General features: G+C 31.1%; 6 protein-coding genes and 1 pseudogene across 13 annotated transcripts; 4 read left to right on the top strand and 3 right to left on the bottom strand.

The window, feature by feature from the left end:
• The first annotated feature begins 75,572 nt into the window (after positions 1-75,572).
• SCL8 (SCARECROW-like 8) lies at positions 75,573-78,182 on the top strand. Its single transcript, XM_039018767.2, has one exon. The coding sequence runs from the start codon at positions 75,926-75,928 to the stop codon at positions 77,714-77,716; it is 1,791 nt and encodes a 596-aa protein (XP_038874695.1). The 5' UTR covers positions 75,573-75,925; the 3' UTR covers positions 77,717-78,182.
• Positions 78,183-92,351: 14,169 nt separating this feature from the next.
• Positions 92,352-97,160, bottom strand: LOC120092593 (uncharacterized). Its single transcript, XM_039050729.2, has 6 exons — positions 96,739-97,160; positions 96,072-96,298; positions 95,017-95,127; positions 93,950-94,105; positions 93,481-93,722; positions 92,352-92,898 (listed from the first exon to the last, which is right to left on the bottom strand). The coding sequence occupies exons 1-6, from the start codon at positions 97,056-97,058 to the stop codon at positions 92,575-92,577; spliced, it is 1,380 nt and encodes a 459-aa protein (XP_038906657.1). The 5' UTR covers positions 97,059-97,160; the 3' UTR covers positions 92,352-92,574.
• Positions 97,161-98,021: 861 nt separating this feature from the next.
• Positions 98,022-102,750, bottom strand: LOC120067715 (RNA-binding protein-like RNA recognition motif protein). 8 transcript variants are annotated; one of them, XM_039019268.2, is made up of 7 exons: positions 102,570-102,724; positions 102,344-102,415; positions 102,109-102,210; positions 101,772-101,844; positions 98,952-99,025; positions 98,736-98,862; positions 98,022-98,656 (listed from the first exon to the last, which is right to left on the bottom strand). In XM_039019268.2, the coding sequence occupies exons 4-7, from the start codon at positions 101,778-101,780 to the stop codon at positions 98,348-98,350; spliced, it is 519 nt and encodes a 172-aa protein (XP_038875196.1). In that variant the 5' UTR covers positions 101,781-101,844; positions 102,109-102,210; positions 102,344-102,415; positions 102,570-102,724; the 3' UTR covers positions 98,022-98,347. The 8 variants fall into 8 exon arrangements, with proteins under 8 accessions (XP_038875196.1, XP_038875199.1, XP_038875194.1 ...); XM_039019271.2 differs by having other exon boundaries at positions 102,100-102,210; positions 102,570-102,707; XM_039019266.2 differs by lacking the exon at positions 102,344-102,415 and having other exon boundaries at positions 102,570-102,750.
• An 8,830-nt stretch (positions 102,751-111,580) lies between these two features.
• MIND (septum site-determining protein (MIND)) lies at positions 111,581-113,213 on the top strand. The gene has a single exon (XM_039020310.2). The coding sequence runs from the start codon at positions 111,703-111,705 to the stop codon at positions 112,678-112,680; it is 978 nt and encodes a 325-aa protein (XP_038876238.1). The 5' UTR covers positions 111,581-111,702; the 3' UTR covers positions 112,681-113,213.
• A 7,312-nt stretch (positions 113,214-120,525) lies between these two features.
• Positions 120,526-123,727, top strand: LOC120092673 (putative polygalacturonase). Its single transcript, XM_039050821.2, has 6 exons — positions 120,526-120,803; positions 121,146-121,484; positions 122,191-122,311; positions 122,399-122,573; positions 122,746-122,816; positions 122,900-123,727. The coding sequence occupies exons 1-6, from the start codon at positions 120,771-120,773 to the stop codon at positions 123,601-123,603; spliced, it is 1,443 nt and encodes a 480-aa protein (XP_038906749.1). The 5' UTR covers positions 120,526-120,770; the 3' UTR covers positions 123,604-123,727.
• Positions 123,728-125,088: 1,361 nt separating this feature from the next.
• Positions 125,089-130,624, bottom strand: LOC120068562 (protein REVEILLE 6-like). The gene is made up of 8 exons (XM_039020378.2): positions 130,295-130,624; positions 129,453-129,510; positions 128,820-128,943; positions 128,541-128,708; positions 128,151-128,255; positions 127,296-127,405; positions 127,056-127,115; positions 125,089-125,739 (listed from the first exon to the last, which is right to left on the bottom strand). Exons 1-8 carry the CDS (start codon positions 130,495-130,497, stop codon positions 125,632-125,634), a joined length of 936 nt encoding a protein of 311 aa, XP_038876306.1. The 5' UTR covers positions 130,498-130,624; the 3' UTR covers positions 125,089-125,631.
• Positions 130,625-140,359: 9,735 nt separating this feature from the next.
• LOC150031894 (serine/threonine-protein phosphatase 7 long form homolog) lies at positions 140,360-142,033 on the top strand (annotated as a pseudogene).
• Positions 142,034-144,179: the final 2,146 nt, after the last annotated feature.

Genomic DNA, 144,179 nt, shown 5'->3' with positions numbered 1-144,179 from the left:
AAGATTCACCAGAGGTAGTGGGCATACTTAACTACAGTAGGATAGGACTCAGTCTCCTTCTTGTTCCATGTGCATATGTGTCCCATGAGGACTAGAACAGTTTATATATTTCACCAGAGGTGGGTATCTAGAGGACATAGATGCCCAGCCTGACCCCAGTAGTGGAGTTACTTACTGAGTATTTTATACTCATTCTTTCTAATGTTGTTGTTTCAGGTAAGAGTAGAGATGCACCGGCGATAGACAAGCGGAATTTGTGATCGAGCCACTAGGACTAGTTTTTATGTTATCACATCATGAGATTTAGAGTTCTTTTCATGTTTCTCTTAATTTTTAGTTTTGATATTTAAAACTTATTTTTAAGAATCATTTTTCAGACTTATTTATTATCCTTTATGATTTATGGGTACCCTACTATTGATTTAGTATTTGAATTTAATGAAAGTCTTTTGAACTTACTTTATTTAATTAGCATTTATTTCACCATAACCGAGTGTCGTTTTGAGTTCCATGCATGCATGTATTTAGTAACGGCCTAACTTAAGTCCTAAGGGGTTGGGTCGTTACAGTTGGTATCAGAGCCCATGGTTTGGGTTCTGTAGACTGACTTACTATGTAAGTCTAGATTGTCCCTGTGGCCCATAAATGGATTCCTCGTCATCATCAGGTACGTCTTATCAATTACAAGTTTTATGATAGTTGTGCATTAAAATATTTGTTTAGCTTAAATGCACCAGTTATGTTCTAATGCTAGGTCAGTGACTTGTTAGAAGTTATTATAAAAGGATTATCAGGTATGACACTACAAAAGGAGAAAAATAAAATAGAGTAAATTATGAGGTCACTTGGCACTAGTTAATCTCATGGAAATTATGTTAGAAACGAACAAATATATACCTCAGTTCAGCAATGTTAAAGGTTGATGAAACTATGTAGAGTTATGACAATTTAGGAACGAATGTATTTAAATGTTTAAGCCAAAGAATAAAATTGTCGAGATAAGAATTGATCAAGTACTAGTGTTATGTTTTATGTTGGATAGTGCAATCAGTGGTACTATAAATACACAGGCCAGTGCTCAAGTATAAGGTTAAAAGTTGTTTTATGAATAAGGAGGAAAATAAGAAGAGTCTATAGATTTATTATAGGCTTTGAGATATTAAAAACCCAACATTTCGAGAAGAATTTTAGAAAGGATTCATAAGTCATAATCATTTGGGTAATACTACAACTTGATGAACTAGGAAAAGTATGTGTAACGATATACAGAATTCTTTTGGAATATCTAGCTAGGTAGATGTCATTAAAGGAAGCTAAAATAGTTGGACATGACCTTGGACTTAAAGGGGTTAAAGCAAGGTGTTATTTGTTTAGGTTGAAGGATTATTTTAGTATACCTAGACTAAACCCAGAGCCTTATTGTGTTAAGGAGATCCAAGTTAGACAGATTTGAAGAAATAAAAGTCTTTTGGAGTTTAAACGTATGCAAATTGGCAAAGAGGAATTCTACAATATGGAAATTCTTAGTGAGAGAGATAAGATTTATGGAGGAGTTAAGTAAATTATAATTTAGTAAAGAGATTATGTTCCACATGGAAAGTGGAAGAAAAAAGGGAGGTGTCTTAAATTTAGTGGTTTTATCAGAGATAAGTGTGAATGAGAGAAAAGTATCCAAGAAAGTTTACTCTTTTGGAAAGAGAAAGAAATTTAACGGGTTCAAAACTCCTAGTTAAGTATGGTTTGAAGGCTTGATAAGAGGAGTTACAAGGTATTTGTTTTAGTGTAAAAGAAGAATACCTCATTATCATGTGGGACCTTAGGACAATATGTGTTAGATGGAAAGATAGCTTATATAGGTGATTGGTATGGAACTTTGTTTTAACACAAGAATCTTTTACCGAAATAGAAGGTTGAGAAGGGATAAGTTAAAATGGAGTTACTAGTAATAGTAGATGTTCGAGAACTATTGATATGGTATGTTGAGGCTTCATTAGTTAAGACGTAAAACATTGAGGGCATTAGTAAGATTTAAGGGATTTTGACTTTGTGTGCAAGTGTTGAAAACATGAACTAGCAAGACCATCAATTTGATTGAGAAAAGAAAATAATCCAACTCGAGGTAGACAATAATGGTATATGCACAAAAGTAAGTAAGTTGGATCTTCCAATATAACCATTGGTATAAGGGATAGACTTAGCAATAAAGTTGAGTTGATAGTAAGAAGTTACAAAAAGTGAGTTTGGAGCATTAGAAGATAGTATGTATTCTCTTGCATGGGCAATGAGTTAACTAGCTCTAGGGAGTATGAGTAATTCAAGCTATGACTTATGAATCAAGAAGATTTTATCGTAAAAACTAACTACAGGGATCAATTACAGTTATTACAAGGTTATGGAAATGTGTTATCAATTGACTGATACTTTAGCATCCAGGGACTTCAAAACCTCATTTTCAGAGGGAATTTTAGACCCATCTGCAACAGGGTCTAAGTAATGATATGTGATTGTTTCAAGCCTAAAGAATAATATGAGGATGGCTCAAGCAAGTTTTATACCTCATGACAGCATACAGCCTTATGATGAGTTTCTCATGAATGTGAGACTTAATTAGACAGCGTTATTCTCAGACATGTAGACCATAGGAAAGACATCACAGTTGGCGCTTCTAGAGTAGAAGCAGTTTTCAGTTGACTAGATTTGTTCTGGTACATATCTTCAAAAGACGCATTATATAACATGACCAGTTTCTCCACTAGACGTATGAAGTTTTCCCTGTGACAGAATGGTAAGCTCAGATATATATTTTTAGTGAATAAGACTTTCTTAAGCTCACAACAGTTTTCATAGTTCTCAGCTTGAGCTTGTTAAAGTATTGTTGGTTTTCAGCATCTTAAGTTTCATAGTTATATGTGGAAGGGGTTGTCACACTTTTTTTTTTATACTAGTTTCAACTATGTCAAACAGTGACTCTCGTTTTACATCTAGTTTTTGGAAGAGTCTCCAATTAGTACTGGGTACTCGATTGGATTTTAATACAACTTTTCGCCCATAGACTGATGGTTAGAAAGAACGTTTGAACCGGATATTGGAAGATATGTTGTGCACTTGTGCAATAGAGTTTTCAGGGAGTTGGGACTCTCACTTGCATTTAATGGAATTCGCTTATAATAATAGCTATCAGACTACCACTGGCCCTTTGCCATTTAAGGCCCTATATGGAAAGAGTTGCAAGTCTCCAGCATACCAGGGTGAGGTTGGTGAGAGGAAGTTGCTAGGTCTTGAGCTAGTGCAGACCACGAATGAGGCAATACAGAAGATCAAAGCTCGTATGCAACCAGCTCAGAGCAGACAGAAAAGTTATGCCGATATGAGACGTAAAGACCAGGAATTTGAGATTGGTGATAAAGTGTTCTTAAGGGTGGCACGTATTATGAGGTTTGGCAGTAAAAAGAAGTTGAGTTCGAGGTTCATTGGGCCTTTCGAGGTCTTAGAGCGAATTGGCCCTGCAGCTTACTGATTGGCATTACCCCCAGCACTGTCTTCAGCTCATAATGTCTTCCATGTTTCAATGCTAATGAAGTATATGACAGACCCATCCCATGTAGTTGACTACAAGCCCTTACAGTTGAATGACAACTTGAGCTATGAGGAGAAGCCTATAGAGAACCTCGCCAGAGAGGTAAAAACATTGCGCCACCGGGAAATTACTTTTGTGAAAGTCCTGTGGCTGAATCACCAGTTTAAGAAGGATACTTGGGAGCAAGAGGATGAGATGAAGGCTCAGTACCCAAAGCTTTTTCAAGAATGAACTTTTGAGGACAAAAGTTCTTTGAGTAGGAAAGAATGTAACACCCTCGGAGTTTTTTTTTTTTTTTTGTCAAGAATGAACTTTCGAGGACGAAAGTTTTTTAAGGAGGGAAGAATGTAACACCACGCACATTTTTTTAGTAATAATGTAATTTTAGTAACTTTATTATTTGGAATTTCAGTAATTGTTATTAGTTAGAGGGCATTTTTGAAATTTTGGACTTCAAGTGTAAGTGCGGGAATTTAATTGTTGGCGTGAAATTATTCAAATTGGAAATTAATGACAGGAATTAATTTTCTTTTGAAACGGAAAGGAATTTAATAGTATAAAACAGAAAGAAATTAAATGTAATTATATTTATTTTTTTTTTTGTTATTATTGTTGTTGTTGTTGTTGTTGTTGTTGCTTTTTTATATATAAAGTCAAACCCCACCCCCTTTTCTTTCTCATATCATGAGCCCGTCCGATGCCGCCCAAAGCCATCGCGTCAGTTTCTTCTTCATGACCTCCGTCCACCACTGCTCAAGCGTCGTTCGCTTTTGCCGTCACTAGATCTATTGATTTGAGTAAGATTTCTGCCGTTTGGGTTTTTTTTCGGTTGATTCTTGAATACTCATTTACTTTTGGCATCAATTAGTTGATACCCATTGTGTTTCAACTTTGGATTCAAGTTTGTGAAGGATTGAAGTGTTGTTCAGTGAATTTGGAGTTTGTTTTAGCGAGTTTTGGTAAGTTCTATGCTTTGATTACCCTCTTGCAGATTAATTTTGGTTGAGAAATTTCGGTAAAGTCATTTGGAAGTGATTTTTGACGAAGCTACATATGGATAATTTATTTGAGACATCGGTAGTGAAGTATGTATGTGATTCAAAATTTAATCATGTAAGCCTAATTTCAAATTATGATTAGGGGGTTGATTCAAGAATTTCATTTAAGATGAAGAAGAGTTTGGTTTGCTAATTATTTGGACTTAAAATTGGAGGTTTGTGTCTCCTTCGGGATTCACCAGTTTGTGTCTCCTTCGGGATTCACTAGACGTAGTGGGCATACTTAACTACAGTAGGATAGGACTCAGTCTCCTTCTTGTTTCATGTGCATATGTGTCCCATGAGGACTAGAGCAGTTTATATGTTTCACCAGAGGTGGGTATCTAGAGGATATAGATGTCCAGCCTGACCCTAGTAGTGGGGTTACTGAGTATTTTATACTCATTCTTTCTAATGTTGTTCTTTTAGGTAAGGGTAGAGATGCACCGGCGATGGACAAGCAGAATTCGTGATCGAGCCACTAGGACTAGTTTTTACGCTTCCGCATCATGAGATTTAGAGTTCTTTTCATGTTTCTCTTAATTTTTAGTTTTGATGTTTAAAACTTATTTTTAAGAATCGTTTTTCTATCCTTTATGATTTATGTGTACACTACTATTGATTTAGTATTTGAATTTAATGAAACTTTTTTGAACTTACCTTATTTAATTAGCATTTATTTTGCCATAACCGAGTGTCGTTTTAAGTTCCATGCATGCATGTATTTAGTAACGACCTAGCTTAAGTCCTAGGGGGTCGGGTCGTTACATATCGAGTGGACATAATATATCTACTGTGAGGGGAGTTCAACTATGAGTTTTAGTGGAGTGACCCATTAGTTAATGAATGGGGGTTAATTTGGTGTAATGAGTTTAGCTAATTAATCTCGGATCGTTGGAGCTCATGATCTGTAAGTCCGCGAGGTATCCCTACTAGTTTGTAAATGGATTAACTTTAGAGTAGCATGATAAGTTAATTTGAAACATTCGTTTTAGAATTAAAGGAATTAGTAATTATATGAGATATAATTACACGTTTAATTTTAAGAATTAAACGGAATTGGAGAATTAATATTTAAATATGATTTAAATATATGAAGGTGGATTTGTGTAAAATTAATTTAATATTTGATATTAAATTAATAAGAATTATTTAAATTGTTTAAATAATTATTTATTAATTTTATTAGAAAATTTAATTTTGTAAAATTAATAATTTTTCCAATTTTATAAATCAAATCGATTATTTAAATCAATTGAAAAATTGAAAAGTTAGAAAAACGGAAATTGGGTTTGTGGTTCTTTCCATTATCACCTTCAAAGTAGCTCACACAAACCCACTTCTTTTGGCATCAATAACTCCAAGCATGTGCTACATCTCATGCAGCCATTTTCTTTGCATGATAGTCTGCAATATATGAGAAGATTGGAGTGGAGTTGAGGCATGCAATATATAGAATTTTTGCTGGAAAATTCGTGTTGAAAAAGATCTTCTTCAAATGGGTTGTTGCTCTGAGTTCTTCTCTAGGTTCCCTTCATTCAACCTTATTTTGAATCCCATAACTCAATCTAAAGCTCCAAGAGAATAGTGGAAAAGAGCTTGAGGTGGTCTACAACAAGATTTGAAGAAGTTTGCAACTGAAAATCGAGATTTGACGAAGTTCTACAAAGGTATGACTTGAAACTCACTTATAACTGTGTAAGCATGCTTTAGTTACTGCCAAAATTAATGAATTAGAGTGCTTATTGATCCTTATTGCTTCTGCTACTTGCTGATACAATCCAACAGCTTCCTATGGTGGGATTTTAAATCTACACGGCATATAATATGTACATACATATTTTAATTTTATATATAACATACATCACATGCATAAATATTTAAACAACACTGATATGGTTCAACTTTGGCATCCTAAGCAAGCAATAATAATTAAATTATTACAAAAACAGCACAAAAACAGCTCCAAATTTGATCTGGACCACTTGACCCGACTCAAACTAAACTTGAACCACCCGAACCGAATCTCCAAAACTCCAACTGAGGCTGAACCGAACTAGAAGAGAACCAAACCGGTCGAACCAAAATTCACCTACGTGAACCGGCTCACGAACACACGTATTGCTGAGCTGGGATAAACATCGTCATGACGCTTCATCCCAGCATTGCAATGCCTCAGGCTCCAAGATGAACAGCGTCGTGACACTGCGAAGGCAGTAACTCCAGTCCATCTTTCTGCTACGAACCTTGCTTGCTTCCAACTTTAATTACAGCCTAATTTCGACTCTGTTGACTCCAAATAAATTACATACTCTAGAGCACACATATAAGCTCATTAAACAAGAGTCAATTACAATTTTAACTTAGGAATCAAAGAGAAATCTAATGCCAAAGTTGATTGAAGCACCATATCAGTCCCCAAACATGCAACCATAGAAATTCACCCACCAAACTCAAATTAACGTTAATTGATTGCTTAAATCATGCTCTAATACCAATTGATAGGATAAATAAGCATGCAACGGAAGCAATCATAATCAATAAGCACTCTAATTACATTTATTTTGAGTTATAAAAGCATGAAAATACATATTTCGATAGAAAAGGGTTTCAAAAACATGTATCTTTGATGAATCCTCAAAATCCAGGCTACTCTCTTTGAATTCTTAGCTTCAAAACTCAGTGAATCACTAAAAGATCTTCTCTACTATTTGCACTCAATACTCAGTGGGAGGAAAATGATGTATATGATATGTCAATTTCCTTTCACATTTCTCCCTACATAGTTCACACCGTGAGATCTATGCTTGGCCTCAAGACACCTTTGCTTGTGTCCCTCTACGGATGGTGTTTGCATAGGTCAATACCAAAGTGAGTAGAAATATTGTTTATAGTAAGTGGGACAAAGACGTGTGTCAACACATCCCACGGTCTCTTTCATCGTTGTAAAGTTTCATATTCGGCCTTAAGGCACCTTTGCTTGTGTCCCCCTATGGATGACATTTTGCATGAAATTTTATACAAACTCATAAATGGATAAGGCTTCTTTAGTTTTTGCATCAATCGATTTTTCCCTACGGTTGGCTCATGGGACGAAACTCTAGAGTCTAAAATGAAGGGTCATGTGAAATCCGGATTTCCGTTTCCCTACTTAAGTAGAAAATTAAGGGAATTAACTAAGTGTAAGTTGAATCCTATGTTAAAGAGGAGGAAAATTATAAGTGTTTAAATAGATTGTTTAGTAGGTTTGAGATAAGCCTTAACCAGTGAAAATTTGGTTTAAGTATGGTGCCAAAAAGGAACCATGCGTTAGAAGCCAAGAAAGAAATAGTTTAAGTATTTGATAATGTATTGGCCTTGTGCTAAGCGTTGGTGTTGTGCCATGTGTTGGCCATGAACATTTGAGAAGTTATTTGCGTTGAAAGAGGCTAAAGTGTGGCCGAAAGGAAAGGCTATTCGGGGACAAGCACACGTAGCCAATGTCTTAAGAGGTTAGCAAAGCATGCGGTGGCCTCAAGTTGCACGGACATGGGCGTTGGGCATTGAAGTTGCGCACGCTGGTTGATCGTGTAGTAAATAAGCAGTGCTACACGATGAGGCAGACAATCGTGTAGCAAATGAGCAATGCTACACGATGGGGTATGCGATCGTCTAGGAAATGAGCGTTGTTACACGATGGGGTATGCGATCATGTAGGCGAGCACTGGATGATCGTGTAGCAAATGCGTGGAGCTAACCGATGTGGTAGGCGATCATACGGCACGGTGCGGTGCTAGACGATGCGGAGAGTCACACTAAGCGATGGCATTATGCGCTGGGTGATAGCGTTTGACGATGAGGTGTTGGCACTGCACGATCGACATCAGCGCTAGAAGATGACGTTGGGCGATGGTGCTACATGATGGGCGTGATACGTTGGACAATAGTCGTGATGAGCTAGACGATAGTCGTGCTGCACTAGACGATGGGCGTCAGCACTACACGATGAGCAAGAGCTGTGCGGTAGGCTATGTGCTATGCGATAGGCGATGGTGCTATGCGGCAACCTTGCTAAAAGATGAGCTAGGCGATGAGACAAGCCATGGTGAATGCATGGTGAAATGTCTTTGCGTTTCTAAGGCTTACTGTACATAAGGCTTGTGAGGTTAGTTGCGTTGGTCTTGAGCAAGAGACTAAGGACGTTAACAAGCAACAAGGACATACATGCGTTGGTCATAAGGGATGCGTTAGCAAGAGCCTAGGCGATGATACCATGAGGTGTTGAGTTGAGACCTTGACTCAAGGGTTGCTATGCATTGGTGATGTGCTATGTACCAAGGACATCCGAGGGCATGTGGGCGCATAGGACAAGGAAAATAGTATGTGTTGGAAGAATGTTGGTCATAATCCTAGTTGAGCACATAGGCCAAAGGTAAGCCATGCGGGAGAGGAAAAATATGCGGCCAAGGATGCGATGTCTTAAGTTTAGTATGACTCAAGTGATGCATTGATAAGAAAGCCATGAGTTGATGATGGCTAACCGAGAAAAGGGCATGCACGGCTAAGCAATAAGGTTAGGATGAGCCTTGCGAGCATCTAGCATATGTGATCAAGTTGCGTCAATTGTATGCACAAGGTAAGGTTGCGTTTAGTAGGTCACATATGGGGAAAGGTGCTAGGCAGCAATGGCTTGAAGGGTGTCATGTTGAGGTTAAAAAGACACCTCAAAGGCGCAAAGATGGGATGGACACATGCGCCAATGGGTGGTGTCCGGACATAAGTGTGTTGCACCAGTTGGATGGATGCATATGAAGTAGGATGAACGCATTTGAGGATAGTTTGACATAAAGGCCATGTGAGGGAGCAATCGGCCAAGATGGCTTGCGACCATAAGGAGGTGGAATGCGTCCATGGTGATGCTAAATCATTCAAACATATGGCTTGTTGGGGAGAAATCTTGGGCTCCAAGCAAGTAAGGTAGATGCACAAGAAGACATGCAAATTTGAGCACTATGGTTGGCAAAAGAAGAGGAAGACACCTTGGATTGCGATGGCCTGAAGGTTACGTTAATAGTATAGGGAAAGGACACTTGGACATGCGGCCAAGCAGAAGGTGTCGCACTGGGGGAGATTTTGGACGCCTATAAATAGGGCCAAGGACTTCTCTTCAGATGATAACTCAAATTCTCTTTAAAGGTCATTAGGAAGACTGTGTGAAGGCTAATTGTGAGGAATTTATGGGTTGATGAAGGAACGCATGCGTTGGTAGCAAGACCATGCGTTGGTCAAGAGGTTCCAAGAGGAGAAGATGCTGTCGAACATGAAGGTCTGGAAGTAGCATCAATTTGGGACGAGGATATCTCCCAGAATACTCGTGCGTTTGGAGTGATTTCAAAGTCACCTAAAAGCTCTAAGAGTCTAGTTTTTAGGGTAGGTCTGCCGAAGAAGAAGATCCAAGGAATCGGGCAGGAGAATGAGGAAAAGGAAGAAGGGCGAGCTGTCGAGTAAGCTTCGGTCAATCTTGATTTTTTGATGATTCCGACCAAATCACGAAGAGTTATGATCTAATATTTCAGGGTAAGCTTCCTGAGACAATTTAGAACATGTCTATAGATGGAAGTATCTTAAAATAAGGTATAGAATTATGTGTAATCTTACCTGATAATTGAATCTAGAATTTAGGGTTCAAAAAGGGAAACCAAGGAAACCTAAGGAACTTACGAGAGGAAAGTTCCTAACCAACCAAGGTGAGTGGTTGTTCCATCGTTTGTATGGTTGATTTATATATATATATATATATATATATATATGATTATATATATAGGTTGCATTTGAAATATTGGCATGATCAAGAAATATGTTTGTTTTGATATTTGATTTGTGTTGTTGTCAAAATGCATGTATATTTGCATTAGGAAACAGGATTCATACCCGAGATATTGTTAGCATGATTGGTGGTACCTTGGCTGGGATTATCAGTGTACCCAAACATGGCTAACAAGAAATGTTGACATGTGCACAGTCGGCGGGTTATAGGGTATTGAGCTTGAGTCCACGTTGGTCAACACGGGTTATCTGCAGAGAATACCCAAGAAAAATACATAATCATGTCAGGGTTGTCCAGCTGATAAGCTGGGGAGATTATATTTTGCTATGTGATTGTTGTTGATTGTGGAATTGTTTTTCCAAAGATGAATTTCTGTAATCAAACTTATGTTTGTTTAAAAGTTGCCACTCACTGAGCTTTGTAGCTCATGTTTTCCATGTTTTATGTCTTCCCCCCCAGGTAGCGGAGATTAAGGAGTTCCAAGGTGCTGCTAAGGTCAAGGTCTGCCACAAGCCACAGTTACACTTGTGGGAGGTTTTACAGTTGTTGTAAACTTTGTAGTTAAGTTTTGGAGTTGTATAAACATTACATGGTTGTAATAAAATGGGCCTACTTAATCAATTGTTATTATCTTCTTGACTTAAAGTTGACTGAGGATAGTAAAGAGGTTCAGTTGGGCAGTAGGTATCACAAAAGGGTAGTATCTGCGGTCCCTCACGCCTCTCCTCGGGCTCGAGAGTGCAAATCCGGGGCGGGGTGTGACAGGCTACACTTACAGGAAGTTGTTAAGTAAGTTAATGATTTCTGGACCGAATAATGGTGACTAATGGTTATAGGGATAAGAGTTATTCTGGTGTAATGGTTATTTGAGAATGTCTCAATTCAGTGAAGGGGTAACTGATCACCTTACAATGGCTTTTTCCCTAACTCACTGAAGCATCATTACAAAATAGGGGTCACATAGGGTACATAAGTTTTTTGCTAAATTGATTGGTTTTTCTTGGGTAATGCCTTAATAACTAATATAAATAATTTGTATGGTTTCAACAATCTTCAAAATGACTAACGCTACATTGAATTTGCTAAATATTGACAAACTAAACAACGATAACGATACTAGTTGGAAGAACACTATAAATACTATGCTAATTATCGATGACCTAAGGTTTGTCCTTGTTGAGAAATGTTCTCGAGTACCCACTGCTGGAGCATCTAGAAATGTTCGAGATGCATATGAAAGATGGGTCAAGGCAAACGAAGAGGCTCGAGCGTATATCTTGGCAAGTTTATCTGAAGTCTTGGCCAAGAAGTACAAGAACATGGTCACTGCAAGACAGATCATAGATTCGTTAAGGGAGATGTTTGGACAACCATCCACCCAACTCCAACATGACGCTCTTAAATACATCTTTATTGCCCATATGAAAAAAGGGGTCTTTCTTCAAGAACAAGTTCTAAACATGATGGTCCACTTTAATGTGGCTCGGATGGATCTGTCATTGACGAAGCCAGTCAGATTAGCTTCATCCTGGAGACTTTACCTGAGAGTTTCCTCCAGTTCCATAGTAATGATGTTATGAACAAGCTAGACTACAATCTGACCACCCTCTTTAATGAACTACAGACTTACCATTCCTTGATGAAATTCAAGGAGTAGAAGGAAGAGGCAAATGTTGCCACTTCCTCGAAAAAGTTCCATAAAGGTTCCACTCTGGAATGAAGTTTATACCTTCTTCTTCCGACACCAAAAAGTGAAAGAAGAAGAAGAAAGGTCAGAAGAAAGTTAACCCTATTGCGACCCAGAGGGGCAAGAAAGCCAAGGTTGCCAAAGGAATCTGCTTCTATTGTAACCAAAAGGGACACTAGAGATGGAATTGTCCCAAGTATTTGGCAGAAAGGAAGAAAGTCAAACAAGGTAAATGTGATTTACTAGTACTAAAAACTTGCTTATTGAAGAATGGTGATTTAGCTTGGATAATTGATTCGGGCGCCATTAATCATGTTTGTTCTTTCAAGGAATTAGTTCCTAGTTGTAGCTCAGGACTGGTGAGATGACTATACATGGAGGAACTGGGCAAGTCATCTCAACTGTAGTAGTGGGATGTCTCCAATTACTTTTACAGAAATCATATTTATTATTAGATAATATTTATGTGATTCCTGATTTAAAGAGGAACCTGATTTCTGTAAAATATTAGCTTGAACAAAAATATTGTATTAATGTCAATGTAAATAAACTGTTTGTTTACACAAATGATGCTTTTATTTGTTAAGTAAACTTAGAAAGTAATCTTTATGTGCTAAGGTCGTTAGCATCTAAGGCCCTTTTTAATACTAAAATGTTCAAAACTGCAATAACTCTGAATAAAAGACAAAAAGTTTCTCCTAAAGAAAATGTCCAACTTTGGCACCTAAGATTAGGTCACATAAATCTCAATAGAATTAAGTGATTGGTTAAGAATGGACTTCTAAGCGAGTTAGAAGAAAATTATTTACTAGAATGTGAGTCATGCGTTGAAGGCAAAATGACTAAAAGACCTTTTATTGGAAAAGATCATAGAGCCAAAGAACCCTTGGAACTTGTATATTCAGACCTCTGTGGTCCTATGAATGTTAATGCAAGGGGAGGATTTGAATATTTCATCTCTTTTATAGATGATTATTATAGGTATGGGTATATTTGCTTAAAGCAACATAAGTTTGAAGCTCTTGAAAGATTCAAGGAGTACAAGGTTGATGTTAAGAATTGGTTATATAAAACGATTAAGATACTTCAAACTAATCGAGGTGAAAAGTATATAGATTTGAGATTCAAGGACTATTTGATAGAACATGGAATCGTATCCCAACTCTCGACACTTGGTACACCTCAGTAGAATGGTGTATCAAAAAGAAGAAATAGAACCTTGTTGGACATGGTTCAGTCTATGATGAGTTGTGCTCATTTACCTAACTCGTTTTGGGGTTATACAGTACAGACTGAACTGTGTTCCGTCCAAGAGTGTTCCTAAAACATCTTTGAAATTATGGAATGATCGTAAATGTTGTTTACACAATTTTAGGATTTTGGGTTTCCCAGCACAATGCTTGAGGCTAATCTTAAGAAATTGGAACCTCATTCAAAACTTTGCCTATTTGTAGGTTGCCCTAAGGGAACGAAAGGTGGTTACTTCTATGATCCTAAAGATAATAATGTGTTTATGTCGACAAACACTACATGTTTAGAAGAGAACCCCATCAGGGAGCATAAACCATGCAGTAAGATATTGTTAAATGAGTTTTCCAACAAAACTAATGAAACTTCAATAAGTGTTGTTGATGTCGGTTCATCTACTCAATCACATCCACCTTAATCATTGAGGGAGCCTCGACGTAGTAGGAGGATTGTGAACCCATCTATTAGTTATATGGGTTTAACAGAAACCCTAACCATCATATCAGATGGTGGTGTTGAGGATCCACTGTCCTGTAACCAGGCAATAGAGGATGCAGACAAAGATGAACAGATCAAAGCTATGGATCTCAAAACAAAATGAAGTCTATATACTTCAATTCAATATGGGATCTTGTAGATCAGCTTGATGGGGTTAAACCTAAAGGTTGCAAGTGGATCTACAGGAGAAAAATGAGTATAAATGGTATGGTGCAGACCTTTAAGACTAGACTGGTGGTAAAGGGTTATACCCAGGTTGAGGGAGTTGACTATGAGAAAACTTTCTCACCTATTTCCATGTTAAAGTATATCTAGATACTCTTGTCCATTGCCGCATATTATGACTATGAGATTTAGAAAATGGACATCAAGACTGTCTTTCTAAATGGCAATCTTGAAAAGACCATCTATATGCAACAACTAGAGGGATTTATTTCCCAAGGTCAAGAACAAAAGGTTTGCAAGCTTAATCGGTCCATTTTTGGACTCAAACAGGCTTCTCGATCTTGAAATATGTGATTTGATATTGCGATCAAATCTTATGATTTTGATCAAAATGTTGATGATCTTTGTGTTTACAAGAAAATCATCAATAGTTCAGTAGTTTTCTTAATGTTGTACGTGGACGATACACTACTCATTGGGAATTATGTAGGTCTCCTGACTGATGTTAAATAGTGGTTAGCGGTTCAATTCCAAATGAAAGATTTGAGAGAAGCGCAGGTTGTTCTAGGGATCTGAATCTTCAGAGATCGTAAGAACAAAGCACTGGCCTTATCTCAAGCATCATAAAGCATCATATATTGACAAGATGCTTGTCAAATATTTGATACAAAATTACAATAGAGGTTTATTACCAATGTACAATACAATATAAAAATGTACAATATACAATAAACTACGGCATACCCCAGTATCATCTCCCACTTGCCCTAGACAAGATGCCGCATGTCCCGCAGACCCAGACTTTTTAGATGACCCTCGAACACTTTAGTCGTGAGGGCCTTTGTAAAGGGATCAGCAACGTTGTATCCCGTAAGGATCCGATTCTTATCTCCATACACAAGCATGTAGACCCTCGTTCTCCGATGGGTTCATACCCACCTCAAGCTCTAACATTCATCGGACCACAGAGGTCTGAATTTATAAGCTCCAAGGCTTCCTTGGCTTTATAACCTTTTCCAGTAAAAGGTCATTTGGTCATCTTGCCTTCGAGGCATGATTGACATACCGGCAAGGGTTTTTCTTCTAAACTCTTTAGAAGTTCACTTTGCACCAATTTCTCAATCTTAATAAGGTTGATGTGACCTAACCTTAGATGCCAAAGATGGGTGTTTTCCTTTGGAGAAACTTTTGGTCTTTTAGCTGTTGTTGCCGTGCTGAACATTTTAGTGTTAAACAAGGCATTTATGACTAACGACCTTAGTACATATAAGTTATTTTCCATTGAACCATAACCAATCTACATTCCATTCTTGAAAATAAACACTTTATTCTCAGAAAAGGAGATGGTATATCCTTGTTCAATGAGACAAGAAACCGAGATTAAGTTCCTCTTAATATGAGGAACTACAAAAATATTATCCAGTAACAGATAACGTTTCTTGTCAACAAATAACTTCAGCCTGCCTACAGCAACAACTATTAAAACCATTATATACTAGATCTGACATTTGCTATGCAGTGGGGATAGTCAGTAGATATCAATCTAATCCAAGATTAGATCACAGAACAGCCATTAAAACCATCCTCAAGTATTATCGGAGAACGAGAGATTACTTACTTATGCATGGGTCTAAAGATTTAATCCTTATAGGATACACTGATTATGATTTTCAAATTGATAGAAATTCTAAGAAATCCATTTCAGGGTTAGTGTTCACTCTTAACGGAGGAGCTATAGTCTGGAGAAACACAAAACAAGGTTGCATAGCGGACTCTACCATAAAGGTAGAGTATATAGCGACTTATGAAGCTGCCAAAGAGGTTGTATGGCTTAAGAAATTTTTTACTGATATTGAAGTTGTCCCAAACATGTCAAACCCATCACCATTTATTGTGATAAGAGTGGTGTTGTGGCAAATTCCAGAGAGCCAAGAAGTCACAAGCGTGGAAAGCACATAGAGCGCAAATATCATCTCATCTAGGAGATTGTGCATTGAGGGACGTGATCGTCATGAAGATCGCTTCAAAGCACAATGTTTTTGATCCATTTACAAAGGCTTTCACAGCTAAAGTGTTTGAGGGTCACGTGGAAAGTCTGGGTGTACAAAACACGTCACATCTAGTCTAGGGCAAGTGGGAGATTTTACTGGACATATAGTGTATGCCCTGGTTTATTGTTTTGTGTACTGTACCTTATATTTTTACTTTGTATTTGTACACCCCACTAGCTTTAGGATAAGTAGAAGATTGTTGGGTTTGATGCCTTAAGTCTCGTGGTCTTGTATTTTGTAAATTATAATGGTACAACATATTATTATCTAATAAAAATAAGTTGTATTTTATTTGACATTTAGTTGCATTAACTCAAAATCAATAAACTAAAATCTAAGGTTATTAGATGTAATTTAAACATGTATTTAGAGACATACAGGTGGATCATGTTTAAGTAATAATCTGAACGATCTATAGTAGATGGATACGACCCGTTTTATTAGATGTAACTTAAACATGTATTTAGAGACATACAGGTGGATCATGTTTAAGTAATAACCTGGACAATCTGTAGTAGATGGATATGACCCGTTTTATTAGATGTAACTTAAACATGTATTTAGAGACATACAGGTGGATCATGTTTAAGTAATAACCTGAACGATCTGTAGTAGATGGATACGGCTGGGTATCTTATCCTTGTGACACTATGGATATGACCCGTTTTATAATTGTTACGATTGTTGTAAAGTGTTACAAATGATTTGATCTTAATCATTCATGTGGAGACATGTAAGCGGGGGTATCCTATACAAAGAGTTTGTATAAGATTGGACCACGAAATGAATAGTCTCTCTTTGTAACTCCATTGCTAAAAAAGACTTACATTTCACCAGGATGACCATAGGTGACTTAATCTTAATCCTGAGTGAGTTGTGAAATTCTGTCTATGAGGGTAGTCCTTTGATCTACATGGGTGATAGTGGCCAGTTTCACCAATTCAATATGCCTACCATTTTGTAGATTCGTCTGATTGGGAAGCTGGGAACACAACTACACAAGAAGGAATTCACTTCTTCTTTATTGTTAGAATAAGTAGATAAATTGCTCCCTTAAGGCTGATTCCGGGTCTTGAATAATGTGGTGACCCTCTCTTGGCCCGAGAAAGGTTCAGTTATAGTTGGACTATTACTAATTGTTCATTAGAAGGATCAGTGATACTTAAGGAGTTAGATAGGGGTGTTCATGGGTTGGGTAGGTTGGGTTGAAAGACTTTTTAGACCCAACTCAATTGTTCGGGTTGTAAATTTTTCAACCCAAATAACCTTTATTAAAAAATGAACCCAACCCAACCTAACTATGAAATATTTGGGTTAGGTTGGTTCGGGTTAATCGGGTCATTTATTTAAAATTTTATTCTAAAAAGAAGCAAAACGTAAATATGTAAAAATCTAATTTAATTATTTTCATATATTGAATTAAGATTAACAACTCAATTTCAATTTATATAGTGAAAATTTTCTTTTTAAAGTGCAAAGAAACTACTTTTAAGAGTTGTTGAAGAATAAATTATTAAAAAAATATTGGAATTAAATAAAATTAAAATCAATAAATGTATAAATAATTGTGTTATAAATAATAAGAAAAATATATTTTAAAGTTAATAATAAACTTGGGTTGGTTCGGGTTGGTTTAGGTTATATTACGTGAACCCATGAACCAACCCAATCCATAAAATTTTCATTTATTTGAATCCAACCCAACCCAAATGAGTTCATCACCCAACCCAAACCGTACGGGTTGGGTTGGGTTGATCGATTTTTTCGGATCATCAGGTTTTTTAAACACCCTAGAGTTAGATGTAACTGCAACGGTAGAACGGTAGTTTTGACCAAGTTGTACTTATGAACAATCTGTGAAGGGTCAATGCGTTGTTGATTGGTTATATCCAATAGACACAGAAATATAACTATAATGCGAAGAGTGCAGTTGTCGATCTTTAGTGGAGTGACTGACAGTTAAAGAATGTTGATTAATTTAACTAAAGAGTTTAATTAATTAATCAATTATCATTGGAGCTTCAGTCTATATATTCATAAGGTCCCGTTGTTAGCTCAATAAGGATTAGTGAGAATTAATTGATTCTAGATTAATTCGAATTGTTCAAATTAATTAAAGGAAATTAATTATATAAGATACAATTAATGTAATGTATATGATAAATTATAATATAGTTTTAATGAGAGAAATATATATATATATATATATATATATATATAAACTATAGGTTAAAATTAATATGAATATGATTTATATTAATACTATAGGTTATATGAGAGAATAATAAACTATATGAGAGAATTATAAACTATAGGTTATATGTTATATGTGATATAATATATAATTTAATATATATAAATTCAAAAAAAAAATTTATTTTGATAACTCCCCTCAACCCTTTATTTTTTTCTCTCAATTACATGCAACATATATAAGAGGAGATTGATTTTTATTCATCATCTTCATCACTCTATCTCAACCTCCCAAACAAGATCTCTGTGTGTTTTATGCTCTCTCAGAAAAACTCTCTTAACATCCCAACCACACAAAAATTAAAAACATAGAAGCCTACATATTGTCTATTGATCCTTATCCTTGAGAATAACAAGGAAGATTTGTGATGATATCTTTTTTGTTACACTGTTCGTTGTGTTCATGGTGTCGAGTTCGGAAGATTAAGAGAAGTAGTGGACTGTTCGTGCTATTGGAGAGAAAAAGTGAAAATTTGGGTTCTTCAAGGGTGAGTTTCTCAATCCCTTCTCCTCTCTGTATTTAGAGTAGATATGCTTGCTTAGTTAATTGTGTTTATCGTAGTTTCTTTTCCTCTGAAGTTTGTGTTCTATAAAATGAAATCAAGACACTACACATTCATTTGCTTTTGCTTCAGGGTATTCAAATCCCTTCAACTGCTTCACAGTATTTGTAATCACCCACATCTTTACCACTTCATTTCCACGCTTCATACCATTTGACGCATCATCGATCACTATCACTCACACAATCACCATCATCCACTTTCACCACACTTGTAACTAGTATTTAGTTAGCTATATGAAACATTTTCCATGCATAATTGAAAAACTCATCGCGTTAAGATCAAACATTAATTCCAACATATCTTGTCGATAGTCCCTATGTTCGACCTTGTATTCTTCAAGCCTCTATTTAGGCTTACTCTTGGGTCTGAATATAAATAAAACATTGTGTTTAAGGATCCTTATTCATTCCATTTAGAGATTAAGGAATGGCATAAGGGTATAATTTCATTCATCACTTTCTAACACAATATTTGCTCACCCTAAAGATAGAAAGGAGCGAATTCCATCTTGTGTAGCTATGTTTCCAGTACCCTACTTGGACAAGTCTCTAAAATGATAGGCTTATTGAGTCATCAAGTCGGGTCACTCTCACCTATACAAATCAAAAGATTGACTTCATAGACAGGAGTTCATAACTCACTCAGAATTGAGGTATAGTTATTTATGGTCATCCTATAAAATTTTAATCTCTTCAGTGAACAGTGTTATAAAAAGAGATTAATTATTTTGCGATCTGGCCTTATACAAACTCTTTGTATAGAATACTCTCACTCGCATGTCTCCACATTAAAGAGTAGATCAAATCGTTAGTAACACTTTACAACTCTTGTAACAATTACAAAGTAAGCCATATTCGTGGCATCATCAGGAGATAATATACCCAACTTTATCCATATACTACATACCATTTAGGTTATTACTTTAACATGATCCACCTGTATGTCTACCACATACTGTTCAATTTTCGTAAATTAACCTTGGATATATGGATAATAGCATATAAAATAATCAACCATTATTTCAAATAACATATTAACTACAAGGCTTTAGAGCATCCATCCTAACACAACCATATTTATTTTTTTGTTTTATATTTTAGTAAATAATTTTTAAATTTTAGTATCTAAGATTATTTTTAAAAATTGAAAACACAAGATTCACACATGATGCTAACTAATTTAGGTATACAAATTGATATAGATACGAAAGTTTTACATTTAAAAAAAAAAAAAAAAAAAAAAACCTTTTAGAAAGGAGTAGTTGTCTATTAATTTTTCGAGTTCATTTTTTTTATTAAAAAACCGAGAGTTTATTAATAATAAAATAAAATAATATAATGACACATAAAAAACCAAACCCACCAAAAAAAGAATAGTTAGAAAACGCCTTGGTTACTTACATCTAAAGAAAAACAATGAATCCAACATGGAAGGATATGTCACTAGAATCCCTTTTCACCTATTTGAAAGTGTCATTATTTCTCTTACCTCACAACACCCTTGTAACAAAACATGAATATTTGCCAACCACAAAAGTCTCCCCTTCAATCTCTTGTGTTTAGCAAGTTGAAAACCAAACTTCATATCACCCGGCACAATCGCTAACTCCACATAATGTGATCAACACCTTCCTCCACCCCACAAAGAATACAATAAAAAGTCCCAACTAAGAAAAGAGCATTTTTTTTAACTTTCACTTTTCACAAAATTTGGAAAAAAAAAAAAAAAAAAAAAAAAAAAAAGACCCATCAATTGAGGAGGGATTCAACAAACATTGGAAGAACAAGCTCCAATAAAATCACCGATAGAATTAAGGGTATGTTTGGATTGTATTTTCAAGTGTTTAATTTAAACAATAAGTCATTTTGAAATACATTGGATTATTTGGCAACTACTCAAAATACATTTAAAAATCAATTTTTATCAAAAGTGTTTAAATAAATATGAGTTTTTTTTAAATCACTTTTTTCTTAAGTCAATCCAAACAGACCCTAAGACTTCAAATACAAGTTTTCCACCTCCATGACCTTAGCTCAAACTTTTAGGTCTTTTCCTGATCAAATAATGGACCAAAAAGACCGATATGATAGAGTAAGAGCCCCAGCCTATCGGAGTAATAGTTGATTTAAATTTTAGACTCAATACTCTTGATGTAAATGTAAATTTCTTAAAAGAAAACAACGATTAGGTTGTACCTAACTCATGCTCCACTTTCCTTTATCTCAAAAAAAAAATTATAAGAACTTGGGTTATAAATCAATTCAAGGTGGGACTGGCATAGTAGGCCCAAAAAGTAGCTTACTAGGCCGACCCAACGCCTAAGAAATGGGCCCAAATCTTGGTCGGCCTTCATAGAGAAGCCCATATTGGGGAGTTTTGTTTATTTATTTGTTTTTTGTACTATTTATTTTAGTTTCTATTCCAAATCAGCCGAATTTGGCAAGATTTCAATTTTACATATAAGAGGGCTTTTTTAACTAATAAGTTTAAATCTTTTCAATTACAATTTTTCTATTCCAACTAATTTCAATAAACTTCTTTTATCTTCATTTTTTTTCAAATAAGGATTTTTAAGGTAATTTTTATTTGAAAATTTCGAAGATAATAATGAAAAATATATATGGATCTCCATCTCATTTCCTAATCCCTATTTTATTTTATTAATTTAGAGTTAATATATTTTCTTCACGTGATATGCTAATTTATAGTTTCATAAATATTATAATATACCTTTTTTCTCAAAATAGAAAAATGGCATTTTTTTTTAGTAACAATAAATTAATGTTTACATTCATAAAAAGAAAAGGAATAAACTAATTTAACTAAAAATTGTTCCACATTCTAGCTAAGAAGAAATAAAATTCCCAACAAACCCCTTCCACAAATAAATATTCCCTGAGAATCTCTATCCTTGTCACTACCCTTAAAATGGATTTTCTTAAGAACATAAATTATTTCACCTTTCATTCTTTCGGTTGCTATTTTTATTTTAAATTGATTTAAATCACTTTTCGCACTTTAATTTAAAATATATTTAAATCATTCAAAAAAAATTAATGTTAGATATTAAATATCTATATTACATTTTTAAATGTAATTTTCATATAATCAAATTTGAAAGAGAAAGAAAATATTTATCACAATTAGTAATTATCATCAAACTAAATTGATTTAGATTTTCTAAAATGCTCCCCACTTTTTTTGCTTTTTTGTTTTGGAATGCACCCATTCAAACTTCTTGATCATATTTATATTATATTCCCTTAAAATTTCCCATAAGGCCAAAACCCAATACATAAAATAATAATAATAATAACCCACTTTGGATATGAGTTTAAAGCATAGAAATTTTTTTATATTTTAATACAAAAATATTATTAATATGTTTTAGGGAAATTCCATAATTTTTGGTGGTCAAGATGCTTGAACCACAACCAACACCCTTTTTTAAGAAAACATATAAATAAATAAATAAAAGTGATAGAGAATCTATTTCTTTCTTTGTGAATGTGAGTGATCCATGGAGCACCAATTTGAGCCAATCTTAATACCAAGAAAAAGAATACAATGCATGCATGTGACATGTTTGATATAATGTCTATGAGAGTGATTTGTGTTTCTTCTATGAAGTTTTTTATTTTATTTATATTTAATATTTTTTTTTTTATTATTATTATTTGCCTGAAAAAGAGTGGGCTTCCCTTTGAAACACCTTTGTCCAAGGAAACAACTTAATAGGAACTCACTAAAGCCAAATGTTTGAGATGAAAGGAAAACAACAACCCACATGTTCATTTTTCTTCTCAATTTAAACCAAAATTAGTTCAATCATCAACATTACCAATGATGTCAATGTTACTTTTATCAGTAATGTAAATAGTAGAGAACTAAATAAAAGTATAATTAAATACTTAATGATGTAATCAAACCGACATGTATAGATATAATGTTTTTTTTTTTTTTTGTTCGAGATCATTGAGGAGAAAAAACATGTTATCTTTTAGATTAAAATTATCCAATATCTCGTAGTGATAAACCGATGACAGAAATAGAATCGTAATTAATGTGTAAATTCTAATGTGCTACTAGGTTTTTTTTTAAGGTCAAATCACAAGTTTAGTCTTTACACTGATTTGATCAAGTTTATGCTTATTGGTTCTTAAATAACTTTTAAAAGGTGTCCATTGTCCAATATATCCTTCAACTATTAGATTGTGTCTAATATTATCCTAGAAAATTAGAACTTTCAATTTAGTGTCTAATGAATTCTTGAATATCTTGAAATTATTAAAAGTAAATTGATCTATTAGATATAAATTTAAAATTTATGTCTATTATAATGGAAACTTATACTTTTAATTTTGTATTTGATATGTGAATTTTAAATATTCAAAATGAAAAAAATTAAGGATGTGTTTCGTTTAACTTTTCAAATATTTAATTTTGAAAAATAAGTCATTTTAAAAGAAATTAAAGTATTTGGCAACTGGTTAAAATAGTTTTTTAAACATTTTCAAAATGTATTACAAAAATAGTTTAAATAAAAATGACTTTTTTGAAAAACATTTTTTTCACTAGTCAATCCAAACCGATCTTAAATTTATAATTTCAAAATTTTTGGAGAAGAATTAATTTCTGACGTCATATATATTAGGTAATCGGTTCATTAAACTACTATTATTTATTTAATAGAGAAATATATATACCATATTAGAATAAAAGTCATTCACAAAGGCACTAACAAAATAAAAACAAAAGCCAAAAAAAAAAAAAAAAAAAAAAAAAAAAAAAAAAAAAAAGGAAAATGAATAGGGTATAGTATATACATATGCATATTGGGATCACATCAAGCCACCTAATTTTCTGTTTAATTTTCTTTTTTAGAAAAAAAAAAATAGGAATTGAAAAATAAAAAGTGCTAGCTGTTTTTTTTATGTGAAAAGGAGTAATTGACCCAAATAATTAAGAATTGAGCTTATTGATGGGCGCAAAATCATATCTCATCATTTAAGAGATACACAAATAATCAAATAATTAATTTCTGCATTAAAATTTTAAATTCCTGTTGGAATCTAAGCCTAATCTCGCACATCTATTAGAAATCTTATAATAATAATAATAATATATTAAAAAAGATAATATTTCTTTAAAGTGAGGCTCAACGATGATTGACGATCTATTTTGAAGTCAAAAGTTCAAACTTCCATACTCTTAATTTAAGATAAATTAATGTATATCTACGATGTTATTTCTATTTCTTATTGCTTTTATTCATTATATTGTAATTTATTAACTTGACTAGTTAACTTGAAAACGAGAGAAAGGTAAGCTTAATAGACTTTATTTACTATATTTATTTTGTCGTTTATGCTACATTTATCATACGTCGTATTGTCTTTTCTTCTCCTAGTACTGACAACCTATGTTTAACTCAATTAATTAAGAAATTTGTACTATCATTGACTAAAAAGCCAAAAATTTAAATCTTCATATACATATATATTTGTTGAATGAAGAATTGTTAGAGGATAATTGAAGCATTCTCGGATATGCAGTAAAAAAGTAAAAAAGAAATCTATCAACTATATACAACTCAACAAACAAAAACAAAAAGATTACTTATCGTTTTAACCATTCCTATTTGTACTTTGATTTCAATATAGTTCTTACTCTTATTAGATGATTTTCTTATTTAATATAGGACGTATTTGTAAATATTACATTGAGGTTTAGTTGCCCGTGCATACATTAACATATAATAACAATTTAATCTCAGTCATTTCTCAATTGTTCGTACCAACAAAATCTTTAATTTTAATTAAAGTACGACGTTATTTTGAAAAAATTAATCAAACTATATAGATAAAATTGTAAGTTTTAAATTTGAGCTATCGAGACAAAAACAAAATGATAAATAATAGAGACCGATATATTAATTTATCCAAAAAAAAAAAAAGTGAAGTTAAAAAATTAAGGCGAAACTTATATTGAACAAGCAAAATATCAAAATACATCAAAGAAGAGAGAAGAAGACGGACCACAAGTTGACTAAAAATAGAATGTACCTACCCTAAGCCAACCTACAATGAATAATTATTTTTGTCTAGAAGTAAAGCTTAATCATAAAGATTGTTCTTTTCAAAAATATCAATAAAAATAAAGATATCATAAAGATTGTTTATCAAATTTAGGACCACATGTACCAAGTATCTTATTTTCTTTACTATTACGAGAGATAGTGATAAGGTTCTTTACAATGTTAAATTATCATATTTAATCTCTTGACTTTTAAGTGTTTAATAAGTCAATGAACGGTTAATTTTATGATTAATAGGTTCTTAAATTGTTAAAAATGGTTAACAAGCCTTTAAATCTTTTTTAAATTTTATGGATCTATATACAGTTTAGATTAGCTCTCCTCAAAATAAATCTTAATTCTATATTTAAAAGATCAATTAATTTTTATAAATTTTTATTTGGTCAATTGTCAATGGCTCACTAAACACAAAATTAAAATTTTATTAACCTATATTATAAAAGTGCAAGGACCTAATAGACACAAACTTGAATGTTTATGGACTTAGTAGTTACTTGGAGAAGTTTTAGTCCTTATTTTTATTTTTTTGTAACAAATAGATGATGTCGGTTTAAGTATGTATACTAACATGTTAATATGAGTGTGATTTCAAGCCACATGCATAGATCAAGTACGAGTATTGGGCAAGTAAAAAATAGATTAAAAAAAGTAATATAACAAGAAAAAAGAATTGTTATTTCAAAAAGTTTAAAAATTAAAATAGACATTATGAAAGGTTAAGAACCAAAATGGAACAAACATAAAAGTTCATAAATGAAAATGGACAATTTGAATGTTCAAAGGGGCTAACATAAAACAAGCTGAAAAATTAGGGACTATAATGAGATGAAACCAAATTTTTATATAGCATTTAATTTTTAATCTCAATTATCCATGTTATAAATATAAAAAAAGGGTAAACTTGTTGCATTGTGGAGGCTAAACATAAAAAAGATTTAATTCTACTATATTTATCTAATTATCTTAAATACGATGAGAGACCGAATTTCCCATCTCAAAGGAAGAAGTGCATTCAATTATCACTTAAAGACCGAAATTCCAACCTCAAATACATTCAATTACCACTGAGTTAAAGTTATGAATGAAAAAATAGGGAGTGAAAGATCATTGATAATTTTTATTAGGCTTTGGAATTCTACATTGTCTCCAAGACGTCAAATCTAACCCAACTAGAAGTAAGAGGGAAAAAAGAGGGAAAAAAGAAAAGCTCAAGCGACCAAATATAAATTGTATATTTATATTTAATACATTAATTATTTTTTATTTCATAAATCTATTAGACAAAAAATTAAAAATTATTGACTTATTAAAATAATTTTAAAAAAATTAAAGTTTAAATAGATACAAATTTCAAATTCGAGGACCAAGCTAATAAGTTAACCTAAAAATGGCAAGCCATAGCTTTTAATTTGTTGGTGATCTTTGAAATTATTTCACATCCTTTTTCCAAAGTAATACATTTTTGGTAACAAAAGACAAAAAAAAAAAAAAAAAAAAAAAGCCACAGTAATTTGGTAGTGATGTCTTAACATATCTATATTAATTTTTGTATTTGAAACTTGAAAATGGTTCAATAATTTAGTACAAAAGTGTATGGTCCCAGTTCCATAAATCCAAATAATTAAGTATAAAGAGCATGTTTGATAATGATTTTATTTTTTAGTTGAGCTTCTCTCTTAATTTTTATATCATAATTATAATGATTTCATTTTTTAGTTGAGCTTCTCTTAATTTTTATATCATAATTTTACTTATTTAAATAAAATATTTAAATTTCTAATCAAATTTTAAAACTATTGAAAACTACATCGCATTTCATAATTATGGTTTTTTAAAATTACAATTATTTTTTATAAAATTTTTATTATAGCTTTCATCTTTGCTAATTCATGAATTCATGAATTTTTAGCTAAATTTAGAAAACGAAAACAAATTTTAAGAAATTACACTTTTTAATTTCCAAAACTTGGGTTGATTTTTTTAAAACACTCCCAAAAATCGATAATAGAATAAAGAAATCAAGTGGAGATAAGTTTATAAGCTTCATTTTTAAAAACCTTTAAAAAAAAATCTATTCGATAACTATTTGATTTTTAAGAATTATGCTTAATTTCTTGCAACTTCTTTATCATAATTTTCATCTTTTTATGAATTATTAATCAAATTCCAAAAATAAAAACAAAATTTTAAAAACTATTCTTTTCTAATTTTCAAAACTTGACTTCATTTTTTAAAATACTCCAAAAATAGATAACAAAAAAATCAATATGAAGTATAGTTTATAAGCTTAGTTTAAAAAAAAAAAATCAAATAATTACCAAATGAGATTTAAATAATTATCTTTTTTTTTTTAATTTTCAAAACTTGACTTTAATTTTATTTTTATAAATTTTAATTTTTAAAAAATAATTATTATCCATCAGAGTGTAAATTATTAATTAATTTTAAAATTTTGCTTTAAAAAAAGGTTGGAATTTAGAAGGTGTTGGATTCGGGGATGAGTTCTACTTCTAAATCACGTTTGATCACCAAAAGTGCATCCCAGCTTTTATACACGAGGATGCGAATCCCGCGTGGGCGACCGTTCTGACAGTTTCCTATGGTCTGCTCTACGATCCTGCCACGTGTTTCAAATCACATCCAACGGCTCTGGAAAAAATGATTTTTTGGATAATGCCCATTCCCACTGCTAATTACGGCGCTCAGGAACACGCAAAGAGGGATTGCCGATTGCGTGCTTTCAGTTTCTTCTTCTTTCCCCTCTTTTTTAATGACGTTTTTGCCCTTCTGTCTTGTTTTCATTTCTTGCCATTGATTTGACATTGCCTCCCCCCCCCCCTCCTACCCCTACTTGTCCTTTTCTCCTTCATTTTTCTATCTCTAACCCTCCTCTCTTTATATTAATTTTTTTTTTCTTTAAAAAAAACATTGTAGGTTGATTAAGGTAATCAAAATTTTGAATCTTCATTTGAGGTTTTTGTATGTCTATGTGTTCGACGCAAAAATGTCGAAACTAATCGACATTTTCATTGCATAATAGAAAAATTGATAAAATATTAACAAAAGATTACTGATTTGGACTTAATATTGATAATAAGAAATTTAAACATATTTCAAACAGATGAAATATTTTTTCTTATGCGAATTTTAACATTTTATGCATTTTTAATATCTATCTTTATTCTAAAATTTATATTGAAATTAATATTTTCATAAAATTAAGGTCTTAGTACTTTCGTCAATATCAATATTTAAAATTGGATAAAACTTGTATCAAGAATACTATTTTAGTTTGTATATTTTAGCACTTGTTCTATTTTAGTCTCTATTTTTTCGAATATCTAAATTTTTTGTCTAATATTTTTATACACTTTAAAATTAGTTGTACTCTTAAATTATGATGAACTTTTTAAAAAGAAAAAAAAAATGGTCTAGGTTGGTCTTATCTCTATAAATTTTAGAAATATATCCATATTTTGTCATTGATTGAATGAAAGTCTTTATTTTTATTTCGATAAAAATTAACTTCAAAGTTCAAACTAACTTGTTCATGACTAATGGTAAGATTCATTAAATGTACATTCATTAAATTTGGTCTTTTGAAAGTACAAGAAATGAAATGAGCTAAAAAGAAATACATGGTTTAGATAGGAGAACAAATTTGCTCATGTTATAGCAGTTTCGACATCCTCTCAACATTGTTCTTTGATATGGAAATATGTTTTTCTAGATAATATTTTTTCCCTCATTCGAAATGGAGACTAGAGAGTAGTTTATTGTTCAATTTGCTATTATTAATCGTTGGCCCAAAATAATTATACTTCAGGGTTATAAAACGTTGTGTTATATCTAGCTAAATTTGTCATTTGTTACATTGTCATATTTGTTGGGATTGATGCCCTAAATCTCGTGGGTCTTGTAGTTTGTAATCGTAATGTACAAACGATTTATTTATTTAATAACATATGAGATATTTTATTCGACATTTAATAGCATTAACCCACAAACCAATAATTAACATCTAAAGTCGTCTTCTGTAGCTTAAACATATATGTAGAGACATACAGGTTGATCATGTTTAAGTGATAACCTAAATGGTTTGTAGTATTTAATAACATATGAGATATTTTATTCGACATTTAATAGCATTAACCCACAAACCAATAAATTAACATCTAAAGTTATCTTCTATAGCTTAAACATATATGTAGAGACATAAAGGTGGGTCATGTTTAAGTGATAACCTGAATGATCCGTAGTAGATGGATAAGGTTGGATATCTTATCCTGGTGACACTACGAGTATGATCCGCTTTGTAGATGTTACAATTGTTGTAAAGTACTACAAATAATCTGATCTTAATCATTCATGTGGAGACATAAGAGCGGGGGTGTTCTATACAAAAGGGTAGATCGAACCAAGAAATGAATAGTCTCATTATATAACGTCGTTAATAGTAGAGGCGTACATTTCACCAGGATGACCATAGGTGACATGATTTGAATCCTGAATGAGTTGTGAACTCTTGCCCATGAAGGCGGTCCTTTGATTTGTATGGGTGAGAGTAATCAAATCGTCAACTAAATAAGCCTACCATTATGGAGATTAGTCTGATTGAGGAGTTGGGAACACAGCTACACAAGACGGAATTCACTCATTTTCTAATGTCGAGGTAAGTAAACAAATTGCTCCCTTAAGGGTTGATTCCAAGGCTTGAACAATGTGGCGTCACACCCATTCTTGGACCAAAAGGGGATTGGTTATAGTTGAACTATGACTTATTGTTCATTAGAGGGATTAGTGGTACTTAAGGAGTTAGATGTAACTACGATGGCAAAAACTTAATTTTGGTACAGCTATACTTATGAACAATTTGTGAAAGGTCATCACAATGTTGATTGGTTATATTCAATGGACACATAAATATATATGTAGTGCGAAGAGTGCAGTTGTCAGTCTTTAGTGGAGTGACCGGCAGTTAATAAATGTTGAGTAAGTTAATTAAAGAAGTTTAATTAATTATTCAAGTACCATTGGAGCTTCAATCTACTTCAAGCTCAACTGGAATCATTGAGAATTAATTTTGGATTAATTTAAATTGTTCAAATTAATTCAGAAAATTAATTATATGCGATATAATTAATATAATGTATTTGAAACATTATAGTATCAAGTTTATTTTAAGAGAAATTAAGTATTTGAATATGATTCAACAATTAATTATATGAATGAGATTCACATAATTAAATTTAATATAAATACAATTTATATTAAATATCATACACATATAAGAAAAATAAAACTAGAGTATTGTATTTGATACCATATAAAAACTATAGGTTATGTGTTATATTTGATATATATATATATTAATTTAAATTTAAATATAATTTCAAAATTAAAGGGAGGCCTCCCCTTTTTTCTCTCATTAGGTAGTTTTTTTTATTTTGTATGGTCTTCATCTTCTTCACAAAGGAAGATTGTCTCTAGTTTTTTCTCCTAAGAACACACTCATAAAGAAGAAAAACTCTCTCTCACCCTCTTTCTAAAAGAACCAGAGCCTACACCTCCTGTCAATTTTCTACCAAAAGAGAATACAGAAGGCTTCGCTTAGTGGTGTTCTCATTGAATTGTTCGTGACCGATTAGAGGGAATACGTGAAGACTTTTGGTTCTTCAAGGTAAGAAGCATTATGTAATTTTTAATATCTATGCATAATCTTATGTTCTCTGTAATTTTAAATACTGTGAAAACGAAATTGAGACGATCCCACTTCCGCATTCGAACTTTATCGTTCCTCTAATATATTAACTCAATATTTGACTAATGATATTTACTTCATAAATTTTATATGAAAAAACTCGAAGGTTTATTGATGTAATTGCTTTTTTGAAGTTAGTTAAATATATAAATGTGATCATTAATGTATTGACTAAATTGATAATTTGTCAGTTCTTACTAACATTTTTTAGATTCAATTCAATTAATCAATGAGCTTCAATAGCACTTTAAGATGAGCTCTCCTGCGACTAGCTTTACTTTGCAATCACCAATAAACAATTAAAGAAACCACATCTATCTCGTCAAATATTACATTTTGAAATGGATTTAAATTCTTATTAAATGAATAAATAAAAATGAACAACAAACACCAACATAACTTTTTATTTGAAGTTTAAGAAATGAAACATAACATTAGAAAGATTGAAGCTTGAAGTTTGGGATGGGAATGAAATAAGTGAAAAAAACTCGATTAATAAATCTTTGAACGCAAAAATAGAAATTTATATATTAAAAATTAAGAAAAAGTCTAAAAAATACAAAAATAATATTGGACAAGATCTCAAATTTAATAATAATTAAAATAAAATAAAATAAGAAATAGTTTACCTTACAACTTATTTCCTAGGCATTTGGCACATATCAATTTCATGGTCGTTACTTGTCACATCGTTCAATGATGATATGCGCTATTTTCTTTTTAAATAAAATATGCATTATTTTATTTTATTCTTTTAAATATTGTTTGCAAAGTGCACACAACGTTGTAAGAGTATTAAAAAAACGTTATGCTAGTCTAATTTGATGCAAATGTTTTTTTTTAAAAAAAAACGTTGAAATTGTACATGAAGGAGTTTTCATTTATATATTTATTTATTTTTAGTAAATTTATTTATTTCTTTTTAATCCAATCAAATTTATTTATTTCTTTTTAATCCAATCTATAATGAGTGAATAATAGTAAAGAAGTAGTGAACGTGTTTTTGTTAAATTTTCAATTAAATTAAAATACTTATAACACATTAGTAAAATAGTCACAAAAGTTGTAGCATTTTTTTTAAATACAAAGGAATTAAAAAAAATGAAAAAAAAAACATGTTTTTCTCCCATCACTATACTTGTAATTATCAAGCATAAATCAACGATAATTGACATATATTACCTTCCTTGAAATTAAACAAATTATAATTTCAATTTATTTTTCATCTTTTAAATCAAAAGAAATTTCATCAAGAAACATATAAATCATAGAATATTGAGATTAATGGACCAAATAAAAACTAAACTTGAACGTAAAGAATAAAATGTAATATTTTGAAAGTGACAAAGCAAATAGAAATTAAAGTCTATACTTAGAAATAAAATGGTAACAATTTGAAATCTAAAGACCAAATTTAAACTAAACTCAAATCCTATGAACTTTTTTGTTTTTAAATGTATTATTAAATAATATGATCATGTACACATTTAAATTGAAATAATAATAATAATCAAATATAATTTTAAATTTATTTTATTACAATCTTATTCAAGAATAATATTTTTTATTCTAATGATTTATTAATTATATCAATGAACAATAATGGATTTAAATAAAAATACATCAAGAACAAGTATTTATCTCGACTAAAGGTTTCATCCTTAGAATTATATATATATATTACCGGGTATTGGTATACTTTTTTTATTAGGGTAATAAAATATTACTAAATTTTTTTTTTTCAAAAACCAAAAACCAAACAAAATGGTTAGCAAACAAGATCTACTTTGTTTAGTTCTCAAATTTTTTGCTTGGTTTTTTAAACTATTACTAAAAAGTAGATAATAAAAGAAGACATTTAAATGTAGAAATAATATCTAAACACTTAATTTTCAAAGACAAAAATAAAAAACTAAATGATTATTCAAATAGGGCCATAGGTTTTAAAAATATATATATTTTTAAATTTGGCTAAAGGTTCAACCATTGACTTGGTAAAGACGCAAATGTTTAAGAAATGAAGAGAAAATAGACTTGATTTTCAAAAACTAAAAACTAAAAGTAAAATGGTTATCAAATTAGGATTTAACTTTTTGTGTTTAGTTTTTTAAAAGTAAGTATGTTTGATTTTTTTTTATTTTAAAATGTTTTTAAAATTGTTATACTTTAATTTGTTTGTATAAAATTCAGGAATAATAGTATTTATTCTCTTTTAGTGAGATTGGGTAATAAGTATTATAATTATATTCTTAAAAAGGTATTATAATTATAATGCATTTCATAGTTTGATATGGTTAATGTTTTGTAAAACAAAATTTAAAATGGTTGATTGAAGATTAGGTTTCCTCCCAAAATGAACTTGATCAAATAATTCAGTATAGTAACTTATGTTGGAATAAATTGTATGGACCACAAATAGTCTATAAATATGTCTCTTCTCCAAATTACTTTTAAGAACTTTTTCATAAGCATTTTTCTCTCATAAAATTTTTCTCCCTTTTTATAAATTTTTGCAAAAGTTCGATTTATTTCTAATGTAATTTGTTGGATATTTTAGACGGGGTACTACTTCTATGGGAGCACTAGAGTGAGTAAAATTGTTGGGTTCAGTTTCTTTTCGGCATATCAGTTTCATGTTTTCTAATTTTTTTTTTATGATATTATTCATATAACAATCTTAAAATATTTTTCTTTTTGTTTGATCGTTAGTTAAATTCTACAGGTTTCTGTTGTTAAATTTTGGGTTATATTGGTTCTACTGTTCCCATCAAGTTATATAGTGTTTTCATTTTGGTTCTGCTTATATGTATTTATTTATTTATTTATATTTATTCATTTTCATTTGATAGGCCTCCAATTATGCTGCAACATCAAAAAAAGAAAGAATAGAGAAGATAAGGGGAAGTCAGCGATTGAGTTAGTTAGGGAGGTTGGAGGACCACGGCTAAACTACTTTTAGTTCTGTTGGGAGAAGTTGAGGTTTAAAAAAAGAAAGAAACCGAAAGAGAAGGGAGTGAAGTTTGAATATCTGGAGTGAGGAAGGAGAGCTCTCGAGAGTGGGAGTTCGGAAGTCTCTATCGTGTAGAATCCGTCGTAGTGTGCCGCTCATCGTCTACCTCTTTTACTAAGTGATCGAGTAGCAGACCCAACGATCGTGTAACATTTGGTAGGCGATCGTATAGTATTTGGTAAGAGATCGTGTAATATCTTGTAAGCAATTGTGTAGTATCTTGTAAGCGATCGCGGGGTGTTTTATAAGCGATCATCTAGAATTACTCAGCAATTGTGTAGAGATTGTAAGCGATCTAGTGTTTGATAAGCAATAGTCTAGTCTTTGTTTGACTCATATCATTTAATGAAGTATTCGTTCATCATTTAGTTGCTATTCCAAGAGATTATGCCAACTCGTTACGATAATAAAGTCTCAGTGTTCTAACACCAGTATGCATGACTACTTGTTTTATTCCGTTAGATATGCATACAATTGTTTCATATATATTGTTGTTTGTTGTTTGCCATTAGAGCATCTAGTTTTTATGTTCATTTTTTTTTTACTTTCTTCATGCATTTGGTATCTTCATGGCCGGGCCCATTTGAGAACGTTCCTTTCTTATTTCCTATTTCCCTAGTTCTTGTTTCTTATTTTCTCTTTATTGAGAACAAGAAATATGAATATGTTTGGTAACTAATCCTATTTCCTATTTCTTGAAAAAAAAAAAAACTGAAATTTATTTGATAACTATTTCTTGTTTCTTGTTTCTTGTATTTTTTTCCTCACATTTTTTTCTCCATATTTTATAGTTTAAATATAATCTAACTATATATAATAAAACGATATATAGTCTACATTAAAATATAAATAATTATCAAATATTTAAACTATCAAATACACATAAGTACCGATATAAAATTAATATCGATAGTATAATTGTTTCTATCATTCATCTGTTGCTAAATTTTGATTTACAATATTATTTCTCACTCAAGTCATTTGTTTTAAATTTTACATGATGTAGACTCAAATCTAACTCAATTATATTATTATGTAAATTTCGTGGTTGTAAAAATATTAAAATGAACATAAATAAGTATCTTAGTAAACAATTATGGTAAAATTATAATTGGTTTTGTAGGTAAGAAAAATAAACAAAATATATAAAAAAGCTTATTAAAAAAATTAAAATTCAAAATTATATATATATATATATATATATATATATATATTGAAAAAGAAAATTATATATTTTAAATGACAAAACTAATGAAAATATTTATAAATAATAGCAAAATATCGCAGTCTATCTGCGATAGACCATCATAAACAGTGAAACTTTGTTATATTTGTAAATATTTTGGTTCATTTTCCTATATTTGAAAACAATCTTTTTGAAAATTTGAAATTTGAAAATCAAAATAATATATAAATCTGAGTATTTGAAAATTCAAAATTAAATTTGCTATATTTATAAATATTTTGATTCATTTTCCTATATTTGAAAACAACCTTATTGAAAATTCAAAATTTGAAAATCAAAATAAATCTAAATCTAAATATTTTAAATTCAAAATTCAAAATTAAATTTGTTATATTTGTATATATTTTAGTTCAATTTCCTATATTTGAAAATAGCCCTATTGAAATTTGAAATTTAAAAATTAAAATAATATATAAATCTAAATATTTGAAAATTGAAAATTGAAAATTAAATTAACATACAGATATAAAAAAATAATAAAGAAAATAAATATAAATAATTATTTATTTATTTATTTTAAAAAAATAGAAAAATAGAGAAAAATAAAATATAAAATAAATAAATATAAAAAATATAGAGAAAAAAGGAAATATGAAAGAAAGAAAGAAAAATAAAATAAAAAAGTTTTAAGTGAGATTTGATCTCATGGCATCTCATGACCATGGAGTTAAGAAATGATTAAGGTATGCTTCCTCATCAATTAGTTAAATCCCCACTTTAATACACATTAGAAACAATTTAAATAAAATACAAATGGAACAAGAGAAACTACTTTTTATAGTTCCTCAAGAACGTTTCTCAAATTTTAAGAACAAGAAACAGAAACGATTATCAAACAGGTCAGTTTCTTAAAAGATGAGAAACATAAACGGGAACGTTATCAAATGGGCCCTAAATTTCTCAAAGATTTAAGTTTTTCCAAGTTTATATTTACAATCTCTCCTCCTGGTCTTGTTCCGCATGTGTTGAAATATATACATTTTACTCATTTTAGTGCCTGATTTTCATGAGTAATTGTCTCCTAAGATAGAATAGATCAACTTTCTTATGGAAGTAACACACCGTCCACAAGATCTAATGAACTACATTTTATGGAAATAAACCAACTTTATGGAAATAAACGAAACTTGCACAAATTTATAAAAAGGGAGAAAATTTTTTATGAGAGAAAAAGAATTATAAAAAAGTTCTTAACAACAATTTGAAGAAGAGACATATTTATAGACTATTTGTGGTAATTTGAATAGTTATATCTCTTCTTCAAGTTGATTCTTCAAGTTGATTAATTACGAAAAGATATTCATTCATAAAACAATGAAACTCTACACGAATGGTCACATATCATTTATTCCAACAACACCTCATTCACAAGATCCAATGAACTATACTTTGTGGAAATAAACCAAACATGCACAAATATATAAAAGGGAGAAAAGTTTTTACGAGAGAAAAATACTTATAAAAAAGTTCTTAAAAGCAATTTGAAGAAGAGGTATATTTATAGACTATTCATGATCATTCCAATAGTCATATCTCTTCTTCAAGTTGGTTAATTACGAGAAGACATATTCATTCATGAAACAATGAAACTTTACACGAATGGTCACATACCATTTATTCCATCCCCCAATAAATGGTAAGCTAACAATTTAAGATCAAAGGGAAAAGAAAACATTCGATATTTTCCAATGAAGAATCTGCATCAAGATAAGTAGTAAACACTTTGAACTTTCCCTAATGAATATCAATTGAGTTTACTTAGCTATTCAATAGACTTAATACCTTGAACTATCAGTCGTTCTAGAGTAAACTAAGACAATTAAAGTAACACAGTTTCTCATCATAACAAAGTTTGTTCTTATAATTATGTTCATTTCGGCCTTGAACACCGTTTGATCCCATGAGTGTTTTAGAGATCAATTCGCCTTAAAATTCTCATAGAAGTGACCCTTTCACACTCACATAGGTGATTTCTATAAAGAACATCGTATATGCTCTTTTCATAAATAATTATTTAACAATTTATAGAAATCATTAAAAACACAATGCTTACCCTAAAACTACACTTACACTATCTCGTCATCCTTAAAATGGGTAAGAAAAGAAAATCCAATGCAGTACACACTAAATTATTCAGGGGTCAGTTTGCCCGTTGAACCTAGATCTTGGGATCTGTAGTCAACTAGGTTGGATTGTCCCTTTGGTTAACTTTTTAAAATTAAAGATTTTAATCTCATTCTCCTTGATAAACTTTCAACCAGCTCTCTAGTTAGACCTTTTACAAGTAGACTCACAATATTATCTTTTGACCTTACAAAGTCAATTAAGATTATTCTACTAGAAAGTAGTTGTCTAATTGTATTAGGTCTATATGTCAAGACTTATTATTATTCACTAAAAGAGGTATACAAAAAAATTTGTATACAACTCAAACATATTCCAAGCTCTTTTTAAATTGTTATCCAATATTCTAAAACTTAGATTAGCAATTGGGGAATAGTCACTTTTCCCAAATACCCTACAATAACATAAGATTTTAAGAAGATTTCAACCTTTTCATAATTCACAAGAAATTTTCTATGTCTCCAAACTGAAGATGTCATACAAATGTATAATTAATCTTCAAACGAACAAGACATACTCATAAAATGTGTCCTATCATGAGTTTGGAATCGATCAATTTATAGATCATAAAATTTTTTACCAAATCCACCACTATAATCATTATATAGTGTGCTATCAAATCCACTCCAAATGTTGTTTTGACATAATATTTTACAAGTTTCTATGCCTCAAATGTAGGCAACCTTCTCCTTCAATATTACACTATCATGTCCTTTCAAAATCTTTCCCAAACCATAGAATAGCATTTCTTCTTGCCTCCCATCGAAACCATTGCAATTAAATTTCTTCAAGATTTAAGTTTCTCCAAGTTTGTATGTACAATCTCTCCTCGTTTTGTTCCGCGAGTGTTGAAATATATATAGTTTCTTACACCAATTGATTTTTTAGTTTATTTACTTTTTAAACAAATCATTTTTTTTTTAATTTTAAATTATTTAGCAAGTGCAAAACAAGTAGTGTTTAATGCACCATTATATGGGTCAAGAGTTTGTTTTTAGATTCGAAATTTTAGTTAAATGTTGAATGAAAAATCGGCACCAAATAATAAATATATAATTTTATCTCTTAACATTGTGTCATGTCATTTTAAAGTCTCGTTGGATAATCTTTTCATTTTTTTTTTAAATTAAATCTATTTTTTCTTCATTTTTTACAATGATTTGCATATTTTTTTCCAGTACAATTATTAAATTCATAGCTAAATTTGAAAAAAGATAACAAAGGAAGAAATTTAGAGGTAAAAGTAACGTCTATAGGCTTAATTTTTAAAAAACAAAAATTAAAAACCAAATGGTTACTAAATGGGATCTAAATCTTCCAATTTTATTTTTGTATGTGTTGAATTTTTTTTTCAATCAAATTCTTATTATCCATAAAGTTTTAAAGGATGATGTATGAATTTAAAATGGTTATTTTCAATTATGAGTAGTTGATGGTCTAGTATCATTCCTAATGGGCCCTTATGAAACAATCAATTTGAGACTATTATTAGTTTGAATAAAAAACATTTTTAATTAAATCAACACATTTTAACATAATTCTAGGTGATTAGATATTAATAATAAGTATGAAGTTATAAAATAAATAAATAAAATCTCTCGTTGTAATGTAACATCGTAAAACAAAATTTCAAACTAATAATCAATAAATTTTATTTTGATGTCACTAACATTTTGTTATAGTAAAGACTTTATTTTAACAAATGGGACTTTGAAAAGAGAAATATGAATGAAATTTAGAATTGAAACAAATTTAAAGATAAATTTATATAATTAGCCATAGATGTTTTCTTATACAAAGTATGCAACAACAAAACATTTGAAAGTATGATAATAACAGAAAAAACAATAGTTTAGACACCAAAATCAGATCAAATCAAAACATAAATGATCTTAATTTTAAACTTAAATGGAATGTAATATGAAAGTATGAGATTAAATATTTGTCAAAATAAAGTATAGTCATAGTTTATGAGAATAATATAATTGAATTAAATTATTAGTGAAGCAACTATCTTTTTATTATAATTAAGATCATATCCTTAAATTTATGGTGGGGCACCAATCTAATGATTCTCAAACCAAACCTACACCCAAGTTGACACATTATAGCAGTGTTCAAGTTATATATATATATATATATTATATAATAACAATAACAACAATAATAATCATTTTAAAAGACTTAACTTAGACCAGCATTAATTTATTATTTTGCCCCTTCATCTACAAATTAATGAAATCAATATGGAGATAAAATATCATATATTATGTTCTATAAAAGTTTTCTATTTTTAAAAATTTTCAGTATATTTTTCATAAAGTTATAAAAAAGGCTAATAATACCCCTATAATTGAAAATAATTAAAGATATGATTTCTTGAAAGGTTTTGGTGACTTTGTTCAATAATCGCTTTGAATGTATTACAAGAAAGGGGAAAGAAATGTGTGCAAGCGAGTTGGGATATTTATTTATGATTTAAATAATAAATCATTGAAAACAATAAAATTTGTCAATATTTTTAGCACTTAAAATGAGAGGGAAAATAAATTTTAAGTATGGATTAGTAGCAACCAGATAATTTATAGTTTGAACCTCCCAAACTCCTATAATTGATCGTAATTAACTTTTTAATTTCATCAAATTATACCTCAATTTTAAAGTTCTCTCCATATACCGTTTAAAAAAAAAATAATCTTTTATACATTGTATGAATTATATATTTACAATGTAAAATTGATAATTTGTTTAATTAAAAATGGCATTGGATCTTTTCTTTTAGGGATTTATTAATTTTAGTAAATTTATTCAATAATTAATTTGCATTTGTCAAGGTTATTTCTTTGAAAGATCTTATTCTATTACAAGTAACAAGTTTATGAAAATTTTCACGCTTGTTAAAATAAAAGAGTGAATTAGCACATTTTAATCGATAATAAAAATTATAATATTTATTTTAATTTATGGTCTACTTTATAATGTAAATTCATACAACTAACAAATGATCTAATAGAGATGGATTCAATTGCCTTTTCGTGTTTTAATTTATATGTCTTGAGTGAAAAAAATCATTTGATTCTTATCTTTATTCTTCTGTTGATAATTATTTAATTTTTTACAATAATAATTTTTTCATTGATTAAATTATAAATTTGGTCTCTATATTTTAAAGAAAAAAATTGAATTTAGTCCCTATAAATAATGAGTATAATTTTATAAAACTCTCATAAATAGTCTTCCTAGTAAGATGTAAAATCAAAAATTTAAAAATAAGTTGTAAGTTTAAATTTTGTTTAATTATTATTTTACAATATTTTATAAACTCGTATGTATAATTTTATAGATATACAATCTCGAAATGACTAGACTTATAGTTTAACCAATATTTTAAATAAAGTCTTTTTAAGTATTCAAACTTTCTTCTAGAATCGATCTGAACCGTAGGTTGGTTGGTTGATCTTTGAATCAACGGTAGCACTTGATTGAAGGAAAATAAGTTTGAATTGTATTTGGCTTAAATCGCAAAGCAAACAAAATTAAAATTAAAAAACTTAAAAGAAAAAGAAAAAGAAAAATGTCATGTCAAAGAACTGGTAGCGTTTGCGCGTCAACTTCGTTACTTGCGCGTGAGATTCCTTTTAGTCGGCACTGCGTGAAATGCTTCACGTGACCGGTTCTTTCCAAGTTGCCGATCACCCAGTTTGGGCAGGTCAAAGCGCTGCATTATGTTTTTTAGAAGACTATTATACCCCCCACGTTTTCCTTTTCAAGTTTGCGATTAAATTTCGTTCGACACGTTCATATTTCCACATTTATATGGATTTGAGATCAGTATTTCTATTATATTATAAAAAAAAATCATAAAATACACTAAATAAATATGAAAATACTACTAATATAAGTAATAGATATATTAATTCGTTTGAAAGTCCTAAAATATTTATTTCCTAATTTAAATTTATTTTTTTAATTTTGTTTTTATTATAATTTTTTCAAAAATATTGATCGAAATCAATATTTTATAAACATTTTCATCAAAACTATGTGAAATTAAGATTTCGATATTCTCATCGACATGGACATTTTAAAGTTTGGTTTAGAATACCACTATGTATTTGAGAGTGCTAACAAACATGCAAATTTTAATAATAAACATTATTGAAGGGAGTGAAAATCAAATTATTTAATGTTGATTTATGAAGTTGTGGGCCAAATACATATTCTTTTATTTGGAAGTCTTAATTTATGAATTTAGATTCTTCTTTATTATTTTGTATTAATATTTTATGTTTTAAATATATTTTAAAAAATTTAGAAAAAATATTAATTTACACTTTCAAACTTAGGAACTTAACTTATTAAACTCTTAATTAATGATTATGTCAATATCAATGACATTTTTAAATGTTTGTTCTATAAATCAATTGACATAAAATATATATTTACGATCAAAATTTTCATTGTATAACGACAAAACAAATTAAACTTTTGTACGTAATCAAAATGATTCATATTATTGTTTATTTAATTTCGATTAAAATTAATTCAAAATTACCTAAATAACATTATTATTTTTCCAAATTCTATCAGAAGTTGTAAGAATATGTGTGAAATTTTTTCATAAATAAGTAGAAAAAGGTACAAGAATGTGATAAAATGAAAATAGTCCATATTAAAAAGAGTATCATATTCAAAAGTGATATAAATATGAATTAATAAAATTCAAGTAGAATCAGATACTAAATTTGTACCGATAAAATTTAGGAGTATAAGTTATTATTTTTTAATATATATATATATATATATATATATATACACACACATTTTTTTAAAATGGAAATTCACAATCCCGTTATTTACATATTATTTTCAAAGACTAATGAGAGGGGAAAATAAGTTTCTTTATGAAATAATAAATGACAAAAAAAAAATAAAAATAAAAAAATCAAGGTTTTAAATTGATTTTATTTTCCAGATTTTTCTTCGTCAATTAATTACACATGTTGGCGGTCCTTCACCGACTCCTAAAAAATTGGCACCAAATAAAATAGATCCAAAATGACGATATTGCCCATCTAAAAGAGCTTTATTGTCAATTTCATGCAAGTATAATATTAATAAGACACGTGGCAATATTACTATTTCTACAAAGCTTGGCCTTTGGCAATTTGGATAATATAAAATTTTTCTATTTTTGAATGGTTTCTCTCTCTCACTTTATTTTATATTTGAGGAAAAGAGAATTCAAGGGATTTAATTATTCTTTTGGTTGGTTGGTTGTTGAATTTTATATTAATCTTTTATTTGGGTGAATATGATTTTCTATAGGATATATGAATATATAATATCTTTTTAGTAGGAGAAGTTGAACTTAAATTATCTTAGGAAATAAAAACTAATCTAATGTGAATTCGTGCAAGAAACGTTTTCTCTATATGTCATACAAATTAGATCAATTGATTCAAGAGGATTATATTGTTAAAAACGGTAGGGCCCTTAGAATGACGAACTATAAATTATCAAGACACGACGGTCAAGCGAAGAACAAAACCTACAAAACAGAAACTCGTTATAGGCTGAGTCGCGGAGCTCACTCTCTTTAAGATGTTTCACGACTCTGCCCAAGTATATAAGCAGGTCTGAAAATTACCACGTCGTTCCAGGATAAAATAGCCAAATGAAAACTGATCGAAAATGCACCGTTACCGATCGAAACGTACACCCTTTCTAAACTCACTGCTCGGAAAGCTAAGATGAAAGAGGAGAGGAAAACGAAGAGGGACATTAAGAAAATGAATTATGTATCTTACAAACTACTGAATGCCTCGCCTTTTATAGGCCTTAAGCGTCAAACGGTAGAGAGCAAAACGTGTGTGGATGTTACGGATGGGCAACGGTAGGGAGTGAAACAAGCGTGGACGTTACAGATGGACGGACGAAACGGAACAAACGACCGTTTCCCCCTTTTTTTCGGTTAAAAAAATAATAAAAAAATAATATTTATCATCACACACGCCCGACCGACCACATTGGTCTATCTCCTCACTCTTTCTAAACTCACTGCTTGGTAAGCTAAGATGGAAGAGGAGAGGAAAACAAAGAGGGAAATTAAGAAAATGAATTATGTGTCTTACGAACTGCTGAAGGCCTCGCCTTTTATAGGCCTTCAGCGTCAAACGGTAGGGAGCAAAACATGTGCGGACGTTACAGATGGGCAACAGTAGGGAGCGAAACATGCGCGGACGTTATAGATGGGTGGACGAAACGGAACGGACGACCGTTTCTCCCTTTTTTCGGTTAAAAATGATAAAATAATATTTATCAGCATACCACGCCTGACCGACCCACATTGTCTATCTCCTCACTCCCTCTAAAACATGGGTACCCCTTAGGGCCCAAACCCAAAACACAAGATTGGAGTACATAAAGGAGACTTCCAACACCAAAATTTTCAATGTGAGATTCTCCAACCAAAAAAATTGGTTCCCTCTTTATTTTGAAAGTTAAATTTTCACCCAACATATATAGTCGAAAGATAATGTATTATATTCAATCTCAAAGAGTATTTATTAATTCTTCATATTTTTCGTTCTTACTTATTCAAAATCCTTCATTGTGATTTTTCCAGCTTAATTCTCAAACTACCTTTGACTCGACATCATATTGATGTCAGAATTGAATTGATCAGTTGTCTTTCTTTTCCACACCAAGCTATCAATTAGAAATAGTGTGATCTGATAGTTACAAAGTAAAAATGTAACATAAATTACTTTTTTTCTCTTTCAATTTGAATATATTTAGTGGATAAACATTAATTATCGTTTCAAAGGTTGATGGTTCAATTATCCTCACAATTATCGATTTTTTCAAATTTTTAATAAATTTCTAAATAAAAATAATTAAAATATAAATATAGGAGATCATGTTCATTAATCTAAGAATTTTTATCAAAAAAGAATTCGTTTAGAATATGAAAATGATGAACTCATCTTTAAGAAAGCATGATTCACCAAAATACCATTGAATGAACCTATATCTTGAAAATTAGTTTTATGGGTAAATCATCTTTCTTTATAATTGTAATATTAAAGATGAATTTATTCTAAATTTGGAATAAATTTGAAACCAAGCCCTTTTCCATTTTTTTTTTTAATCTTTTTCCAAACTAGTCTAGAAGGTAAAGAGTTATAGGCAAATTTGGACTTCAAAAGGAATCTCTCTTTCCACCTTAGAAAATAAGACAATAAATGGATTAAAGAGAGAGGGGAAAAAAACGAAAAAAGAAAAAAAAGTGATTGGGTTGGAATCTGAGTTAGGCAAGGGACAAGGTGGTCATTTGTGAGAAATTGACACGTGTCATAAGTATAAGATTTGGCCAATATTTTGAAGAAAGATGAAGAGAAAGTAAGTTAGTTGGTAACTAATTTCTCATTTTGATTTGCCTACACGCTACCCTTTTTGGATTTTTTTTTTTAAAAAATTGTCAATTAATACTTTTTTTTTCATGTGGGGTCGAAAAATCCATAGTTTGTCATATTAGCTCTACTCATATTACCATCGTGTATTTTTACGTCTATATCATTTTTGTATCCATATTTTAAATTACGAGAACAAGTCGAAACTTAAAAAAGAAGAAAATCATCTAATTCAATCTATTTGAACAATAATTTTATTTAGTTTGATTATCGGTTCCTTTTATCATACCTATGCCAATTTATTAATTAGTACAATCAATTTTAGTTGAGTATAAATGATAAATCAAAATATTTTCTTAAAACTTAATATTGGTAATGTTCAACATCAAGATTGTCCAAAAATTGATTACAACCGAACCTCTTACATCCTTGCTTTAAAATGTTATCTAGCTCTATTCTAACCCTATATTTTAACTTATTGATCTCAATAATTTCAATGATAAATAAGTGTTTTAAAGAGATCGTTCTCTTATCAATCTCATGTTAATTCATATAAGTTTTTCGTTATATAACTTTCGTTAACTAACATAGTTAAATGCACTATTGAATATATTACATCAATATTTAATAATTAGTACTACGGCATTGATTATATCGGAAAATGTATAATACAAAGTTTTGAGAGATAAGTTAAAATTTGTATGGTTAGAAAGACACTGTTTATATATTAATTAACCTACTTTCCAAAGTTGGAGAGGACCACATGTATAATTTTATTATTATTATTATTTAATTTAGCTTAGACTGAAAGCTTGGTATATTTTATAACAATAATTAAAACTTGAGACAAAGAATTTAACCTTCGCAAAAGTCACCACCTATCTATAGTACAGTCCTTGTTACACCCAATTAAAAATTATAGTATGACAATTTTTTTAAAAAAATTAAAAATTATTATTTTTTTTATGTGAATAGAAAGATGGAAGGCATATTACTAAGGTGCAACTTAAGGATGTACATGGGGTGACTTGGGTTGGGATGAGGATATTTTTAGATTAATCCAAAAATTCGGATTGGTTGAGTTGATAACCTAAAGGACACAAATCAAGTCTCCAACTCAACCCAACCCAACCTTTAAAACTCATTAAAAACTTATTGAATGGGTTGGGTTGGGTTGGGTGGGGTTAAGTTGTCGGATTATAACTTTTTTTTTTAATTAAAAATATATAAATTTATGTACAACGAATGATTAATAAATAAAACCTCATAAAATTCAAATATTAAATACTAAATATCTATGATATTTATTGTAAATTTTAAACAGAGACAAATATCGTAACAATTTTAAAAGAAAAATATTACAAATTCATAAATTAATCAATACAAAGTAATCAAACTTTAAACAAAGAGAAATATATATATATATAATTCAGGTTAGGTTGGGTCAATTCTTTTCTTTTTTAGCCAATCCACAACCCGACCCAACCCAACAAAAATAGAAAAAAATTAACTCAACCCAACCCAAGAACAAAACTAACCCAACCTAACTCTTATATTTTGGGTTTGGTGGTCTGGGTTCTTTGGGTTGCTGGGTTATTTGAACAACCCTAACCTAAGTATTGCTCAAAAAAATATAAATATAAATATATATTTAAAAAAATAACTTCTTCAAAGGTTTTCTTAATAGAAAACAAGCTTGAGCTATACTCATTTTGACTTGTTAAGATATTTTTTCTTGAAATTTCTTTAACTATTTTTGTCTTTCAATAATTTTATGTGAAATTCTAAAAAATAGTCTTTTTAAAAAAAAGAAAAACAAAATTCTAAAACAAATTATGTTGATGAATGTCATGCCAATGCCGAAATTTTTTTTTTTAGTACACAATTGTGAGGATGGAAGATTGAACATTTGACCTCTTGGATCGGAGTGCATGTCATTACCACTGAGTTAAGTGTTCGCCTCGTGATTTGTATCTAAAAGTACTTATGGATGAGAATGAAAGATGATAACTAGATGAATGGTGATGAATGACGAATTGCTTCTCTATGTGAGAAGAGTAGGCGATACGTCGAAGTGGATGTGGCATACTTGTGTAATGCATACAAGCTTTCCTAAATCAAACCTAAGTATAAATCTGACTTAGGCTTCTTGGTAAGTCCAGGATCGAACACAAGGATTTTAGGACAGTCTAATATAGTCCTTGCATTGCTTCAATTGTAAATGGTTCCCATATTAATGAGAGTGAAGATAATTTACACTAATCTCAATGCACACATACAAGAAAACATAGGAGTTCAAGGGAAAAAGGAGAATTTATGGGTGAATGGTGTTAAGTGTTTAGGGGTATGCGTTGATTCCAAGCTAGATGAACAAGTGTGTTAAGGTGTGAGAGTGGAATGAAGATGATATGGATGCTTGTTTACAAACCAAGCGTATGTGTATGCGTTAGGTCTCTGTTTCTTAGATCATGTTGTTCAACATTTCTCAATGTGAATGTCACATGTATTCCTATCTTTAGGGTGCATGCGTTAGCGACAAAGAATGGTAAAAACGCAAGCATTTTTATCTCTAAATCTACTATGCGTTTTAACTCAATGCATTCTTTAGTTAACCTATTCTCTCAAACAGTTTAACTATGTAATAACTTCAATCAAGTGACCAAGATGATTAAAGCATGGAATTCAAGTATGCAACAAGTCAGGAAAATGGCAGCCACACACAAATTTGAATGTAAATAGATTAACAAGAGTGGATTGATCAAATGTAAGATTTAGTTTAAAGATAGCAAATATGTTTACAACAATCTCAACTTATTCGAATGGGATGGTAACTGAAAGTGAGAAGTAAAATAATAAAAAGAAGTCAAGCCGCATAATTCAATCTCTTGTCCTCTTTGGCTTGATTTAAATGCTTGTTGTAACCAACTTGGTGAAGAGGTGATAAATAATTCTCTCTCAAGCTTAGTCTCCAACAACTCTTCTTAACCAACGATGACAATGGATCTTTTCTTCCTATCTTCTTCTTGCAACGACAGAGATTCTAGCTATCTGAATCCTCTAAGTCTTCTAATGTGTCTACTGTTTCTCTTGGCAACAATCTTTCCTATTTGTAGGCGTTTCCTTTAGCAACTTGTGACAAGACTCACATTAAGTTTCATGCCCTGGTCAATCGTCTGCCATTTCAGAGCTTTTCAGACGCCGCCAGTCAGAGGCCCATACCTGCAAGTGGTGATTTGACAGAAAAAACGCGAACCAATATATCTCTTCTGCGTCGGACATATTTGGACGAAGCCCTTGCGTTAGCTTGGTTTACAACACTTGGTGAAATTGATCCACGTTTTCTCGTAACTTCCCTAAAATTGGGAGTTAATTTGTTTAATTTAATTAAATTTAATTAAATAATCATTTAAATCATATTTGTTAATTATGGTTTCCTCTCACATAACCTATAGTTTTAATGTGCATCAAATGTACATTAATTTTAACCTATAATTTTGATTTAATCAATTTAATTTAATTAAATAATTAATTAATCATCCAATTAAAGATCACATATTTAATTTAATTTTCCATTTGAGTCGTATTAAAAAACACTTTTCTCATTTAACCTATAGTTTTAATGCACGTCCAATACACATAATTTTTAACCTATAGTTTTCAATATGAATCTTATTCATATTAAATTAATATTTAAACTCCTTTCAAATATTCCGTTCTCTCATTTATTAATTTTGAATCATATCTAAAATTAATAATAAAGTCTAAAATTAAACTTTATATTAAAATGTATCAGCATACATAAAAAAATTCTAAATTCTGAATTTGAACATTTCAAATTCAATATAATGGCAAATTACTTCAATACCCTTTACAAGCTAGGAAGGGGACTTAATGGACCTGCAGATCAAAAGCTTCAACGATGTGAGATTAATTGGCTAAACTCATTAACCAGATTAATCAATATTTGTTAATTATGGGTACACTCCACTAAAGACCCATAATTGTACTCTTCTCACTACAGATATGTTTCTATGTCCATGGATATAGATCAATAACAACAAGTTAGTCTTTCACGACTATTCGTAATACCAGTTGGGTCAAATTATTGTTTTACCCCTAGGTTACCTCTACATCTTTAAGTACCAGTGTTACTCTAATGAACCACATGTTTATGGTCCAACCATTAAATAGAAACCCCTATCGGGCAAGTGAGAGGGTAAGGCCCTTTGTTCAAGTCTCGGAGACACCACTTAAGGGAACACTCATCTACTTACCCTAAAGTCGGGAAGGAGTGAAATCCATCTAGTATGATTATGTTCCCAATTATCCACTCAGTCTTATCCCCAAAATGGTAAGCATATTGAGTTGACGAACTGGCCACTATTAGCCATACAAATCAAAGGACAATTCCTTGTGAACAGGAGTTCATAATATACTAAGAGTAAGATTAAGGTACCTAGGTCATTCTATTGAAATAGAAACCTAAATGGTCAACGGAGTTATATCTAGTAGTTCCTATTTCGTAGTTTGATCTTGTGCAAACTCATTGTATAGGATACCCCCACTCGCGTGTCTCCTACACGTACGTGTTGATCACTGCATTTATATCAAATACAAAGTAGGTCATATCCATAATGTTACCAGGATAAGGTACCCGACCTTATCACTATACTATAGACCCTTTGGATTGTATCTTGAACATTGATCCCTATATGTCTCTACATACAATTCAAGACTCATAAGACAACCTAGGATGTTAGTTTATTAGATTTTAGGGTTAATAAGACAAAATTAAATAAAACATCAATAACACTTTTTGATAAAAACATTAATAACTATTTATTAACAACGGTCATTTAATTACATTCACTATCTACGATTTATGGCAAAAAACCCAACAAATTTCCACTTGAATTAAAACTTTAGTTAATGAGATGTACATTACATGGAACAACGGGGATGTTACAAATGTAAAGTAAAATACATAAACTAGGGAATCTCATACCCGTTACACATCTCTCACTTGCCCTAGATTACATAATGTACAAATCTCGTAGATCAAGATTCTCTAGATGACTCTCGTACACTTTAGATGAAAGAGTCTTTGTAAATGGATCAATAATATTGTGCTTCGAAGCGATCTTTGTGACGATCACATCTCCTCGTTGCACAATCTCCCATATCAGGTGATATTTCCTTGATATGTGTTTTCATCTTTTGTGACTACGAGGTTCTTTCGAGTTGGCCACAGTCCCACTGTTGTCATAGTATAAGGTGACCGACAAGTTCATGTTTGGAACAACTTCCAAATTTCTTAGGAACTTTCTTAGCCGAACTGCCTCCTTTGTTGTTTCACAAGTAGCTACATACTCAACCACCATGGTTAAGTTTGCAATGCATCCTTGTTTGATGATACACCATACTACAGCTCACCCGTTCAGGGTGAACACTGATCCTGACGTGGACTTCCTAGAATCCTTGTCAGTTTGGAGATCAGAGTTTATGTATCTCGTAAGGATCAAATCCTTAGCACTATACATGAGTATATAGTCCCTCGTTCTCCTAAGATACTTGAGATCATTCTTAACCGCAGTCCAATGGTCTAATCCTGGATTGAACTGGTACCTACTGACTATTTCCACTACATAACAAATGTCAAGCCTAGTGCAGAGCATTGAAGGAAATCAGACATGAGAATTTCCATGAGCAGCGGAAGGATCCTTCCAAATTTCAATCATATATGAACATACATAATTATAGTCACAAATGGAAAAAACGGCTATGCGCAAAACAGAAATTACAGCATGCTTTTCTACAGATCGAGGGAAAGAATTAACAAACCTTTGAAGACTCATCTAGGGGTCTCATAGTTTGCTGTCCTAATTACAATATGTTAAATTATAGTATGTTGGGATTGGTGTCTTAATTCTCCCAGAGTCTCATAGCTTGTAAACTATACACATTGTTATGAATAAAATAAAAGTTATTAAATTGGCATTTACTCATATCCAATAAACATGCATACAATAGTAAACCACCTCTCGATACGAATGTTTTGGCTTCTAATGCTAGAATGCATGTGATATATGCGATAAGTCTAAAGGACCTACACATAAGCCTCTATTCTTATTTATGCGATGACAAGATAGCACACACAAATAAGGCGACCACATAATATCATTCCCATCTCTAGGATGCATGCGATGCAAGTTGACAAATAGAGCTTATCTCTAAGTCCCTATCTCTTGTTTATGCAAGTCTAATCTTGCTCTTTCGAGTCTAGATTCTAACCTGGCTCTCTCGAGTCATTAGGTTATTTCTTTAGACTCTCTCTCGAGTAACTCTAAAGGGTATTTTGCACAGTAAAAAACAAGACAATCGCAAGCAATGAACTTCCTAGGTCATGTTAGCTTAGTTCTTCTCAACCCATTCGACTAGTTTAGCTACTCATGCGTGCTAAGAGAGTGAACAGATATAGAAATAAAACTTCCATTTTATAAATATAAATATGAAGTACACAATAACAATGCAAGTATAGAATAAAGGGCTTGGTAGCAATCTCTTGCTGCCAGGCATTTACACTGTTTTCTACTCGTGCTCAAAAGCTAATCTCGCTCTCACAAAAGTCGACCCGCTCTCTGCTTCTCTTGCTCCGCCTTAAAATGAAAAGGAAAACTATGGACAAAGGTGTGAACTTATGGAACAAAAGATCGTTAAAACAGTGAACACCTTTTCTGAAGAATGCCATTGGTATTTATAGAGCATTCATGGTGAAAGGCGACTTCTCTCTTATGGTTGTATAGATGGGACAACTTTAATTCTTGACTGATGTACCAAATAATTGTCACCTAAAAGCTGAATGTACTTTGTGACCGTTATCGGCTGTTAACTTAATTCGAATTCAACTGTCATCAGCTTTCTGTCCCATCGCGCTTAATTAGCCTTTCACCCAGATGCGCTGACCAAGTTACGGTGATCCTTCTCAATCAATGTTTGCGAGCACGATCATCGCAAAGCCTTGCGGTGAAGTTGCGCTCGACTAATGATTTCTTATGATTACAATTTTTGTATTGCGTCAACGCATATTCTGCACAGAAAATACAAAAAGCAACTGTTCTAATGCTATGAACGCATACGACCGCAATATTATGAAATTGATCCTTAATGGACGCAAATTAACATATTTCATCAACACAATCCAACATTGTTCAAGAACTTAGCACTATGATAACATGCATTTCTGCCCGTTATCACACCCCCAAATTTAAACAATGCTTGTCCTCAAGCATAAGCAAAATATTCCTTTAGCAAGTCAACCGCAATGTTCTTTCCCTAGATTTCTCAAGGATACTTCGTTCAAATCCTATATACTAAAATTTCCTTAAGTCTTATTCAAGTCTCTTCTTAAAATATTTCTAAGACCCAGGGATTGCAAGCTTACCTTTCAAAAAGGCTTTACTAAATTCTGGAACATCGCATGATTTTTTTCAAAAAGAAAATTTTCTGCCGGGGTGTCAAATGATTTTATCTTTGCACAAAAATGTTCTTCATTGATATTTTTTTTCTGACTTTACGCTGATCCAAGTGTCTTGCCTTCATTTTGGCTTGCCCCCACGGGTGTCATGTGGAAATCCAACTACGAGCAATGCACTCTTTCTTAGACTAAACTCATACCTATTTGGCAGTGGAGTTGCGGTTATTTATTTATGCGTTGATCCTGGTGACTTACTTTCGTTTTGGCTTGCCCCCACGTGTGTCATGCGGACATCCAACTATGAGTAAATGTCTTTCACAACTTAACTCTTATCAACATGGGTTTCTTATTGCATTGATAGTGGAGTTGTTATTCTCAAAATATTATTATTTTTTTTCAAAAATAACAAGGTCGAAAATAAATACCTCACCCCCAAATTTAAAATGCGGCAATGTCCTCATTGCCAAAAGATTAAAATAAATCATGCGATGTTCTTAGAATGCGTTGTAAAGAGAGTTTGAAAGAAAGCTAGCAAACTCCTAACTTCGAGAAATATTTTATGAGGTGATTATCTTAAGATTAAGTTGACTCTAGTATAGACGAAAGAAATAGAAGCATATTTTTCATCATTGAAATCATACTTGGCAAAGAGACATTATGTGGTAACCTACTAAATTTATCTATGTCAAATGATTGCGGTGATAAAACTTTGAAAACTAAAATGCAATGTGATAGCACAAAATTTGAAATAAAGATAAGGAAGAATATACCCCCAAATTTTGTGTTATCGCCCGCATTGTGTATTGACGTATCCATCTTTGCGACGATCTATCTTTTGTGGACTGCGGTGATGGAGTAAGATAAGTGCTTCTTCGCGTTACATCTTCACAATCAAGCGCCTCGATTGTTTCAAGAAAAACAAAGATAGGGTCAAATTATTTTAAACAAAACAAAACAAAACTCATTATCGCAATCTTCATTTTTTTTTCAAAATAAATATAGTAGAATAAGGATAAATAAAGGAAAAAATATAGTGAAAATTCCAAATAGTAGAGAAGAATTAAAGAATTGATGCTTCCCAAAACTTGCATCCCTGATGGATTGCGATCGTTTGATAATGTAGGGACCACCTACTTCCTTCTTTATTCAAAGTTCTTTAGTTCCACGAAGTCAACTTGGTGATGGCAGCCTTCTCCATGATATGCCTTTACTCGCTGTCCATTGACTTTGAATATGTTGGTTCCATCATCATTTGATAATTCAACCGCGCCATGCGGAAATATTTTTCTAATTATGAACGATCCGGACCAACGTGACTTTAGTTTTCCCCGAGAAGAGCCACAGACGTGAGTTGAAGAGTAAGACCTTTTGCCCGACTTGGAGCTTCTTACCGCATATGTGTTTGTCATGCCAACGCTTGGTGCGCTCTTTATAAATCTTCGCATTTTCATATACGTTGTTCCTCAATTCTTCTAGCTCGACCAGTTGCATTTTCCACGCTTCTTCTGCTTTCTTCAAATCAAAATTCAGCTTCTTTATCGCCCATAGTGCCATATATTCCAGCTCCAACGGCGAATGACACGTCTTGCCAAATACCAACGCATATGGGGATATACCTATTGGTGTTTTAAATGCAGTCCGGTATGCCCACAATGCATCGTCAAGCTTTGTTGCCCAATCAGGCCTTACTACCTTCTCAAGTATCAGCTTAATTTCTCGATTAGACACTTCAACCTGACCATTCGTTTGCGGATGGTATGCGGTGGCCACTTTGTGGAGGATGTTGTATTTGCGTAGTAGCTCCTTGATATTATGATTGACAAAGTGAGATTTTTCATCACTTATGATGGCATGGGGAGTACCAAAATGAGTGAAAATATGTTTCTTTAGGAATTGGGAGACGACCACTGCATCACTTGCGGCACATGCTATTGCCTCTACCCACTTGAAAACATAATCGACGGCTAATAAAATGTAATGTTTCCCATTCGAATGAGGGAATGATCCCATGAAATCAATCCCCCACACGTCGAACAATTCAAGCTCCAAGATAGTGTTCATTGGCATTGCATGTTTCCAAGAAATGTTACCTGTGCATTGGCATTGATCACACTTCATTGCGTAGTCAGCCGCATCCTTGAACAATGTAGGCCAAAAGAATCCACTCTACAAAACTTTGGCTGCGGTGCGCTGCCCTCCAAAGTGCCCACCATATGGTGAGTCGTGGCATTTTGATAATATGCGTTGTTGAGCAGTATTTGGTACGCATAATCGAAAAATCTGGTCTGCACCTCTTTTATACAGATTTGGCTCATTCCAATAATAGTGTTTGCATTCATTTTTAAGCTTCTTCTGTTGGTGGTAGGTGTAATCTTCAGAGAATTTCTCACAAACCAAATAATTGACTATGTCTGCATACCAGGACAATTCTTCTATGTGGAACAACTGCTCATCTGGGAATACGGCACTCACCTCAAATTCATTACGGTCTACCTCAGGATCTTCAAGTCTAGACAAGTGATCCACAACTTGATTCTCTGTCCCCTTCCGGTCAATTATTTCTATATCAAATTCTTGAAGGAGGAGAACCCATCGATCAACCTCGGCTTTGCGTCCTTCTTTGTCATTAAGTATTTGATCGTCGAGTGATCAGTGTGGATGAGTACCTTTGTTCCCAACAGGTATGCCTGATATTTTTCCAACGAAAAAATTACAGACAAGAGTTCTTTCTCTGTGGTGGTATAATTTGTTTGAGCAGGGTTTAATGTTTTACTCGCATATGCGATGGGATTCAAAAAAAAATTTCTCTTTTGCGCTAAAGTTGTTCCCATCGCATACCTGCTTGCGTCGCACATTATTTCAAATGGCAATGTCCAGTCCGGCGCAATCAATACCGGTGCGGTAATCAATGCATTTTTTAAAACTCTGAATGCGTTGAGGCAGTTGTTGTCAAACTCAAATTTTTTGTCAACCTCTAACAACGCACTCAGTGGTTGTGCTACCTTAGAAAAGTCTTTGACAAATCGTCTATAGAATCCAATGTGCCCCAAGAAGCTTCGTACAGCCTTCACGCTAATTAGAAGTAGGAGTTTTTCAATTGCTTCGATTTTTACTTTGTCCACCTCTAACCCATCCCGGAACACCTTATGTCCCAACATTATGCTCTCCTTAACCATGAAATGACATTTTTCCCAATTGAGCACCAAATTCGTCTCTTCACATCTCTTCAGAATCTTCTCCAAGTTGGCTAGGCAGACTTCATAGGTATTCCTATAAACGAAGAAGTCATCCATAAATATTTCCACGGAGTCCTCGAGATAATCTGAAAAGATAGCCATCATGCACCTTTGGAATGTGTTTGGCGCATTGCAGAGGCCAAACGGCATGCGGTGAAAAGCAAATGTCCCATATGGGCAGGTGAATGTGATCTTGTCTTGATCTTCAGAAGCTATCATGATTTGATTGTATCAGGCATAACCATCCAGGAAGCAGTAGAAGTCATTCCCTGCTAGTCGATCTAGCATTTGGTCAATGAATGGCAGAGAGAAATTATCTTTCTTTGTGGCCGCATTTAGCTTGCAGTAGTCTATGCATATGCGCCATCCAGTGATGGTCCTTTGCGGTATTAATTCGTTATTCTCATTTGAGACTACCATCATTTTGCCCTTTTTCGGCACACATTGCACGGGGCTGACCCACGTGCTATCTACTATAGGATAGATAATGCCCGCATCTAGCCATTTGATAATCTCCTTCTTGACGACCTCTTTCATCGCAGGGTTGAGTTTGCATTGATGTTCAATTGTTGCTTTGTGGTCATCTTCAAGACGAATGCGGTGCATGCAGTACGCAAGGCTAATTCCTCTAATGTCAGCGAGCGTCCAGCCAATTGCTTGCACATATTTCCTAAGAATGCTCATCAACCCATTCTTCTGGTCTTCGTTGAGCGCAGAGGAAATGATAACTAGCAGCTTCTCATTCTGTCCTAAAAATGTGTACTTTAAATGGGTTGGTAGGGTCTTCAATTCAAGTGTTGGTGGCTTCACTAGGGAAGGTTGCGTTGTTTTTCTTTCTTCTTTTTTTGTTGGCTCTACTTTTTGCTTTGCGATCATTTCTTATTCCTTACTTGTTTTTGTTGTGATCGCATTACAGGCAACAACGGATGCGCTGGCATCCTCTTCTTCATTGTCTTCATCAAACTTTTCTTCTTCAATTGAATTCTGGTCATCATTAGAGTTATATAGGTCTTCTTCATCCGGAAACTTCATGGCACGAATTATATTAAACTTGAGCTTCTGTCCGTTGATACTCAAAGTGATTTCCTCTTTATGCACATCAATTTGAGCATGACCCGTTGATAGAAAAGGTCGCCCCAGAATGATGGGCACATCTTTGTCGGCCTCATAGTCTAAAATGATGAAATCAGCTGGCAGGATAAATTTGTCAATGGTGATTAGCACATCCTTCACCTTTCCTTCTGGATGAACCAGAGATCTGTTGGCCAGTTGGAGAGTCACTATTGTGGGCACAAGTTGCCCCACATTCAATTGTCTAAAGATTGACAGAGGCATCAAATTTATGCTGGCTCCCAAGTCACACATGGCTTGCCCGATGTACAGCCCTCCTATGGAGAAAGGAATAGTAAAGCTCCAAGGATCGCTCATCTTTGGTGGAATTATGGATTTTGAACTTTGCGATAACGCCACGGTGGCAAATTTTCTAGCTCCCCTCTTCTTAGTTACCATATCCTTCAGAAACTTGGCGTAGATAGGCATTTCCTCAATCGCTTCACTGAAAGGAATATTAACATGTAATTGCTTTAACATAGATAAGAAACGTTGGTACTGTACCTCTTCGTTCCTTTTTTTCCTTAGTCTCTGTGGGAAAGGGGGTAACTGAACTTTCACGGTTCCCGTTTCAGTTGGCTTTGAAGTCGACGCAACCTCCGATTCTACTGTTTCTTTTTCTCTTTCTTCTTCTTGCGTCACCGCAATCTCAGGTTCAGTCGCAATGGAAGTTGTTCTACTAAGCTTCTTCTTTTCTCCCTCTAAAGTCTACCCACTGTGCAATGTCACAACCTGACATTTCTCTTTACCTGATCCCCCTGGGTTGCGTGGAAGTTCAGTTGAACTTGGCAAAGCCCTTTGCAGTCTACTCTTCAGCTCACTCACAATCTGGCCCATCTGTAATTCGAGATTGCGGATGGACGTAGCTTGACTTTGAAGCACGGTCTCATTTTTCTCTATGTATTACTTCAATAGGCTCTCCAAAGAAGAGGATTGCAGTGGTTGTGAGCTACTTGCTTGATTGCTCGATTGACCATTGTTACGAGGGAAGAATTTTGGTGGCCTTTCTTTCTGCACCATAGGTTGGAAATTTTGTTGTTGATTCTTCCAAGCAAAATTGGGGTGGTTTCTCCACCCGGGGTTGTAGGTGTTTGAAAAGGGATTATTTTTTACAAAGTATACAGAATGTGGATTTTGCGGGCAATCTTCCATCGCATGCTCATCACCACAAGTCGCACACCTTGCGATGTTTTAACTGATTGCATTGATTTTTCCAATTTGCAGTGTTGAGCTGTTGATTGCAATTCCTTGGATTAAATTCATCATTGCGGTCATCTAGTTTTGTAGTGAAGCAATAGCACCATTATTTGCGTCAGTGTCTTTGAGTCTCAATCTCTGGTCACTCTCTCTTCAATCTTCATGGTTCTTAGAGATGTGATCCAAGATATTCTTCACCTCATCATATGTTTTATCAAGCAGACCACCAGCGGCTGCTGCATTGGCAGCAGCCTGCGAAGCGGTATTCAAACCATAATAGAAAATCTCCATTTGAAGGCAGTCTGGTAACCCATTATATGGACAGTCTCGGACCAACATCTTAAACCTCGCCCAGGCATCGCTGAGCAATTCGTCCATGTCTTGTTCAAAATTTTGGATAAGCTTCCTTCGTTTGGCGTTCTCGGTAGATGGAAAATACTTCTTCATAAATTTCTCCACTATCTGTTCTCAAGAAGTGATCTCTCCCGACTCGAGAGAATATCCCTATTTCCTAGCCTAATCACAGAGAGAAAATGAGAACAACGTTAGTCGAACTTCTTCGGCAGAGATGTTCGGGAACACAAAAGTATTGCAGATTTCAATAAAGCTTCGGAGGTAGGCGTGCGGGTCCTCGCCACGCCTTCCTCCAAATTGACCTATAGTCTGGATCATCTACAGCATCACCAGTTTCATTTCAAATCTGCTTTCGTCGAGGGCAGGCCTTATGATTCCCAGAGAGAAATCATAGAGGTTTGGCGATGCATAGTCTCTAATAGGCCTATTGCGATCGTTTTTCAACAGAATTTGATTTGCCATGACATTGTTATCATTTGGTGTTCCACTTTCAGGCTGCTCCACCATCTCTTCTTTATCTGACTGTGGTTGTTGTTGGCGGTCTCTTAGCCTTCGTCTAAACGTTCTCTCAATCTCCGGGTCGTAATTCGCCAGAGATTGAGAGTCTGCAAAGCAATCAGAAAAATTACCATTAGCAAACTATTTTGCCGAAGTCCTGGCAACAGCGCCAAAAACTTGATGCTCGGTTTTTATGAAGTGGAAATATGGATGTTATGTGTTGATGAAATTGCATTGTGCACTCAAGTTTCTCAAGCGAAATCCAAGTGTAAATTCCTCTGATTTTTCTGGTAAGTCTAGGGTCGAACACAGGGACTTGTGAAAACATATTGCATTGGTAATTTTTATGAAGAACTTTGCGGTAACCGGATAAATAAATAAATTGTTGGGTTTGTTGTTTGCTTTGATGAAAAATAAATAAATGCAGCAGAGTTTGAAAAAAGGTTTATGTGGAGATGTGATAAATATGCGGTGAACGAGTTGAGAAGGGTTCGGCTAACACTTCCTAGGATGTGTTCATGCTTTGCGATCATGCAACATGCATACAATAGTAAACCACCTCTCGATGTGAATGCTATGGTTTCTAATGTTAGAACGCATACGATATATGCGATAAGTCTATAGGACCTACACATAAGCCTCTATTCTTATTTATGCGATGACAAGATAGCACACACACAAATAAGGCGACCATATAATATCATTCCCATCTTAGGATGCATGCGATGCAAGTTAACAAACAGAGCTTATCTCTAAGTCCCTATCTCTCATTTATGCAAGTCTAATCTTGCTCTTTCGAGTACAGATTCTAACCTGGCTCTCTCGAGTCATTAGGTTCTTTCTTTAGACTCTCTCTCGAGTAACTATAAAGGGTATTTTGCACAGCATAAAACAAGACAATCGCAAGCAATGAACTTCCTAGGTCATGTTAGCTTAGTTCTTCTCAACCCATTCGACTAGTTTAGCTACTCATGCGTGCTAAGAGAGTGAATATATATAGAAATAGAATTTCCATTGTATAAATATAATTATGAAGTACATAATAACAATGCAAGTATAGAATAAAGGGTTTGGTAGCAATCTCTTGCTACCAGGAATTTACACTGTTTTCTACTCGTGCTCAAAAGATAATCTCGCTCTCGCGAAAGTCGACCCGCTCTCTGCTTCTTCACCTCAAGGTTCTCTCTCGAGTTTCCCTGAGCGATCTCCAACGCCACCACTCTTCTCTTGCTCCGCCTTAAAATGAAAAGGAAAACTATGGACAGAGGCGTGAACTTATGGACCAAAAGATCGTCAAAACGATGAACCCCTTTTTTGAAGAATACCCTTAGTATTTATAGAGCATCCATGGTGAAAGGCGGCTTCTCTCTCATGGTTGTACAGATGGGACAGCTTTAATTCTTGGCTGATGTGCTGAATAATTTTCACCGAAAAGCTGAATGTACTTTGTGACCGTTATCGGCTGTCAACTTAATTCGGATTCGACTGTCATCAGCTTTTTGTCCCATCGCGCTTAATTAGCCTTTCACCCAGATGCACCCACCATGTTGCGCTGACCAAGTTGCGGCGATCCTTCTCGAAAAAATGTTTGCGCTCGACCAATGATTTCTTATGATCGCAATTCTTACATTGCGTCAACGCATATTCTGCACAGAAAATACAAAAATCAACTGTTCTAATGCGATGAACGCATGCGACCACAATATTATGAAATTGATGCTTAATGGACGCAAATTAACATATTTCATCAACGCAATCCAACATTGTTTAAGAACTTAGCACTATGATAACGTGCATTTCTGCCTGTTATCAATTTCCTTCACAAGGTACTCTTAGTGTTAATGTGGAAGTTGAACTCCGAGAGGTTCGTTTTGAGGGAGTTCCCCTTGTTCTTCTTCTTCATCGTGGTGTTCCCCAACACCACGGCCTCAGAAGGCTGAGATAGACGCTCTAGATATTGGAGCTTTATGCCATATACACTTTTCATCTCTAGGTATCTCTACCCCATACTTCTAACACAACAAAGTAATAAGACTAGGGTGTCCTAGGCTACCCACAGTAGAGCAACGTCCACACCGTCTAATGGAAGCACGAATAACTCTCCCGACATTCATGGACATACCTTGAATAAGATAATATAAGAGTTTTGCTCTATCTCTTATTACATCGTTTAATCGAAGTACAGACATTAATCTGGAGCAAATGAAAGCATGCCAGATTGGACCTATAACAGACATATTTGTTGATCTAAACTGAACTGCAACACTGCTTGAACGAGTCCATTAAGCACCTTGCCCACAAAGGGCTTCTATAATTTCCTGTTAATCTAACGTTTGAGATAGAAAACGTCCATACTTATAATTAAATATAATTAAATTGAGCCAATCCAAATATTTCATTTATTCTTGAAGAAGAAAATGAGACTCTAACGCCTCTCACTAACGAGACATCTCCATCAAAGTTAATGTTAGCATAAAATTCCCTAACTATGGGAACCACAACCTCACAACGGTTAGCTACTAAAGCTTTCCAACCCCTCTCCTGTATTTCGGAAGAGATTTAAGGATAGAAGTTAGGTTCTAAAGTCAAAGCCCTTTCTCGTACTAGATTCCTAAGAGCTACTACCTGGTGGTATCGACTCTCTACTCCTTCTGAAGCAAACCTCGGATGGTTAAACTCGAGTTGTGGAAGAGGATTTCTCTTACTATAATTGGCAATGTTCTTTCCCTTTTTCACCCTTGGACCCATGAAGATTTATTTAAAGAAAAGCTCACAAAATTTGGAATTACCTAAGGGGATCTAATTAAACAAACTCTTCCTAAAGCGATATCTCAACAAGAATTTAAACCTCTACCCAATTATACAACCTGCGAACAAAAAAAATCCCAAGTATTTTATTTTTAAAATATCAAAAATTCAACAAAAAGCTTCAAAACTTAATTTCCAATTAAGATTACATTTCATCAATCAAGAACAACTCAACTAAAATCATGACTATCATTAAAAGATTCAAAGAAAACAAAGCACGTTACCTTTAGTTGAAGAAGAGTTCTTGCTTGAGGAGAAAAAGACCTAAAAATTTCTTTTGGGTGAAAAGCCAAAATTTCAAGGTGGAAATTTTGGAGAAGTGAAAGAAATATGGAGATTTGGAAGAAAAAGCAAGGATCTTGAGTCTGAGGAACGATTTTTTGCAAAATTGGTCTCAATCTTCATCGACACGAACCCTAATTCTAGACCCAAACTTACATAGGAACGATTTATAACAATAATGCCCAAAAAATACAAGGGGCTTTACATTGATCATATCAAAACTGTAAATCTAAGATCAATATTATAGAAAACATTCAATTGCAGACCATAACATTCATAATGCAGTAAATCTCACCAAACCAATGCAATAAATAAATAAATAGCCAAATTGATAATATAAACCCTAAGGCACAGCGGAAGCTTGCAATCCCCAAAAATACTAATTATACAGGGGAAGAAACCCTACTTTGCAATGTAGAATTTCTTTGTTGAATTGGGATTGGGCACCACTACCTAGAAACCTCCATATTCTTGTAGGGAATTGATGCTATGGAGAATTGTGGGATTCTCTCTTTTGGAATTTGGAAATATCACAAAACAATTTTTCTTTTATTTTCTTAAGAAGAAGAAAACACACTCAGAGAGTTTGAGAGCCTTCTCCTCCTTTTGCAAAAACAAAACCCTTTTGTTAGCCAGGGAGGGATGGTGAGAGAGGGAGAGTAAAACATGGGATTGATCCACGTTTTCTCGTAATTTTCCTAAAACAGAAAGTTAATTAATTTAATTTAAATTACATTAAATTAATTAAATCATATTTAATTAAATTATCATTTAAATCATATTTAAATGATTTCCTCTCACATAACATATAATTTTAATGTGCATCTAATGTATATTAATTTTAACCTATAGTTTTAATTTAATCAATTTAATTAAATTCAAAATTAATTAATTAATTAATTCTTCAAATAATTAATCATCTAATTAAATATCACATATTTAATTTAATTTTCCATTTGAATCATATTCAAAAACATATTCCTCATTTAACCTACAGTTCTAATGTGCATCCAATGCACATTATATTTAACCTATAGTTTTCAATATGAAAAAATTTCATATTAAATTAATATTTGAACTCCTTTCAAATATTTCGTTCCCTCATTCATTAATTTTGAATCATATCCAAAATTAATAATAAAGTCTAAAATTAAACTTTATATTAAAATGTATACATTAAAAAATTCTCAATTTTGAATTTAAACATTTTAAATTCAATTTAATGTTAAATTACCTCAATACCCTTTTACAAGTTAGGAAGGAAACCTAATGGATCTGTAAATAAGAAGCTCCAACGATGTGAGGTTAATTGGCTAAATTCATTAACCAAATTAATCAATATTCATTAACTGTGGGTACACTCCACTAAAGACTCACAGTTGTACTTTTCTCACTACATATATGTTTCTATGTCCATGGATATAGACAAATAACATCAAGTTAGTCATTCACAAGTGTTCGTACACTAGTTGGGTCAAATTATCGTTTTACCCCTGGGCTACCTCCGCATCCTTAAGTATCGGTGCTCCTCTAATGAACAGTCTGTTTATGGTTCAACCATTAAACAGAAACCCCTCTTGGGTTAGTGAGAGGGTAGGGCCCTTTGTTCAAGTCTCGAAAACACTACTTAAGGGAACACTCATTTACTTACCCTGAAGTCAAGAAGGAGTGAAATTCATTTTATATGATTATGTTTCCAGCTACCGACTCGGTCCTATCCCCAAAATGGTAGGATACTGAGTCGGCAAACTGGTCACTCTCACTCATATAAATCAATGGACAATTCCTTGTGAACAGGAATTTATAATATACTCGAGAGTAAGACTAAGTTATCTAGGTCATCATATTGAAATGGAAATCTAACTAGTGTACGGAGTTACATCTAGTGGTTACTAATTAGGTGGTGGACTTGACTTTGAAGCTCTGAATTCAAAATCAAAAGGTAGGTGCAAAAATATTCAATTTGCTCAATCTCCAAAACTTGCTTGTTGAAACAGTCAAATACAAGATCATAAATATTATGGGGTGATTTTGGACCATAGGACATAATTGACATAAAATAAGAAGAGAAGCAACAAAATCGAGAAACAAAGTTTGGGCCAAATATAACACCTTGGGTCCATTTGGGCCTAAGGGAGAAGATTAATTTATATCAAAGCCCAAATTAGCGTACTTAGTCTCAGCCAAGACCGAGGTCAATCCTAGCTAAATAGCTAACGGGCATGTTGCAGGAATGTATCAGCAACAGCAGAAGCAACAAAGATCATTTAAGCACTCTAATTCACTAATTTTGGCAAAATATAAAGCATGCTCTTGCAGAAAACAAGTGAGTTTCAAGACATACCTCTTGTAGGTTTGTTCTCCAGCTACAATCTTCTCCAAATCTTGTTGCAGACCACCTCAAGATCTTCCTCACTATTCTCTTGGTGTTCTAGATTGAGTTGTAGGACTCAAAACAAGTTGGAATCAAGGGATGAAGGAGAATTGCTCACAGCAGCAATCTGGTTGAAGAACGCTTCTTCAGCACAAATTTTCTCTAAGGTTCTCTCTTGATTGCATGTCCGAAATTCACTCCAAACTCTTCATTATATTACAGATCAACATGCAAGGGAGAAAGTTGCATGAGTTGCAACTCATGCTTGGAGTAAGACAAAGTAAAGTTAATGGCTTTTGTGTGAGCAACTAGGAGATGGATAATGGAAAATCAAGTTTTTCCATTTTGTGTTTTGTTTTTTCAATTTTTCAATTTTATCTCAAAATCAAAATTTGATTCTTAAAAACCATTTTGATTTTTAAAATTGAAAAATAAAATTAATTTCATAAATTAATTTTTAAATAAAACTTAATTAATTTAATATCAAATATTAAATTAATTTTAGATACATCCATCTTTATATATTTAAATCATATTTAAATATAAATTCTACTATTCCATTTAATTCTCAAATTAAACACATAATTATATCTCATATAATTACTAATTCTCTCAATTCTAATTTGAAAATTTCAAATTAACTTATCATGCTATTCTAGAGCTAGTCCGTTATTAGCTAGTAGGGAAACATCGCGAACCTATAGATTATGGGCTCCAACGATCCGAGATTAATTGGCTAAACTCATTAGACCAGATTAATCCCCATTCGTTAACTAATGGGTCACTCCACTAAAGCCCATAGTTGCACTCCTTTCACTGTAGATATATTATATCCATATGATTTAACCATAATCAACAAGTCGACCCTTCAGGTTGTTCGTAATAACGGCTAGGTCAAATATCTATTTTACCCCCGAGATTACGTCTTATTCCTCAAGTTCTTACTGATCCTCTAATGAACAACTAGTTTGTGATCTAATCACTAAACCAAATTCTCTCAGCCCAGTGAGAGGGTGGGGCCCCTTGTTCAAGATCTGGATTCAGTACTTCAGAAAACAACATTTCTCCTATCCCTAAATCATGTAGGTGTGAACTCCATCTTGCACCCTATGTCCCCAGCTATCTATTCAGTCTTACCTCTGAAATGGGAGTCTTATTGAGCCAACGCTATTGAGTCAACCCTCACCTATGCAAATCTAAAGGTAATCCCGAATAAACAGGAGTTCATAGTTAGCTCAGGATTAAGAACGAGTTACCTAGATCATCTAGGTGAAACAGTCAATCTTATACAGTAAATAGCATTATAAAGTAAGAGTAACTTATTTCTTGGTCCGATCTTATGTTAACTCATTGCATAGGACGCCCCCACTCCTCATGTCATAACATGTGCGAATTAGGATCACATTGTATGTAGCACTTTACAACTCTTTGTAACCACTACAGAGTAGGCCGCATCCAATGGTGTTATCATAATAAGGTACCCAACCTTATTCATGTACCATAGATCATTTTGACTATTTACTCGAACCTGATCATAATAAGGTCTCCATATAAAGTTCAAGTACTCATGTAATAGTCATGGATCTTAGTTTATTGGATTTAGACTTTCATACCATTTATGAAATCAATCATAAGTATATTGGTTATAGAAAATATTTATCATTTTACAAACTGCGAGTTTTTAGGACATAAAACCCAACATATGTCCTGGCCCAAAGCATCACACTAGGACCAAAATGGGTCCAGGGGTGGCCTAGACTGACACCCTAGCCAAATGTGAAATAAGGCACACCCTTCAACCCGATAAGTTATATGATTATCCTACAACGATTATGAAATCTATCGAAACAACCTACGTTAATCATCTCTATAAATACATTTTTTATAGTGCTATATGAGGTAACTTGAATCCTACCCTCAAATTCCCTAACTTCCACTCTTTCATCATTTGACTTAAGTATTGAAGTGTGTGTGGGAAGTACCAGACCGGTGTGCATATTTTCTTTTTTGCAAATCACGCCTAGTATGCATATTTTCTCTTTTGCAAACCACGCCTAATACGCATATTTTTTTTCTTTTGCAGACCACGTTATTTTTCTCTTCAAACAAATTTATTGTTGGTGTCATATAAATGTCAAGTATGTTTTCTCTATCCAAATTTTACCATCAAGAATAAAATTAATAACATACATTTTTAATTAAAAGAGTTAGATCTGCAAGATTAGTAATGGATATTTTAAATTTAAAATATTAATTTTTAAAGTTGCTCAAAATACATTGTTAAAATTGCTTATATTTTTTCTTGGAGGAGGGGGAACAAACTGATGAACAGTCGGTCCCTTCCTTAATATGAAAAATAAAATTAAAGTAATTGAAACGACAAAACTATTATCAATGAAAATAAATACACTTCAATAGAAACGGGCCTGCTGTTGTAATAAATGGAATGAATTTATTATCTAAAAACTGATAATCAAATTTATATATGAAATTCAATGCACATGGAGTGGATTAAAAAAAAGAAAAAGAAAAATCCCCTCCAATTATTCTTCTAAAGTTTTTTTTTTTTTTTTTTTTTGAAATATTGCGTGGATTGGTATAAACTCTATCAATGAAATAAATTAGATGTATAACAACATTTTAAAAAAATTGTAAATATAGTAAAATGTATTGGTATAAACTCTATCATTGTTAAACTCCTACTAACGTATAATATATCATTAATCATTGTTAAACTCCTACTAACGTATAATAGATTCCGAGAGTTGAATCTAAATTTTATTATATCTATAAATTATTTTGTACTGTGTTATATCTGTTAATATTTTGAGTACGATTCCTAGATGTACAACTTCTCATTTTAATTTTTTTGAAATATAGTCTCATTTTATTCATAATTTCATACTATGATGCTCACTTCTCTTACCGAATCATTTGAGTTTCTAATTGAATTCTAAAAACAAAAGTAATTTTTGTAAATTATCTTTTTTAGTTTTCAAAATGTGGCTTTTAAAAAAAACATTAGTAGAAAGTGAGTAAGAAAATACATCGAATTTAAACGTTAAATTTGAGTAAGTAAAGTTAAGTTTTTAACGATATTATTTTATTTTCTACGATGTTGAATATATATTAAAAAAAAAAAACATCTTAATTATGGGTGTGTGTTTTTTTTTTTTTTTTTTTTTTTTTTTTTTTTTATATTGCGTGTATGCTTTTTAGTTGGGTTTAGACCTTTTCGTGTTTAGTTTGAGAATTATTTTCAGTAAGGACTTTTATGAAATAATTCAATAGATAAGTTATTAATTATGATTCTAGAAGTTAATTATTTTTCGATTTCTAATTTTCATAATTATAAAATTAGACACAGATGATTCTCTTATATTAACTATGGTTATTGTTGGGTTTAGTTGGGTTTTTTTTTTTTTTTTTTTTCTCTTTGTATGCTAAGAAAATGGTTAAAAATTAATTCATTGTGTTAAATACATGGGGTAAAGTAATTGTTTTCCAAAAGAATAATTAAAAAGGCATTATTTTGGTTTCTCTAATTTATAGAATATACTCCTATATTTAAAAATGATCTTATCCAACATTCTCTTTGCAAAATCTAGAAATTAGTTGCTTTCTTCTAGAATCTTTCATTAATATTAATAGAAATGATACACATTGTTTATTTTAAATGTGTCCCAACGTTACTTTCACTATTTTTTTTATATTGCACGATAGATTAGTATAATTGCAAATTGCATGGTCCATTTAAAATAAATTTTATTCAACATAAATTAACATATATTTATTCTCTTCAATATATAGATTTAAATCTTTATATCTCATTTATTATATTAAAAAACTATTTTTGAAAGGATAAAAAAAAAATCGATCAATATAAAAAATTACTCGTGCTTTCATCGATTAGAGAATCTAATATTTGGGTTGATTAGTACTATGTGATATGATCATCAATTTTTTATTACCTATTAAGAAAATGATTGTTAAGATAAATATATAAATTATGACTTCTAAATCTAAATATGGAATTCATTGTAAATTGAAATATAATTATATATAGATGAGGAAGGATATGATTTTCTACTTCAAACTCAACTACTTTTTTTCCGTTAAAGAAGTTCAATCGGCTCATTAAGTTTAGGTCAAGTAAATATTTTCATTTTTGTACAAATTTCATGGAATTATATCATTTAAATTCTTTTTAATTCCTTCTATTTATAAGAATTTTCCTAAATTTTTAATGTTACTAGTTTTAGACTTTAGTAGACTTTAATAAGTATGAACAATTGGTTAATCACGTCAATATCACATTAGACTCCCCATCACCATTACATCACACTTTTTGTTTTTTATCACATTAGACTCCCCATCACCATTACATCACACTTTTTGTTTTTTGTTTTTTTTATTTAATATCACCCACTAGTTGGAATTAATAAATATAGATGAAATTTCATTTTAGTCATTAAGTTTTGTAATTATTTTGTTTATTTTAACTTTATATATATACTATTTTAATATTACAGCTTTAAAATATTTTGATGTAGTTTCTAAACTTTATAGTATAAACTTTTTTTTTTATATAACATTCAAGATAATTTGAAACTAAACAATATGAGAATTGAGAACACAAATTTTAGTATATTGTTAATATTTCAATAATACTTTAGCAACCATTCTTACCTATTAGTGGTGGTCTTAGAGTCAAATCTACATTTATGGATTTTTTTTTTTTTTTTTTTTGTTATGTTTACTTAAAAAGATAAAAAAACTTATTTACTTGATCCTTGCAACCTAATCCTTTCAATCACTTATTCTATATGTTTGGTTGGTTTATTATTATTATTATTTTACAATGTGTGAAGTGGAAGAATATATCGAACTTCTGGGTCATCCAAATTTTATAGGTTCAAAGCATTTTTATTATTGAGTATAATTGGAGGTAGAAGGATTCGAACATAAATCTTATAATCACTGATACACTCATATCTCAATTGAATTATGCTCGATTTGACTATTCTCAAGAGTTAAATATTTAATTTATTATTCTTACATTCTATTATAGCATTACAATTAATTTATGATAACTTTATTAACATTTTTTAATAAGGTTGTCATAAATTAATTTTTAAAAAATGTTAATAAGGTAATAAAAAAATTAGTGGTATTTTTTTTTTTTTTTTAAAAAAATTTAGGGTCCATTTGATAACGTTCCCGTTTCCTGTTTTCTGTTTTTGTTTTTCATTTTTTAAGAAACCGACCTGTATGATAACCATTATGGTTTATTGTTCCTAAAATTTGAGAAACATTTCTAAAAATTGAGCTAAAATTTAGGAATTACAAAAAATAGTTTCTCCTGTTTAGTTTCTATTTTATTTAAAGTTGTTCCTAAAATATATTAAAGTGGAGGCTTGGTTAATTGATGAGAAAAAATGTCCAAATCACTCCTCCGTTTCATGGTCCTAAGATTAAATCTCACTACTTTTTTATTTTATTCGTCTCTCTTTTTTATATTTCATTTTTCTCTATTTTTCTCTATTTCTTTAAGATTTATTTATTTCTTTTATTCTTTCTTTCTTTTATATTTCCCTTTTCTCTGTATTTTTTTTTTTATATTTCTTTCATAATTATTTATTTCTATTTTCATATTTGTTTCTCTTATATTTCATTTTTCTCTATATTTTTTAATATTTCTTTATTTTTTATATTTATTTTTTTTTTTCCTTTTTATATCTATATGTTAATTTAATTTTAAATTTAGAATTTTCAAATATTTAGATTTATATATCATTTTGATTTTCAAATTTCAAAATTTCAATGTTTTCAAATATAAAAAATGAACCAAAATATATACAAATTTAACAAATTTAATTTTGAATTTTAAATTTTCAAATATTTAGATTTATGTATTATTTTGATTTTCAAATTTTTAATAAAGTTATTTTCAAATGAAGGAAAATGAACCACAATATTTACAGATATAGTAAAATTTCATTGTCTATCGCAGATAGACTGTGATATTTTTCTATTATTTTGTAAATATTTCAGCAGTTTTGTAATTTAAAATAATTTTCCTTTTCAATATTTATATATAATTATTTTTTTTAATTTTGAATTTTAAATTTTGCAATATGCTTATTTATTCATTTGTTAATATATATAAAAATAATATATATATATATAAATATATAAATATATATATATATATATATTACTTACAAAACCAATTATAATTTTACAATAATATAAATTTTGTTCACTAAGATATTCGTTTAGGTTCATTTTAATATTTTTACCATCACGATATTTACATAATAATATAATTGAGTTAGATTTGAGTCTTCACCATTTAAAATTTAAAACAAATGAATTGAGTGAGAAATAATATTGTAAATCAAATTTTAGCAACATACGAATGATAGAAACAATTGTATTATTGATATTAATTTTACATCGAGACTTATGTGTATTCAATAGTTTAAATATTTGATAATTATTTTTTATATTTTATTGCATGCTATGTATTTTTTATTTTATATAATTAGATTATATTTAAACTATGAAATATTGAAAAAATGTAAAGGAAAAAATACCATAAACAAAAAATAAGAAATAGTTATCAAATAAGTTTTTGTTTTGGCTTCTTTTTTCAAGAAACATGAATAGTTCTCAAATATATTCCTGTTTTTTATTCTTTATTCTCAAAAAAAGAGAAAATGGGAAACAAGAAATAGAGAATGGAAAACAAGAAATTGGAAATGAAAACGTTATCAAACGGCCCATAATTTTAAAAGTATAATTAGTCCACATAAAAGGAAAATGTTTCAAATTTCTCTTCCAAATTTCGACTCAGTTGATAGGTGCAAATTTCAACCTTTTCTTCTTCTATGTATTTTTTTTTTAATAATAATAATTTCGATGCCATGTAATGTAATCTTTTCATTTTTAGACATAGACAAGAAGATCATGAACTTGAAAAATATATTACAACATAAAAACTAAATTAAAAAGGAAAAAAAGAAACTTAATTGAATGAAAACAAAGAAGATTAAAACACAAATTAAGTCGGGTTTATTACCATGAAAATGCAAACTATTAATGGTAATCTACCAAGTTTACTCCATTTGAATACGTATGTTTTGTGTACTGTGATCATAACGAAATGTGGGACTCACTATCAAATTTTTAATCAACAAATGAAATTTGATTGCAGAGTTAAAAGTAATCAATCCAGTTGTATTTGAAAATTATGTGAAATCGAATAGCTTTTTTTAGATACTTTTGAACAATTTTCAAATTTTTGCTCTTAGATAAGTTACCATTAAAATAGGAGAAGAATTTGTCACACTTACCATTATCTTTATGGATAATGTTACCAATTGACCCTAAACGATAACAGTAACGATAAGATTACACAATTCATTTAGTTACAAGTACGTGATAAAAAAAACAATCCAATTATGTTTACTATAGAAACTCTTTACAAATGATCCGTCAATGAAATTTCATTACGATTATATCAAATTTGTTTATGAAGGGATATTTACTTGGTTACTCAATTTTAAAATTTAAAATTTTACATCTAGTAATTGAGTACTTTTAAATTAGGTAATGTAATATATTTTCACATACTAACATATATTTTTTATAATTCAAAGTAAAATAATAACAATAATAATAAATATAAATAAAATGGGAAGTTGTGTGGATGGGGGTTGGCCAAGGTAGTGGGAAAGGAAACTGGGTAACCGACAGGTGGCGGTAAGAGCTGTGAAAACTGGAAAAGGAGTGGATTTTGCCAACTGGTTGAATAGAGGAAGTTTTTTGTTTTTTTTTTTTAATTAAAAAAAAATATATATATATAAATATAGATATATGAAGTGGCTGTGACAAAGTACTGCTGAATGTTCCTCTCCTCTTTGTACACGTGTGAAACTACATTTCCACATTCATTTTCTATGGGCTTTTTTGTCCCTTCATTTTCTTTTTTCCTTTTTCTTTTTGTTTTTATTTTTCAAATTCACCTGTCAGATTATCACTCCCCAATTTTTGCCCCTTTCATCCACTCTCTTTCTCCACCTCACGCGTCTTCCCTTTGCGCGTCACTCTCAAACTCCTCATTCCATTCCCTATCTCGCTTTTTATATTAAAATATCTCTTGTTTCGATTAATTCCATATCCCTCCCCAAAAAAAATATATATATAGTTTGTCCTTATACTTTTTATTTAATTTATTTTAAATTTTCTTCTTTCAAAATATTCATTAACTTTTTTATTTTGATCATTATACTTTTATTTTTGTTTAATTATATTCTTATTATTTTAAAAAATGACCATTTTTGTTCCTTCATTTTCATTTTTACTTCATTTTTAGGGATAAGATTTGTAACTTAACTTTTAAGAAAAGAACAATTTCATTATTAATTTAAATAATTTTTATATTTTTTATTTATAGGAATATCTATTGATATTGATATTGATCATTTTTAACCGACATATCCATTGATATGTTTGTAAATTTGAAATCTCAACATTGATATCAACATCAATATTTTAATCATTGCTTTTTATATGCATTTTTCATTTATTATGGAGGGAGGAGAGATCCATTTTCTCCTTCCAAATATTTTTCTTGGAATTTTGTCAGATTATTGAATTGTTAATATGTCATTTGGTAACTAACAAAATTTAAACATATAGTAAAAGTTATAATACTTATCTAATTAAAATCTATCGTGTATGTACTAGAAATTGCTATACTTTTTATAAGTTAAGTTAAATATTGCAACACGAAATAAAATTAAAAGGAGTATTTTGTTTTTTCAATACGAGAAATCAAGTAATAGAATTTGGACCTTCAATCTTATGAAAAAGAGTTCATATTAAATACAGTTAGATAACTATATACCTTGCTTTTTTCAAAATGATAAATTTATACTTTTTTTTCAATGGAAAGATTGAGGTAAAGCTTAATAAAATATGATTTTCAAATAAATAATTTATGTCCCTTGAACCCTTGATCATCTATCTATGTATGCTTTAAAAAAGGGAAAAAAAATATGAACAAAAATAGATAAATTAAAGCATAGATAGAAAAATTGTAAAAAATAGCACGTTTATATTTTTACTTTATACAATTAGCATTTTTTTTTTTTGAAAATTCATAAAAATAGTTTTTCTCGATTCATCTCGGATAAGATCGACCACGGGATTTTAGTTTTAAAAAATCAATTTTTTTTCTAACTTATCGATTATTTGAGGTTTTTTCGGTACATCTTGCCAGATTATACAGCGAGATTATGTGCATTCGATGTTAATCTCAGACAAAATAATACCGAAATTCTATATATTTGAGTTTTCTTGATAAAATTTTAGGCATAATTTTCACTAAAATTTATATATTTGAACTTTCTCGGTAGAATCTCGGACGTGATTAACACCGAGCTTCTATAATCTTAAATCTTACCCAAATTTTTGACAAATTTGATCTTTCCCAAAATTTAAAAACGTTAAATCAATTCGAAAAATTTAATTTGATAATTGGAAAACGCATTTAGAATTTTGGAAATTCATAAAATTGTGAAAACATAAATTATACTAAAGATTTGAAAAAGTATGTAATAATTTAATATAATATTAAACCAAATTTGGACAAAATTTGAAAATAGTATAAGATTTGGGAAGATTAAAAAAAAAAAAAAGCAAATATCAATGTGTAATAATGCGAGATGTACTAGATGATAAAAAAATAATCGATAAGTTAAAAAAATTAATTTTTAACTAACTTTTAGTTTTTCTTGTCCGAGATGAATTGAGAAAAATTATTTTTACGAGTTTTTAAAAAAGTGCTAATTTTATAAGATAAAAAGCTAAACGTGATACTTTTACTATATTATAAAAGTATCTGAATTTCTTTTTTAAAAAATTGTATTATATGCATAATGGCCAACAGAAAATGCAGTAAAATAAAAATATATTAATATATTGGGTCTGAAAAATACAAAAGTATTTATATCATAAGGAACAAATGGCATCAAATTGGCATATTTAACAAAATTTCTTTATCAGAACATCCCACTACCAAGGATATCATATATAATGATTTTTTTTCCTTTCGTATTTTTCTTTTTTCTTTTTTTCTTCTTTTTGAAAGTTCAACATAATAATATTTGTTTTGTCATAACTTGCAAATTTTCAAGTTTCAAAATCATAAAGTTTCAAAAACACTTATCACCCACTAAAACTTAAACCCTTCAAGGTGGAGAAAACACAAAATAAAGAATTTTTAAATAAGTTTTTATATATTAAAAATAATTTTCAAATTATATCTTGATAATATTGCTAAATAGACTCATGTATCTAATCAATGGAACAATATTTTAGGTTATCGATGTCGATTTTTTTTCATCAATAACTATTTTCATCTATCATAAAATATAGATTTTTCAACCCTAATAACAGGAGTTGTGATATCCTCTCCATTAAATGAATTAAGAATGATACAATACGAATAAATGAGACATTTATTTTAGTGACGTATTGGGTAACAACTCTTTTTTTTTTTTTTTCATTATCATCATTATTTTTTTTATATAATTATGAGCATTGCTATTATTATCTTCAATGGCATATTATATCAAGTTTATTTATTTTAAAAGTTCTAAACAAAATTTATTTATTTTGAATAAAATTAAAATTAGATCACACATTTTATCTCACAAGATTCAGTTTAACCTATGTAACTTTGTTTTGATTTTACTTTGTTCCTACTACAAATTTCTAATTTGGTTTCTATATGATATGATAAAATATCATTATTTAGTCTCTATGATTGATTAAATATTATTAATTATCTAAATTACTTTTTGCCCACCTATCTTTTTCTTTATTTTTCACTCGTTTATAAATCATAACATAGTTGGCCAACACAATGGGCTAAATAACAAAGAACATAGCACCTATCTAATATAATAACAATAGAGGAAAATAGTGAAGTTTGACCAAATTATATGAATTATAATAAAACTGTGAGACCATATAAATTAAAATTAAATTAAATTAAATTATAATATCCAGTTTGGTAATTATCTAAAACTCACCTACAATATTTTTAATCTGTTATGTACTTTGATAAATAAACCTAAATTTTGAAAACAAAAATTTAAGGTGAAACCATGTATAAATTGAACACAGTATAAGTCAACAACATGAATTTTCAAAAACCAAGAACAAAAAAAAAAAATTCATATTGTCATCTAATATATCTAAATTATATAATAAAAAATAAAATTAAAATATTACCTTGAACTCTATATTCCTAAATTTTAAAAGTTTATCGATTCAAACTCTTAAGTTTTATAAGTATATCAATTTATACATACATTATATCTTATTTAGATAAATATACATGCTAACTTTAAAAGCAATTTAATTTGGACTCTCAATTAGGATTATCTTTAAAAATCATCTATCCATCCATGTTAAAATTCCCACACACACTATATATGTATTAACGAAATTTGAAATTATGTTTTTTTATAAATAAATTAATTAGGAAGTAAAGAGCACGCGCGGTGGGATGAGAGTTGGGAATGAAGTGAAGAAGAAGCAAAAGTTTCGTGGAAAGTAAGGAGCATGGGTTGGGTCTACCCTCGTTTTATCACCACAAATTCTTCTTAACTGTCGCCACCCAACCCCATCTTCTCTACATCCGACGGCCCACGTTTTTTCTCAATTTTTTTTCTAAATTCCTTTTATTTATTTTTTTTTTGAAAAAAACAGAGAGCTATTTGATGATACATTTCTTCAATAATTTAAATTTTTTGAAAAAGTTGAAATCAAACCTTCTCTCTCTCTAAAATCTTCTTCCGTTATATTCTGAAGGATTATTTAACTGTTTCTTCTTCTTCTTTCTTTATATATGTATATATATTCTCTCTTTGATTTTCCATTCTCAAATTCACAATTTTTTTAAAAAATTTAATCTCTCTTTTTCGTAATAACTTCGAGAGAGATACAGAGAGGGAAGGAATCGGTTTTGTAACGATGCAATCAGGTTTCACCGGCGGTGGAGCTCCGGATTTCTATACCGCCGGCAGATCCATGTCTTCCAACCCTTCTCAGCCAAATGCTTACAGATCCCAGCTTTCCGGCGGTAATTTCATAGATCCCGCCGCTGCTCAGATCACTCGCCAAATCCCTTCTTCTCTCCTCGGAAAACGGAATCTCGCCGATCTTCACTCTCACAATCAACATAATCATCACAATCTTCCTCTCAACAACCTCTTCCTCCGGTCTGTCAAGCCCAGAGCCTTCACTCAACCCATTTCTCCGCTTTCCAATTTGGATTTCTACTCTACTATGTCTTTGCCGTCCCCCGATGTTCAGTCCCACCGCCTCTATGGCACGAGTTCCGGCGCGCTTCTTCAGCAGCTTCGTCAACAGCCCAACGCTGGGATTCCGGTCAGGGATTTGCAGACTTTGGACTCGGAGAAGAAGAAGATGATGAACCACCGACTTCAGGAGTTGGAGAAAGAGCTTCTTGAAGATGACGATGGAAGTGACGCTGTTTCTGTGATTACGAGCTCGAATAGCGCATGGTGTGAGACGATTTATGATCTGATCAGTCCGAATCCGAGTCCAACGGCGCAGAATCCGAGTCCGACTTCCTCTGCTTCATCTTCCTGTTCTTCGTCTACATCCTCCTCTGTTGCGTCTCCGGCTTCCGATTCTTGGAAACAGTCTGTAATCGATGCTGCCGCTGCGATTTCCGAGGGGAAATTAGAGGGCGTTAATGAGATTCTTGCGCCGGTAGTTAAGATTTCGAATGCCAGAGGTAATTCTGTACAGAGATTGGCAGAGTATATGGTTTTGGCTCTCAAATCACGGGTGAATCCGGCGGAATTTCCGCCGCCGGTGATGGAGATTTTCGGCGACGAGCACTCAGCAGCGACTCAGTTGCTGTATGATGTTTCTCCTTGCTTCAAGCTCGCTTTCATGGCGGCGAATCTCGCGATTCTTGAGGCGATTGGGGAAGAGGATCGGAAATTGCACGTTGTGGATTTCGATATCGGAAAGGGTGGTCAGTACATGAACCTAATCCATCTTCTCTCCGGCCGCCAGAAAGGGAAGGTCGCCGTGAAGCTGACGGCGGTTGTAGCAGAAACCGGCAGCGACGAGATGTTGAAACTAGTCGGCGAGTCGCTGAGTCAGCTCGCGAACGAACTCGGCGTTGGGTTCAATTTTAACATCGTGAGACACAAACTTGCTGAGTTGACACGCGACTCACTCGGCTGCGAGCCAGACGAATCACTGGCAGTGAATTTCGCATTCAAGTTATATCGGATGCCGGACGAGAGCGTGTCGACGGAGAATCCCCGCGACGAGCTCCTCCGCCGCGTCAAGTCGTTGGCACCCGCGGTCGTGACAGTAATGGAGCAAGAATTGAACATGAACACCGCCCCGTTTGCAGCACGGGTGACCGAGTCATGCGTATACTACAGTTCGCTCTTCGACGCCATCGACTCAACCGTGCAACGAGACCACCCGGACCGTGTCAAGGTCGAGGAGGGACTTGGCCGCAAGCTAGCCAATTCCCTAGCTTGCGAGGGGAGAGACCGAGTCGAAAGATGCGAGGTTTCAGGCAAGTGGCGAGCTAGAATGGGAATGGCTGGGTTCGAGGCGAGGCCGATGAGTCAAACGGTAGCCGAGTCAATGAAAACTCGGCTGAGTTCAGGGTACCGAGTCAACCCAGGGTTCACCGTGAAAGAAGAAAACGGAGGAATTTGCTTCGGTTGGATGGGGCGGACTCTTACCGTCACAACGGCGTGGCGTTAGTTAATAACTTCACTCATTGTTATTGCTATGTTTTTTTCTCCCCTTTTTTAATTTTAATATTACCTAATTTTCTAAAGTATTAATATCAATATTAATATTAACATTTTCCCGAGAAAATGGAAAGGAAAATGCTACCGAGAGAGGGGGGTTGTTTGGATTCCGAGAAAATTCTTGTAATGTAAAATTTAAAAAAAAAAAAAAAAATTGATAAATATTTTTCCTAATTTTGGGGTGTGTGAAAGCGGAAGTTTGGTGAAGTGCCAACTTGTTGTAGTGTGGATTCCCCTCTCAAATTACCAAACTATATGGGCCCCACTTTTTATTATTTTTTTCTTTTTTTTTTCTAATATGATATAGAACGAAGAACGTGTCGGTTTCTGATTGGTGGTTGGATTGTATTTGTTATTCTATTTCACCATTTTTTCTTTCTAATCATTAATAATAGTTACCTAATTCAAAAGTCAAATTTAGTTTTCAATATTATGAGAGTTTGGCGTTGTTTGTAATATGAAGCTAATTAGTGTGATTAAATTAGAAATCTTTTTTTTTATTATTTTATTTTTCAATATTTAATATAAGAATTTTTTATATACATTATTGTAATTTGTTATAATGCACAAAGCAGACCTATTATTCAAATTATTTTTATATTTATATTCAACATCCATTTTATATATGTAAGTTAATTGTTTTAAAAATTACATGATTTAAATTGCAAATAATTTATTTAATGAAAGTTAAAGAAAAATAATTGTTAAGAAAATATTGAACTAATATAAAATAAAATACATATATAAAAATGATAAGAGTGTAATTTAAAATAATTCGTTATATGATATGACAATTTTTTCCGGAAAATTGCTCTTAAAAGCAAGTAGGTAGTGATTTTGAACTTAAGAAAAAATTGAAAAGTGATTTTAAAAAAATCAGTAATAATTTGTGTTTTACCAAATATTAAAATAAAAATGGTTAAAATTCTCTAAGAATTAATTTTGATCCTTGGACCATTTATATTTATTAATTAAAATTAAAGGTAAATTTTGAAAATTGATATTAATTAATGTAATTTATAGGCTTGAAATGAATAATAAGTGTAATGATTTATGATTTACAAAATTATTATTTTTCAAAAAAGTATTACGGAAGAAAACAATAAATGTTGGAATTGATAACTTTTGCAATTTACTCATGCATTAATTATTTGGCATGTTATTAGGTATTATTTTTCAATAACTTGTTGAATTTTATTACATAAAATATAAGTACATTTCAACCTTTTGGCTTATAGATGGGATGAGATGAGGATTCAAACCTAGTTATTAACATATTCATATGCCAATTAAGGTAGGTTCGATTTGATTGAGTACATTTTAATTTTTATTGAATGCAATTTGTAAATTTAAAATTTTGTTACATACACTCTTGTAATTTAATCGATTAAGATGTCATTATAATTTTTTCAATGTTAGAAAATAAATAATTAAACAAATTAGGAATATGTATCTAGATGTTAAGAGAGAGATTTAACCTATATTTGGCATAATTGTCACTAATTTTCTGTTATTATAAGAATCATACATAGCTTAAACTTTACCTTTTGCTCATCAATTTCTCGTAACTCATACTTGCATTACATTTTATTTTTATTTTTATTTTTTTTTTGTATTCATTGAAAATTAAAAAAGAAACAAGTATTAAAGTTTGAAAAATTAAGGTGAAATCAAATGTTATTTTTCTAAATGGAAAGAAGACCAAATAAAAAATGTATAGAAGCCGAGATAAAATAAATTTAAAAAAGATTATTGTAATAAGAAGTTTGGCAAAAATTGATTTAATTGCATTCTCATTTATTGAAGGAATAGGAAGATGGGGTTGCATACACCAATAATGCTGGGATTGGTGAGCCCCTATGTGTCTCCACTCCAATCTTCTTATCTTTTGCTTTAATATTCCAATTCTCCATTTTATAATTATTTCATCAACAAACTAATCTCCAACTAAACATTTATTATTTATCTATTTTTACTTTTTTTAAATATATAAATTTTGGTTTGCTAACTCATTACGCATTTATATATATATTTTTTGGCTTGGGAGAAAAATAATAATATATTTAGATAAAGAATAAACTATCGTTATTTGTTGCCATCATCATCTTAAAAGTTTAATTGAGATAGAATTTAACCTAATTTCCATTTGAAGAAAATACTTATAATTTTAGAACTTTGTTGAAATTATATTATTATTTTTTTTAATGTAAAGTCATTCAATCAACACCCAAAATACACATGATATTGATTTATTTAGAAATGTGAGATATGGTTTTTGTTTTTACTATTTTTCAAAATAATAACGTTCTTTAGTTCAACAACACGTGAGGTAATAATGTTATATTAAAAATTTTTGTACCTTTAGATAGTGTGGTACTTAGATTTATTTAAAGAAGTCGACAAGAAATATAATTTTCAAGTCTATTCTAAAATTATCAATGATATAAGCATATTACTTTCTATTACTGATTCCATTAACTATCGGTCATAGAAGCATATCACCTTTAGTTGATAGATTGATTTATTATCAAATCTAAAGAAAAGAAAAACAAACAAAAAAAAATTAAAATCAAACTCCAAATTAAACATACATATATGTCTCACAATTGAGTTGCCTAATGGTAATGGGTAATGCCTTCTTCTGCACTTAGTGTTTTAGCTTAAAAAGCATTCACAGATTTCAGTATATTACAATCACTCAACTTCTATATTAAGGCTGAAGGTGGGTTCGATCGTCCAGTAGCAGAACGACCGGGACATGGAGAAGGCTGAGGGCGATCGATACTCGCAACCGTTTGCTGCCCGATCGACAAGCCAAAGACAAGGAGGGTGAGGCGGAGGGAGTTGACGCTGGCCAGAATTTTGGATTTTTTTCTTCGGGAGGAGGAGAGGAGGCGGGCGACGAAGGTCTCAGATACGGTCATGTAAGAGAGAGACAGAGGAGGTATGCTTATGCCAAAATTGTATTTAATTAATCATGAAAATCAATTTGTCATTTTAGCATATATTTATTATTTTTTTGCTATATTTATAAATAAGGTGACTAATTTTATCTTATAATATAAGCTCTCTCACTCTCGCTCTCTCTATAGAAAATAAAAAATAAAATAATTTTTTGAAAATTTTGAACCAAAAATAGGATGATAAATTTAAAGTTAAGTGACAAATTTTTTAGTAAAATAATTGCGAGGGGTTGGGGTTGAACCTCGAGATCGGGGTGTATGTCAATAATATTGAGCTAAGCTCACTTTGCTAGTTAAATAACAAGTTTAGTCTCTTAATTTTGAGATTCATGTATATTTGGTTCATAAACTTCTAAGTTGTCTAATAGGTCTAAACATTCTATTTCGTGTCTAATGAATAAAGTTTTGGAAGTTTTAAAATATAAAAATTAATTGATATATTAGATATTAATTTTAGAAAAATTTACGTTTTATAGTCTCTAAACTTTCAATAATAGATGTGTTTGATCCATAAACCTTGAAAATATATATTTTGTGATTCTAAATTTTTAAGAATATATATTCCCTTTACGTATATTCATTATGATTGAGTTAAACTCATTTAGATAAATTTAAGGGACCAGAAGTAATTATTATTATTATTATCATCATCATCATCATCATCATTCTTAAATGTTGACATGATATTTTAAATTAAAAATAATAATTAAAGAAGAAGATGGAAAGAAAGGGAGAAGGGAAAGAAAAATAAAATTTTCTAATTTAAAATTTCATGTCAATATTTAAGATAACAATAAAAAAAAATATCCATTGAACTTTTAAACATATTCTTAAAACAACCATATTGGTAAAATCTTAGAGGACTTTTGGGGTAAGACGAGTTATGAAGTTTGAAAATTGTAAACTTGGCTTACAGTAGAGAGAGTTGTATAAAATTGGTGTTTTTTTTAGTAGTAGAATCCATAAATTCCTTTGGACCGAATAAGAAGTGAAATTCATAACTTCTTACTTCTCAACTCCTTGGCCTAGCCACATTCTTAAAGACACGTTTATTGACAAAAATTGAGAGACTAAAAAAGAAAATATTCTAATACTTAAAAAAAAAAAAAAAAAAAAAGGTAGAAGGGAAGGGGTGAAGAGTCAAAGGGTTTGGTTAATAAAAAAAAATGATTTAATTTGTGTGGAGCCCAAACATGGGTTTAGCATCTGAAATGACTTGACATGCAATGGAAGCACAAATTTACTAATGCTTTATCTTTGAGTCACTTTATTCCAATAAAGTACATTTTTATTATGGCTACTCCCTAACACATGTTTTCATTTTTCTTCAATATTTTCATTTTTAATTATGATTATATTTTATAATTTGAGTATTATTGTAATTTTTAATTTCCTTTTTTTTTTTGAAATAATGTAATTTGAATTTTTTAATTTAAAGGGTTGTAAATTTGTATATCCACTTATTTGTTCCTAGTTTCACTCAAACAGGAAAAATAGTTCAATATGTGGAGGAGTAAAAATGGAAACAAAAGGTTACACAAATTTTTAGTTGAATAGGTAATAAATAACAATCAGACCCAAAGTAATAAAAAATGTAAAACAAGGATAAATATATTAGGGATATGGTACAAAATTAGCATCATGTATTACTGATAGTAGCTATCTGTAATAACTATATAGGTAAATGACTAAAAAGCTCACACACAACCCAACATTTCACGCTTCTTCTTCCAATTTTTTCAAATTGAAAACTAGCAACTATCAATGATAACAATTGATAGTAACTATTAGTGATAGCCACTGATAGCTACTATCATTGATGGTTGTTATCAGTAATAACTTTCAATTTGAGAAATATTAATATAATCTTAAAATAATAACACTTGAAATTTCACCTTTCAATTTTTTTTATCAGTTTTCAATGGCTATTAGATGATACACTTTGATCAAGTCTAATCAAATTTAAAATATTAATGCTCAAGGCTATTGGTTGATATCAACTATAGACTTCTATAAGTAGTTATCAACTTTTGAAATGATAAGTGATAGAAGGCTATCAATAAGAATTATATAAGTGACTATCTCTGATATTTGCCTAACTCATACTAAAAACTTGAGTGATTTTTTTAAAAAAGTAGTTTTTATACAACTACTTTTTATTTTTAATTTTTGCCTATCACTGATATTTTTCTAAAAAAGTAGTTTTTATACAACTACTTTTTATTTTTAATTTTTGCCTATCACTGATATTTTTTTAAAAAAAGTAGTTTTTATACAACTTGTTCTTACTTTTAAAATTTGACTACAAACTTGAGTGATTCTATGAGAAAGCCAAAATTAATAATCGAAAATTTGGGAGATAAGAAGCATAAATTTTAGAAAACATAAAACAGAAAATGAAAGCTCCATTCGGTAACTAATTGATTTTTTATTTTTAATTTTTTAAAATTAAGCATGCAAACAACTTTACCCCATATAGATTTCTTCCTTTGTTGTCTACTTTTTACCTATATTTTAAAAAATGAAGCCAGAATTTAAAAAATAAAAAATAGTTTTTAGAAACTTGTTTTCATTTTTGAAATTTAGCTAAGAATTCAACTCTTGTACTAAAGAAAGATGCAAATCATAGTAAGAAAATGGATTTAATTTTCAAAAACCAAAAACTAAAAACGAAATAATTACTAAATCGAGCCAAAATTATTATCAAATAATGTCTTATGCTTCATTTGATAACCATTTGGTTTTTTGTTTTAAATTTTAAAATTAAATTTATAAACAATTCCTCTACCCATGATGTTTTTATTTTGTTATCCACTTTTTTAAGAGTATTTTAAAAAACTATGCTAATTTTTTAAAACTAAAAAAACAGACACAGTTTGGTAACAATTTTGTTTTTTATTTTTTATTTTTAAAAATTAAGTCTATTTCTTCCACATTCTTATAATGATTTGCATATTTCTTAACTACAATGGTTGAATTCTTAGCCAAATTTCAAAAATAAAGACAAGTGTTTAAAAGCTATTTTTTAAAAAAAAAAATTCAAATTTTGACTTGATATTTTAAACTATTGGTAAAATGTAGATAATTAAGGAATAAATTATAAGGTGGAAGTAGTGTCTATATGCTTAATTTTCAAAAAAATAAAAAACTAAACGATAAGCATAATTTTTGACAACTAAAAACGGAAAATCAAATAATTATCAAATTAGACCCTAATATTTTGTCTTGGGTTTTTGAAGCTTATAAAACACATTTATTGATTTCTTTGTTTTGTTACTCACTTTCTAGTAACGTTTTTAAAACCCAACTAAGTTTTGAAAACTAAAAAATAAAATAGATGTTAAAAATTAAAACTTGTTTTTGTTTTTAAAATTTAACTAAAGAATTCAATGTTTATTTATAGAAAGATGAAAATTATATTTGAGAAACTATGAGAAAACAAGTCTAATTTTCGGAAAAAAAAAACACAAAATAAAAAGGTTATTAAATAGGATTTTACTTTTTAGTTTTTGGATGTTGAAAATTGTTCTTGTTTTTTTGTAATTTGACCTTGGTTCTTTTTTAAGAAAAAAATTTAATTTTAATTTTCTTTTTCTTGACAATAGAAATAAAACAATCTTACAATGACCTTGAGCTCACTTTAACAACGTTTAAGAAAATTTAAAAAGAGTGGAAAAAGAGATTAGTTTTATTTTTATTTTTATTTTTTTTTCTTGACAATAGATGAAAAAAAAAGAATTATTTGTAAGGATAGTTTTCACTCTTAAAAACAATTCAAAATAAACAAAGATTATAACATTGCCAAATTGTAAAAGATGCACGAGAATGCTGGGAGGTCATAAAGACTTATATTTATTGAAGATCTTAAATAAGAAAGACACGTCCTATCATAATCGAACATGTAGAGTTTTTAGAAGACTAAACATGGCCCACGTTGAATAAGCCTATATAAAATTTTGGTGTAATCTCTATCCTTTTGCTCTACCTTTTTTGTTGCCCATATTATTATTCTGATCATCTTTCAAATTATGTTTGCATAGTAGTAATGGATTGTCAAGTTTCCTAATAACTTTGACAATAATTAAGATTACAACTCTCATATATATCAACAAATGATCTAACATTATAATTTGGATGCAATTATCGATTGCATTAATAAAGACAACCAATTGATTGAAAAATAAGATTTATTTGTTTTGAGTATTTTAGATTGGTGGGCTAGCTAGTCTCACATTTTTTTGCTCATCAAAATCTCAATAAGAATCTCTAGTAATGATCGTAACATCATGTTTCACAATAACCTTCTAAGTGTTTCGAACTAAAAGTGAGGTGGTATGAACTTAATTTACATAGAAATTCAACTTTAGGTACAAGAATGAACCTAAATAATACTCCTAACCCACAATTCAAAAATAATGTGTCATAGTATATCGACACATATAGATATAAACAAGTTGAGTTTGAAAGAATTTGAAGAGTGGCAGAGAGAAGTGTCGTGATGATAACCAAAGAAGATAGTGCATCATCGTACAACTAATAAGAAGTGCTTGAGAAAGATAATCTAAGACACGTGTAGGATAATCTTAGTAATTCAATGTAATTACATGTCACTTGAAAAAAGGGGGGGAAAGAGAGTGAAGAAGAAAGATGCTTCCTTTGGAAAGATAAAATAAAAAGGATGGTAAAGTGAGTGATTTTTCAAACAAATGGAGAGGAATATATATGAGAAAAGAAAAAGAAATAAGATATGAGGTAAAATCTCAAAGCTTTTGAATAATATAGAAGATGATGATTAAAATGATGCCATTTAAGAATAATTATAAGTTAGAAACATCTCAATATGGCCCCTAGAAAGCTAAGGGAGCAGAGGAAGTTTTCAGAAAAGCACTTTTTAAAGCTGTTTTTGACATTTCAAACTTGGAGAAGACAAACATGGTGGGGGAAGTTCAATAACAAACAAAAGATCCAATTCAATTCAAAAAACACTTTTCATGAAGAATTTCTTCACAGTTCCATGGCTGAATACTTCCAAAGAAACAAAATATTCAATAATTGTTTCGATCAATTTAAATTATAAGTTAGTCCTTCCATTTTTAAGGTTTTGTTTATTTGGTTCCTTCCCTTTAAGAAATATCTAATAAGTCTATAACCTTCAAATAGTATTCGATAAGTTCTTACACTTTCAATTTTTATTTTTTGTCAACATGTCACTTGACCTTCTAAAAAGGATGCAACACGAGGACTTCCCAAGTAGTCCAACTTAATACTATTTTTGTCCAAATATGCTTAATTGTGGGAGTTCTGATGAGATCCGGTGCATTAGTGTTGGTATGATCGAATCTAACAAGTCACTCGATCTTATTCAATACTTTGTAAAATTTATGAATTTGTCAGACACAAAATTGAAAGTTGAAGCTTTTATTTAATTTTATATATATATAGTTGATGAATTAATTTTTAAAAATTTCGTATAAATGCCAATGATCTACTATCCACAAAATTGAAAATTTTTTATAATATTTTTCAAGTTCAAGAACCTGTGAAATACAAAAAATGAAAAATTCATGCCTACTGATACTTTTTAAAATTCAGTGAATTGTTCGGTGAAAACAAAAGGTTTAGTTTGTAAATTAAATTTATGATTCCAATATCATTTTGGTCTCTTTATTTTGAACTTTATTCAAAAAATTCATGAACTCTCAATAAATCTTAATTTAAGTTATTCCTAATTAGTGAAGGAAAGTGAACACATCTGCATTTTATGTTTAAAGCAATAGTAATTTTCTATAGTTAAATAATTACTAGTTTTAGAGATCAAACTTTCACCTTTTAAAAAACAATCAAATTGATACTCTATTCACGAAGCTATGTTTGAATCAAATTAGAGAAACCGAGATTGCAAAACTTCTAATAATTTAGTAATGGTAGGAAGAGATGTTGAATGATAATTCATGTACCAATATTTTATACTTTTATCTTTGAGATTTCATCCATGTTCTCTTTTTGGTCTTCTGTATTAACTTTCATCTAATTAATTTAAAACAATTACGATGTAAAATTTATTAATTAATTTTAGTAGTGATGAAAAATTAGAAAATATTAATTTAATTATATTTATTTTAATTATTTTAAAATAATTAATAGAAATTGATATCAAGAACCAAAAATGATACTTAGCGAAAAATTAAAAGTATAGTATAAATAATGAAAATTTAGGACCAAATAGGTAACAAAACTCACAACTCAAGAATAAAAATGTAATATTTTAAAATTTAAAGACAAAGCAAAAACCAAACACGGAATTTAGGGGTAAAAGTGACATTGTAAAAGATGGAGTTAAGTTGAAGCTTACTAAAAAATTTAGGGACTAAGAAGACATTTTACTAATTTTTTTCCTACCTAGAAAACAAAATTAAAGTGAAAACTTATTTGAACAACAATGTTTTTTTTTTTTTGCGCGTTTGTTAAAATATATTTAAATTAAATCGGTTAAAATCTGTTTTAAAAAAACATAATTTCACGTTGACTTTAAAAAACAATATCTTCTAGCTTTTAGATTCTCCTAAAATTAGGTAGAATTTTTAATTAATTTTTAATTTTTAATTTTATACTTTAAAAAGAAGATTTATTTAATATATTTATCTATTTTTCACCTAATCAAATCTATTTTCTATTTTTCATGAGTTAAATACATCATTTTTTTTTTAAAAAAATACCATATTCATTACTTTAAAATAATGCTATTTTCCATCATTTTTAAAATTTAATCTATAATAAACAAAATTTATCATACTAAATAATGATTTAAAATATTAAATTAAAAAAAAGTTGATTATAAGTCTATTTTAGTTATTATATCTTAAATAAGATGTTTTTGTATTCATTTACCAAACACTCTGACCTACTTTTTCAAGTTTCAGTTGAAATTTACCAAATACTATTTTACTTTTTTTCACCGCTGATTTTTCTAAAAGCACATCTGCCAGTAATTATTTTAAAAGCTACAGTAATCCCAAATGGAGCCTTAGTCCATGTATTTTCAAAATATTTCATTCGATTCATGTACTTTTAAAATGTCCATTTTGGTCATTAACACTTTAAAAAACTAACCATTTTGGTCACATATTTTTTTAACTCATTTTTCTAAACTTTATATCAAAATAATACAAATGAGGATCAAAATAGTCATTTTTTTAAAAAAAAATAAAAGACCCAAAATAAATATGTTGAGATTACAAGGACCAAATTGAACCAAAACTAAAAAAAATAGAACCGAACTAAATAGTATTTTAATCTATTAATATAATAGTTATGAAATGGGTCTTAAATAATTTAAACTTTAAACCGATATTTTTCTTGCATAATTAAAAGCTATTTTTGAGGGTCCTAAATTAGGAGTGGTAATAGTAGAAGATTTGCAATCCTATTTGCTGTAGTGTTGACTATGAAAAGGATTTGCAAATCTCCAAAGTGTAATATTTTGTTGAGCAAAGTCAATAATGTTTATTAATGATGTCTGCTGTCATGCAATAATCCTATGAAACAAGACATCTCATGTTGCATTTTGCAACCCCATCCACTGCAAATCATACAAAATTTAGGGGGGGAAATAATAATAATAATAATAATAATTTTATATACATTGTTATATGAATTTGAAATTGATCCTAGATTTTTGTGATCTAAAAAGAGTGGTTTCTTTATTGACCACCCCAAAATTTAAGGGAATCTGAATGGGACAATTACCTTTTTTGTGCTTTATATAAATTGCAAATTTTAGCCTTTTCAATCTCACAATCATTTTTTGCCTATGAATTGTTAGAATACAATAATTTCTATTATTGTTTCTAAAGCATATGATTATATCTAGAGGGTTAAATCTCATTTTAGGGTATCTACTTTTAACTTTATTCCGTTTTCATTTTTAACTTTGAAATGGTCCATTTTTGCTTTTCGTAAAAAATAGTAATTTGATTATTTTTAAAATGTTTATTTTGATCCTTAAAAAGTCTCGAAAAATGAATTAAAAAATAAACATTACGAACGTGATTGTTATTGTTAAGTTTCTACATCATATAGGTAGTATTTATTCGACCAATTTATGTGGCTAAACTATATGTTCACATCAAGAGTTTAAAAGACTGAAGAAGCCGACGTGGCAGGAATAAATGTTTACCAAAATTTTCTTATTAGAAATTTGTCACAAAACAATATATTTTGAAGGAATGGTAATTTTATAGAAGATTGGCGCAGTTGTATATTCCAAGAAATAAATGCTTTTAATATAACATAGGAGGATTTAGGACGTACTTGCCACTTGACATCCAAATTTTTGGTAATTTTGAATTTATATCACTCTAGTTTTATTACTATCATAAATTTTTAACTAAAAATTGGTTAAAATGTACGGTTTGTTAATCAATTTTAGATAGTAATGACTCAGTCCATGTAATTTTAAATGTACAGCAATTTGATTTCTATCATAAAAAATATCATCAATATTAAATATCAATTTTTTTATCATGTAGTGAATTAGTCTTTATAATTTGTTGTATCCAAAAGAAAAAAATCTTTGGAGTTTGTAAGCAAATTTAATCATTTGTCTGTATAAGAAATTTTAATAAAGCATAATAATATTTTTTATGATAAGGGGTAAATTATTACAAATTGTAAAGAATGATGACCAAATTGTTACACATTTTTTTTAAAGTATAAAACTTAAATTATTATTAATAGAAGTTCATAACTAAATTGTTACTGAAATTTCAAGAAAAAAATGTTTGGTTCAAACATTAAAAAAAAATACCATTCTACATGGGCAAAGCCACATAGGGGTCAAAAGGGGCACGTGCCCCCCAATTGATTCTTCTTTTTTATTTTTAATATAAATTATAAAGTATATATATTAAGTGTAGAGGTGTCCATGGGGTGGGGCGGGACCAAGGATGTCATTCCCCGTCTCCATCCCCGCTCCTCATTTCATTCCCCATCCCAGTGAAAATTCCCACGAAGATTAGGTCGATTCCCTGTAATTTTTCCTCAGTAGTTATTTAAAAAAAAAAAAAAAATCAATTGATTTAAATCACTAATGTGAATAAATTTTAAATACACAATTAACTTTATCACTAAATAGTTCATTATGGTTAATTTTACCTGACAATTTGAATTTAGAAATAAATTACTCAAATTTTGGCATAAAAAAAATTAATAAACTTTTTTTTAGTAGAAAGAAATAAATATAAATCAAATTATTCACGTATATAATTTAAATGTAAATATTCAATTTAAACATATGCATTATCTTGACTAATAAACAATCAAACTTGAAATTTAAATGTAATGTTTATATAATAATAATAATAATAACATAACATTAAATAATTATATTGCATACATAAATAAAGACTATCGAGGGGAGGGACGGGGAATTAGCTCACGGGGAATTTTTTCCTCACTCCCTCCCCGTTCCCCCCGAGGCCCCATCCCCACGGGACAATTGAACATTTCTATTTCTATGTAGTGTTATCTGGTTGGCGAAGGACAGGGGTTTGACTCCTATTGCTTGCTTCATTTTATTTTAGATTTCGTATGACTTTTTACTCCAATTTTTAATTTTTAATGGACTTTTAAAACCCGACTCATGTAAAGAATAATAAAGAAAAGTTGATCATAGAATATGACATTTTGAATATAATAATGTGTCTTCTTTAATAAATAGTCAAATAACTTTTTTTTACCAACAAGACTAGTCGATTTATAAACTTTTTTTTTCTTCTTTTCGAAATTCACTTTTCAATCTCAAGAACATTCGATTAAAAATGTATCATTCATTTTTTTCACATAATTTTATATTCACATTACAGTTTGTATATTTTTATTTGTTTTCATGTTATCTTTACATTCGCATTTACTCGTATAGGTTTTTAAAATTAATTTGAGGATTATTTGCTATTACTCGTTTGGATATACGAACACGACAAGTAAGTTTTAAAATTTTCTTAGACTTAAGTTTTTATGCCTTTAAATCTATATAATAGAATGTAATATTCTTATTATTATAATACTTTTATAGAGTTAATTCAAAGAAGAAAAATGTTTTAGATTCTAATCAATCTAAAAAAACTAATCATGGTCTAAGAACCAAAATTTATGATTATAATTATAATATTCGAGATCAAGTTCGTATAGCATCTTTACTAAAAAGTCATTGTCAATCTCGAAATCATGCTTCTCCCTTTAAGAATTTTGGAATAAAATCGAGACGATTTAATACAGCTTGGTTAAGTGAATATTCTAATTAGTTACAATATGACATTTCAAAGGATGCTATATTTTATTTATATTGCTAAATATTCAAACTAGAAAAGTAAGTGAAAAGTCATGATCGATTTCAAAACATGAAAACTCGTAGAGAGCAATTATAATATAATAAATTAGTTACTCAATAAATATATCTTTTTTACCGTCATTTATAGTTTTTTTTTGTTATATTTGTACATACAGTGTCCTTATATAAAATTCCTTGCTCTGCCACTGCTATCCTAAATTATTGTTAAATTAAGTATTTAACCATTTTTTTTCTCCAAAAACATGTTGGTAAAGAAAATTTCACCGTGGAACTAAAGAAATAAAACAGTGAAACTAAAATACAATCAATGTAACCAACACCTTACACCCCACTATCCTAGCTTTCAAAAAAAAAAAAATCATAATGAGATTTAAAATAAACCTCTCTTTTCGTTAAGATAAAATAACATTAAATTTAAATCATATTATAAAGTTTAGTTTTTTTTTTAAAAAAAAAAAAGAAAGAAAAGAAAAGAAATTCACATCCATGCACATACCATACTCTAGTTAAAAATATTTAATTTTACTATATATTAAAATTTAAAGTCCACTTAAATAATACTAAATTTTAAAGTTAAATTTTATTCATAGACACTTAACATCTCACCCATCAAAATTTAAATCCTCTACTTACTAAAAATAATAATTAATAATAATAACAATTTGAACATTATCCAATTGACAAACAAGTGTCTTAGAAACTACAAAGTTTGGTTCGAATTTTTACTCCCAATTCTACTAAAATAATAATAATAATAATAATTCATTGACCACGTGACAAGAATAGATTCTTTTCCAATTTCAAGTTAAAATAACCCCACAAGTTACTTTCTTTTATTTTACTTTCAAATAATGCATCATTATTACCTTAAGAAGAAGAAGAAGAAGAAGAAAAAGGATAAAAGTTCGAGCGTATTTAATTTTTAAAATGTAGTCCATTTCAAATAGATAAAATTAGCTGCTCTTTTCTGTCTTTCTCTGTGAGTCAAAAGTTTATGTACGTTTCTGTCTCCATTGTGGGAGTTCTTTCTAGAAAATATCTCTATTTTGACCACTTTCTAAGAGCAAAACTAATCAGCTTTGAGGCTTCAAAAACCATCATGAAATTTTTTTATAGTCATGATCTTCTAGAACACTGCAAAATCTTACCTTTTGAACTTACACTGCTAGATCAAGTGCCCGACCAGGCGTCGCGGTTGAATCCGATATTTGTCTTTCTCTTCATCAGTAAACAGATGCCATCTTTTGATATGCATCTTTCCATCACCGGAAGCATTGAGAATATAATCTTGTTTTGACCATATGAATAAATTCCAAAGCAATAACAGATTTTCCAACGGCTTTTACAAATCATAAGAGATGGGTTCTATATAAGTTTTCCTCCTTCCCATTTTTCTATTAATATGTTTTATTAGGATGTCTATTAATATTTTTCATCTATGACTGTACGAAGGAATGTGATCACAGTTTTGATGTTTTAAGAAAACTTACGTGTCATCTACATGTGCCTGAGAATCATCAACCCAAAACCAACGCCCAGAAAAGTAGCAATTGCGATACCGAAAATGCCAGCAAGAATACTAGGAACCACCAAAGATCTCCAACCCTTGGCAGTTGCCATTCCACATGCTGTTGTTGGGCCCCCAATATTGGCATTTGAAGCCAGAAGCAACAGCTTTAAATCAATACTGAACAGCTTTCCAAAACTTAGAATTACAGCAAGATGGACTGTAACTTGAACTAGAGCAAACATGAAAATACTTGGTGCATTGTTGATGACATACCATACACTCCCACTAGCACCCACAACAGCAAAGAATACCTGTTCAAGTCAGATCAAATAAACAAGCCAATTGAACTTTCAGGTGCTTTTCAGTTAACTTTAAATCTCATGTCATGCTCTTGTTTTACCCAGATCTAAAAGTTACAGAATAAACCATAGCACGTAGATTTTTTTTCAACTACTTTCCTGTTCTCAAATTTTCTCTTTCATTAGCGTAAACAAAATAACGAAGTGTTATTGGAAGCCAAAGTTGCAAGATCATGTTCATGACATGCCACAAGGAGACAAACTTGGTCCCAATCCCAATATGCATTTTTTTCACTAAGTTATTATGGCAGACCATGATGTATTTTCTTTGTTTACTTTTGGTCCCAACATGTACTTTTTTCACCTAAGTCAAACTGTCAAAGCAACATGCCTCCCCCACCTTTCAGTATCCAAAGGAGATGAATAAAGGTGAACTAAATCCATAGGCCAGGCAGACATATGCTTATAACTTTTGGCAGGAAAATTGAATTGGTCTCTACACTATTATTGCAAATTCTCTGTTGTGGTTATCAACAAGCAGGAATAGAAAATGATGCACAAGCTTCCGTAAGAGATACAACTAAAACTACATACCTGCATAAGAATGAAGGCAATTGTATCAGCTGCAGGTGCTAAATAATTGAACTGTTTTGGGAGAATGGTAGCTAGAATGACTACAACTGCAGTTACCCCAGGAAGATTGCCACCTCGAATTTTACATATATTAGTAATCCATGTAACAAACTTGCATATTGCAAATGATGTAACAACAGCCGTAGCAGTCTGCAACACAGGGGGCTTCGTGCCAAGATCAAAGTCCTTGTCAGTTGAAGCAGCTGGTAAAATTTACAGGTTCTAATCAGAATTGTTGGTAGAAAATCAGGAATTGTACTATGCTATTTTCTCCAAAAACTTGTAATCTTGAAAGGATATAAACAGCATGGGTTATACATGGTTAGTGGTGCAACTGCAAGATAGCTGATTATCTATTTTTATGGCACACATGGATGCAAGAATCCTGAAAATGATTCGGATGAAACTGAAGCTAGAAGGAACCATGTACCGTCAGTTGATGTCAGAGGCTCAGGAGGTGTTCTGGAAGCCAGTGCAAAGAGAGCCACAAAGTATAAAGCACAGATGACATTGTCAGCAGCCATTCCTGCTGCTAAAACTGATGGAGAAACACCAAGAGCCTCTGAAATTGCAACATAATTAACAGCTACATAGGACAACCGGGAAGAAAGGCCAAAGAAGAGAGAAGTAGAGTCACATCAACTAGATACTTCAGATCAGAAATATCAAATTGAGAAAATTGGATACTACATGAGTAGGATGTATATGCTTCTTAATTTTGGTAGAAAAATTCAGTTCCTACATGCAAAATAAGAGGCATATCTAATGTTGGCTAGGTAAAAACAAAAATTATTGCTGTACTGTAGCCGCAAATTCCAGTTACTAAATATATAAACATATGATGATTAAAGATAATGAACCAACAAATGTGCCCCATAGACAATTGTGGTCATGCTATATCAATATTCAATCGGAATAGCTGAGTTCATATATTCGTTTATTTGACATCCTTAAAATACTTCGTAGTATATTCCAACATGGTATATCTAGATAGTAATGGAAGAGGGGAAATTACAGCCACTTTTTCATTGCATTAATGCACAATGTGGATAGCTATATTTTATTCAAATTAATTTCCTGAAAGCTGCAAGAGCGATTGTAATTTCATCAATAAGTATCAAGGGAATGCATTTCACTTGGATTAAATATCTTCTAGTTCCAATTAGGCTCTAAAAGCCCTTGCTTCCCTTTTCCAATGCCACTAGGAAAATATTAAAAAAAAAAAAAAAAATCTAACTGAGAAAGAAATAGCAATGTAGAAGTGGTCCCCAAACGTTTCTGTAGTGATGTAAAGGGCAGAGAGGTTGGATTTAAAATAAGAATCTTTGCCATTAATGGGAGGCTACTTGCCATATGATGCTGACGGGTTTTGATATCATTCAATGAAAAGAAGTTGTTCCAAGTTAATTTCATCTAATCTCGTTCGAATCATAAAGAAAGGCCTCACTTGAGACACAAATACAGAAGTAACAGAGACAAAACTTTCTGACAACTTACATCCACCAATATAACTACCCATGAGAGCAGCAGCTATTTTCCAATTGTCTGGACCAAGTGATCTCATAGGCACCATGAGAAATGCTACTACAGTTCCTATAATAGTCGCAACTGCCATCCAAAGAAAAGAAAGTAGTCAAAAGGAAGATTACAATTTTAAAACAATATAGTGACTTCACCTGTACTCACAATTCTAAAAATCAGGATGTCAAACGGTTATTTTAATTGTAAAAAGCCTATTATTTTATGTCAGTTCTCTTCAGTTTTTAGCTTTCTACTCACGTATGAAATATCTGACCCTAAATTTCAATTCTAAAAATCAGGATGTCAAACTGTTATTTTTATTGTCATAGACCTATTAATTATGTTAGTTCTCTCCCGTTTTTAGCTTTCTGCTCATGTATGAAATATCTGACCCTAGACTTTAATTTTTTTTCAAAATTTATTTATTTACTTTTACACTCCTATTTGGCTTTAAAGAAATTTCCAATTTCAAATTTCTCAAATTTTATGCTAATTTGAAGTTGCAATGGACTTTCAAATATGAATATACATACATACACGCGTGCACACACACATACATGATACATACATAAGAAAAAAGAGAGCAAGTTGATTAGTAAACAAAAGAAAAGAATCTAGAGAAATTCACTTACAATAGTGTGTGAAATTTCTGCACCTTTAACATTTTCAGTTACAGTTACAGGTTCTTTATTCTTTTATTTTAAAAAGAAAATAGGCATTGACTGTTAAAAATAATTATTCATTATTTGCCTTAATCATTTATAAGTTAGCATAAGATGTAACTGTTGAAAGAATTAAGAAATAATAGATGTAAATTCACACCAATTTGGAAACATGGACCTCTAAAACATTGTCAAAATGAGCCTAGCTCAATTGGTATAAAATCCCACATATGGGGGAAAAAAAAATCCCTCTAAATCGTTAATGTCTCCAAAAAGATCAAATAAATTCTACAGAAAGTAGGTTGAATTATCAAGTCGATGCTGCCATTAAACATAACTATATCAAGAAACTGAAGACAAATAAATTACCTGACCCAAGCAGGAAAACTCCAAGTAATGACCCAGTCGATCTGATTATATTACGAATGTCTGCTCGAAATAGTAGCAATGGAACAGATAATGGTAGCAGAAATTCCATGACAATCGAATAAGGCATGGCTTCATAAGGGATTATGCCAAAGTTACTGGCTGCCAAGCCAACCAAAGTGCTAACCAAAGCAGCACTCACTGTGCTACCAATCTTGGTCTTCTCAGACCTTTAAACCCACATTCACAGAGTTTCCCCTTATTAGCTCACAAACAAAATCTTTGGTAGTCATTAAATAGGCAATAACAACAAGAGTATGCAAAGAGTAAGCCTAACAAACTTTCTTCAATTTTCTTGGTCATTTGAGAGATTTACGTTGTGTTAAACAAGCAGACAGTCTCAGAAAAATAAAAAAGATCATTTCCATATTCAGTTAATCAGAATGCTTACTTCTAACAGTATAATTTAAGAATAAAGCGAAACTTCTTATCCATTCATGATTCCATTTCAATTTCCACTAGTCTCTGACTCCAGCAAAACAAACACAATCCAACACCAGAAAATGCATTCAATGCGCTCTAAAATTTCCGTAGCTTTCATTAGCAATAAATACGAGTCACAATTGATATCCATTTTTAACGAAGTAAATTAAGATTCGAGAGAAAGTACCAGAGGCCCAATGTGCCAATAGCAAACAAAGCAGTCCATGTACCCCAAGAATCATCTGGCGCAATAATTGGATGCCTCAGCTGCGACCTGACCTTCACATTCCGAGTCGAGTTGCGGTATCTCGAGGAAGACGAAGATGAGAGAAGCTGAGTGTCACCGTTTACTCTCCGAAATGAGGATTTGGAAACTGAAGCGGGAGCGGGAGCAGGAAGGCGGCCATGGAGAAGAGGGAGAAGCGAGTAATGGCAAAATGAAGGGATTTGCAGCAAGGGAGAATGAGGCGCGAACATGGCTGGGTTCGTTATCGTCAAGGACGCCATTAATGGTGAAGTGATCACAGAAATTTCTCAGCTATCGGTTTATTTTTCCTTTTTTTTTTTAAGATGAACTTTCCATTTTTGACGGATAAATGGTAATGGAAGCATCCGAGCTTTAGCGGATAATAAGAAAAAATCATTACATCAATTAATTGACAATATTTTTTTAAAAAAAAATTAACTAAAATTAAAATTTAAAAGTTAGACTCTTAGTCAAATTTTAAAAGAAAAATAAATTTTTAAAAAGCATTTTTTAGTTTTCAAAACTTTGACGTAATTTTTTAAAATATCGATAAAAAGTAAGTAGTAAGCCAAAAAATTTAGAGGTGTAAATCGTATTTATAGATTTAATTTTCAAAATCTACGTATTAAAAATCAAATAGTTACCAAACAAAACATAAACTCTTGAAATTAGATCAATTTAACTCTTTTTTAGAAGGATATACACAGAGAAACCAACACAATCAAGTAGTTTGATCTCGAATGTGAAAACTCTCCTCATTCACCAATCAACCAAGCCATTAACCACAACATACGTGAGATCAATGCATCTCCAGTCATCAAGAGCTCAAGATGGGGATCTAAACCTTGAATGGTGCACCCAAGTGTCCCATGCTCATTCTCTGTCAAATCGTATAAGTGTTAATCTTCCGAAAATTATCAAAGACGGCTCCCACAACAAAGTTGTTAACAATGGATAGTTTATGCATTGGTTAACATTACTTTAAAATAAGAACTATTTTTTTTTTTAGTAAGATGAGAAATTGAAATTCTAACCTTTAGAGAAAGAGACCATATTAATTAGTGTTGTGTAAACCCATTTAAACAACCAGAGAACTATTGATTTAACCTTGAGAGTAATGTTTCCAAGATAAAAATTCAAAAATGAAAAATTGAAAAACCTTATTAGTGAAATGTTTAGAAATAAACTTCAATCACGATACTCCATTCATTCATCACATCACATTGATGAAATCATTGCAATGTAATTATCTCTTAGTAACCAGTTGCATGTACATGTCCTTGATAACTTCTAGATATGAATTCAAATATTTTTGCAATTTCTCTTTCATTGTGGTGGTCACGTGACACCACCCGAGTTCGATTCCCCACTTTGTTGTCTAAAAATAGAAAGAAAAAGAAAGGAGAGACGCATATCCAGAATATCAGGCCATAGACGATCAGGCTATGTATATCAGCATCATATTTAAACTTTAACACTATGCATCAGATTTTCCTATAGAAGTTTAGTGACAATAGAAAGAGATCTGGGTAAATACAAGCTACCAATCTCAGTTTTCTTCAACATCGGGATGTCTTGAGAGATGACTTATCATATTGTCTTGCTTCTGTTTTTTCACACTAGAGCTCTCCCCACCTCCTTCCAAAGCTCTCAATTTATTCTTTATGGCAGCAATCTTATCGCTGCGAGTCATCTGTCTGTAATTGCTGCCACCGAGTCTCGATTTGCTTGACTCGCCTGCTGCTCTTGAAGTATCATTTGTTGTGTTGGTTATGAACCTTTCACTAGCGAGGCGGACGACCAATGGACGACCGCAAGCTAATTTTCCATGCATCTTCTCTTTAGCCAATTTAGCTTCCTGCATACTCACTTTACAAGCAAAAATAAGGAATGGCTTGACAGAGGTTATTATATTAAGGGTAAACCTAGCAACTTACCTCCTTGGAGCTGTATTCAATGAAGGCAAATCCTCGTGGCTCTCCACGCTTTGGCCCACGAGTGTGCCACAAGAAATCCTCAGATATTATCTTCCCATAAGGAGAAAACAGTTTAATGAGAGCCGCTCTGAAACAAGTTGATTCAAACTTCAATATGGAAGAGGGAAAACTTGAAGACAAATACATTGCATATGCTGGGACAGTATTTTTCCTTACTCCGTAATTCTGAGGTCAAGATTACCAATATAAAGTTTGCTTTCACACTTCTCATCAACAAAACCATTTGAATCCTGAGGGAGTAATTCCATAAAATTGAAAGTAGTGTTATATCTTCACAGCTACAAGATGGGGCAAAATATATACAGAAGCTCACTTAAATACCACCACATCAGAAGCAAAAAAGTTCTCAATTTTTTAGGCTTTAGACAAAAGAATATACTCGAGAAATCCAGAATCGGTGTTGACCCATTAAATTAAACTGATATTTGAACCTTATACTTAATATTAATAGATAATTCACAAGTGGAAACAAAATATGACTAGATTAGACTAGGCTCAAGAAATGAACATATAGCTAAAAGGTTCTTATCAATATATTACCGTTATGTGTATGGTTGTAGTATAGAATGATGTGAGTGTCTTGGGTTGGATGCTGATGGAGCAACCCACAAAATTTAGTGGACAAAGAATCAAAAACTAAGAAAGCAGAATCAAATACCTACCAGAAAACTGTCCTTAGGATGGTTTCAGCAAAATGCTTTAAAGCAATGATAAGTTTCACTAACATTCTCCACCTGAGTTAATTCTTTTTCCCTTAAATTTTTTATTTTTTATTTTTTATTTTTTATTTTAATTTTTGGTGGCAGGGGGTGGTTCTAGGAGCATAGAAGAAGGCACTCCGGGTTCAAAAAGGAGAGAAACTAGTGTTAATGACATGAACTCCAAAAAGATGCAACAAAAGTAGCATTCTCCCAAAAATATGTAAAATCCTCATATTCAAAATGTTCTCTTTAGTCTTTCATGCTATTCAACCTCCTGTCAAAGCCCAGAATGAAATTTATCCCCAAAGCTCTCGTAAATAAGATCCAGTCAAACTGTCGGATACAGTTGGCCAACCTGATTCGACCCACATGTGGCTACAAGCTCCCTCTTGGCTTCCCACTAAGGAAGTTAAAGAAGTTTGTAAGATGAAGACACCCTGTCTAATCTACATTCTCCATTTGGAATCAAGATTTGTCATCTCAATTGGTATCTAGTAAAAACCTATGGAAGTGCATATTCAGTAACAATCCAAGGGAGCCCCCATTTTAATATTTCAGACAAAATATTAGTCATCACCTTGAGCAAGGGCTAGTCTAGTTGTCAGACATATTAGGTCTAGCGTCCTCTACAACCAGAACAATGCTCTTTTCAGAATGAAGCAGGTATTAATTTCATTAATGCTTACCTTATCTTTGATGATGTTCCGAGACTTTAGATTCAAAGGCATACCCCGATGCCCAGGACTTTGCCACACCAGGAGAAACTACTCTCAAATATCTTCCTCCAAGTTTTACCCAAGTCTGATACTTTCTTCAAAGGAGATAAAATTCCAATTCTAGCACTCGGGTAAGAATCTTTCCCCACAGTCAAGTTATTGGAAAAAGTTGAAAAATAATTCAAGATCTATCCCCTTAGTCGGTGAGTAAAATTTAAATTCCTCTCATCAAAATTGAATACCTCAGATTCTCCTTCCTTCTAACTAAAATAACAGCCATAACTTTGAGGGAAGTGACCACCCAAAAATTTCATCTCCCTGCCTCAGCCATTTCTGTCTGCATCTCTATCTCCAAAATCCTTCCTCCTTTATTGTCAAACCAAGAAGATTGTTTTTCAGGTTGAATCTTGATTTATGATCTCCTATGAAGCACAGATACAGATTCTTTGCCTCACATAAAGTATCTTCATCTAAAAGAAAATAAATAAATAAATAACGTATCAGACACGTGATTGCCTAGCGTCAGATACTTCATGTGAGGCAAAGAATCAGTATCAGACACGTACCGGATACCAATACTGCCAGATACTTCCCAGATACGTATCTGACACGCGATTTGACGTATCTATTTCTACGCGTATATTTTTAAAGAAAAAATACAAGCAACAACTTATCTAATCTTTCCTAATCTAAAACTAGGCAATCTATTTAAAAAGTTTACTACTCGAGTCCAAAACTAAAAATAAATAAATAACAAACCATACCTTAGATTAGAATCATCTAATCTTCATCTTCACATTTGAGTTCCCACAAAATCCCATCAAAATACAAACCATTTGGATATCTTCAACAATTCAATGAAAAAAATTTTCGTTTATTTTCATACTTTTCTCTCTAATCTTCTTCTTTTTCTCTGCAATATGAGTCACTTTTCTATTGCATTTTATTAACTATTGTACTTCAACATCTTAGATGTTGCTTTTTTTGTATTGTATTTCAGTGTTTGTATTCTATTTTGTGTTATTGTTATTAACTTGTATGCTAAATTTATCTATATCCTAGATTTTTTTTTTAAAGAAAATGAAAATCTATCTTCAACGTATCAATATCTTCGTTTTTTAGAAATATGTATATTAAAAAAATGGCGCATCCTTAGATGTATCCGTATCGTCTGTGTCTGTGCTTCATAGATGATCTCCTATCCAATTTTTCACTTTCCTCCAGAGAATCCAGGGACACTAGTTTATCTTTTAGCTCTTTTATTTTGACAAACACATTAGCAGATATCCATCTGTTCCAACACTCAACTTCTTCTTGATGGTTTTCAACTTTAGCATGAAGAAGTGACCTGGCCAGCCATTGAACACCAAAGTTTTCCACCAATCTCCAATAAAGGGAAAGGTTACTAAATATAATAATAATAAATAAGGAGAAGAAAAGAGTGGTGGTTCAAACAACATGTAGGTTATAGAAAACAGGGTAAGACCCCAAATATAATTAAGAGATTTTATTAGAATGAGCAAGTAAATGCATAAAAACGAAAATGATCAGGAATATACCATAACCATAAGATAGCAAATTTGTAAGTTCAGTTCCACAAGGTATGAGAATCTTTCTGGATGTCGTGCATATCTGCATAAGTAGGTACATATTAAATAACAACTTAAGTAGGATTTCTTATTTGGAGACATCCAAAATGAAACAAAAAATACTAAATTATTAAACCAACAACAGATATAATACAAAGCACCAAACAAATATTCTAGAAATAAGTTAAAAGAACCCAAGCATTGATAAGAAAAATTGAGAGCAAACATTTAATCTTATCTAGGTCACATCAAGTTGCATCATAACTACAATTTCAAAACTATCAAGAAGCTAACTAACCCTTCGTACCGTCTAAACCCCTAGGCTCTTCCTCCATCTCAATTACTTTTCAAAGTATACATTCTTGTCCAACAATATTCAAAGGTCACGTTCATTCAATATGCTTCGCCCCTGCCGGGAAAGATTCTAATAGTGAATGAATAAGCAACCTTCTTTGATAAAAAAAACAGCACTTATCACAAAAAGTTAGTGATCCTAACAAATCAAAGGCAAAAAATAAACTACAATTAAACGAAAAGCAAACCCATTTCAAGAACTGTGCGATGATTAAACCACCATAACTTTCGACACAAGAACTCAAGATCAAAACCGATTCCTGATACGAAAGAATGAATGCTAAATATCTTGACCACAATACAATAAGTATAACATGAAAAGGGATCGCTGAAAACCCTAGAGAGTGGAGATTAGAGAAAGAGGATAAATGGAATTCTGGGATAATTGTGTATTGTGAAGAAGACAACGCTTACAGATCAAAGCTTAGAAGGCAACTTCGGAAGTTGAGATTACGATTTGTATGAAGAAGAAGAAGAAGAGGGTTGCCGAGTTCAGTAGCGACACTCGTAGGGCATCGTAATTTTGACCTCCACTCCAACTCCAAGTTCCACGACTAAATTTTTCAAAAGAAAATCTTTTGCCGGTTTGGTAACTATCTAACTCTCCTAACTATTTAGGTTTTTATTTTTGTTTTTTAAAATTAAGCATATTTTATTCTTATCAAAATTTGGCTTTATTTTTTGAAATCTACTTTTATTTAATTCTCAAAATTTAACTTTATTTTTTAAACCACTAGTAAAAGTAGATAACAAAAAAAAAAAAATTTGAAGAGAAAAGTAATGTCTATAAACTTAATTTTTAAAAACAAAAACAAAAAATTAAATGATTACCAAACGGGATTTTAGTGTTCTTTTTTTAAATTAAGCTTATTTCATACACATTTCTTATAATAATTTATCTTTCTTAAATACAATAGTTGAATTCTTAGCCAAATTTTATTTTTTAAAAAAAATAATAACTTTTTAAAAACCATTAGTGAAAAATAGATAACAAATGTAGAAATTTGGAGGTCCATAGGCTTCATTTTTTAAAACAAAAACAAAAAACAAGATGGTTACCAAAAAAACTTTTATTAAAGACCTGTTTTCAAATATAGGAAAATGAACAAAAAATTTACAATAATAACAAAATATCACAATCTATCTGTGATAGACGGCGATAGAATATCATTTGTGTCTATAGATATTTTTATCAGTTTTGTCATTTAAAATAATTTTTCTTTTATTTTAAATATTAATTTTCATACTTTTTTTACATAATATTAATTTCCAGACTTAGGTATTATTATATATTTATGAATTTAATATATATTAAAAGATTTATAATCGATTAAGTTTCACTATTATTTAATTACTATAAAATTAGTTTACAATTTCACTTCATAATTAGTTTACATTTATTAATAAACAATAATCTCAAAAATTGAAAGTGAATAATTAGTGAAAAATCGAAGTTAAAAGTGTTAGTCTTAAAACCTATGACTAAATTGAAACAACCCAAATCTCATGGTAAAATTGTAACATCTTGAACCTATGAATTAAATTGAAATGGACTAAGACCACATTTACATCAATTGAAAAGTTATCCATCAATGGTAATTTTAAAAATTAAAAAAAAAAAACTTCAATTAATTACTTTTGTTGTTGTTTACCTAATTATAATGAGATATGGAGCTTGCCTTGAAATTTGTAATCAAATGGAACAAAAAGTGTTTAATCTAACTGCGGTTGAAAATTACGTGGGATCCATTAACTTTAGCGTCACTGTCACAATACGAAAATTATTAATTTGTCACATTTATTGCTACATTTACAGTTGTCATTACAATCAAGAGCAATTCAATTATGTTTACGATTTAGGTCTATTATGACTCATCCATCAATGAAATCTCATTTCAATTACATGTGAACTAAATGTGAAATATTTTTTAAACCTAGGGACCAAATAGAAAACTAAACTTAAAATTTGACAAAAAAAAAAAAAAAAAAAGATATTTTTGTCCTTAATATTTTATTCCACATCCAATGACATGTCAAAGATAATTGTTTAATTTCATTTTCTTAAGATAAAATTGAGAATTTTTATTAAGCTTCAAAGGCACAAATTAAACAACCAGATTTTGAATGATAAGAATCCCACCAGCCTCATTAAAACCAAATAACCTAGCCTTCTTGGCTACAAAAAATGTGGTATATGTATTCATATTTCTTTCTGCAGACAGCGCAAATGGGATTAAAGGGCATCTCTGTTTCTGAAGATTAATTCTTGTAGGAATAATATTGTTGGCATATTTTCAAATGAAATAATTGACTTTCGAAGGAGTCTGAATCTGCCAAATTCTCTTCCATACCCTTCCCATTTCGTCTATATGCATAAGGTTGAAGCAAACAAAATCATTAAGTACTCTAATTATACTTAATTTGAGTTACAAACATGCTTAAAAAATAGTTTTTTCACATACAAGAGTTTCAGTTCATTACCTTTGAAAAATTCCATCTTAATCCTTCTACTCTCCACGAATTTGACCTTCAAATTTACAGTAGACCACCAAGAGAATCTCCTATACTATTTTCAGTTATGGATTTGAGTTGTGGAACTCTAAATCGAGAGAGAATTGGAAGTAGTTTGGAGAGGGTTTGAGAGCTCAAAGAAATTTTGCTGAAATTTCCAAAATTTCATAACTTCATCCATTTCAATTTGAGAAATTGAAGTATTTATTCAACATAAACATGCAAGTACTAAGTCTTTTAGCTAATTGGCACTTCATTTAGCACTAAGTGAGTGGATAGGGTACATATGTGGAAAAATCCACTAGAAAGCCAAATTTTGGATAAATCCACTCACATTTTATTTTTTCAATTTAAGAATAATTTAAATCTTAATTCAATTTCTATATATTGAATTTTAAAATAAAAAAATTGATTTAATTTTAATTAATTAATTAATTAATTACTAATTTAATATCAAATATTAAATTAATAAAACATCTAATTTAAACATGAATCCTTATTCATGTAAACAATATTTAAATATTTTAAACTCTTCAATTTACCATTAATTTTGATAAATTTAAGCGTTTAATTATATCAAATTAATTATCCAAACCCTAAAAATTGAAATTAAACACTTCAAATTCAAGCTCTAATTTCGAATTGGAACGTTTCAAATTCGCTCAATATTCTAATCTAAGGTGTAATATTTCACGAGCTAGTAGATGGACTTTTTAGACCTACAAATCATGAGCTCCAACAATTTGAGATTATTTGGCTAAACTCTTTATATCGAATTAATCAATATTCATTAACTACCGAGACACGCCACTATAACTCAGTAGTTGCACTCTCCTCACTGTAAATATCTTTGTGTCCAATTGATTTAACCATAATAATAAGTCGATCCTTCACAAGTTGTTTGTAATAACGGTTGGGTCAAATGTTGTTTTCCCCCATGAAATTACATCTTGCTCCTTAAGTCCCACTAATCCTCTAATGAACAATTGGTTTGTGATCCAATCACTAAACTGAGTCTCTCTCGGGTGATAGCTCTAAAAAAGAGTTATTATTCCTAGCTTAATTCGGACTTGTTAGTGGATTTTATGTGTTTATTTCCCTATTCTGTAGGTACCGAGCAATCAAGAATTAATCATTTGGTGAAGAATAGGGTTAATTTGAAGGAATTTGGAGTTGATTTGAACATTCGGGCTTCAGAGGAGCTGAAATTACCAAAATGCCATCGACTTCCACCGAGTATGATCAGCCATCGAGCATCATCGAGTAAAAGGCTGTCAAGTAATCAAGAAAATGCTACCAAATCAACGAGCGTCGAGTATCAAGTCATCGAGCAGCGAGTAGCGAGTATCTGGCATAGGACTCAGCATTGCAATGCTACTCCAAGCGTCACAACGCTCCAGAGTTGAATCATCGCCAGCGTCAACGCATCTCAACGCTTGAACTTCAACACTAAAAGACAGAAGCATCAGCATTGTAACGATTCTCTAGAGCATTGCAACGCTACGACCATTGACGGACAAGCAACGAGGCGCGCACACGATTGAGCGTTAGCCATGCGTTGGACTTCTTGCCTGACGCTTCCCTTCAGCCGCATCAGCGTTGCAACACTGCGTTGATCTCTATATATACTTCTCCTTGGCCCTAGATCAAAACATGCCGAATTTAGGAGGCAAATTGGTGGATGTCGAAGTAAAACTTCATCATTCTTCCTTTTCCTTCAATTTTCAGTATCTTTAGGTTAATTTTTATTTTATTTCATTTTCGGATTATGGACGTGTTTTGAACACTAATTGAAAACTTTCTCCAAGAAATAACTCGAACAAGTTCGAACACGACCACGAAGGTTTCCTCGATATTCTCAGAGTGAAAACCCAATAGTGGTGGACTCTGGTTATTTTGGATTTGAGGGAATTTTTGTGGAGAGGAAGAAGGAATTGAAAAATGTTTACCAAGAAAATTCAATTCACATCACATAATAGTATTGTCTTTTCTCTGTGTATCACAAAACGATCATCTTCCAAGAAGAAGAAGAAACCTTTTCTTTTCTACATGCCAATATAACCACCACCCACTTACGTGAGTGGAAGGGAAAAAATGGGAAGAGAGTTGTAACTCCCTCTCTTATTATTAAAATAATAGTTAATATAAATATAAATATGATAACTAACTTATCATATTATATATATATTATCAAATATAACATATAACTTATAGTTTTAATATTGTATCACATACAATATAAACTATAATTTATTTTTCCTCTTATATGGCATTTAATATAAATCATATTTATATTAGGTTTAACAACTATGAATCTAATTCATACAAACTATATTTAAATCTCGTTCAAATATTTATTTCCTCTCTTTAAACTATAAAGTATCAAATACATTATAATAATTATATCATATATAATTGAAATAACTTAATTGTATCATATATAATTAAATCTCTCTATTAATTTGAACAATTCAAATTTATCCAAAAATTGATTCTCAATTAATCCTATTGAGCTACCAAGGGGACCTCATGGACTTGTCGCTTAAAGCTCCAATGGTACATGAATAATTAATTAAACTCTTTAATTAAATTATTTACCATCCGTTAACTGTCGAGCACTCTACTAAAGATCGACAGTTGCACTCTTCGCACTATAGATATATTTTTATGTCCATTGGATATAACCAATCAACAGTACAATGACCTTGCACAAATTGCTCGTAGATACAGCTAGGCCAAATTATCATTTTTCCCCTGTAGTTACATCTACCTCCTTGATCCCTATAATGAACAATAGATCATTGTCTAACTATGACTAAACCTCTCACGGGCCAAGAGAGAGTGTGATGCTACATTATTCAAGACCCGAAATCAGCTCTTAAGGGAGCAATTTATCTACTTACCCTGCCTCGGGAAGTGTGTAGTTGTGCTCCCAACTCCCTAAGCAGATGAATTCCCAAAATGTTAGACTTGTTGAGTCGATGATCTGACCACTCTCACCTGTACAAATCAAAGGACCGCCCTTATAGGCAGAAGTTCACAACTCAAGATTCAGGTCATATTACCTATGGTCATCAGAGATGTCCAATTTCCTCATGGGACGGGCCTAGTGGGGCGGGGTGGGGATTCTCCGATTAGGCGGGGAATGGAGGAGGAAGTTGGGAAAAAAAAATTCTACGTGAGTTAAATGGGAGCGGGGACGGGGAATGCATTCTCCATCCTCATCCCAATTAGTTTTTACATATTTATTTAGTATAGTTATCTAATGTCATGTTATTATTATTATATAAATATTATATTTAAATTTTAAATTTGATTATTTGCTGGGAATCATAATAAATATGTTTAAATTGAATGTTTAAATTTATATTATATATGAATAATTTGATTTATATTTATTTCTTTCTACTAAAAAATATTAATTAGCTTTTTTAGGTCAAATTTTGAGTAATTTATCTTTAAATTCAAATTGTCATATAAAACTAACCATAATAAACAATTTAGTGATAAAGTTAACTATTTAATTGAAATTTGCACACATTAGTGATTTAAATTAATTGGCTTTTTACAAACAAAAAAAAGGTAACAGGGAAAAATTCCCGCGGGGAATCCTCGCCCCGATCCGCGTGGAGAATTTCACGAGGATGGGAAATGAAATGGGGAGCGGGGATGGGATGAGGAATGACATCCCCGCCCCCACCCCGTCCCGTCCCGTGTACATCTCTAATGGTCATCTTGGTGAAATATAAGTCTCTATTATGAACGGTGTTATATAATGAGACTGAACATTTCATGGTCCGGTCTTAAATAAACTCGTTTGTATAAAATATCCCCGCTCACATATCTATGCATGAATGATCAAGATTAGATCATTTGTAGCATTTTACAAAAATTGTAACACCTACAAAGCGGACCATACTTATAGTGTCAAGATACCCAACTTTATCCATTTACTATAGACCATTTAGGTTATCACTTAAACATGATCCACCCGTATATCTCTACATACATGTTTAAGTTACAAAAGATAACCTTGGATGTTAATTTATTGGTTTGTGGTCAATGCAACTAAAATATCATATATTTTATAGATAATGAATAAAATATCATATATTTTATTAAATACACAATGAATTTGTTCAATAATGTTTACAAACTATAGGACCCTACGAAATTTAGGACATCAACCCCAACAGGAGGGTCTTTTAGGAGTCTTGGAGACCCTGGTTTTCCTTCACGAATAAGACCTTTTTTTTTTCTTTTTTTCTTTTTTTTAAAAAATAACATACTACAGAAAGAAAATATAAATTGCTCTAAATTGACTTATAAAACCTTAGGTTATGGAAGTTTAGGATACAATTATTATTATTATTATTTAATAGATAATTCACAAGTGGAGTTACGAAGATTTAAATATTTTAGGCCTTGCTTGATAAGTTCTTTTTGTTTTTGGTTCATAATTTTTAAAAGACAAAGATCATATATACTTGGTTACTCTTGTTTTTGTTTTTGTGTTTTTTTTTTGTTATCTAAAAACATCTTTCAATGTTTGGCAATATTTTTATTTTCTGTTTTATTAAAAATTGAAAGAGAAATTATATTTGATAATTGTGTTTTTATTTTCTAATTCTAAAAAATAAAAATAGAAAAAATAATATTTTAAAAAACATCTTTCATCTTTCAATGTTTGGCAATATTTTTGTTTTTGTGTTTTTTTTTGTTACCTGTATAATATATTTTTTATAAAAATAATCAAACTATACTTACAATTATTTTTTTTATTCAATATATACAATTATACAATTGTATACTTATTTTAATTTTTTTAAGAATCCATATTGATAAAATAATATGAATATTTTAAATATACTAATTAATCACAAATAAAATAAGAAAATAATAAAAATAAATATATCAACAAAATACAAGAAGATAATTTCATTTTGTAGGAACTAGTTATAGAAAATAGTAAAAACCATTCATTTGAAATATCGACATTATTTACCCTTTAATTTCATATAAAATTGTAGCAATTATTATAATAAAATAGAAAGTAGATGAAAGTAGACAAAGATTGCAAGGACTAGGCTTAAACTTGGGTACGAGAAGTGAAATTTTCCTATACTACGGTAGTATAGGAATGAAAATTTTTTCATACTACCTCCATTTATTGTGTGTTATGTCAATGTACTTTTGAAAATAGAATAAGACTCACTGACATTAATATGAGGTCTATAAATATTTGTGAAGACAAGTTTATAGTGTAAACATAGAGAATATGGTACTATGATAATACTATAAATTTTTCTATCGGAGCAAGGCCTTTTAGTTTATTGGATAATGAAATAAATTGGTAGAAATTTTTAAAAACAAATTTTTAAAAAAATTCTTAACATGCTAAAAAAACGTTTTCAGAATCGAAAAAAATAAAAGACTCAATTGGATAACAAACATACTTGTTTCTTAAAAACTAAAAAAAAAAAAAAATCAATTATTTTTTTTTTTTTATAAAAACAAAACACTAAAAATAGTTATCAAACATGAATGATTTTTGTTTTTTATGAACAAAAAACCAAAACCAAGTTTTTAAAAATAAAAAATAAAAAGATTAAATAGTTATTAAACGAGATCTTATCAAACGGCCTCTTGGTATTTTAATTTTTCTTAATCTTTGACTTCATGAAAAAGAATATATGTTAATGATTGCTATTCACTTTAGTAATACAAGTTTAAGGGAATTGATTATGGTTCACGCTCCATTGAAAATTAGCTATTGAGTTTGAAATAAATGTTTAATTTTTTTTTAAATATATATATATATATATTAAAACGTAAAAGCAAACAAACCGAACCATTAAACTGAAGTAAATTAAAAAATCTTCCGAATTATATCCATCCATGGTATTATCTACAAAATAAATTTTAAATCCACTTATAAGTTTTTTCTTTTGAGAAAATTTATGAGTTATGAATTAAAAAAATTTACATTCAGGTCAAATTTAATTTTAAGTTATGGAATTTGAAAGCAAACTCTTTCAATTTTCTTAAAAAAGAAAAAGAAAAATCAAATGGTCCCATTAACAAAAAGTCGAGTTTCATTTATTTATTTTTAAGTAAAAACCTTTGTTTAAAGCAAATGTGACATCCCTTTAAATAATAAATGAAAATAATTAACATTTTGACAATTAGTCCAAATATAATTCTTTTAAGTTAGCCGTTTTTTTTCCTCAAACATCACAATATTAAATTTCCATCAACATGTCGAAATTTTCATCGATATTATTACATTTTCATAGGTCTGATATCGATATGAGAGTGAAATGGTGAATTGATATTTCTATTATATCATAGAAAAATTCACGAAATGTAATAATTAAGTAACAAAATATCACTAATGTAAATATAATATAAATAATAGACATGTAAACTTGATTAAAATCATAAATATTTATTTGCTAATTTAAGTTTATTTTTTGATTTTTTTGTTTTTTATAATATTTTCAGAAATATTCATCGAAATCGAAATTTTATCAATATTTTTATCATATTTCCGTAAAATTAAGACCTCGATATTTATTGAGACATCGACATTTTAAACATTGATTAACGTTAGCAAAAATTAAACAAATGGAAAAATGACAAAATTTAATAAAATTTAGAGTGAAATTTTATAAAATTTGAAGCTAGAGTCTAGAAGTTAACAAGTTTAGGATAAAAATCTAATTTTACCAAAACAAAAGAACGAAATTTTATTATTCTTAAATGATAAATAATTTATTGTTAATTTGTTTTGAAATTTAAGCGCCTGTGCCTCAGTGTATAGAGCGTCTGTTACCCAATCAGAAAGTCGTAGGTTCGATCCCTACCTGGCGCGTTTTTTTTCCTCCTAAATTAAGATTTATTTTATTTAATTTTCTATTTTCTATTTTCTATTTTCTATTTTCTATCTTCCCCTTCAAAATATCCATTTCTCATTTCTCTCAAACTGATCAAATTCCTCATTGTTGTTTTGCCCTAATTCTTACATTTGAAGGCAATGCGAAGCCTTCAACTTCTTCCCAATCCGTTCTTCTTCAATTCCTTCCATTCCAAAACCCTAATTTCCCCAATTCCTAACCCTAAATCCTTTTCCAAATCTCCCTCTTTCACCCCCGTTAAATCCGTCCTTCAATGGAATCGGAAGCCCGAGCTCGCCGGTGACACTCCCCGCGTCGTCGTCATCACCTCCGGCAAAGGCGGCGTTGGTAAGACCACCACCACTGCTAATGTCGGCATTTCCTTGGCCCGCCTTGGCTTTTCTGTGGTAGCCATTGATGCCGACGTTGGTCTCCGGAATCTCGACCTTCTTTTAGGGCTTGAGAATCGTGTTAATTACACGGTTGTTGAGGTTCTTAATGGGGATTGCCGGTTGGACCAAGCTTTAGTGAGGGATAAACGATGGTCAAACTTTGAATTGCTTTGTATTTCTAAACCTAGGTCGAAATTGCCGATTGGTTTTGGTGGGAAAGCCTTGGTTTGGCTTGTGGATGCGTTGAAAGCTAGGCAAGAAGGTTGTCCTGATTTCATTATTATCGATTGTCCCGCTGGAATTGACGCTGGTTTCATTACCGCCATTACACCAGCCAATGAGGCAATTCTTGTAACCACACCGGATATCACGAGTTTGAGAGACGCCGATCGGGTGACAGGATTGCTCGAATGTGATGGTATTCGAGACATTAAGATGATGGTGAATCGGGTTCGAACCGATATGATCAAAGGGGAGGATATGATGTCTGTGCTAGACGTACAAGAGATGTTAGGCTTGGCTTTATTGGGTGTAATTCCTGAGGATTCAGAGGTAATTCGTAGCACAAATAGAGGGTACCCTCTGGTCTTGAACAAGCCACCCACATTGGCGGGTTTGGCCTTTGAGCAGGCAGCTTGGAGGCTTGTTGAACAGGACAGTATGACGGCCGTGATGGTGGAGGAGGAGCCGAAGAAACGAGGTTTTTTCTCGTTCTTTGGAGGCTAAGAGATCAAATTCTCTTAGGAGAAAGGTTGTCTAGATCTGCTCTGATCTTAAGGGGCCATGTATAAATTGGAGTAGAAGGATTTTGGTAGTGTTAGAAGAGCAGCTGCAACTGCCACTATTTGTTCAAGAGGAGATGCTACGTTGGTGAGTACTTCTGTATAGTTGGTGTGATCCTAATTCTCTTGATTTCATTGGTAGATAATCTAATATATTAGTTTTAGACTCCTGTTTTGGTGCTTATATTTGTTAGGGAGAGAATTTTCACCATCTGTTTTGAGGTTCTATTATGTTCTTGTGATTGCTTTGATTGGCTCCGAGAGCACTTTTAATGAGTAAATGATGGAATGAAATAACCTGGTATGTTGATTTTAAAAAATGTTATCGTGTAATGGTTTTAAATTGTTATCTCTTCCCATAGAATCCACAGTTTTGAGTCTGTTCAACTAAGATGTAAGAAGCACAAAAGTGTTTGGATATGTATAACACTTGTTAGTTAGTTGTACAAAGTCAATAAAGGTTTAACTTTTGTTAGACATGTATCGAATCCTTGTTAGTATACTAAAAGATACCTAATGTTATAAGACATAAGTATTAAAATTTGAGAGCAAAATACATCAAACTCATTTGTTAGCATATAATTGCATAAACTTATTGACTTTGAATTTCTTTCTTGTATAAAAATGATTTATATTTTAAAATATGTATTTTAACGAATTTGCTCTTTCCATTTCCGTATCTTAGATTTTAAAAGATGACGTGTCATCATGTCTTTGTTGTGTTATAACTGTATGATTATCTGCATCCATGCTTCTTAGTAGCTAGCCGATAAGCAACAAAGATCTATACTCATAAATTTCAGTTAAAATATTGTTATGAAGCTTTGAGGTAACTTTATTAAATTGTTGAACAAATGATGGACGGAGTGTTGTGTTTCTAAGTTAGATGCAGGTATTTTATCACGGGACAAGACTGTTTCTGTTGGGGTTTCTTTTTTTCTTTTTCTTTCTTTTTAAAATAATAATAATAATTATTATTATAGTTATTATTATTATTATTTTGGGTTAGTAATATATGGCTGCTAAATTGAGTTGAGTTTTTTTTTTTTTTTTTTTTTCCCTCTTTTCTTTTCTTTTCCTTTCCTGATTGAAAGTGTAAAATCAAATCTAAATTAATTTTAAATGGTTAAAGTCTTGTTTTAGAGTAATTTCTGAATGGCAGGAAAGTGATTTTAACCCTTTTAAAGTCATTCTCATACGTGCTTGTAACTAAGTAGAAATTTCTCATAGAGAAAAGTTGAAGTAGAATAAGTTCTTTCGGATGCTCCGAGAAAATTGAAAAAGTTGAAGGCAAATAAGAAACTTGGATATATTAACTGTGGATTGAAATTCTTTGAAGAACTTTCTATTTTCAGTTTTGGGTCTTAAGCTTGAATTGCAATGAACTCCCTTTGAACTGCAGGTACAGATGAGGGGAGCTTATGCAAATAAGTTTGTTAGCTTCTTTAAGCTCAAAGAAGCAAATGGTTTTTGCTATAATATTACTTCGCTGAAACTTGTTCAATAATTCATTATTTACTTGGCTAGGTTACTTATTATGGATAGTTCAAATATAGCAATCAGGCTAACAGTATTAATAGATATAACATAATATAAAAAATTACAAATATAGCAAAATTTAAATAGTTTTTTAGCGATAGATCATATTTTTGGTAGAAGTCTATTGGTGATAGACTATATCACAATATTTATAATTTTTTAAAATACTATTATACACTTGGTTATTTTCCTTAACAATGCTACTCATTGTAATTACTTTGTTCATTATAAATTTGAAACATAAAATAGGGAAATGATAGTATTTTAAGGGTCAATTATTTATTATTATTTTTTTTTTTTGTGAGCGTGCGCCAATTGAACAATAGTTCAATGTCATGAAAAATAAAATAAAATAGTTGAACTAATTATTTTCGAGAAGTTATTTGAGGGTGAGTTCAAGAAAGTTTTAGACAACCATATGCATAAAAGCACCTTATTTTATTTATTCATTTCACACTACCTTCAAATTAGGTAGGTTCCAATTACCATATATATCATTCAATTTAATAAACTTATGGCTAACTTGAGAATAGTTTAATTGGTTAAGGTATTATATTTTCGAATTGGATGTTAGGAGTTTGTATTTTAGGGGCGGATACAAAATGAGTTTGATTTTGTATTCAATGATTATTAGGAGACGAGGATTTTTGAATTTATATATTTGATAATTATGAGACAAGCTTGTTGGAATGATTTCATTCAGACACTATCAATTCCCACCAAATTGTCACATAATCCTTTTGGAGGTCGAAAATTTAATATTCCATTATTATCGTTGTTGTTGTTGTTTTGAGATAACAAGAAAAAGACACATCTAGCTAAGATTATACCTCCAAGTGTTGTATTCATGTACAAGGAACAATTAAATCACAACTAGAGATGTAATTTATTTACATAGTGATTTTCACATACAATTAAGTGACCTAATTTTTGTCATTATTTTCAAAGTCAAATTATTCTTGTACATTTGTAGTAAAAAGAATATATATACATTATTTATACATAAAAATATATTAACATAGATAGATAACTAAATGATGATGTGACATATCTGTTAGATAAATATTCATTGATCCATCTATAAAATCCATTTAATGCATTATTTAGAAAGGAGGGTATGTTAGCTAAAAAAATTAGCTTAGAAAGGAAACTAACTACTAATAAAATTCCTCAAAAATTGTCTAATGAAATTCCACATGTGGAAACAGTTGTATATTGCCTTAGAACACACTTCCAATAATAAGCCCACAACAACTTCCATAAGATATGATGAGGTTGGAATGAAACTATGTCGCGGTTAACAAATTATGTAGTTCACATTACAAATTTAGTTTTTTATGAGAATCTAGAATTTAATCTTTATGATTTAAAAGTTACAAATTTATGACATTATAGAAATTATTTGTAACGCTTTATCAAATTACTAAAATGAAATTCCTACTTTTATTAGAAATTTTTTTAAATCAAATTTATAATCTAACCTAAAGCAATCGCATGGTTTTATTCCAGTTACATCATATCTTATGGAATCAATTTTATATATTTATGTATGTGTCTGTTTTTGTATAAAATATTCTTTTCAAGGATGGATTAATTTAGGTAACATAGTGTTGATTTGTTTTGTATAAAATCCGATTTATTTATTTATTTTTTTAGTTCGGTCGCCATTGATAAAAAATAGAACGTCGAAATCGACCTAGACAAAGCAAAGGTCTGTATATTCCATTTTTATTATGTTGGATGGATATTTTAATTATTTTTGTTGTTCAGAATAAATGGCCAAATTATTATCTGAAAAAAAGAAACAAAATTCCAATTCCAATTTACATAAAAGAAACAAACTCAATTTTAATATGTAAATAAGAAAAATAAAATGTCAAATTCAAAATAAAAATAAGGAAAGGGGAAAACAAAAAGGAAAGGTCCAATTAGGTCCAAAATTGAAAACCGAACGTTAACAACCCGAACTACTAGTTTTATTATTTATTGGATATCGGTTTGGTTTTCCTTTTTTTTAAGAAACTAATTGATTCGATTTAGTTTCTGACTAACTCTAGTACCGAAAAAACTTATCTCAACTATCATCCTCAATACTGGTGATAAGACATATAACGATATCGTAGACTACATACTACATAATGTATGCAATGAACTAACAACGTATCCGTTTACATTGGCTTATAATCAAAGTTTGTTCACATCTTGCAATGCAAGTAATTGTGTGATCATGTGAAAATGAAGAATCAAAATATTTGGCACAAGAAGATTGAAGAAACAATAGTCTAAAAATCAATATAGATTCTTTCAAGTTAACAAGGTTTTTGGCTTGTAACAAAAGTTGTAATGGATATGAATTGGTAGGTGCAGCTTCAAAGGCAAAGTTTTTCATAACTTGCACGATTGATGCAATATTGAATAAAGACTAAAATAATAATAATAATAATGATAATAATTGGTTAATTTAGCAAAATCCTAATGATTTGAATAAACGATGGCTATAAATTTTCAATATATATATATATATATATATATAAATCAACTTGTCTCATATTGTGGATGCTTGGCCTTTCGTGTAGATTAAGGATAGCTCCAATTTTAGATATCAAAACATGGTTTGCATCACACCCCTTTATCTTTCTTTCCTTTCTAAAACTATTTTTATTGCCATTGGTTTTTAATGGATATATATATATATAAAATACATATTTAGTGTACTTTTAAAAAAGTGCTTTTCCGTCCCTATATTTTTTTTTTAAATAACAATTTAGTTCTTAAACTTTAGTTTATAACCATCCTTTTTGTTAATTGCTTTCTAGAAGCAGGTGACGTTAGCTAAGGTTAGGAAGGTGTTGTACATCACAGTAAGAATTACAAATTTGGTTATTATTGGCCATCAGGTGGAAAAACGCGCATTTCACCAAGGTTATTTTTTCGTGATCCTTTCAAAAACACTATATATTTCAGCTTTTGGTTGGGTTGGAGGGCAAGGAAAAATTACGAGTGTGGTGACCTACTTTTGAAGCTACCAAAGATTTGAAAATCGTGCTTGAATCCTCTGTTTAGAGATATTGAAGTTCTTCAATATGGGAGGAAGAACCTCGAGCTATAGCTGCCTTATCTTCTTCCAAAGAGAGTAGAAGATTGCAAGCTGGACAGAAGAGTCCAATGGTCGTGGTAAGTGAAGAAACTGTTCATCTTCTGTGTTTTTCACTTGAATGAGCTGGTACTACCACATTTGTATTGTGTGAGCTGCTGAATCCTAACAAAAGTGACTGAAAGTGGATGTAGACTTTTATAGTTGAACCACTATAAATTGTTGGTGTCTTGTTCTCTCTTCCCTTGCTCTTAAACTAAAAATAGCTAGAAGATTTGTTGGTTGTGTTGTGTTTCAATATTCTCTAAAGTTAGTAAGCTTCTCAGCAAACTTAACAATTGGTATCAAAGCGTTCTATGGTATTAATCTATTTGCTGTTTGTCTCATTGTCTGAGAAAATGACAACCAAGTTTGTGGTTGAGAGATTCAATGGAAAAGGGGATTTCTCCCTTTGAAAGAAGAAGATGAGAGCGTTGTTGGTGCAATAGAAAGTAGTAAAAGCGTTAGATGAATCTGATGACAAACCTGAGAGCATGACCGATGAAGACTTTACTAAGATGAAAGAGATTATATACAGTACGATCATCTTGTACCTGGCAGATAATGTTCTCCGACAAGTGAATAAGCAGGATACAGCAAAAATGGAAGAAATTAGATGAGATTTATATTACGAAGTCTCTGACTAATAAACTATACCTTAAGGAAAAGTTATTTGAATTTAAAATGGATACATCAAAAGACTTAGAATAGAACCTAGATGAGTTTAATAGAACCATAATTGATTTAAGTAATATTGGTGAGAAGCTAGATGATGAGAATAAGGCTATCATATTGCTTAACTGGTTGCCTGAATCATACAATGAGATTAAGAATGCTATTAAATATGGTAGAGATAGCTCGGGCATGGAAATTGTTATTAATGCTCTAAGATTTCGTAATCTAGAATGTAAGAAAGCAGGTTCCAAAGACGGTGAAGCTCACTTCACTAGAGGAAGGTCTGAAAAGAAGTCATCTAAAGGGAGTTCTAGTAGGGGAAAATCTGAAAATGATAGAGGGAGATCCAAATCTCAAGGAAAAAGCAGGAAGTGCTTTTACTGCCATAAAGAAGGACATATCTGGAGAAACTGTATTGAGTTGAGGAACAAAAGAAGAGTAGAGAATAAAAAGGGATAAGAAAACAACAATGCTAACATCATTAAAGGCTACGAGACAGCTGAAGTTTTGATTGTTGCAGAATGTGTATCTAACTTTGGATCATCTGACTGGATATTGGATTCAGGGTGTTTATACCATATGACACCTATCTGAGAATGGTTCTAGGACTTCAAACCTCTGAATGAAGGAAAATCTTGTTAGGCAACCACTGTGAATGCAAAATACTGGGGATATTGGTTTCATTCAAGTGAAAATGTTTGATGGCCATATTAGAACTATCTTCCAGGTAAGATATGTTCCAAAACTGAAAATGAGCTTAATCTCCCTTGGGGTGTTTGACAAGGCATGATATATTTGCAAAACAGAGAATGGGATAATGAAGATCATTAAAGGAGTTATGGTAAAACTAAAAGGGAAAATAATTAATGGTTTGTACATCCTTGAGGGTTCAACCATCCTAGGCAGCAATTGTCGCCCACCATGATGATAAAAAATATACTGAGTTATGGCATGCTAGACTGGGGCACATTAGTGAGAAAGGACTATTAGAATTGGAGAGACAAGGGCTTCTTGGATCTTCTTCCATTGGTTCAATAGGGTTGTGTGAACACTGCATCTATGGTAAAGCAACTCGAGTATCATTTGGTAAAGGAAAATACACACCAGGAGGTATCATGGAGTATGTCCATGCTGACTTGTGGGGGCTAGAGAAGACACCATTAGTTGAAGGTGCTAGATACTTCGTATCAATAGTGGATGATTACTCAAGAAGAGTATGGATCTATCCACTTAAGTCCAAAGATGAAACGTTCCAAAAATTTTGTCAATGGAAAACTCTCACAGAGAACAAAGTGAATAGGAAACTGAAATATATCCGCACAGACAATGGACTTAAATTTATGAACCAACAATTCAAGAACATATGTAAAAAAGGAGTAGAAAGACACTTTAGGGTAAGGGGCACACCATAACAAAATGAAATAGCTGGAAGATTTGTTGGTTTCTCTATTCTCTAAAGTCAGTAAATTTCTTAGTAAACTTAACTGTTTCTATACTTTCAAATATGTGATAATTTTAGTAGTTATCATCATAAAAACCTCTTCAAAAATAATGAATAAGTTATATTATACTTAACAATATACAAAACTAAGCTTCTTAAGAAAAGAAAACAAAATAACAAAAATAACAAAAAAAAAAAAAAAAACACTAAACTAAACTAAACTAAGATATCCAACAAGAAATAGAAAAAAAAAAAAGAGTTAATTATAAGTTTAGTTTTAAACTTGGTAAGTTTAGGTCTAAAGGATTTTTATCAGTCTAATAGATTCTTAAACATTCAATCTTATGTCTAATAAGTTTATGGACTTATTAGATTGCAAAAAGTCCATTTATCCAATTTGTCCCAAACAAATTTCTAACGTATTCAAATTTTGGTTTTTCTAAAAAAATCAATAAAAATCTATTTAGATAAAAAAAAAAAAAAATCAAATTTGATGTCTGATCCTTAGCTTTCAATAATGCGTTTAATAAATTAATAAATTTTAAAAAAATAGTGAATAACTCAACCATTCATCATGATTTCAAAATTGAAAGTTAAAAGAATTCAATATAGACAAAATAGATATAAATTTAAAATTTAAGAATAAAAAAGAAAGACTAAGAATAAAGTTTTTTCAACCCATATTGTAAATGTAGAGTTTATTCTTCTTCTCTCTTTTTTTCTTAATTTAAAAAAGAGTAAATTGTAGATGTTCATATTTAAACATAGTTTAAGTAAACTTCGTAGTTCCTAATGAATACATAAATTTAAATAATAATAATTTTCAAAAAAAAAAAAAAAGAAAGAAAGAAAGAAAGAAAGAAAAGGATTTACATTATATATTTAGAGTTAAATATCATTCCCACCGATGCAATATTCACTCCGAAAATGCTAAAATTAATTAAAAAAATATATATATTCAGTTAAATGTTTATAAAACAAATCCAAAACTAAGAAACAAAGAAACGTACTGATAAAAACAAAAATAAAACAAGATGCCATATTGAAATCCATTCCACTCTTATCTTTCCTTATACGTTATATTTGCCTTTACTTTTATTCTATGTAAATCCAACGTTTCCATTTACAACCCCATTTTCATCCCCCTTTTTTTCATTTTCCATTTTTAATTCCTAATTTCTCCTATAAATTCCTTTCTCCCTAATCTTAACAAATTCATCAACTCATTTTTCTTTTTATTTCATCAATGGATCTTCCTAAAAATTCCACAAAATTCCATGTAATTTCTTCATTTCTCTTTGAATTTTCATTTTTGTTCTCTTTTTTTTTTTTCAATTATTAATCAAATGGGTTTTGCTTGTTCTTCTACTTTTCACTAATTTTTCATTTTGATTGTTGAAAATGATCAGTGGGTTTTTGTTCAAATACCCCACTGGTTCTATTTTCTCAATAAAGATCGTTTTTTTTCTAATTCCTTCTGTCTTCTGGAGAAATTTCGAAATGTAACCGATAAAAAAGAGGAATTCATAAACCCAACAACCTTTTTTTTTCCTAGTAATTTGTTCGCCAATTTTCTCGAGAAACAAACAGAAATTGAATCATCAGTTTTCTTTTACGGCAGGTTACGGCGGCCAGAATCTCGGCCGTGATTATACTGGCATTGGTGAGTTTAGCCACCGTGGAGGGCAAAAAGCCGTGCCCGACTACAAATTATTTAGAAGTTCCGGCGATCAGTTGCCGGAAACACACGGCAGTGCTGACAGACTTCGGCGGCGTCGGTGACGGAGTTACTTCAAATACTCATGCATTTCGGCAAGCGATCGAGCATCTTAGCCCACTGGCGGCGGACGGCGGTGCTCAACTGATTGTACCGCCGGGAAAGTGGCTGACCGGAAGTTTTAATCTGACCAGCCATTTCACACTTTTTGTCCATAAATATGCTACAATTCTTGCTTCTCAGGTTTGACCCTAAAACTATATATATATATAGAATGCATTTATTTTATATGTATATATGGAAATGTAACGTCACATGTGGGGTTTTTCTAAAAAAAAATGAAATATTGTGTAAATATGGGTCTTTATTTTTTATTTATAATATTTTGATTTTGAGATTAAATCTTTACTATTGTTCTATTATTATTTTAGTTTTAACAATATTTGAAGCATTTCAGTTTATAGTTTTGATGACTTTTGTGTTGTTAGAATTGACTCAAAAGGCGTTTTTGGAACATTCAAAAAGTGGAAAAACAAATATGGAATTTTTAAATAACTTTGTAAAAATGATTCAATAATAAGGAATTGCAGTTAGTTTAGTACAGAAAATGATCTAGTCTTTGTTTCAGTTTAGTATTCATTATTTTTAAACAATTTATATATAAAAAAAAATAATTATTGTTTATATCTAATGCTATTGGGATTTTTAAAAAAAAAAAAAAAAATTAGGTACAAACGAACATGGAAATTAAAATAATAAATAAATAAAAAGGGTAGGTATTTATTGACTTTGGAGTCGAATTGAATTTTACCTAAAATGAGTTTTAATTTTGGAAAAAAGAAGTATAAGTCAAAATGGGTATTAAGGTTTTGATTAAATTGGGGGGGTAGTGATTCGGCGCGAGTGAGAGTATTGACAGTTGATGAAGTTGCATGATCGAACGGTGCAGGATGAATCAGAATGGCCACTTGTCGCAGTTCTCCCATCTTATGGGAGGGGAAGAGATGCTCCTGGTGGAAGATACAGCAGCCTCATTTTTGGAACCAATCTCACCGATGTTGTCATCACAGGTGATTACTTCTCTGTTTTTTCCTATAATTTAAAAATGTAATAAATTTTTTAAAAAAATCGTAAAAGTTAGGTGAGACGTGGTGTAGGTAACAACGGTACGATAGATGGGCAAGGATCTTATTGGTGGGACAAGTTCCACAAGGACGAGCTTAACGTAACACGACCGTACCTGATTGAGATGATGTACTCTGACCAAATCCAAATCTCTGATCTCACTTTGGTCAACTCTCCCTCGTGGTTTGTCCATCCGATCTACAGCAGGTTTGTGTATTTCCCTATCCTCATCCGCACTTGATCTCAACTCCCCCATACACTAAATTTTAATCCTTTCTTTCCTTTTTTTCTAATATACTAAAAATAAAATTAAAAATTTTAAAAATGACGCTACAAGTGTTTTTGTTTTCCTAAATTTAAGTTTTGGTGAAAAATGCAGAAATGTAATTATCCGAGGGCTCACCATTCTTGCTCCGATCGACTCTCCCAACACCGACGGAATCGATCCAGGTTTCTTTCTTCATAACCTTCAAAACATTAGGGCTTTTCTTCGTCTTCATTCCCTCTCTCTAATTCTTCATTCAATTTCACAGATTCCTGCTCCAATACTCGAATTGAAGACTGTTTCATCGTCTCTGGCGATGATTGTATCGCCGTCAAGAGCGGATGGGACCAATACGGTATCAAATTCGGAATGCCGACTGAAGATCTCGTCATTCGTCGCCTCACCTGCATCTCCCCGGATTCCGCTGGCATCGCCCTCGGCAGCGAGATGTCCGGCGGCATCCGCAACGTTAGGATCGAAAACGTCACCGGAATCAACACGCAGTCCGCCGTGAGAATCAAAACCGCACGCGGACGAGGCGGTTTCGTGAAGGATATTTTCGTCAGAGGAATGTATCTATCAACGATGAAATATGTTTTCTGGATGACTGGAAACTACAAATCGCATCCGGATGACAAGTTCGATCCGACGGCGGTGCCTGAAATTACGAACATTAATTACAGAGACGTGGTGGCGGAGAACGTTACTTACTCGGCGAGATTGGAAGGGATATCGGGAGATCCGTTTACCGATATTTGTATATCGAATGTGAAGATTGGGCTGACGGCGAAGCCTAAGAAGTTGCAATGGAACTGTACGGACGTTGAGGGATTCAGTAGCGATGTGATGCCGCCGCCGTGTGCTCCGCTGGCGAAGGCAGCGAAAAGCGGTGGATGTTACTTTCCTGAGGATGAGCTGCCGATTGAAAAGGTTCAATTGAAGACTTGCTTCGTTCAAAATCCTGCCTCTTAAGTGAAGCCTTCGAATTTTTGTTCTCTTCAGTGGAATAAATTGTAACTTGGTCTTTAATTTGTCCAACCAAAAATAACATGAACCTTTTCTATTCAGTAATTTTAAAAAGATATTCTATTCTCCATCTTCTTTTCAACAAGTACAAAAATTGATTGAAAATAGGAACTACATATTTCAAAATATATATTGTAGGGAAAAAAATGAATCAAATAATTTTATTATACCTAATAAATTCTAATGTGATGAAGCATTTCAAAAGTTGAGAACTAAATTTATAATTTTAAAAGTTTAAAAATCCAAAAATAAAATTAGAAGTTGAGAAATTAAATGAGTAATTTAATCTTAAAAAATAGATAATTACAATCAATCAATAATTATGTACCATATTATGAGAAAGAACAAATAAAGTCCGAAACTACAGTAGCTAATAGGCCAAGGCCGGGGCCGGAGGAGAGGGCTCGACGATCATGCCACTGCGATAGAAAAAAAGGTGTCCCGCAGGCCATCTTCGGCCTTCTCCGTTTCTTATGAAAAAGAAATTCGATTTTAATCTTCAAGAGTGTTTCCTTTCCCCTCCCTTCGACCATTTCCTTTAAATGGTTGGAGATGGCATTTACTCATCTGAATTTGGCAAAGCATTCTTTGTAGTCTCATGTGCCAAATATGTTTAGAACTTCGAAAGTCATCTTATTTTGGTCAGACTATGAAAAGAAAGAATTCTGATCTCGTTCCACATAAATTTTTTATTTTTTATTTTTCTAAATTATGTCTATTTTCTCTAAATAAGATAATAATGTATTTGTACAATAATTTAAAATTCCAAACACAAAATCATAATTTTAAGAACTATTTTTGTAATTCTCATAACTTAAATGGATTTTTAAACCTTTAATAAAAATTAAATAACCAAGGAAGAAATTAAGTAATTACTAGTAGAACTTTATTCCTTTTCTTTTCAAGTAATGAACACGTCTTATTTAATCTTAATATAATTAAATTCCTCTTAACATATAAGCGTATATTATTAAACTTATTATAAATGTAGGATATAAAAACTTTTTCCAAATTAATTTTCTAATTGAAAGTAATTCTAACAGTTAAGTGTGATGGTTTGTATCACTTAATACAGTTAGGTTGGCTTGCTAAAATTCTACTTATTTACTTGAATACAACCATCAGAAGTTCACCACATAACTACCACATAACAAGTTATGATTGAACACAAAACTTCGACCCCTGAATACGTACAACTACCAACTTCCACTGTTTTTGTCCGTTGAATAGACTCCAAAAGTTCATGAAAGGAATAATTTTAAGACATACCAATAAGTCGATAAACATTCCATCAAATAATAATCAACCCAATCAATAGTGTATATGTGACATTCCATCATTTTGTAAACTAATTCTAACATTTAGCGACGATGAAGAAAGACAAATTAATAAAACATCATTAAAAACTAAATCATATATAAAACATATATATTTTTGGCAAAAATGTCAATTGCTGCATAAAAACATTGATAGGAACTTCTAACATTACCCATCATATGTAAAAATGAGTTGGGTTAATAACCTTGGTACAGTCAAATAGGCAATGACCATTTTGGGTATTTTCTTCAACTCAGGTAAAGAAAAACAAAAAAAAACAAAACAAAGAAAAAAGAAAGCATTGCTTAGTTTTTACAAAACCGCAAATAAACTGCCAAAACTTGAATACAGGGCTTCCCTACCTAATAAGGGCTATACAGCACTATTTCAAGGGCTCTCCATCTATACAAACAAAGGCCAGGACACGTTTTGGTGGTTATGTTATATACATAAGATGCATCAAAATAACAGACCACATTAAAAAATCTATATATATAATGCAAGCGACCCAACAATATTGCATACATACTCGGCATGTTCTCTGTTTTTTCGGGTCACCCTGCTTATTCTTAGCATCGGGGTCAGCATTTTGTGTTGTGTTGTTCAAGGTCCACCCATGAATAACAGTATGCTGTTCATCATCTACTCACGTGGCGACTAGTTGGATACCAAATTGGGTTTATGATCATCGATATAGATGGGCTTATCGATATCACCATGCCGAATCAGCCCCGAATCAATCTCATAGGATGAAAGCAACTTCTTCTGCAAAGGGAAAAGCAAGTAAGAAGGTTAATATCGCTAAATGCCAATATGTTTCATCATGTTTTAGACTAATGAATACCTTGCACTAAAATGACATTGACAATGATGAGAACTAATAAGGAAGAAGCCAATCGTTGTCCCTTTTTATAGTTTATCATAAAAGGGTTGAGATGGAGAAATCAGAATTTTATGAAAATGACAAAGTATCTCAGTTTTAGAACGGAAGCAAAAATGATATTTCAGCAATGATGTCTGAGGATTCAATATTAATAATAAAGTCTAAAGACAAAGTAAATGTAAAACAATACGGTGATGTGGAGTACACAAGGACCAGTGGACGAGAATAAGAATGATATTCTCCACATAAACGGGCAAAAGAATAATGTTTTCAATCTAGGAGTAAACTTCTTAACCATCATGCTTTACATTAGATGAGAATGAAAATAAGAATCTTCCACGGGGGAGAATGATTTTGTTGTCCTGTTCTGGTTCCTAGTAATAGGTAACTAGATATCCCAACGTCTCCGACAGAAGTTATTAACTAAATAAAAGGGGAGAAAGTTGAAGAAAAAAAAAAAAAAAGTCGAATCAAACCAAATTATTCAGAATGGTTCTCAATTTGGGTGGCCTAATCCCAAAACATGACCAGGAACTGTCCCCAACCACCCAATTAATTTTAACATCCAGAGGTCATCCAGTCACATTTCTCATACACACTTCCCATAAATCCAGTCTTCAAGACCCGTCCCCAACCAAACAGCCTCCCAAGTTTTATGTCTGACAAAAGAACTGTTTGTGTTTCTAATTTAAATATTTGAAAGAAAAACGCAAACCAAGGAGTAAGTGATCTCACTCTAATGGGAAAATGATTTTCCATTGCCAAACAGTCCTTAATATGTTATCAAAACTGCTTCTCGTTTAAATATTTCTAGGGTTAATGCAAACCAAAGCGCACAAGGCATTGATAATGGAAAGATTTAGCAGAAACAGGTAAAAATTATTCTTCCTCTCCGTATGAGAGACAACGGTTTTCCTTTCTCTACACAGTTACTAGGACATATGGTCCCAGAATCTTGCTTATAAAAGAAGTACTCTATGCTGTTGAATGGAAAACCGTAAAAGAGATGCTTTGTGTTCTGTAACTGTATCCCAGCATCTGATTGAAAGAAAGATGAAATGGTAACATCCTAATTCAAGTGCCCAACATTCTAGTCCGGTTGAAACCCAACTAGAATGTCCACAGCTTGCAGCCTAGATATGACCCTCAAGCACAAAAAAGAAAGGTTAAACAACTACAAAGAATAATTGGTACTCACATGATCCTCAAAGTCAGGACTGATCAAATTGATGGATAAGTTTCTCATCAACAGCAGAACCTACATGGTTGAGATTAATATCGTTTGGTCAAAACCATGCATATTGTATATAATATATTTTTAAAATACAGCTGCGCTGAAGTTTTCTTACAAAAAAGGGAATGAAAAATAAATTCACCACAAATATTACGAAGCAATAATGTTAAAAAAAGTAGAGAGGAAAGGTAGTGTAAATCATACAGTTTCAACATCAATTGGGTCCATCCTCTTCAACTTTTGCAGATGACCTGACACGTTCGGGTCAAAGACACTGCCAATGAATCTGTAAACCTGTGAGAAATCTGGCAAAACTGCACAACAAAAAAGGCATTTAAGTATCAAGGAAAACAATAATACACAAGAAATAAGGATCGAAGATTCACTTCAATCATTAAAAAAAGCCTTGGGGGGGGGGGCCCCCCCCCCCCCCCCCCCCCAAAACAACAAATATATATAAAATAGTGATATAAAACAATAATACAAGAGTTCACTATTGTCCAACTTCCATGTTCCGAGGAAAAGTCGGGTTGTTTCCTTTTTTTTTTTCTACTAATGATATTACAAGTGCCAATTACATGCCCATAATAATCGCAGTTTTTCAAGAAAATGGGCGAAGATCAGAATTTGTTTCAACAAAATTCTCTGTTGTGGGCATTGAAATTGTACACTGTTCTGTAAGACAAACCCTGATCAAGATCTTAAATCATTCAAAGAAAATCTACTATATAACACAAATGATACATTATCTTAATTAAGAAAAAGTACTCGGGTGTGAGTATATACAAAGGATTACATCTATTCTCCGGACCATGCATCATTAACACCATGCTTCTAAAAACATGCATGGATATGTTAATAATTGGCTGATACATTCCAGATTTCTGATTCCAAAATTTCATGTATTAGTATCCTTCTTCCATGAAGAGTAGCAATTGACAACTTCAAACTAATTGACGAACTCCATAACTTAACTGGAAAGGATATACATCCACGTTTTTATATTGAATAGTTCAAAGAATAATTTGAAGTACATGCAAATAAATGAGAGTGAATCACCTCTAAGAGAATGATTATTACTTCCTTGATCAATTGTTTCAACAAGAGGGCGTGCTTTTGAAGGGCTTTCAGTACTACTGCAACAATTATTTGCTGGTGTTGGCACTGCATGCACGTATAAACCAAACAAAAACGTTACATGTATAAACATTAAATATAAATCCATAACGGTAGACACTAGAGACACAAAGAACTTCTTCATACCGCCTGAACCTAGACACCCTCATATGCTATCCTTCCAAAATTTTCATGCAAGGTAACACAGACAACATCATGGTAGGTTTCTAAGGCATCTAATCACATACACCTTATCCAGAGTGACTAACTCATGCTGTATGAAGTTATGAAAAAATTATGATTTCAATGCATCTAATATTTAGCCATTGATACCTTGAGTTGAATTGAGCGGCTGGACAGAGTTCACTGTCCAGGAAGGTACAGCTCCACCTGGTGCTGGACATGTAAGTATTGAAGATGAATCTGGCCTTATAGTGTATCCGGGTTCAACTGGAGGAGACGTTGACTGCAATGACCCTGGCACTTGAGAAGGCATGGCAACTGACAAAAAGCACAAATGAGATTTGTGAGCCACTGTTAGAACAATATAATATAGTGATACCTAGCATATTGAACATATTGAAGGGAGGTAGGCGGGTGGGGGGAACTAACCATTTTTTGATGCCTTCTGAGGATATGGATGAGCAGCCTTCCTTTTAGGTCGTGGAGGAGGCAAATGCTCACCACCTCCAGTTTTTTGAACTTTTAAGAAGTACTTCTGTGCATGACTACGTATCTGTGGGGGATATCATTCTCTTCGTTTGTCATTCATAGATTAAAATGTACACAAAAAATTGCACACACCTCCTTGAACATCATGATTGTTATGCACCCATGAAATTTTAATTATAAACATTAAACTCTTAAATTGATGTAATTGGAAAAATTGGACCCAGAAGTTAACCTATTAAAAATTAATTGCTTAGAAGATTATAATTGGATTGTCCATGGTCTATATGCTTAGTTTTCAGGCTGTGAGTGTTTTTTTAAATAATATACAAGGTGTATTATGGAATATGATGTTAACAAATGTTGACGAAGAAGTAAAAGGACTTGCCGGATTATCCAAAGTAAATGAGGTTTCTCTTAAGGAATTTTCCCGATTGACAAAATTGTTAATTGAGTCAACAAGAAGTCCAGTTTTTCTAATATAAAACTTTGAATTCACCACTATAGTTCAGAAGAGTTCGCTCAACACTCCCAAAGAAAGTAAGTTGCAAATAACAGGGATTTGGCATCAATTACCTGTATAACAGTTTTTGATCCAACAAAAGCTTCAATTTTCTTCCAGTCACGATCAAAACTGGATATATGTTGACAAAAATAATAGAGAATCGTAATTAAGGCACATGTCTAGAAAAGCTTAAAAACAGCAAGTAGTAACCACAATTAAGCTCCCCACCCACCCGGATTCTCTTTTTCCAACTTTTACATGGACAAACCATACGTAATATTTTAGTCCTTACATCTGAAGTAGAGAATTTAAAGTCACAAATTAACTTCTCCTCCATTAACAACCCTCAAACCCATTATCTATTGCTTTTCCACATTTTCTTGTGCCTAATAACAACTCCATTAACTATCCACAGTTGATCAATTATAAGTCCTACATGTTGGAGCAGGGAACATATTATTTCCAAGTATAGCGGAAGCAGTTAAGCTTATTAAGAACAGTCATAAACCAAGTGGTGGATTCCAAAAACATCTAATTAAAGAATTTTTCAAACAATTTCCAAAAACCAGATGAAGCCCCAAACCTTTTCGCCCCATCAAAACCCTACTCAAACCCCCCATCATTTCCGCTTCAATAGAAATCACAGCTCCCAAAATTTTTCCATCAACCACCCATACCTAATATCCCACACCTACCACTCAATCACAACCCCCCCACCACAAATTCAATCACTAAAACCCAAAATTAGCCTCCAATTCCCCACATTCTCAACATTTCATTAGTCACCAAGCTCCAACTAGCGAATAAAAATCACAAGCCGAAATCCAGCGAAGAGAAACAACGACGAAATTAAAAAACCCTAAACAAGAGAGAACCCAATTAGAATTGAATGAAACAAAGACGAAAAACGTACAGCTGAAGGGCTTCAAGGAACTTGTCATGCTCGGGCTCCGTCCAGCTCTCTCTAGACTTGGTAATTGTGTAAGGCTTACGAATCTTCTTGGACATATCTTCGGACGCTGCCATGGTTGTGGCAAACGGTCCCAACCCCGGCAACGCCATTCCCGATGGATCTAAGTAGAACCCCTCCGAGGGATTCGGGTTGTTAGACACCATAGATAAAGAAGAAGACGAAGCAATAGAAGGGAAAGAGGTTGAGGTTTTTACGAAGAAGAAGAAATGGAAAAACAGAAGTGTGTCGATAGAACGATAGTGAGAAGAAAAATAAAATGCGGCTATTCCATGGGCGGTTTCAGAATTTATAGATAAAACTTGAGTTCTTATCCTCTACGATTACTTTAAGTTAGGTTCATTCAAAACAACCAATTAGTGCTCGAAACGTCACCCATTAAGTTTTAATTCATGAATTACTTACAAAAATTTTCTTTAAGTAACATTTAAAAATACATACATATATAGAAGGATATTTTTTAAACCTAATTTAATCTTTTTTTACATAGATTTTTTTTTTTTATTATTATTCGCCTTCTTGCATCAACACTCCATCAATGGAAAAATCAGGCGAAAGAAAACAACTAGTTCGAAGGGAAATGGGCGACAAACTAGTCTAATAATTCTGAAGTATGAATGATCGAATCTTCGACTTTAAAGAAGTGGATTATATTTTAATTACTATTGAGTTCGACTCCTTTTTATAATAAAGATAGATTAATTAACGTCTAAATTTTATACAATAATTGTTGTAGTTTTAAAGACAAATACAAGATTTTAAAGTTTTTTTAATGAGTAGTGTTGTTTAAAACTTGTAAATATGTAATTTTTATATATTAAAAGAGGTTATATAGGGAAATTCTCTCTCCAACTCTTTGTTTTTTTTTTTTGTTTTTTTTATTTTTTTATTTTATTAAATGTACATTATATCTTTCCATTAATTACGTGTTGTTTTTTATTTTAAATTTTTTTCCAACATATTAGCCTCATACGAAGAGGCATCATATGAATGGAGGAGTATAAATTATATTCGCACCCCTTTATAATTAAAAATAATTTTATTTATATTCATATGTTATGAAATCCTCTTGATGTATCCCATCGCATAAAAACTAAAATTCAAATAGACACATCTCTTAGAAATAGTACATAACCCTTTACATAATAATTAAATATTTTTTAAAGAATAAATATAAGTTTTCGTGTTTTCCTTAGTCCTATCTCCATTTTAAGAATGTTGTGATAGAAAAAAAAATTATAGAATGATAATAGAAGTTTTCGTTATTCGTAAAAAAAAATGTATTATGCCAAAGTGAATCCTAGATAACTCGTAAATTTATTTTATTGAACAAAAAGGTATGATTGTTATCTTCATATTTAAATTTTGATTTATTATTATCTACTAATTGTTATATTTGAGGGGGGAAATCAGATACGCATAGTATTATTGATTATTAGATTTATTTCTAATACTAGCAGATACTTAGGTTATTCTAAAATTTAAATACTAATTTAGAAAATTCTTGTAGATAGAAAAATCTAAAAAATATTTATACTTTATAGTAAAAAGTTCCAAAAGTGCTTGTACTTTTGGAACTTGGAACTTTTTACTAAGTGTATATATTTTTTATATTTAAAAAGATCCCTTATATTGGTGGAAAATTTAGTTTCATCTTCTTCATTTTTTTAAATTCCTTTTTTTAAGGAGGTGAATAGTTACAAAAACAAAAATACAACGAGAATTCAATCAAAGACGGACAACATTTTTAAAATTTCAATTTGTAGGAAAATATATAGTGTGTTCCTTTTCCAATCATAACAAAGATTTACATATTTGCGCTATTTTAAAATTTGAATGTTGAGTTCTTAGTACTTTAAATTTTATATTATTATTATTTTATTAGTTTCAATTAGATTTTTGATTAGATTTCTATAGTTTCAACTCTATCAAAATCTTAGATATCTTATTTATTTGTTTAAACCAAATTGTTTACTCATTTTTTGTGTATTTGAATTTAACATGTTTATTCATTTTGTTAGGAGAACTCCCCATGAAAACTATCACAATGAGCAATAAGATCAAATTTGATAGATTTAAAAGATCCAAAACAAAGTATTAGTGTCATATATATCTCTAACATTGAATTACACAAATATACCAACAAAACCAATATTCATCAAAGATATTATTCCTGAGTTAGTTGATGATTTATATTGTTATTTCATCCCATTTTTTTTTTCATGTAAATTCCAGTTTATATTACTCCCATCACAAGTATATTTATTCAAAATTTATGTCACCATTATTCCAAGTATTCCAATGATACTCAAATAAATGCAACTTATTTTTATATTTGTTGTGAATTAACATAAAATACAATATATATATGTGTGTGTGTATATATTTGGCTATTAACCATTATATTATTTTTAATTTTTATGTTAAATATTTATTATTTAAATTTAAAAGAATTTATATTAATTCGTTATTGAAATTTTACCGATAAAATTATGTTCTAAAGATCTTTAGCCACGTGCATTGCACATGTTTTACCGTTAGTAATTTAAAATGGATCATAAAAGGCAAACACATCATTTCGTTATAAGAATAAAATTATAGCCTTTTCCCCTAAAATTATTTAAATCATTGATAAAATAATCTAACAATCATTAGTGATTGTGGTTTAAAAAAAAAAAAAAAACCAATCATTAGTGATTGTTCTATAATTGTTTTAACTGTGAAATTGGCATATGGACGGTAGATTTAGCATATGGTTAGATTTAATCTATATTTGGATCAACCGTGCTTTCGTTGATCTAATATCAACATATCAAATAGTTATTGTTGGATAAATTATTGTTAAAGTTTCTATTAAGGTTAGTTTCAAATAGTTAATAGTGTTGATACTACTTATGGAGATTTTATCAAATCATATAACTATTTATAAGATATAAAAAATTACTCGTTTACTACCAGTACAATGAGATAGTAGATTCAAACTATATATCTTAATCATTAACACATATCATATATCATTTAAATCATGCTCACGTTGGTTTTCCAATTTAAAATATATTGACTTCCTTTTCATTTTTTTGAGTTCTCTCCACATATACTCTCTCCTCTCGCTCTCCTTTCTCCTTTCCTTATATTTCTTTCCAATATTTTTCTCAAAATTCAGATATTAAAATTTCATTTTTTAGTCATAAGAGACGAAATAAATTTACCTTAAAAATTTGTTGACTCAAAAAAAAAAAAAAGAAAGAAAAAAAAGAAAAAAGAAAAAAGAAAAAAGAATTTTCAATAGGTGGCAAATCCAAAATATATAATTAGGAGCATGTTTTTAACATATGAAAAAGTGCAGATGTGTCAAAATTTTAAAATTTAAATTCTCGTTTATTCCATATTACAATTTTGTCTTTTTAACAAACTTAGATTTTTTGGTATATCACTCGACTAATATACTACGTCTAAAGTATATCCATTGTATATTTTTCCTTTGATCTATATACCTTTTGTAATTTTTATTTGCAACAATAGGAGTTATTACCCACTTTAGTTTTTGTATTTGCTACATTTTTTTAATCATTTTTTGTATTTTTTTTTCCTTTTTTAATGTTGTTGTTTCTTTCATTTTTAAGTACAAATATACAATAGGCCGGGAGATTTAACATAAATCTCACTAACACTTAGTTTAGTATACTTAGTTTGACAATTTGGATGTGTTTGGAATAATTAAAGAAAAAGTGGTTTTCAAAAAGATCATATTTATGATTTTTTAAAAAAATACTTAAATAACCTGTCATTTTCAACCGTGTATCTATATCAAATGCCTATCAATAGTATATCAAATGTGTATCAACAGTAAATCAAATGTATCAAACGTATACAAATAGTGTATCAAATATATTTCAATAGTGTATCAAATATATGAAGAGTACAAATATATCAAAATTTAGAGTATGAATCAAAATTTTTGAATTTATTTTATAAAATATACTCTTAGAAAAAAAAGTTATAGAGAAGGAAAAGAGATGGAATCATTCACTAAATGCCTTTTTTCCTTTTATGGATATTTCCTAATGTCCGAGCCGGGCTATTTTTGGTAGTGAAAGTATTATTTATTAGTAATAAATCAATTTGTAGAATAAAAAAATAAAAAAATGGAAAGTCCCACGTGTTGGGGTTGGGCGAGAGGTAGAAAGGGCTTAGCGTGGTCCGCGATGTAGGGAAGAAAATCTCATGCACGAGAGAGAGAGCAGCAGAAAGGGGGAAAGTCGGTTATAACGTGGGAGATTGAATTTGAAAGTAACGAGAATAGGACACGTGTCAGTGAATAACCTCCATTTCTTTTTGCAATTTGTGTTACCAATACAACCTTAAATATCTATGTTTTCTTTTTTTCACTTCATTTAAATATCTACTTTAAAAAGCTCAAAACATAAAATCTAATTTCATGGAACAATTGATTGATCCTATAGTAATTGATTAAAATTTACTTTTTAAAAAGTAAAGGTTTAGTTTTAAAAGTCAAAATTTTTTATGCAATAGGGTGATTTTAAACCATAAACTTTTTACTTCGTGTAAGTTGAGATAAGTTCATTTTGAAATCATCGATAATTATTATTATTTTTTTTTTTTTGAAACAAGATAGAACAACAAATCAACACAAACTAGAAATGTTAGATAAAAAAAATATCCATAGAGATTTAAGAATAAGACTATAATCAGACTTCATCACACCGATCAACCAAAGCCAATTGAACACGACAATGAACCACTTTGTTACTTTCAAGATAAGAAAACTGAAATTTGAATAACAAAGGATCCAAAATCTGCCTTTTAAAATCCTGTAACAACACACCTAGCTCAAAATGATTCTTCTAATCATGAACAAGAAGATGAGAAGAAACTATTTCTAAAAGAAGTGGGAAAAAATCTAAATCAACAATCAAATGGAAACTTTTAACAGTGGCTAATCCTTTTCGTGATACTCAATGACCAAACATGATTGATCACGAAGAATGATTTATTTAGATAAAGTAATCCTTAGCCAATTTCTTAACTAAACATCGTCTTTCTTAGCGATTAATCATAAAACAAAATAGAGAACTTTAATTTTTTCATGAATCATTTCTACGTCAAACAAAAGCAAGGTTAGTAATGTTTGTTATTTTTTTCACCTACTTTATTGTTATGTAGTCAACTCTAATATAATTATCATAGGTTTAAATTCTCAAAACATACAACTTGATTGCCTACATGGTACAAATTGTAGGTGAGCTAATGGAAATTTATGTCCAACAATGAGTGCTACTTAAAAGATATTTTATTTTCTAATCAACTTTTGAAATAGTTATTCAACAGAGTATCTCCATACCAATACTTAAAGTGTCAAAATACATGCACTCAACTCTTGAAGGGTAGTTTGTGTTAATAGGTTGAGACAAACATTGCATAAAAGATCATTTTTCCTCAAGGAGCATAGTTAATTATAGTGCAAAGTTTATTTAAATTAGTGGAATTACATCTAACTTGATCATTTATAAATGGTCATATTAATTAAAGTGTATAGCAACCTAATTGTATCGTTTAGTTTTAATTAGTGAAAATAAATTTAACTTAGTGGTATTGACATGACTTCCATCCCAAGAAGTCGGAAGTTCAACCTTCATTTCGTAATTGTTGTACTAAAATAATTAATTAAATAAATTAATTTAGCTTAAAATAGTGTTCTATTATTAAATAATAATATATCATTTTAAAATATTATTCATCATTATGTTTGAAGTTTAATAACCTAAAAATAAAAAAGATACATAGCTCAATTAATATAATATGTACGAGTAACTATCTCCATAAGATAATTATAATTAATTTACTAAAAAATTCTTTAGATTAACTATTTTGTTTCTAGAGTTTTTGTTTTTCTACCTTCTTTTCCTTTGAATTCAAAACACCAACCTTTGAGAACATATAATACTTCCATAATTCAATTTATTTTCCAAAACATTATGGTCTTTGACATGAACCTTAACATAACTTAATTTATTAAGACACTCTACATTTCTCAACAAGTCTAATGTCTAAGTATTTTCCTCCCAAATTATTGAGTAAATGTATTTTTAACACAATTAATTTGCACCTAAATATTTTAGCAATAAATTTTCTATGGTTACTTGATGAGCTTCACATTTAATTAATTAAGTTTGAATGTAGTACTATAGATTTTTTCGTCAGCATCTTTCATTTTTGACCATTTAATCTAAACAACCCAACATTTTTGATCTTTTGGAAAGGAAAAAAAATTATTTCCACAATCTCCGACATCACAAATAATTTTTTTCTTAAAAGAAAAAATTGCAAAGAGTAAAGAATTGAATTATCAATCCTAAGGAAAATATCAATTTAGATATGTTTAGGGAAAATATCCTCTTGTTATAAAGTTAATTTCTAGATTTTTTTTTATTTACTTTTGTGGTAGATTGACCTCTCTACCCTTGACCTTCCTTTGTCATCTTTTGACCGTTCTATTTCTCCCTCGTATCTCTCCTTTGCCCAAAGATGTCACCCTGACCGTGGGCTCACTTCCTTATTTGATGTAGAAATTTATTTTCCTTTCATCCAATCAATTATTTTTACCGTTTTCTGTTGTTGGAAGATACATTTGCTGTCGATTGGTTATTGATGGGAGAGTTTTGATTTTTTTTAAAAAAATAAATAATGACAAAAATAGGGTTGGAGGGAAAGTATTTCAAAAAAATAGGTGTTTAACCGGTACACGATTACACCTTAATCGTGTACCGAGTATACGATAAGCCCTAAATCATGTATTGGGTACATGAGTACCTGGCCACCTGGTACGCCCAGTCTGGCGTGGCAGGTTTGACTGAGAAAATCGTGTACCTGGTACATGACTTCCTCGCATTAAAATCTCCGCCCGCCCCTTCTTCTTCCTCACCGAAACGTTTGCCCCTTCTTCTTCCTAATCGAAACCGCCCCTTCCTCTTCCTCACCGAAACTGTTTGCATTGTTTTTGCATGAACGATTTCTTCCTCTCACCGATTTTTGCTTTCGATTTCTTCTTCTATTTTGCTTTCTACTTTCCAAAATCTCGTTGATTTTCCTCACTGAGGCATCCATTTCACTGAATCTTCAATTTTCCTCATCGAAATCTTCCAAAATTTCGATTTTGCTCGATTTTCAGTCCTCCATTTGATCCTCATCGAATCCTCCATTATAGCGGTCGTGTTGCTTGATTTTCATACCTTTTTGGCTGTCGATTTTTGCTCGCTTCTGTAGTATATTTGTTTCTCCAGTTTTTTTTTCAATATATTTTAAACTTAGAAATATATATATGTTTTTGGAATTCTTTCTCTAGTTTATGTATGTTTTTGGGCTGATCAATAAAATTCTTATATCTTTTTAATTTTTATGTTTTTAGGCTGATCTAGTTTATGTATGTTTTTGGGCGTACGTTATGTTTTTGGGCTGATCTTATATTTTTTTTATTTGTTTGGGCTGATTTAAACTTAGAAATATATGTATATTAAACTTAAAAATATATGTATGTTAAACTTAGAAATCTTATATGTATTTGTTGGGCTGATCTTATATATATATGTTTGTAGATCTTAAATCTTAGATCTTATATTTATTTATTTGTTTGGACTGATTTAAATATATAATTTATAAATCTTAGATTTGGTCTGATTTAAATCTATAATATTTAGATCTATGTTAAATTTAGAAATTGGAGTTTGTTGGGTTGACATATTAACATATTTTTTTTTGTCACAGTTGAAAAAAACATAATAAATATATCGATGCGTCCGGAAGATTTAGTAATTCTCCTGGAAATGATGGAGATAGTGACATTGACGTTGAAGTTGATGAATTATTTGGAAACGACAGTAGTGGTGAACATGATCTTGAGTTGGTACCATCGGAAATGTTCACCCAAATAGATTGGGAAATGACAAATTCAACGTGTGAACTAGGGTCTACTTTGGAAGAAAGAAATGTAGGAGTAGATAACTGTAGTTTAATACAAAAACAAATGTTGTTTAATACCAAAGAAGATTTACAACTTACTGTAAAAAAAATATTATGTGACAGAACACTACGAAATTGTCGTAGTGGAATCGAATCAAGATCTTTGGTATGTTAAATGTAAATCATGGAGTGACGGTTGTGCTTGGAGGCTACGAGCATGTCAATGCAAAACTTATGGGATGTTCGAAATTACAAAACTTCAAGGAGAACACTTATGTTTGTTTTCAAAATTGACACAGGATCATTCACAGCTGGATTCAAATTTCATGAGTATCGAAATTCAAAATTTGGTTAGAGCTGTATGGCTATAATATCAATTATAGACGGGTGTGGCAAGCAAAGAGAAAAGCGTTAATTGTTGTGTTTGGCGATTGGGAGAAATCATATTCAGAGCTTCCGTATTGGCTGAGTGCTGTTGTTTATTACAATCCAGGAACACGAACAAATTGGTTTTTCCTTCCGTCTGATGTACCAGGTACGACTATTTTTGGACGAGTTTTTTGGTCTTTTGGTCCTGCAAGAGAAGGTTCAACCATTGTAGGCCATTAATCCAAATTGATGGAACTCATCTATATGGAAAGTATAAGGGAAAATTATTGACATCCTTATCTATTGATGCAAATGGACATATTTCTCCTTGCTTTTGCTATTGTAGAAGTTGAGAATTTGTCCGATTGGTTATGGTTTTTATGGGCATTGCGTGAATATGTTACCCAGAGAAAGGGTATTTGCTTAATTTCTGACAGACATAAGGATATTCTTGCTGCAATTAATAATGAAGAAATTGGTTGAAGTGAACCCAAAACGTACCACCAATATTGTCTTCACCATGTTACCAGTAATTTCAATAATACAAATCGAAGCAACTAAAAAATTTGGTGTTTAAGATCGAAAATCAACACCAAAGGCGTAAGTTCATTCGATGCATGAAAGAATTAAAACAATTGCACCCTGAATGTCTTGAATTTTTTTTAGATATTGACTTGGAAAAATGGACACAGTCACATGACGGTGGGTACGTCTATGGGTGGATGACCAACAATGCAGCTGAATGCATGAACGGTATTTTCAAAGGTGCTAGAATGTTATCAATTACTTCTTTGTTTAGGCTAACATTCTATCGCACAATATTGTATTTTGAACGTCGGAGACAATAAATCAGTGAAGCACTCGATTGTAGAGACATATATACAGAATATGCCCTAAAGAAACTGAAGAGGTGGGAAAAACGAGCATTGACACATATGGTGACATCCATTGACAGGGAAAGTCAAACTTTCGAAGTACAAACTAGCATAAGTATGATTTCTCCCTACAAAGGACAACACACCCAAGTTTTAAGCTTGAAAGAATGGACATGTTTTTGCAATAAGTGGCAATCATTCAAGATTCCATGCTTTCATGTAATTGCAGTTTGTAATTACATGCATATGACATACCTACCACTTATTGATGAATGCTACAAATTGTCCAATTTCAAGCATTGTTATGAAGGCCGCTTCCATCCAATTCAATACCCAGATTATTAGCCAGAATTATCATTTACAGAAGTTCGTCCAAATGCGGACTTACTAAGAGAACAAGGTTGGCCAAAAAGTACGCGCATTCATAATGAAATGAATTAGAGAGAAGCAAGCCAAAAAGTGCGATGTATAATTTGTAAAAGAGAAGGACATAACAGACGCACTTGTCCACACTGTACACTGGGTGCTTCGTCGTCTTCGGGTCATTAGGTGTATTTTTTTTTACTTGTATATTTCATGTATTTGTATTCTTTATGTATTTATATTTTTCATGTAATTGTATATTTTATGTATTTGTATTCTTTTTGTATTTTTATTTTTCATGTAATTGTATATTTCATGTATTTGTATTTTTTATGTATTTATAATGAATTTATGTAATTGTATTTTTTATGTATCTTTTATGTCATGGATTTTATTATGTAATATAATTTGAACTTTTTAGGTAATGGAGTCTGGTCCTTCTAATCCTGTACAATTGTACCAATAAAACACGCATCGTTCACAGACAGTATGGGATAGTTCTTCCACTATAGTGTTGAGTTGTCGGAGAAGGGAGGCGACTGCACAACATACTATCCCATTTGATCACCGCATTATTCCATATGTTCATGAAGCAGGTTTTCTTGGGGATGCACAGATTGGTTTCATCCAGCTTGATTGACACTTTATTACTGCTCTAGTTGAGCGTTGGAGACTAGAGACCCACACATTTTCTGTGGGGAATGTACGATTACACTGCAGGATGTTGCCATACAATTTGGGTTACAAGTGGACGGGCAACCACTGACATGCTCACTATAGTATGACTGGAAGAACGTTTGTGAAGAGCTCTTAGGCATTCTACCAGAGGATCGGAAGGGATCAAGATTGAGTATCCTTTGGTTGGTGTCCCAGTTTCCCGAATTACCTTCCGATGCCGATGACATCAACGTACGTAGGTACGCACGAACATACATCCTGCAGCTTATTGGAGGATTTTTATTTGTCGTCAAGTCAAATACTCTGGTGCATCTCATGTTCCTCCCATTATTGTCTGATTTCGAGCACGCTGGTACGTACTCGTGGGGTGGTGCATGTCTTGCATGGTTGTACAGAGAACTTTGTCGGGATTCCAATGCACAAGTGTTGGAAATAGCGGGGTTGGAAATAGCGGGGCCACTGATACTATTACAAGTATGAGCTTATGATCGATTTCCAATTATAGCACCACAAGTCCAACTATAGGCCCCAGATCATCGTCCACTTAGTGCCATATATTATTTTATTTATATATTTATTTCTTTACCATTTTATGTAAGAATATAAATTAATTGTATTTTTTATAATTTTAGATGGAGTGGTGTATTAGCTGCCTCTGAACAGTCAACAAATATGTTGCTCGTATCCAGAAAAATATTCGACATGCTGACGCACAATCAGGTAGTACATATGTATATAAATGAATATTTAAAACATTTTATATGTATACTTATTATTTTTTTTGTCAGATTATTTGGACGTCATACACATAGATTTGATCATCTTTACCTGATTATTGTCGTGATGGTGAAGACATCTGGTTAACTGTTAGCCCTCTTATATGCTTCCATATAGTAGAGTGACATCATCCAGATCATGTGCTGAAACAGTTCGGTATGCGACAATCGATACCTTTGTTGTCCTATACACTCCCAGCACTACACCAGATCGATTTAAGAGGAAAGCACGACCAAGATGGCGTCGAATCCATGCGGAATATTTATCCTACTGGCATGGACAACATGATCGTTGTGCACAGGGAGAATTAACAAATAGGCCAGCTGTATCAGACGACTACTTTCCCTGGTACAATTCAATCATGAGGCGATTTATCTCACCTGACGGTGCTTACTATTACTGCATGGTAAGAGATTTAAGATCAAACATTTTCCATATGTATGATATGAATTTTTTCTAATATTTTTTTATTGTACAAAATAATTTTATCGACGATGTTCAACAATATTCAGTGTAGAACAACTTACCAGAATTGGGTTCAATGTGTCAGCAAACATTGGTCAACGTAGAAGGTATTATTCAACAAATAAGACGACTCAATGTTGCTGACATCGATTGAAGACGTATTCGTCGTAGACAATAGTGACAACGGAGTGAAACTAATTTAGAGGGACACAAAGACAACCCCATGAGGAGAAAGGGCCAGGGGGGGTCGTTTTTAAATCCCACATTGCATCATTTTCAAATTGTAAATTAAAGAACTAATTGTAAATATTCTTTAATATATGGTATTTTTTTTAATATGAGTGCAAGATGTTTTCATTGTAGATTAAATATATCATTAAGTTTAATAATGAAGGAATTAAGTTTAACAATTAAAAAAACAATAGTTAACAAACTTAAAAAAAAAAAGAAAAAAAAATATAAGCAAATCGTGTACCGGGTACACGAGTTCGCTTGACTGGTAAACCAGTCAGCTGACTGGATTAAATGGTACTCATGTACCGGGTACACGAGTATGCCACATGGAAATCGTGTACCCGGTAGATGATTCCACTACTTTAATATTGTCAATACTTACCCAAAACACCTATTCTTAGAAATTGTTTCCCTCTAACCCTATTTTTGTCATTATTTATTAAAAAAACATTATTTCAAAATTTTTTTGAGAGTTTTTATTATTTTGTTTACATAAATAATTCCGACTTTCTTTAGTACCAATTCCGTTTTTTGTTTTTTTATTTTTCTAAAATTAAACATATTTTCTCTCAATTTTTTACATATATATATATATATATATATATATTTATTTATTTATATATTTCTTAGTGCAAGAGTTGAATTTTTAGTCAAATTTAAAAAATAAAAATAATTTTTTTTATAAAAAAATTGGTTTGAATTTGAAAATATTGGTTAAAATTAAATGTATATGAAGATTAAAAAATTTAGAGGTAAAAGAGTATTTATAATCTTAATTTAAAAAAATAAATAAAATAATCTCCAAACCAGACCTCAAATTTTTAGATTTTATTTAGCCTCTTGCCGTCTATCACATGTCCCCAACAATATTCTTGGGTTCGATTTTCTGTTGTTCTAATTTTATAAAATTGTATTATTGAAAACTCATTTAATGACATTTCTTGTTTTTAATTTTTATAAAGTGTATTTGATTTTCTTATAATTTTTTCAGCCTGGTAATTGTCTTTCTAAGTAACCATAGTCAAATCCATAAACAAAATAAATTAAAAGTAAACTATCCTATTTTAGTAGATAACAAAACAAAAAAAGTATTTCAATAACATATTGTTTACGATTAAGCTTTATTTTTTTCTTGTTTTGAAAAATTTTTAGAGGTCATTTGGGGCACCAATTAGAAGTTTGTGAAGTGGGTTATTATATTCCCTATGTTTTCAGCATTAAATATATTAGTAATATGCACAACTATTTATAACCTACGATTAAGTATAGTGAATATTATTTTAAAACTCTTTTTGCTACAATATTCAGTATTTGTAACTCATATTCTATTTTCTGTTTTGCTACGATGTTTACTATTTCCTATTCAAACAAAAATAGTTTATGCACCAAACACAAACTATTATAATCCAAACTAAAATAGTCTACACTCCAAATTGATGGTTAGTGATGTTTTACTCTGGAAATGAATGATTAATTATTTTCTACTACAAATGTTGTTGGTGTGTTGTCTTGTTTATGACATTTTATGCTATTCAATTCAAACATGGAGAAACATAAGGGATATTTTGATGTAAAAAGCTACTTGTGCTTTGATCATTTAGGTTCACTATTGAGTAATATGGATCACAAATCTGGACTATTTTTAAACCTTAATTATTATTACTATTATTATTTTATTTGGCTGTTTTCATGTATATAACTATTTATTTTGTAAGAATTGGGTAATGCAAAGAAAATAATGAATATCAACTTTAGGATGATGTCTATAAAATATGAGTTTCCGCATACCAAAAGGAAGCTATTTTGGGGAGAAATTTTAGATTCTATAAAAATAAATAATGAAGCAATAATGCAACGATTTCGACGTATAAAAATTTGTAGAAAATTTGCGATGTATTAAATTAAGAGCAATACTTAGGTACATCTTTTTATCCTACTTTCATCACAAACATACAAAAATAATTAAAATATTTTAGGAAAGATATAAGAAGTGAAATTAATATTATCTACCACATAATATAAAGATGTCACACACAACGTATTAGCAATTACAAAAACAAATAGAAGTTAGGCTCCCCCTAAGTATAAGT

This window comes from Benincasa hispida, chromosome 12 (genome assembly GCF_027475165.1).
Source record: "Benincasa hispida cultivar pf3 chromosome 12, pf3_genome.v1.1, whole genome shotgun sequence".
NCBI lineage: Eukaryota > Viridiplantae > Streptophyta > Magnoliopsida > Cucurbitales > Cucurbitaceae > Benincasa > Benincasa hispida.
This window is presented reverse-complemented; position numbering and strand designations above follow the sequence as displayed.

Bases quoted from the DNA above. Each gene is read 5' to 3' on its own strand.
- SCL8 (XM_039018767.2), top strand. From the start codon at position 75,926: ATGCAATCAGGTTTCACCGGCGGTGGAGCTCCGGATTTCTATACCGCC.
- LOC120092593 (XM_039050729.2), bottom strand. From the start codon at position 97,058: ATGGCGTCCTTGACGATAACGAACCCAGCCATGTTCGCGCCTCATTCT. The intron at 96,299-96,738 runs GTACTTTCTCTC...GTGGGTTTAAAG, and splicing joins ATTGGCACATTGGGCCTCTG to GTCTGAGAAGACCAAGATTG. The intron at 92,899-93,480 runs GTATGTAGTTTT...TGACTTGAACAG, and splicing joins TTGCCTTCATTCTTATGCAG to GTATTCTTTGCTGTTGTGGG.
- LOC120067715 (XM_090308179.1), bottom strand. From the start codon at position 100,224: ATGCCTTTGAATCTAAAGTCTCGGAACATCATCAAAGATAAG. The intron at 98,863-98,951 runs GTAAGGAAAAAT...AACTTGTTTCAG, and splicing joins CTTGACCTCAGAATTACGGA to AGCGGCTCTCATTAAACTGT. The intron at 98,657-98,735 runs GTAAGTTGCTAG...GTGAGTATGCAG, and splicing joins TTGAATACAGCTCCAAGGAG to GAAGCTAAATTGGCTAAAGA.
- MIND (XM_039020310.2), top strand. From the start codon at position 111,703: ATGCGAAGCCTTCAACTTCTTCCCAATCCGTTCTTCTTCAATTCCTTC.
- LOC120092673 (XM_039050821.2), top strand. From the start codon at position 120,771: ATGGATCTTCCTAAAAATTCCACAAAATTCCAT. The intron at 121,485-122,190 runs GTTTGACCCTAA...CGAACGGTGCAG, and splicing joins CTACAATTCTTGCTTCTCAG to GATGAATCAGAATGGCCACT. The intron at 122,312-122,398 runs GTGATTACTTCT...GACGTGGTGTAG, and splicing joins CACCGATGTTGTCATCACAG to GTAACAACGGTACGATAGAT.
- LOC120068562 (XM_039020378.2), bottom strand. From the start codon at position 130,497: ATGGTGTCTAACAACCCGAATCCCTCGGAGGGGTTCTACTTAGATCCA. The intron at 129,511-130,294 runs GTACGTTTTTCG...ACATATATCCAG, and splicing joins TTCCTTGAAGCCCTTCAGCT to TTTTGATCGTGACTGGAAGA. The intron at 127,406-128,150 runs GTGATTCACTCT...TTTGTTGTGCAG, and splicing joins TAATAATCATTCTCTTAGAG to TTTTGCCAGATTTCTCACAG.